The sequence below is a fragment of the Sphaerodactylus townsendi genome, linkage group LG06 (assembly GCF_021028975.2).
Source record: "Sphaerodactylus townsendi isolate TG3544 linkage group LG06, MPM_Stown_v2.3, whole genome shotgun sequence".
Lineage (NCBI taxonomy): Eukaryota > Metazoa > Chordata > Lepidosauria > Squamata > Sphaerodactylidae > Sphaerodactylus > Sphaerodactylus townsendi.
Window position 1 is genome coordinate 2,361,472 of NC_059430.1, and position 142,085 is coordinate 2,503,556.

Here is a 142,085-nt window from a genome sequence, read left to right on the forward strand (position 1 = left end):
CCACCCCCCCCCCCCCCCACCCCCCCCCCCCCCCACCCCCCCCCCCCCCCACCCCCCCCCCCCCCCACCCCCCCCCCCCCCCACCCCCCCCCCCCCCCACCCCCCCCCCCCCCCACCCCCCCCCCCCCCCACCCCCCCCCCCCCCCACCCCCCCCCCCCCCCACCCCCCCCCCCCCCCACCCCCCCCCCCCCCCACCCCCCCCCCCCCCCACCCCCCCCCCCCCCCACCCCCCCCCCCCCCCACCCCCCCCCCCCCCCACCCCCCCCCCCCCCCACCCCCCCCCCCCCCCACCCCCCCCCCCCCCCACCCCCCCCCCCCCCCACCCCCCCCCCCCCCCACCCCCCCCCCCCCCCACCCCCCCCCCCCCCCACCCCCCCCCCCCCCCACCCCCCCCCCCCCCCACCCCCCCCCCCCCCCACCCCCCCCCCCCCCCACCCCCCCCCCCCCCCACCCCCCCCCCCCCCCACCCCCCCCCCCCCCCACCCCCCCCCCCCCCCACCCCCCCCCCCCCCCACCCCCCCCCCCCCCCACCCCCCCCCCCCCCCACCCCCCCCCCCCCCCACCCCCCCCCCCCCCCACCCCCCCCCCCCCCCACCCCCCCCCCCCCCCACCCCCCCCCCCCCCCACCCCCCCCCCCCCCCACCCCCCCCCCCCCCCACCCCCCCCCCCCCCCACCCCCCCCCCCCCCCACCCCCCCCCCCCCCCACCCCCCCCCCCCCCCACCCCCCCCCCCCCCCACCCCCCCCCCCCCCCACCCCCCCCCCCCCCCACCCCCCCCCCCCCCCACCCCCCCCCCCCCCCACCCCCCCCCCCCCCCACCCCCCCCCCCCCCCACCCCCCCCCCCCCCCACCCCCCCCCCCCCCCACCCCCCCCCCCCCCCACCCCCCCCCCCCCCCACCCCCCCCCCCCCCCACCCCCCCCCCCCCCCACCCCCCCCCCCCCCCACCCCCCCCCCCCCCCACCCCCCCCCCCCCCCACCCCCCCCCCCCCCCACCCCCCCCCCCCCCCACCCCCCCCCCCCCCCACCCCCCCCCCCCCCCACCCCCCCCCCCCCCCACCCCCCCCCCCCCCCACCCCCCCCCCCCCCCACCCCCCCCCCCCCCCACCCCCCCCCCCCCCCACCCCCCCCCCCCCCCACCCCCCCCCCCCCCCACCCCCCCCCCCCCCCACCCCCCCCCCCCCCCACCCCCCCCCCCCCCCACCCCCCCCCCCCCCCACCCCCCCCCCCCCCCACCCCCCCCCCCCCCCACCCCCCCCCCCCCCCACCCCCCCCCCCCCCCACCCCCCCCCCCCCCCACCCCCCCCCCCCCCCACCCCCCCCCCCCCCCACCCCCCCCCCCCCCCACCCCCCCCCCCCCCCACCCCCCCCCCCCCCCACCCCCCCCCCCCCCCACCCCCCCCCCCCCCCACCCCCCCCCCCCCCCACCCCCCCCCCCCCCCACCCCCCCCCCCCCCCACCCCCCCCCCCCCCCACCCCCCCCCCCCCCCACCCCCCCCCCCCCCCACCCCCCCCCCCCCCCACCCCCCCCCCCCCCCACCCCCCCCCCCCCCCACCCCCCCCCCCCCCCACCCCCCCCCCCCCCCACCCCCCCCCCCCCCCACCCCCCCCCCCCCCCACCCCCCCCCCCCCCCACCCCCCCCCCCCCCCACCCCCCCCCCCCCCCACCCCCCCCCCCCCCCACCCCCCCCCCCCCCCACCCCCCCCCCCCCCCACCCCCCCCCCCCCCCACCCCCCCCCCCCCCCCCCCCGCCCCCCCCCCACCCCCCCCCCCCCCCCCCCCCCCCCACACCCCCCCGCCCCCCCACCCCCCCCCCCCCCCCCCCCCCCCCCCCCCCACCCCCCCCCCCCCCCCCCCCCCCCCCCCCCCCCCCCCCCCCCCCCCCACCCCCCCCCCCCCCCCCCCGCCCCCCCCCCCCCCCCCCCCCCCCCCCCCCCAATCCCCCCCCCCCCCCCCCCCCCCCAACCACCCCCCCCCCCACCACCCCCCCTCCCCCAAAACGCCCCTGCCCCCACATGCCCTGTCCCCCCAAACCCCCCCCCCCCCCCCCCCCCCCCCCCCCCCAACCCCCCCCCCCCCCCCCCCCCCCCCCCCCCCACCCCCCCCCCCCCCCACCCCCCAAATTGTAGTCCATAACATCTGGAGTGCCAAAGGTTCGCCACCACGGCCCTAGACAACATGGTCATTATCATGGTTTACCACCTTGACATCTGGAGAGGCCCTAACCATTGGGCAGCTCCACCATCTGTCTGCTTTGTGTTGTCATGTTCCCACCACCTGGTGTCTTCCCCACAGGTGCTTTGAGATGCGCCTTGCCCTTCTGTTCACCTTCTGAAGGACCACTGGCATTCCAGCCACGCATGCGTGCCACATCTTGTGTCTCCCCATACACACACACACCCCACTGCTGTACTCCTGACTGAGCAGGCCCACTGCAGCTTCCCACCAGGAAGTTGCCACCACCTTCCTTGGGCCCCCTCCCCCACCGTCATTTGCCCTTCTGTCCCTCTCCTCTCTGGGATGTGCTGGTGCCACTCCCAACTGGATCAAAGGTGGCGCCTTCCCAGGCAGGAAGGGATGGGCGCCCTCTTCAACCAGCCAGTCGAGAGGGTGCCTCACCCCACCTTGCGTCTCCTGGCTCCAGCCCTGTTGGGCCGACCCCTCTGTCCCTGCCATGTCTGGGTTCCCTGTCAGTGGGCTGCCCCCGCTTGGGCATGCCGTGTCTGGGTTCCCTGTCAGTGGGCTGCCCCCGCTTGCAGACCCAGACACCACCACTGCCCCCCCAAATCCCCCCCATTCTTGGCACATGAGCAGCTGATTGGAGTCTGGCTGGCTGGCTATGCGCCTGACGGCAGGCAGTGGGTCTCTGCCCCTTCCACAGCTGCTTTTGGGGCACCGTGAGAAGACCCACCCTGCACCGTGCCTCCGCCTAGGGAGGCTGGAAGGCTGCAGACCGCAACGAGGTCTGCAGGAAGTTCCCTTTGGGACTGGGGAAGCCCGATGCCTTCGCCCTCGTTTGGGAGAGCCCGTCCCTTCCCGGAGGCTCCATTTCCCTTCCGAAGGGCTGCCAAGCGGCACTGGCCTTATTTCTGCCGCTTGCCACGAAGGCCGGCAAAGTCCCCCCGCGCGGGGGGCGCCCGGCTTCCACCCCGCCAAGCAGCTGCAGCCGTAACTGTGCTCGCGAGCACTGCGTGGAACCCTCAACACGAGGCCGAGGCTTCGAGCCGCCGGCCACGAGGACACCACGGCTGAGTCCCGATCAGGCGTAGCTCCACGGAACGCGGTTCTGTGGAGGCCCAGTTCCCGTGATGCTGAGTGAAGTCCTTGAATCTCCTTGGTTTCCCAAGCCGGGCTTGGAGCCACCGCGTGCTGGTGTCGGAAGAGACGTCAAAAGGGCTTCCGTGGCTGATTTTTAGCAGTGGTCCTGGCCTCATCCTGCCAACTCCAAACACCCCTGTAGGAATGTTTCTCCAATACGTTCAGCAAGTCCTGTGGCAGTCTGGAAATGCCTGTTTTCTGTGGAGTCACTCCCGACGTTTCTAGATTTGGCTGGAATAAAGACTTCCAACCCATTTTGTCTGAAATAAACACCCACAAACACCCTATTTTAAAAAGCAGACGGGAATCAAGATGTGGGTTTCCCGGGTTCCAGCCGTATTTTCTCCTGATGTTCTGCCCGCATCTGTGGCTGGCATCTTCAGAGAAAAACACACAACATCCTAGTGCCGTGGTGGCGAACCTTTGGCACTCCAGATGTTGTGGACTCCAATTCCCATCAGCCCCTGCCAGCATGGCCAATTGGCACAGATTCTGCACAGCCAATTGGCCATGCTGGCAGGGGCTGGTGGGAATTGTAGTCCATAACATCTGGAGTGCCAAAGGTTCGCCACCACGGCGCTAGGGTAAGGGAAAAGGAAGCAATCTGGAACCTTGTGGAACGTCACATAACAGAACTAAGAGGATTCCATTTGATGAATTATTATTGCAGGGGTTTTTCTTTGGGGGAATAGTTATTTTCTGGACATAGTAATTCTGGCAAAGGGCCAATGGCCCAGAGTGTGGGGTCTCTGCCCCAGAAACGCTCAAGTTCCAGCAGCACGCTGCGGCGGAGACCCCACACTCTGGGCCATTGGCCCTTTGCCAGAATCACTGCATCCAGGATTTAGATTGAACAGCCGGGCAAGAGTATTATAAACATATAAAGAGAGAACACTTTTCACTGAAAACAGGGCTCCCTTTTGAGTAGATCTGCTTAAGATTGCTCTCCAAAAGCCTTTTGGTGTATAGCATGTAGTAAGGGACCCCTTTATAGTCTGGGGAGGCAATGGGGGGAGGGGGTTACACGAGCTGGTGTTCGGGACACACGGGGCAGACGGGAGGAGGGTCTGTACCAAGCACACGAAGAAGCTTGTATGTCCCCCTCGCCGTAAAAAATATTTCACTGCCCTCAAGTATGCTACTTAAAAAATCCTCCTCAAAAGTGAAACGTGAAGATTCGCTCAGTCTTTCTTTCTTTCTTTCTTTCTTTCTTTCTTTCTTTCTTTCTTTCTTTCTTTCGCAGTCGAGCAATGGCATAGTGAAGGAAAATGGTCCCCGGGGCAACGTCTGCTCTGGAGGGCCCCCCCCCCCCGTGCCCCACTTACCTTAGCCAGTGGTGGCGGTCCCAGGTAACCTGGCAGGGCACCCCTCGCCCCCGCCCCACCAGGCCGCACCTTCAGCCGGAGGAGTCTCTGCTGGCTGAAGGAGCAGCCTGGCGGGGCCGGGCCAAGGGGGGGAAGGAGGAGGGGTGTGGGGATGATTTTCTGCCCCCCACGTGACCGAACAGCAGCCAGCTGGGGCATTTGTCCCCAGGTGGCCCCATGAAGTCTCTGCCTCTGCCTCTGCCGGTGACCCTGTAGGGTATAGGTGTCAAACTCGCGGCCCTCTAGATGTTATGGACTACAGCTCCCATTATCCCCTGCCAGCATCATGCTGGCAGGGGATGATGGGAACTGTAGTCCATAACATCTGGAGGGCCACGAGTTTGACACCTGTGCTGTAGGGTTTTCAAGGCAAGTGGTGTTTGGAGGTGAGCTGCCATTGCTTGCCTCGGTGCCTCACCCCGGGATCTCTTGGAAGTCTCTCATAAATACTAGCCAGGGTCAACCGCGCTTAGCTTCTTGGAGCTGACAAGGTCAGCCACCCACCCCACTTTCTAGGGGGAGGCTGAGAAATGCTAACTGGGTATGGCCACGTTTGGAAGCCACCAGCTGAGCCACGGAAGAGCTCCTTACCTAGAAACTCCACCACCAGCGATTCTGTCCCATCCTCCCTGCCTTCCACTATGGCCATAGTTTAAGGTGACCGAGAGACCGGGGGGAGGGCAGGGGGGGAGAGAGTCAGGCCATCAGATGACCCAGCTGCGTTGCCCAGTTGAGTGGCTCAGCGGTTCCCACGCTGGGGTCAGAGACCAGAGCCGTAATTGGGCACCTGCAGAGAGCCCCAGCAAAGTCCACTCCTGGCCCAGCAGGAGCAACTCAGAGGCTGTGTGTGTGTTTGAGGGGCCCATGCCTCTACAGGGCAAGATGCCCGCATGCCCGGCACTGTCCCCACCACTCCGGCACAGGCTGGGCATGGGCTGGAAAGAGGTGTCTCAGCAGCCAAGCCAAGAGCCTGAGCAGGGCCTGAACTGGGGCCAGGGGAGGTGGTTTCCTAAACCCGTCCCATCTGCAGCAAACCCCCTTCACGCCCCGCCTGGTCCCAGGACGGCCAGCAGAGGCCAGACAGCCACGGCCCTTGCCCCCAGGAGCAGCACCGCCATGGATGGAGCAGGCTCCTCGGTCCCAGCCTGCCGGGCCCTTGGAGATCAGGGAGGCCACATCCAGATGGGATCCTGGACGCCCTTTGGGCTCTCTTGTGCTGGCCAGCGTGGCTTCCCATCGCACTCTGAGGACTGGAGGTTGACGCTGCCTGCGATCACCAGCTCCTGCCTTGGAAGAGACCCCTCCACACAACCCCCCGCCCCCGCCCCACGGCTGGTCTCCGGTAGAGCTGCCAGCTCCAGTTTGGGACACCCCTGGAGATCGAGGACGGAGCCGGAGAAGGCCTGGGGCTCAGCTTCCTCACATGGTGGCAGCTGCGGGCGGCAGACTCTGGCTCGAGAAACGGACGGGGAACTGAGCCTGAGGAGAGTGCGATTTGGGGAGTGGGGAGGGGCCTCCATGGGGCATATGGGTCACCTCTTGATAAGACACGGGGATCCTGGACGTTCCCCACATCACCGCCCCCCAGAGCAGCTGTTTCCTCAAGGGGAAATCATCTCGGTTGTCTGGAGCTCAGGTGGAATTCCGGGAGATCTCCAGGGTCTCCTGTAAGCATGTTGGCAACCCAATACTGTCCTCTTTGCGGAAGGAAAAGAAAGTAAAGTGCGAGAGTGTGTGTGGGGGGTGGACTGAGGCAGCCCCCCGGACCCCCCCCCCCAGCCTCTCCAGCAGCTCTGCCCAGCAAGAATGGAAGACTTGGCGTATCCTCAAAACCAGGAGCAGTTCTAAATCCCACCCACCCACCACTGCCCCACCTTCAAACCTCAGAGCAGATTTCAAAAGAACTTTCCCTGACATTCATTCAGTCACTAAAAACTCCCACAAGCATTGTGGGGGGGGGGGGAACGGCACGGTGCCCCCCCGCCTAGCGAGATATAGCTTTAGTAAACCATAAACAAAACAAGGTGGCTATAGATATAGATATATAGATATTTGTTCTTTTTTTTTCCTTTTCAAATATATAGCTGATTAAAAAGATGCAAAAATGGGTGACTCAGACAGAGTGGGCGGGCGGGTGGGCGGGTTTCTGGTGCCGGGCGGATCCTCCTTGTTTGGATCACCGGCAGATCTACAGAAATGCACAGAGATTATAGAGACTCCTTCGATGCGTCCCACGACCCCAGAGAAAACGAGACACCCCCCCTCCCCCGTGAACGTCGGCAAAGCAGAAGCGGCAGGACCCGCGCCTTGCCTCCCTCCGATGCCCCCAAACATGCTTCTATCCATGCGACTTCAGCCCCACCCCCCTCACCAGGGCACAAGAACCAGGTCCGCTGGAAGGCAGGGCCTTCTCCGTGTGTGTGTGTGTGTACATGTGTGTGTGTGTGTGTCTTGCCCTCTCCCCGGGCGTCTCGTCCTCATGGCAATGCGGGTGTTCCTCGCGGGGCAGGCATGGGAGGGGGGCACCAACTCCACCAGCAGGGGGAGAGATCCTGCTGACTTCCCACATGGGTTCCCTTTGGGTCTAATCCTGCTGGCCCCCAGCACCTCAGCAGAAGCCCCTCCAGCTGCGGCTTCGCCAGCACCCTCTCTTGGCAACTGATGCCCCCCACTCCTGCCCCCTTGAGGCCTGCGGGCCCAGCACGCGGACTGCTCACGCCAGTCCAGACTTCCTGGCAGATGGCACACCAAGCCAACTTCGAGGGTCCGCGAGGAGAGTCTCAGCACCTTTCTAAAGACCTCCCAAGTCAGCGTCTGGCTCTCCAAAAGGCCGTTTTGCACCCCGGAGACCATCCGGCGACTTTTGGCCTTTTGTGACCCCCGGCAAGGCTGCTCCCACCCCCAGGTCTAGCTGGGCAGAGTCCTCTTTCCCCTGCCGAGAGCCCACAAACGGTCCCCCCTCCCCGCCTTTGATCTGAGCCTGCTGCCGCAGGGCCCTCCGTAGGGATGCGGTCTATTGGAGAGGAGCACCCCCCGGTACCCCCTCTTCTCCTCCCAAACCTCCCGTCCTGCAGCGACTCTCTTGAGGAAGGGCACGTCCCGCGAGAGACCCGCCAGGCGTCCTGGGAGAAAGAGACGAGGGTAGGGGTGGGTCATGCAACATCCCTGTTCTCCAAGAGGGAGGCCGGATGCACGGCGGCAGCAGCGGAGAGGGGGAAAGAGAGGGGGGGTCCTGGCCCATGCCCTGCCCTTCAGTGCAGTGGTCAGAGTAGGAAGAGAATCCACAGGGTTCCTGTTCCCTAGTCTAGGAGAAGCAACCCCCCCACCTGCTAGTGAGTCGGCCCCGGAAGAGGCCAGGGCTACCCGGGATGGTCAGCTGTCCACCAGCTGCTTGAGCGCCCGCTCAATGTTCATGCGGTGCCCGACCCGCGTCACCCCCAGCTCCACAAAGTCCTCCTTGGCCAGGGCCGGCAGGTGGGTGCCCTCGATCTCGTGGTCTTCAAACTTGTCCCTGTGCTCCACTAGGTTAATGCTTTCCAGCCAGTCCCCGACGTCGTACTTATTCCACAGGTGGAGGGGTTTCTGCATGAAGGGCCGCGGGGGGTGGAGGGTGTGCAGGGGGGGCCCCGGGGAAGGGGAGGGCGACGGGGAGCGGCTCCGGGCGCTGACGCTCCTCACCACAAAGCGCACCTCCTTGGGCTCGTGCGGGATGGAGAGGCTGGACGACTTGAGGATGGTGGGCGGGGTGAGGCCGTAGGGTCGCACGGTGCTGAGTGGGTCTGTCCGGTCCAGGGCGGGCTTCACCGGGCTGGGGGTGCGGCGGGTCACAGGGTAGCGGCTGCCGGGGCGCACGGTGTAGGTGGTGCCAGAGCTCCGCTGGGAAATGGTGCTCAGTTCTCCTAAACTACTGAAAAGTCTGTGGGGAGAGACAGAGAGAGAGGGGGAGAGAAAAGCAGCCGTCAGAATAGGCCACGGGCACCGGGACACACATCCACACGACCTACACGGGGTTGGGGGTGTCTCGGGGCTGTGTGACATGCCCAGCTGGTGCTCCTTCGCTTCTGGGGGGGGGGGGGCGATTCCCACAGAAGACCGCTCGGGAGGACAGCCTCAGAGTCTCCTCCTGCCAAGCACCGCAGCAAGCAGACCGCCGGGCAACCGAAGCCCTAGCCTCCCCACACAACAGCTTCCATTGCAAAGATTACCAGACCCTTGATATTTCCCCAAAGCAAGTCTACTTGGGATGCTCCTTCAGCCATAGACTAAGGTGACCAGATGGTCACCTTGTGAATCCAGGATGGGGGTAGGTGGCTGTGCGCGCACTCGCACACGCAGGAGCTCACTGCCTTCTGGGGCGCTGCCGTTTCCTGTCGAAACGGCAGCGCCCCAGAAGGCTGTGCTCCTGCGGCCTGGCGCACGGGAGGCTGCCGCACTGCCTTGCATCCCAGAAGGCAGTGCGGCAGCCTCCCAAAAATTGGGACAATGGAAGGAACCTGCGGGACAAATTGTGCGAAGGCGGGACTGTCCTGCCAAAAGCGGGACGGCTGGTCAGCCTACCATAGACGGCTGCAGCGGAGGAAGAGTTAGGCACGGGGGGCGCGTTTTCAGAGAGAACTGGGTTGGGGGAGACCAGGAGACAGACGGAGAGAACAGCAGCACCCAGAAGGCAGCTCCGCCTCAGTCCAGTGGATGCCTAACCCCAACACAGCACGAAGAGTGCTGCTGGAGCAGCCCAGCGGTCATCCAGGGCTGCCAACTCTGGGTTAAGAGATTCCTGGGAATTTGGGGGACAGATCCCGGGAGGGCAGTGGGCACAGCCAGGCACATCGAGCCACACTCCGGATGTGCCCTCTTCTCCGCAGGGAGCTGATCTCTGCAGTCCGGAGACCCAGCGCTAATTCCAGACCTCCCGGCCCCACCTGCCCAGCATCTTTGGCCAAATGCCTTAGCAGACCAGGTGCTTGGGAGCAGCAGCCGCAGAAGGCCCTTGCTTTCACCTCCTGCCTGTGAGCTCCCAAAGGCACCTGGTGGGCCACTGCGAGTAGCAGAGAGCTGGACTAGATGGACTCTGGTCTGATCCAGCAGGCTAGTTCTTATGTTCAAGGCTAGTGGAGTGTGTGGCTGATGGATGCCCTCAGCGTGGTCAGGGGGCGGCCAGCCTGGAGGGCCCCCCCAAGCCACTTGCTGGGCTCCTGAACTGCATCCCTCTGTCATCCATTTGCCCTACTTCTGTAGAACAAATGGTGTGTGGGGGGGCTTTTATGTAAGCAGCCTGGAAAACAGCTAGGCCTCCGGGAAGTCGCCTGCCTAGCCACAGTGGGGGCTGGGCGAGGGTCTCTGTGTGCCGACACACCTTTCGAGACTCTGGGGTTCGCCGTGCTTCTTGCCCCTGCGCAGAGGGAGGCACGAGGCAGACCTCTTTGCCCCGGTTGTCCATGCCTAGCTCCTCACCCCCCCCTGCTGCAATCGGCAGGATGGACCCCCCGGCCACCTTGCCTTGCAGGCTGCGGCAGAGACATGCCCGGAGGCCGGGACTCCTGCAGGCTGGTCCTGCGGTCACTCGCTGAGAGGACCTTTCCAAGAGGCAACCAGAACCTGGAGCTCCAGGAGAGAACTTCGACAAGGCCACGTCCAAAGTAGCCACAGATATGCTCCCTCCCATGTGGCCAAGGCTTTGGCCGTGGAGGACCTCAAAGAAAAACACCTGGAGTGGACCACTGGCCAGGATCAGACAGAATTTCCTGAAGCTGCCTTAGACTCTATGAAATAAATGTGCTACGTTCAAAACAATATGAGATACACAAACACGCGTGGCGCATAGGCGCTGGCTCAAGCAATTTATCTTACCTATTAATTACTTGTAAAGTACGCCAAATTGTTGGCTAATAGATTTATCAAACTATGATATCTCCATAACACATATATATCTTGAATTACTTGTATCACAATCACAGCGGGTGACATTAAATTTAATATTTAAAAGACAGCCTTCTCTCATGGACATAATCACGTGTTGGTTTAACAAACAATGTCGATTATGGACTCTTAAATATTATTACGTTAATGGCTGCCGCTCAAATTGTGATGCAATGAAATTTACCTGTTTTACATACATGTTATGTATATAACATAGAAGCCGATAAAATCTATTAGCCAACAATTTGGCATACTTTACACAAGTAATTAATAGGTAAGATAAATTGCTTGAGCCAGCGCCTATGCGTGTATCTTATGTGTATGCGGGTATCTTTTGTGTATCTTATGCTGCCTTAGACTCACCAAACACCAGGGTTGGGCCTGCAATTCTCCACAGTTACTACTAATCCCCAGATGACACAGTTTAGTCCCTTTAGAGCAGGGGTTTGCAACCTGCGGCTCTCCAGAAGTTCATGGACTACAAATCCCATCGGCTCCTGCCAGCATGGCCAATTGGCATGGGCTGATCACAATACTAGAACCAGGGGGCATCCATTGGAAATGCTGGGGGGAAGAATTAGGACTAATCAAAGGAAACACTTCTTCATGCAACGTGTGATTGGTGTTTGGAATATGCTGCCACAGGAGGGGGTGATGGCCACTAACCTGGATAGCTTTAAAAGGGGCTTGGACAGATTTATGGAGGAGAAGTCGATCTATGGCTACCAATCTTGATCCTCCTTGATCTGAGATTGCAAAGGCCTGAGCAGACCAGGTGCTCGGGAGCAGCAGCAGCCGCAGAAGGCCATTGCTTTCACCTGCACGTGAGCTCCCAAAGGCACCTGGTGGGCCACTGTGAGTAGCAGAGAGCTGGACTAGATGGCCTCTGGTCTGATCCAGAGGGCGTGTTCTTATGTTCTTATGATGGGATTTGTAGCCCATGAACATCTGGAGAGCCGCAGGTTGCAGACCCCTGCCGTAGAGACAAAGGCAGCTCTGGTGTCCTCTCCCTGCTGAACTCTGTTCCTTCCGCGAGCATCGCCCCCAAATGCCCAGGAGTGGCCCAAGCCAGAGTTGGGTTGGAGAGCCAGGGCTCCTGGGCTTCTCCAGCAGCAGCCCCGGGGACAAAAGGCCAGCCGGCCAACCAGAATCTCTCGGCCTCAGGCGGCTGCAGAGGCTGGAGGGAGCTTCCGGCTCCGTGACTCATGGGTTGTGGCCAGCTGTGCATCCTGTTCCCAGCGAGGAAGGACCTTGGCTCCAGTTGGAGGACAAACCACGAGAAAGACAAGAACCGGGAGAGCAAGACAGCCCGAAGCAGGTGCTTGAGGAACCCCCCCTCCCCCGCCCTTCAGCAGAGACAGCGCTTCCCAGGAGATTCTCCACAGGCCAATGGTGGCTGTCTGGAACTCCTTCGGAGGAGGAGGTGGGGGTGTACGATTTGCCCTTTGCACCCCCCCTCCCACCCACCCCCCAGGTTTCCTTGCAGTCAATGGGCAGAGAACGGCCAGGTCGATACTTGGGCACAAAGGAAAAAAAATGCATTGAGGCATCTCCCCTGCCTCTCCATCTTTCAACAGCTCTCAGGCAAGGAACTGAGCCACGCTCCGTCAGCCCGCCCAGTCCAGGGAAGTCTGCGTGGCCAGAAAAGAGCACGGCTAAGGGGGGCAGGAGCCACAGAGGCCGAGGGGAGGAAGGGGCCACGGAGCCAGAAGGGCATGCTCTCAGCCGGGACAAGCAAGAGCCAGCTGAGAGCCGTCTGCCTGCTCTGTGGCCTCCCACCAGCAACCAGGCTCCGTTCTTGCTGGGCAGCAGAACAGCCAGCCAGAGGGGGGCGGCGGCCAGAAGGGCTGGGGCCAAGAAGCCGGGGCTACAGCAGGAGGCAGACAGGGCAGCCAGGAACCAACACACTCTGGCAGCCTTCTCGGTGCCACGGAGCCAGTTCCACGCAGCCACTCTGTCCCCAGCACCAGCCGTGGTCCCACCAGGCCCGGCACAGGCAGGATCTGCAAAAAGGTCAAACACGGGGTCCTTGCTGACCCCTGGGGGGATGTCGCTGCATCACAATGTTTGCTAGGGTGGTTTGCCGTCATCTTCCCCAGTTGTCTACATTTTACTTCCAGCAAGCCGAGTACTCGTTCTACCGGCCTTGGAAGGACGGAAGGCTGAAGCCGCCTGGAGCTGGCTACCTGAAGCTGACTTCCGAGGCCATCGAACTCAAGTTGTGAGCAGAGATTTGACTCGGCAGCCCTGCAGCCAGAGGCGTAGCTACCACGGGGACATCCGGGGACAAGTGCCCCAGGTGCCCCCTTGTGGTGGGCACAAAAATTGCAGGTTCGTTTGTGGCTTTTTCTATTTTTCAGGTTTCCCCCCCCCCCATGTTTGGCCTGCAGGGGGTGCAGTTTTTAGGCTAGTGGCACCATAATTTCAGGCTATTGTCAGGTGACTCTCCTGATGATACCAGCCAAGTTTGGTGCAGTTTGGTTCAGGGGGTCCAAAGTTATGGACCCCCAAAATGGGTGACCCCATACTCCATTGTTTCCAATGGGAGCTAATAGTAAATGGGGCTACCATTTTGAGGGTCCATAACTGTGGACCCCCTGAATCAAACTTCAATAAACCTAGGTGGTATCATAAGGAGAGTCTCCTGCTGTTTCAGGGTGGATTCCCCGCCTTCAAAAAATAGCATTACTTTCAATGTTGTTTAAACTAGGGAGCCCTGGGTGTGTTCAGATTTGTGTGTTGGGGCCTGTTCTATAATGTGATGGTGACTTTGAGATGACCTGGTGCAAAAAATGTTGTTTGGTCGTGGTGGGGGAGGGACGCTGCCCATATGCCCCCACCCCCCCCGCAAAACTCAGATTTTGCCCTGGGCTCCATTTACCCTAGCTACACCCTTGACTGCAGCTTCCCACTCTGCCCCAAGGGGCATGGGCAAAACCAGTCCAAGGGCCTGCCCGCACTTAGCCTCTCTGTGCAGCGGAGTGGGGGGGGCAGGGTAGGGCAAGGCAGGGCACCCCGGTGGCCCCCAGGGACAGACTCCCAATAGAAGGGCAGCCACTGCAACGACCTCAGAGGAAGGAGCCGTTGACTGTGCAGCAGAGCGGTTGGGCTGGGGGGGCACCTGTGGGCGGAAAAATGACAGATGTTCAGGGCTTTCCCCCATGTGTCTCTTGGCACCTGGCAGAGCAGCTGGGCCTGCAGACACCTGGCAGCTCAGGAAAGAACATGACACTCTGGCAGCTGCCCCCGGCGCCCCCCAGGATTGCTCGCAATGGCTTTGAAAAACAAAATGCAGCTTTGGGGGGGAGGGACTGGGATTAAAGGGGGGGGGGGACAGCCTATTCCACTCAGTCCCCTTCTGAGATTTTTCTGCTGAAGATCACTGCCCCCACCCTCCGGTTTGACTCGTGCTGGAGAAAGCAAACATGTCTCTGCCAATGCACCCAGCAGAGGGGCTCCGAGAGGTGGGCGGCCCCTCTCTGTCCTCCTGGCAGAGGGGAGGGGATATTGGGACCAGGGCTCCCTCGACTTCCCTGCGTCTGGGAGGTGGTGATGGCCACTAACCTGAATAGCTTTAAAAGGGGCTTGGACAGATTTATGGAGGAGAAGTTGATTTATGGCTACCAATCTTGATCCTCCTTGATTTCAGGCTGCAAATGCCTTAGCAGACCAGGTGCTCAGGAGCAACAGCAGCAGCAGAAGGCCATTGCTTTCACCTCCTGCACGTGAGCTCCCAAAGGCACCTGGTGGGCCACTGCGAATAGCAGAGAGCTGGACTAGATGGACTCTGGTCTGATCCAGCTGGCTTGTTCTTATGTTCTTATGGGAGGCAGAGGTAGGTCAGAACACTCTGGGTCAGGCTCGAACCTGCTGTGAGCGAGGCCGTGGTTCCTCCTCAGTCTGGCTGGCTGGCCAGAACGACTCCTGATCTAGTGTGGGGCTCTTGGGCAACCTCAGTTTCCCCAAAGGGAAATGGGACTGACCATCATTCACACTGTCAAAAGGCTGCCTGTGAGGATCAAGAGAATGGGCCTGGGCCAAAGTGATCTCTGCTCACAGTGTGAGCCCCCCCCCCCCCCGGGTCTCCCGAGCTGGCCTCAGCGGCGGAGAGGACTTGGGCTGGCTCGGCTCAGCTCCTCAGGCCAAATTCTGCCCAGAAACTGGCAGAGAACCGGGAGGTCCCAGGATCAAGGCGGGGAGCGGTGGAAAGCAAATCAGGTTGGTCAACAGTGGCGTACTGCACAGGGGGACATATGGGGTCAAATGTCCCCAGGCTGTGGCCATTTAGCCCCCCACCCCTCCTCCTTTCCCCCAGGTCCACACACTGACTTCAAGACCTGGTGCAAAAAAAAAATTGTTTGGTCATGGTGGGGGAGGGCAGCCCCCCTTTGGGGGGAAACACCCAGATTGTCCACCGGGCTACATTTCCCCTAGATGCACCTTTGGCTGGCTGGCAAAGAAAATGGGAACACGCCCCCCCCCCCCCCCACTGGCCCTCAGAGCAACAGCAGACCCCCAAGCAGCGTAGGGAAGAGGGCCCTCTTGGGCTAGAGGGAATTGCTGGGGGAAGGGTTGGGTTTTTGCTGGAGGCCTCTTTGGGACTGCTTCCCACGTTCCCTGCAAGAAGGGGTGGGGGTGGGGGAGGATGCCAGGTGCCTCCCCCTCCGTCTTCCTGCCTCCCTGCCTGCCTTCTGAGAGACAGAGCTTCATTCCAAGAGCACAGTCATCCCAATTAAATAATTTGTTCTAAGAGGAAGGGCTTCAGCCTGCGCTCCGTTCACCCAGCCACACGGAAACAGATGGGAACGAGCTGTGCTTAGCTGGATCGTGCCCAGAGAGGCGATGTCCCCAAACCTCACTCTGTTTTTGGCCTCTGAGAAAGTGATGTCAGAGGGTCCCCTCACGTACGCCGTTTGGAGACACCCCCCCCCCCCACTGACTTTTCATTGGGGCAAGACTGCTCTGTGCTCTGGGCCAACCTCTTTGACTATTTCCATTGACGAGACGAGGAACTACTGGAGGAGCAAGGTGGCCTCAACATCTATTGGGGGATTCCAGACCCTCAGGATGGAATGTGTTTGAACAGAAGCCCCCTAACACGGAGCCAGGGCAGACCGTCTTGCAGGGTGCTCCCGGGGCGCATGGTCCCCTCCCCACAGGGTTACCGTCTTGCCCAACATCAACATCAAATGCAACTACATTTGGTGAAGAGAAGGTTAAGGGGTGACATGAGAGCCGTGTTTAGATATCTGAAGGGATGTCACGTTGGTGAGGGAGCAAACTTGTTTTCTGTGGCTCCTGAGACTAGGACCAGGAGTAAGGAGTTGAAGGTGAAGGAAAAGAGATTCCACCTAAACATCGGGAAAAACTTCCTGACCATCAGGGCTGTTCAACAGTGGAGTGCACTCAGTGGTGGGATCCAAAAATTTTAGTAACAGGTTCCCATGGTGGTGGGATTCAAACTGTGGCATAGCGCCAATGAGGCTGGGTGGGGCACGACAGGAGCGTGGCCGGGCATTCCGGGGGCGGGCATTGCTGGGCGGGGCTGTGGCAAGGACGCAGCCGCTGCGCCGGTCCTTGGGCGGGAAACGAATGCACGCAGGCGCAGGCTGCCACGCACGCCGGTGCACCTCCTGCTAGACTGCTTCCAGTTCTGCGCGCTACTGCTGAGAGGAGGGCGCAACGAAGGCAAAAATCACGGGGCAAAATCACCCATTAGTAACCCCCTCTCGGCCACACAAATAATTAGTAACCCACTCTCGGGAACCTGAGAGAACCTGCTGGATCCCACCTCTGAGTGCCCTGCCTTGGCGTGTGGTGGAGTCTCCTTCTCTGGAGGCTTTTAAGGAGAGGCTGGGTGGCCACCTGTCTGTCAGGAGTGCTCTGATGGTGTGTTCCTGCCTGGCAGGGGCTTGGCCTGGGTGGCCTTTGGGGTCTCTTCCAACTCTAGGATTCTATTCTGTACTCCTTAGCTAAAGGTATGCTCAGAGAGCCCCTGGAGGCGACGTTGCACCCCTGTGAAGGAGGCGTGTCTGAATCAAGGCCGGGGAGGTGCCAACTGAGCCCGGCCCACTTTCTGCCCGGGGTGCTGGGGCAAAGGCATCAGCCGGGAGTGCCAAGAAAGGCTCCTCCCTCCTGACTGGGGAGGGGAGGGCGATGGAAGCAGCAGCACACGGACGGTTGCAGCACGGAGACCCCAGCCAAGCTCCCGCTCACCCCAAGCTCAAGCGCCGGGCGCAGCATGCGCATGGGGAATGGAGCAGCACTCTGCAGGCACAAAGACTCTTCCAGGACCACACGAGACTGGGGCGCGCACCCAGAGGGGACCCTGCAGCTCTGGAGGACTCACAGGAGCCCGGTGCTGCCGAGCGGCCTGTGGGAACAGCCACAGCAGTGGTGGCCTGCAGCGCGGAGCTTCGAGAAAGCTGGAATGAGGAGGCCACAGCCACACCCGTCCTCCAGGGCCCATGGAGTCCCCGCCCACATCCCTCTGGCCTGACTGACGCTGGGAGGCACTGGGAGTCCAGTTGACCCCCTGCCCCTGAGGGAAGTGTCCGGGGAGGGGGGCAGCAGCCTTCTCAGGTTCAGAAGCTGGGGACAGTGACCGAGAGAGCCCCCCCTCTCTTCCGCCATCTGGTCCAGTTAGGAAGAAAGGGAGGAAAACTTCACGAGAGGTCGAGAGGCAGCGCAGCCTGAGCAGTGGTGGGATCCAAAAATTTTAGTAACAGGTTCCCATGGTGGTGGGATTCAAACTGTGGCACAGTGCCAATGGGGCTGGGCGGGGCATGATGGGGGTGTGGCCGGGCATTCCGGGGGCGGGGCATTCCTGGGCGGGGCTGTGGCAAGGACGCAGCCGCTGCGCCGGTCCTTGGGCGGGAAACGAATGCACGCAGGCGCAGGCTGCCACGCACACCGGTGCACCTCCTGCTAGACTGCTCCAAGTTCTGCATGCTACTGCTGAGAGGAGGGGCGTAACTCAGGCAAAAATCACGTGGCAAAATCACCCATTAGTAGCCCCCTCTCGGCACACACAAATAATTAGTAACCTACTCTCGGGAACCTGTGAGAACCTGCTGGGTCCCACCTCTGAGCCTGAGCCCCCGGGTCTTGGGATGGCCCTGCATACACCTGTGCGCGCTCACAGACACGCCCGGCACCTGCAAGCAGACTTCACAGCAGAGCACCTGCAGGATTCACGTCCTGCTCCCCATGGCTACTTTCGAGAGCCCCCCAGGCTCATCCCAGCGGAAACACAGGAGGCCCAGTCGGGAAAACCACCTGGTCACAGGGCAGCGAGTGCTCAGAGCAGCCCTCCCCTCCTGATGCCCGCCTGCCTGCCTGCCTGCTCCCAATCTCTTCCACAGCCCCCAGTACGGCCTTTCCTCTGTGGCAACGGGAGGCGCCATGCCACTCCACGCACTCTGGAAGTCCTGGGCAACCCAAGCAGCCAGAAGCACACAGGTGGGGAACTTGTAAGCCAGCAGGTGAGGGAAGGGCATGTAGGCAGGTGGCGGAGGGGGCGAGTGAGCAGTGGCGGGGGGCCCTGCCGGATGCCCCACCTCAGAGGGTGCCGAATGCTGGCCTTCCTTGGGGAGCCTGCCCCCTTTGAGCCCCACACTCAGAGGAAAGAGGGGACTCTCCGAAGGCCAACAAGGGGTTCCTCAGTCAAGACTCAAGGGCCGAGACTTGCAGGGAGAAGGAGGAGCTCCGGCACAGAATCCTTTTCCCGTGGCACCAGAGCACGTGAGCCGGCCTGCTCGTCCTCCTGGCCCTCAGAGGGGCACAGAACGGTGGCTCAGAAGTCCAGTGAGCAACCTCTTCCTGCTTCTGAGGCCAAAAGGGTCCCTCCAAATGCCCCCCCCCCGTGCCCACTCGCCCCCCACCTTTCCCTGGAAGCTGCCAGCCAACCTAGCCCCCCTTCTGCAGACGCAGCTTCCTCTCGGACTCAGTGGCACAAGACATCACGAGACAGGGAGACGGCATGCTGGGAGCACAGAGGGGCAGGACGGAGACGGAGCCACGCTGCACAGCCCCTCCCCCTCCCTGCAGCCCCGATCCGGCCCAGCTGGGGCACGCACACACACCACAGCCGTAGCAGCAGCAGCAGCAGCAGCAGCAGCACAGTTAAGGCGGGGGGGGGAGGGAGGGAGGAGCTGGGGTTGCTATGAGAATGGAAGATGCTCACTTACACAGCTCGCCCACCCTCCTGAGGCCTGAGGCGGATCTAGACAGAGCAGCGGAGACATGCAGATGAGGGAGCAGGAAGAGAGGCAATGAGAGAAATGTTAGCATCAGTCCAAGGCACCAGGAGCAACAGTGAGAAAAAGGAACAGACGTCATCGAGGGCTCGGCTGGAGCTGCGGCGGCTCCCAGAAGCCACAGAGGCCTGGCCGGTGACTGCCTCGCAAAGGGGGGCGGCGGCAGCAGCCTCAGAGCCCAGGACAGACCCCCCCTGCATGGACAGCCCACCCGTTGGGGTCACCGGTCCTCTTCACCTGCCCAGGTGTGCCTCTGACCACCACAGAGCCTCCTCCCCGCCGTCTCTTTGGAGATGGCCCCATTCTGTCTACGGGAAGGGGCAGGGGCTGGGGGGGTCAAGCCCCTAGGGAAGGCACGGGGTCAAGGGATCCAGGCCACTGCCACTGGCAGCCAAGGACTCTGGGAGGCAGCCCGCTCAGTATTCTTGCAGTCAACAGTCCTGATCTGCAAGAACAAGGGGGACATTTGTAACCGCATTCGCTCAACAGCCAAAGCCGGTGGCAAAGCAACGGGACCTCTCCTGGTCCTGGCAGGGGGAGGGGGGAAGAGGAGGGTCTGTGGGGATGGCCACGGTGCATGGCAAAGCTGACCCAGCCCTGCTTGCCCCCTCCTCCAACGCGCATACCTGACATGCCAGCTTCCCTATGCCCGCAGGGTCGGCGCCGAAGGCCCAAGAGCTGTTCGTGTGCCCCTGAGAGAGTCGGCCTTGAGCAAGCAGCTCCTACTCACTCCGGAACCGCAGCTGCCTCTGCCTGCCAGCCTCCTTCAACTCTTTCCAGCAGGGTGGGCCAGAGACCCCCTGCGCCTCTTTGTGCCAGCGAGAAATGTCCTCCTCAAACAGGGAATGAGGTGACAGCATTTGTCTCTTTCACTGCCTGTGTCTTAGGACCAAGCCTGCCCACCTAGCAATTGCACCCTTGCAGGGGGAGTCACGGGGCGCTGGAACTAGAGATGGGAAGGCGAAAGGGGGAAGGGAAACCCCACAGCCCCCCCCTCCCCCCCGTCACTGCAGGCTGCCCACCTCTTCCAGACAGCAGAGGCGTTGCCCTCCAATAGCAGAACCTGTGCTTGGCCCTGCTCCATGCGGTTTCTTAGGCATTCACAAAACCTCCTAACTGGAAGATGCCCCCACGTTCAAAATCCCTGCCCGAGACCAGGAAGAAATGGCCATCGAGCAGGATCCTCTGGGGCAGGGGTCTTCAAACTATGGCCCTCCAGATGTTCATGGACTACAATTCCCGTCAGCCCCTGCCAGCAAGGCCAAGTGGCAGGGCTGATGGGAATTGTAGTTCATGAACATCTGGGGGGCCATAGTTTGAAGACCCCTGCTCTGGGGGAAAGAAGAAAAAGATTGCAACCCAGCAGCAGCTTAGGAACCAGCCAGATTTTGGGAAGATCTGAGTTTCCAGAGCCGGAGCCTCCTTCCTCAGACAGAAGTAGGAATGGGGACCCATTCTCTGTACCACTCCTCCGTGCCCCGACCCTCCCAACCCCAGGCGAAAGAAAAAACCTCGTGTGTGTCTGTGAGTCTGTCACATGTGCCTAAGTTCTGCAACTAAGTTTGAACTAGAATAGTAAGGATTTGTTATGTTTATGCCATGTATACCCTACCCTGATTTAGTTAAGTAAATGTCCTCCTCAAACAGCCTGCCCGAAAAAGGGATCTTTAGCCAAACCGTTGAAAAGGGGCCACTCAATGCTGACGGCACGAATGTTCTATGTAACTTTAAACCAGTGATGGCAAACCTATGGCACAGGTGCCAGAGGTGGCACTCGGAGCCCTCTCTGTGGGCACACGCACACAGAGTTTGTCTTGTGGGGGGTGGAAAATCACCCCTCCACACACACACCTAGGCTGGCCTGGGCCACTGAGCATAACGTGCGTGCACTGCGGTGAGCAGGGAGGACACGGCTGGTGGGCCTGGTGCCTGTGCTCCGGGTGGCTGCTGACTGAGGGGGGGTGCAGAGGAGGCAGAGATGCTAGAGAGGCACAGAGCGGTGTGCGTGGGACTTGCTGGAGGCTAGAGCAGGCTGGCCCCTGCTCGAGCGGGTGGGGCAGAGGAAGAGGGAGCCAACCGGTTTTTCTAAACTAAAACCTCAGCATTCAGGTTAAATTGCCGGGTTGGCCCTTTGCGATAAATAAGTGGAGTTTGGGTTGCAATTTGGGCACTCGGTCTCAAAAAGGTCTGCCACTGCTTTAAACTAACCAGAGAGTCCAATGGAACCAGAAGGTAAAGGTGCGCACCCAGGCACAACTTTCTATGGAGCTGCCAAGGCCAAACTCAGAACGAAGGGCAGATTACGAAAGGCACCCAACTGCTCGCCAGATCAGGGACTGAACTCTGTTTATCAAACTGGTGAACAATCTACATAGGTTGTGAAACCGCTACTGAGTTAAAGACTCTTGTAGCTGCTGGTATATTATGTGCCCCAATTGAAAAGGAAAACACCCCTAATGGCCTCCACGGTGGCTGCAGACTTTGGAGCGGCCAATTGTTTACGACATCTCCACGACAAGGTGGAGGCAAAAGCTAATTGCCCCACACAACCTTGCTGCTCAAAAATGTGCTGCCGGACTCCAATCTAGCTGTTCTCTGGCAGGCCAACACCCCCAACCTCTGACGTGGGCCCTCCAAAGGCCAAAAGGCGGGCTTCCCGGGATCAGCACCCAGAAGCACTTGGAGGCCCCCGGGGAGCTTGCAGGAGGCAACAGTTAGGCAGCGAGCACAACCTCTGGGCCCACAAGCGCCGGACCCTGTCCAGGGGCTGCGGAAGAAACGCTGCTGGCCTTTTTAACCCTTGCCACACCACGTCTCCGCATCTGCCACCTTCTCAGACCATCTCCTTCTGAAGGAAAGAGGGAATGTCTGCTTATCAGTTACATGAGCCACCAACCACCCTCTCTGGTCTCCTGTCGGGTAGGAACAGGGTGCAAAGGGTTAAGGCTTGAGGGCCCTAATCCTGCTCCAGATGTGTGCAGTGTCTAATTGCCCCCTCCAGCGTGGGTTCATATGGCCACTCCCACCTGCTAACCCATTCGCCTAGACTAGTTCAACGGGCAAAACGGCCCTGAAAATCCAGACACATGTCTGCTGAGCAGCAGAGTTCAGCTCAAACATCTGGGGCTCTTTTTTGACTCGTGTATTCCTCAGGGGGCTGCAAGCGTCCCCTTCTTCCCGCAGAAGCATTTTCGTTGCAAGAGGACAGCTGCAGGAGTGGGCCGTGGAAGGGCCCCCCCACCAGAGTTGCTCTGAGTTCGAAAACTCAGAACTGCTACAAGGTTGGTTCTGCTTGCAGCAGAAAGAGAAGCGCAGCGCTGCTTTGGGCATGAGACTGGTCAGAAACTGGAGGCCGTCTCTCAGGGGCACAACGTACGGGCCACAGACTCCTGGGAGCACATAGCTGCTGCCCTCCCCGCTCCCCATGCGCATGCAAGAGCCACAGGCCGAGGTGCACTGCTTGCCGGACACAGCCATGACATGGGGGGTGAGCCAGGATTAGTCACAGGTTAGCGGCTGATGAGATGAAGCTGCCGGGGCTGGCGTGGTGGCCAAGGCATGCTGCTCGTGGTTGCCCACAACGCTCCTGCATCCTTGTAGGCTGTGGGCGGGGACACCCCCCCCCTTCCTCCCACAAAAGACACCTCCCCCAAATCTGGATCTGGCCCATTCCTGCTTTCCGGTATGCTGGATCCCCTCCACACACTGAATGCGGGAAATGCTTCCGCAGGGGCGCCGTTCCTGCGTGGCGCATGCTCTCCCGGCCCTCCCCCTCCCGCTGTCATGCTCTCCTACCTGGGAAGCCAGGAAATGGTTTGTCCTCGTCTTGGTGGGCAATGAAGGGGAGGGGGAGCCTGCCGGGGGGGGGGGGGGCTGCCTTGCCCCACCTCTGCCCCAGGTCTCCCAGCCAAACAGGCATGCTCTGGGACAAGGGTGTGGGGCCAATTCACAGGGACCTTGAGGATGTGTGACCCATGTCGAGAAGAAATAAAAATGGGCAGAGGGCTTGAATCAGACTGCTGATCACCGTCCTAGAGCAGTGATGACGAACCTATGGCATGGGTGCCAAAGGTGGCACTTGGAGCCCTCTCTGTGGGCACGCACACACAGAGTTTGTCATGTGGGGGGTGGAAAATCACCCCCCCCCCACACACACACACGCATCTAGGCTGGCCTGGGCCACTGAGCACGACATGTGCACACCGTGGTGAGCAGGGAGGACTCGGCTGGTGGGCCTGGTGGCTGTGCTCCAGGTGGCTTCTGCCCGGGGGCGGGGGGTGCAGAGGAGGCAGAGATGCTAGAGCGGTGCACACAGGACTTATTGGAGGCTAGAGCAGGCTGGCCCCTGCTCGAGTGGGTAGGGCGGAGGAAAAGGGAGCCAACCTGTTTTTTCTAAACGGAAACCTCAGCATTCAGGTTAAATTGTTGAGTTGGCACTTTGCAATAAATAACTGGGGTTTGGGTTGCAATTTGGGCACTCGGTCTTAAAAAGGTTCACCATCACTGTCCTAGAGGGTCTGGGGAAATGCCTCCACGACTGGATGTGGAGGGGTCCAGTGGTTCCTCGGGAGAGAGCTATCCCTGCAGGAGGACGACTGCGGCTCCTCCAACGTCCTGAGGCCTCCTGCAGTCTCCTGCTCCGTGCTCCACCAGCGGTTCCCCTGGCCCATCCACAAAGGGATCTTTCCTCCTTTCCCCATTGCTTGCAAAGCAGCAGGCCGAGAGGCAGGGGCTGAAAAGAGGCCAGACGCCCAGGGGTCTGAGAACAACCTTGCCTTCACCTGGCTGATGCATGGCGACAATCTTTGGGGGTCTCCGGGACTGCCAGGAATGGGGGCCAGTTCTGTTAATATGCCCCCCCACCAACTGTCCAGAATGAGACTTATCACCTCCAGTCTCAGCCTGCCTCTGTGAAGACTGTCAGTTGGAATAAGGGTCCTTCCCTCTGAACTGGAGTAGTCGCCCCTCTTGCTGCTGTGCCCCACAGAACTCTCCTCTACGGCTTCCCTGGCACAGAATTGGCAGTGTGTTGATGGGGGGGGGGGGGGCGGCGCTCCGTTTGTGAGTGCCTGGCCCAGCCCTTGCCCGAATGCCGCCGGTTATCAGAATGGGAATTCCAGTCGACCGCGAGGCCCGGTTTCTGGAGCCTCACGGGAGCCTACAAGGAAACAGGGCGTTGTGAACGGCGGCAGCAGCAGCAGCTAGAAGCTCCCACCGGAACATGTGATGCTCTTTGACTGAGACAGAATTAATGGATAAGTCCGTAGAGAAAGAGGAAGCGTTACCCTAGGAGCTAAAGGCCTAAAAGGCTTATTTCTCTTCACTCTCTCTTTCCGATCTGTAAGGATACAAAGCAGTTGTAGGTTTTCCACACAGTACATTACTATATATAAACTGTACATATATGGATATATTTATATATATATATATATGTATGTTTGTACACACACTTGTACACACACCGATAATAAATAAGATAAACCTCCTCTTTTTTTACACACAGAAACCACCTCTCTGTGGTGCATCAGGGAAGCAAGCGTGTAGGGCAGTGGTGGCGAACCTTTGGCACTCCAGATGTTAAGGACTACAATTCCCATCAGCCAATGCCAGCATGGCCAATTGGCTGATGGGAATTGTAGTCCTTAACATCTGGAGTGCCAAAGGTTCACCACCACTGGTGTAGGGTGCAGAAGCTCTGGGCTCAGGCTGGGGGGCCGGCAGAGAGTTTGTGCCACCAAGGAAGCTTGTCTCGGATTGGGGCCAGAGGAGACCTGCCCTCCCAGCCCCCCCGCCCCATTCCGGTGGAAGGGAAATGACTCGATGCCCAATGAGAAGCCAAGACACACACCTGCCCTCCCAGCGCCACTTAGGGCTTGACTAGGGATTGTGCCACAGGAGAGCCGGGGAAAGGGAGCTGGTTGAAGGGAAGCACGGGGGGGCGGGGGCGGGGGGGGGGTGTTTTGGGGAGCCAGGAAGTGAAGGAGTGCCTACAGGCTGGAAAGGCTGCTTTCTAACAGGGAGCGTCTGAGGAGGCCTCACTCAAAACAGTGGTGTAGGAGGTTAAGAGCTCGTGTATCTAATCTGGAGGAACCGGGTTTGATTCCCAGCTCTGCCGCCTGAGCTGTGGAGGCTTATCTGGGGAATTCAGATTAGCCTGGGCACTCCCACACACGCCAGCTGGGTGACCTTGGGCTAGTCACAGCTTCTCGGAGCTCTCTCCGCCCCACCCACCTCACAGGGTGTTTGTTGCGAGGGGAGAAGGGCAAGGAGATTGTCAGCCCCTTTGAGTCTCCTGCAGGAGAGAAAGGGGGATATAAATCCAAACTCCTCCTCCTCCTCCTCCTCAGCTCCTGCAGCCTCTAATAAACGCTGCAGGCTGGGCTGGTCCTAGACTTTTCTGCCAGTCCCTTCGCAAAAGGCCAGCTACAAAGAAGGTGGGGTTGGTAACTGATAAAAGAACAACACTGGACCACGTACAAAGCACGAGGACATCATAGTTGTAAACAGCGCTCCTTTTATACATTTCAAGTTGATCATACGTGGTGCTTTATTATTATATTAATCGTGCACTGCGTTTTGAGTCCAGGGAACACTCTATGATTTCAGCTGTGGTTTATTTGGAAATATAGCAGCAATTAAGAAAGGAATCGTTGACTTAAGGGGAAGCAATTATTGGACAGTCATCGTTACCATCTTCTGATGAGGTCGTCAGAAACAAGGAGCAACCGGGGTCACGTTAAGACTACCAAGACCTCTAATGACATTTAATGCATTTAAGCAAATTGTATTGTAATGTTTTAAATGTTTTATATTGTTTATTGTACAGAATCGATATTTTGTGTAAGCTGCCCGGAGTCCTTTTTGGAGAGCTGGCAAGATAAAAATGGAAATAAATACATACAAGGAGGAGGACGAGGCTTGCTAGATGATGGTGCCCTACACTGAAACTTGGCACTAATTGACTGAATAAACTTTCTTGAACAAACTTTCTCAACTTGGAAATATACGAAACGTTAAAATGCAGTAATTGTGATATGATATTTCTAGAAATATAGACGTTTCTTTTGTTCTTAATATGAACTAATTGAAATTTATGAAAAGAGCACCACTGACAACTATTATTTACTAGTGCTTTGTATGTTGGCACAGTGTTGGTTTTTGTTGCATGATCACAAAAGTGGGAACAGCGGAAACACCCTCTTGAGAACTGACGGGCACATGGGGAGAGGACCCACAAGGCTCTCAGTCTCCCCCCACATTGCCCGGTATCTACGAAAGGCCCCCTAACAAGACTGCTCAAAGATTTGGAGCAGGATGCCATCTCTAGCTGGAGACCCCCTGCTATGCCTCATGCAGGACAAGGTCCATTGGCTGAGAAGAAGAAGAAGAGTTTGGATTTATATCCCCCCTTTCTCTCCTGCAGGAGACTCAAAGGGGCTGACAATCTCCTTGCCCTTCCCCCCTCACAACAAACACCCTGTGAGGTAGGCGGGGCTGAGAGAGCTCCGAGAAGCTGTGACTAGCCCAAGGTCACCCAGCTGGCGTGTGTGGGAGTGCCCAGGCTAATCTGAATTCCCCAGATAAGCCTCCACAGCTCAGGCAGCAGAGCTGGGAATCAAACCCGGTTCCTCCAGATTAGATACACGAGCTCTTAACCTCCTACGCCACTGCTGCTCCTGAGGGGTGGCAAACCAAAGCTGAATCCAGACAAGATGAGGTCAGAAGGGAGGCTGTTTCAAACGGGAATATCCTTCCTGCTATGGATAGATTGACGGAGGACAGGCCGATCAGTGGCTACTAGCCATGGCTACTAACTAAAGGGAACCTCCTTGTCCTCTGTGCCCTGTTGCTGGTCCTCCAAAGGAACTTATTGGCCACTGTGTGAGACAGGCTGCTGGACTAAATGGACCCTCGTTGGTGCAGGACTCTTCTTGTGATGTCTCAACTTTTGCTAGAAGACTCTGCTAGGAGCTTGGGGCTCTTGCTTGATCCTGGTCTTCTGTTGGAGAAAAAGGTGTCTATGGCAGCAAGAAATGCTTTTTGACAGTTATGTTGAGCCAGGAAGCTGGTTCCCTATTGGCAGGAACCTTGTCTGGACCTGTTTGAATGTCTTGTTTGAATGTCTTGGAAGTTAGGCTGCTACCAAGTGCTCTACATGTTTTATCAAGGGCTAGCCACAAGGGCCATGTTAATCTGAAGTTTCTTCATTGGTTACTGATTAGTTTCTGGGTCTAATTCAAGGTTCATGTAAGGTTAAGGCTTTCCTGAAGCCCAAATACTTGAAGGAGCACCTTCCTGCGTGTTCCACTGCCTTGACTCTGTTCTTCCCAGCAAGGTCTATGGCCATGGTGGCGAACCTTTGGCACTCCAGATGTTATGGACTACAATTCCCATCAGCCCCTTCCAGCATGGCCAATTGGTCATGCTGGCAGGGGCTGATGGGAATTGTAGTCCATAACATCTGGCGTGCCAAAGGTTCACCACCACTGGTCTATGGCCAGCACCTCCTCTGGCCAAAGCTAAGCTAAGCTAAGCCTGCGGCCCCCATACCTGCGAGACTGCCTTACCCCGCATGTCCCGAGTCGACTTCTCTGTTCAGCAGAGGTGAATTTACTGGTGGCCCCTGATGCGGCTGGCCTCCACCCGGGCCAGGGCTTTTACGGCCCTGGCCCCTGCCTGGTGGAATGCTCTTCCTCCAGCTGTAAGGGCCCTGCGGGACACTGGGGAGTTCCACAGGGCCTGTAAAACCGAGCTGTTCCACTGGGCTTTTGGGGAGGCTGGCCACTGAGTCTGCCCCTCTCTGCTGTCCTATGTGCCATCTGCTTATCTGAACATCTGCCAGTCCTCTCCCGGGGTTTAGCACCGGACGTCATCCATTTAATTAATCATGGATGGGTTATTGCTGCTACTGTTTCTACTGTATTTATTGTTTTAATTGGGATTATTCAATTTGCTTTTAGTTGTAATGTATTGTTCTTGGTTGGCCTGTGAGCCGCCCTGAGCCCTTCGGGGGTGGGGCAGTCTACTAAATCGAATAAATAATAATAAGCAGGGTTGGCCCTGGCTGGTATTTGGAGAGACCACCAAGGAATTCCAGGATCGCTATGGAGACAGGCAATGGCAAACCACCTCTGAAGTTCTTTTATCCTAGCCTGGATAGCCCTCATCAGTTCCTGGAACCTACAACTACCAAGGAAGGCCAGGGTTGCTCCACAGAGAGAGGAAGTGGTAAACCACCTCTGTTCATCTCCCCATGGGGTCACCATAAGTGGATGGCATGACTCACTGCCACTGATCTCAGCAACACCCACGCAAAGGAGGAGAGCATTTTGTTCCTCGTAGTGCTGGGGTTGAGGGCCACCACGGTTTCTCCATATGCCACCATGGGTTTGTGGCAGATGGACATTCAAACAGGGGACTTCCCAATTCACCACTCCATCTCTTTGCCCTGGAGCCGTGGTGGAGAACCTATGGCACTCCAGAGGTTCATGGACTACAATTCCTATCAGCCCCTGCCAGCATGACCAATTGGCCATGCTGACAGGGGCTGATGGCAATTGTAGTCCATGAACATCTGGAGTGCCATAGGTTCGCCACCACTGCCCTAGAGCCATAGGCCAGCCCTGGGAAAGTGAAGGAGGAATCACCAAGTGGAAAGGAGCCACACGATGGAGCGGGCCGGAAGGAGGAGAATGAGTCTACAGCAGGAACGCAAAATGGGGTTCCAGCTTCACATGCAGGTGGGTGGGGCAACCCATGAAAGGACTCTTTGCCCCCCCCCATTCTGCAGCAGGCTCGGACAGTGGGTTCGGGGGGCAGCTAACATGAGGCAGGTTGGGGAAGGTTGCTCAGAGCCAGACCCACCTCCATTACAAGCAACTCCCTGCCCCACACTGTTTTCTGGGGCCAACAGGCCTGGGCAGCCCAAAGTGGTCTGAGGCCTTCAGGGCCACCACACCTGTCCCACACGAGGCCGTCCGCGTGGCTTTCTCCACAGTGGGATTCCTCAGGGCAATCTAGAACTTGTAAGTTCTGGAGTTGGTGGGGTTGTAGTAGGGGGGGGGGGTGGAGTGTAGGCAAAGTCAGCAATTGAATGTAAAAGTTGCCTCCAAAGAACCACAAGAAGCCTGGCTGGGGGAAGGGAAGAAATAAAAACTTAAGGGCACAAAAACGTGTGTGGAAATCAAGGAATAAACTGTACTATGGGGCTAGAACTGATGAGAAAAACCTTACTGTTGAGAATTACGCATAACCTCATTCCCAGACCTTTTGTGGCTGGTTTCATCTCCTGCAGAGGCCGTTCATTCTGTGGTTGCACCCACAACCCTGTGTCGGAGGTCCCCCGAGTGTTGAAAAGGTTTGGGACCCTTGCTTCAATCAGCAGGTGGGGTGTGGATATTTTAAAGCACGAGTGGCAAACTGCCTGGCTGTCAGAACGATTGGGGGGTGGGGGTGGGGAACGACACAAAGGACTCTTCGGAAGGAAAGGCAGCGGTGGCAAAAAGCTCCAGAGAGAAAGGACCGGGGTGCGGGTGGGGTGCTCCGACGACCAATGGGCAAGGCAGCGGAAGGACCCGTGGACTGCAGGGCACGAGGGGGAAAGGGGTGCGAAGGGGGAACAGAGAGGCTCTCTCCTCCTCCTCCTCCTCCTCCTCCATCCAGCCATGGGCCCTTTATGAGCAAGGCATGGAGAGCTTTAAAAGGGGCTTGGACAGATTTATGGAGGAGAAGTCCATCTATGGCTACCAGTCATGATCCTCCTTGATCTGAGGCTGCAAATGCCTTAGCAGACCAGACCAGAACCAGGGGGCATCCATTGAAAATGCTGGGCGGAAGAATTAGGACTAATCAAAGGAAACACTTCTTCACGCAACTTGTGATTGGTGTTTGGAATATGCTGCCACAGGAGGTGGTGATGGCCACTCACCTGGATAGCTTTAAAAAGGGCTTGGACAGATTTATGGAGGAGAAGTCGATCTACAGCTACCCATCTTGATCCTCCTTGATCTGAGATTGCAAATGCTTTAGCAGACCAGGTGATCGGGAGCAGCAGCAGCAGCAGAAGGCCATTGCGTTCACATCCTACATGTGAGCTCCCCAAGGCACCTGGTGGGCCACAGCGAGTAGCAGAGAGCTGGACTAGATGGACTCTGGGCTGATCCAGCAGGCTCGTTCTTACGTTCTTATGAAGGGTTGGCAGAAAGCTGGACTACCCCCACTCCTAGCCAGAGGCGTAGGGGGGTGAATGGTACCTGGGGCAACACCTGCTTCAGGTGCCCCCTCCCATGCCCACCTATTTTAGCCGTGGGTTGACTCTTGGCCTGGCTCTGCCAGACTGCTCCTTCAGCTGGTAGAGCCTCTGCCGACTGAAGGAGCAGCCTGGCGGGGCGGGGCTGAGGGGCGATTCTCCACCCCCATGTGACCAACTGGCGTGCACCAGAGGACGTGTGACCCCACACATCCCCATGAGCGCTCCACCTCTGCTCCTAGCTCAGGAAAAGAGCAGACCTGGAGAACTTCTGCTTTCTGCAGCATAACCAGAAGGCCCTGATGGGATGGACCATGTGGAGAACATTTTGAGGAGACGGAAGGAGAGGGGGAGAGATGTCCATGTCGGGGGCAGCAGGACAGCCCCCTGAAACATGCCCTCAAGTCTTTCCCTGACCTTTGAATGACTCACAGTGTTTCTGGGCTCCTTCTTTCAATTTCACAATGGGAAGGAGGGCTGGAGGCTCCCCTAGACCCCCCCCCCCTGCAAAAGCCTGGGGCACCCACTGAAGCCGAAAGGTGGGAGATGCAGGACTTAATAGGTGACACTCGATGCCCCACGAGGTGCTCGTGGCTGCTGGCAACTTGGAAGGCTTGAAGTGGGGAGCGCCCAAATCCATGGGAGACGGGGCTATCAACGGCTACAAGTCACAGCAGGCACCAGCCGTGATGGACATCTATTCCCTCCAGTTCCAGGGGAAATGTCTGCCTCTTTCTGCCAGCTGCCGGGGGACGTGAGTGGGAGGATGTTGCACCGGACTTCCTGCTTGCAGGCTTCCTAGAGCAGTGGTGGCGAACCTTTGGCACTCCAGATGTTATGGACTACAATTCCCATCAGCCCCTGCCAGCATGGCCAATTGGCCATGCTGGCAGGGGCTGATGGGAATTGTAGTCCATAACATCTGGAGTGCCAAAGGTTCGCCACCACGGTCCTAGAGGCAGCTGGTCAGCCACTGTGGAAACAGGAGGCTGGACTAGAGGGGCCTGGGGTCCGATCCAGTGTGGCTCTATGGAAGTTCTTACAGTCATATGAGACCCGCCCGCCCCCGTTCGCCTGGCAGGCCTGACGTGAGAAGTGCGGGTGCCAAACGTTTTGCAGCTTCCTAGCGCTAAGACCGGAGTCCCCAGCGGAAGACTGCCCGAGGGACGAGGAAGGGGCGGAGCTTGTGCCAGAGGGGGATCGGGCAGGCAAAGGCATGCGGGAAGCAGAGTGGGGTGCGGGTGGGCTCCTGGGAATAATGAGCAGCCCTCAGAAGGAGGGCTTCTACCCTGCCCGGGGGACTTGGCGCTTGGAGAGGAGGATGCGGTGCTGAGCCTTGGCACACGTTCACGTCATAAAGTCAGTTCCGATCTCTCAGTCTCAGACGGGGGCAGCCCTTGTGTGGAGGACATGCAAACACACACGTGCAAATTGGGCATCTCCCTCTTTCGCGCACAGCCACACCCCGTCCAGTGTTCACTCTGATCAGTGTCTTGGAGGACATCGTCTCTGTTAGACATCAACCATACGGGAAGGTCACCCAGGGGGAAGAGGGGCAGTCCTGCCTCTGTGTCAAGAACATCAGAGCACGGAACCAAGTCCATTTAGACCAGGGGTGTCACTCACGGCCCTCCAGATGTTTATGAACTACATTTCCCATCAGTCCTTCCCAATGTGAGCATTGGCTATACTGGCAAGGGCTGATGGGAATTGTAGTTCATGAACATCTGGAGGGCTGCGAGTTTGACACCTGTGCTTTAGACATAGGTGTCAAACTTGCGGCCCTCCAGATGTTATGGACTACAGTTCCCATCAGCCCCTGCCAGCATCATGCTGGCAGGGGATGATGGGAACTGTAGTCCATAACATCTGGAGGGCCGCAAGTTTGACACCTGTGCTTTGGAAGGAAGACCCACTGTGGGGGGGGGGGTCTATGAGCCCCTTTGAGTCTGTGGTTCGATTCCTTCCTCCCTTCCCCAGAACAGAGAGGGATGCTCGAGTCCTGCCGGCTGGAGCTCTCCAGTGGAGATGGAAGAGTGACGGGGGCAACCAAGGAAGGGGGGAGGGGTCCAGACTAGGGGCCCCCCTCTAGCATACTCTGGCTGCCTCCCAGAATTCCTTTGCTTCTTGCTTCGGCCCACTTTCAACACAAATGACGACCTCCTGGTAAAGAGGGGGGAACTGGCAATCCTTTCCCCAGAAGGGGTACCCCTGGCTCCTCTGCCCCCCCTCCTTTCGGTGCCTGGCATCCTGGTCCCCAGGCCAAGGGTGGGGCAAGCATCACACCTTGGCGATAGGAACTAGATGGGGGAGGGAAGACCTTCCCAGCGGGTCCTCTGCCTCTTCCGGAAGAAGCCCGGGGGGTTCCCTCACATCCGACAGCCCCGTCACTCGGCGGCCCTGGCTCCAAAGGCACAGATCTGAGGTTATCAGAGGAAGGTCCTAAAAGCACCTGTCAATCAAGACTGCCCAGGAACAAGAGACACCGCAAGGGCTGTGGTGTGAGGGGGGCAAAAAGTGTGAGGGAAGGGAAGGTCCGGGTGCAACCTCAGAAGGCGGAGAGGGGGCAAAGATGGAGAAGGGGTGTGTCACGGGGTGGGGGGTTGGGACAGCCCCATGCTCAAATGTGCAATTGCTGCCAACTCTCTCTTGACCCTAAGGTCTCCGAGAAAGTCCTTCAGTGGATGTGTCTCCCCTTGCTTACCAGGGGAGGGGAGATGAAATGCCAGGCCTCCTCTCACCCCCCACCGCCAGGGCTTACCGTGCTGCCACCACCGGGGACTTCTTTCCGGGGTCGATGACGCCCCCCACGGGCTCCTCCCCCAGGGAGCGCGTGTCCTTGTTCAGCTGCTGCAGCCGAGAGCTCAGCTCGCTAATCACAGTTGGTTTGTCGTCCTCAGCCCCGTGGGTTGGCCTGCTGTCCAGGGGGTCCCCCCACAGCTTGGACCTTCGCTGAAAGAGGTAGCGTGGCCGGCCGATGCTGGCGGAAGCCAGGATGGCCGCGTGTTGCTGGGCGATGAGCTCGCTGTCCGAAGACTGCTTCAAAAGTGGGTCCCTGAAAGTAACCGGCCCCTTGCTGAGCTGGGACTTGAGTTTTGGCTTTGGAGGCACTGGCGGCTTCTCGAGTATAAAAGTTTGTCCGTCCGCGAAGGAAGTGTACGTGTCCGTGGGCTCCCCGCTCTCCGAGGACAACGTGGACATGCTGGAGACGGTGGAGATGGTGCTTGTGGTCTCCAGGTGGTGGTCACTTGAACTCCTGGTGTCCACCTCTTCCACTCCGGAGTCTGCAGCAGACTCTGGGGCTGTGGGGGCATCAGAGGGCTTCCCTGAGGGTGTTCCACCAGTGGTAGAAGGTGCTACTGCTGCCGCTGGTACGGATGGCGTGGCAACTGCTGGAGCAGCCAGCTGGCTGATGGGTGTGCCGGGGGTGGTGACCAGGACCCCGTTTGCAAACTCGTCCGGGGGAGGAACCAGGCCGATCTTGGCCAGCTCCTCTCGGGTCTCCTCGTCGCTCGAAGACAGCTGGGCGGGGGGCAGGGTGACTGTGTAGGGCTCCACTTCCTCTTCTGAACTGCCCTGCCCAAGAGCCTTGTCGGAGGCCGGGCTGACGGGCGCCTTTGCCGCGGGGCTGGGCTGGGCCTCCATGACGGGCACCTCCGCCGGCTCCGGGCCCGCCTCGGGGACGGGCGGCTTCTCCTCCATCATCTCAAACCCGAGGTCCTGGCCGTTGCTGGTCGCGTGCACCATGATGAGGCCCGCCGTCTTCTGCTGGGACGTGTCCACGATGCTGATGATCATCGACTTCTTGTCCTCGGCTTTCTTCTCCTCCCTCACCGGCGTCTGGGCTCGCGCCTCGCCCTCCCTCCTCCCCATCGGCGGGATCCCCCAGTGGCTCTGCGTGGGAGTCAGAGCGCCCGGCGTGGGCGCCTTGGCCCCGGGTGAGTACGCGGGTGAAATCAGGCCCTCCAGCTCCCCCCTCTCTTGTTCTTTGGTTTGGATGTCCACAAACAGGGGTGCGGCACGGTCGGAGTCCGGGCTGTGGATGGGGGTGGGCACTCGGGAGGGGACCTGGGTGGACAGCGCCCGCTCCCTGGCGGCCAGCGCGAGAGCCAGCGGAGAGTTGGGGTCCAGGGGCTTCCCGGTGAGGGGGTGGATGAACGTGGAGGAGGAACTACTGATCAATGGCTTTAAAGCTGAGACGGGCGAAGGCAGGAGCACATCCCGGCTGCCCAGCAGCCGCTCGTCGATGGAGCGCGACTGCTGCAGAGACGGCATCTCTATCGTGGGGGGGCTCCCTTCGATGGCCCCGACGGAGAGGAAGACAGTGGATTTCCGCTTCTCATCCAGGCGTCGCTCCCGGTCCTTCATGACGCCGGCGATGGCAGTGGCGAAGGGGAGGCTGGCGGGATCCACCTGCGCCGGGTACTCCATGCCGCTCAGGCGGTGGGCGCGCCGGGTGGGGGAGGGCTCCCGGGTGAAGCCGCTCGCGATGGACAGCGCCGCTCGCTCCTGGGCGTCTTCCACCTGCAGCTGCTTCACCAGCGGGCTCTTCTTCCGCTGGGGCTTGGTGGGGGCAAAGAGGCTGACGTTGAACTGGCCCATGTTGGCGTAGGGGTTGTCGACCACCCGGCCCTTCCGCTTCAGCTTCTCGGGGGGCGTGGCGGAGGGGCCGGGCCGGGGGATGTCGGTGGGTTCCACGGGGATGTGGGACGAGTCCTGGAGGATGATCATGGAGCGGGCCCGCTTCTGCCTTTCGGGGTAGGAGACGGAAGTCCGCGCTTGGTCGTAGATCTCCGCGGCGCTGATGACCTGGGGCAAGCCGTGGAGCTTGGCCTCCAAGCCGGGCTTAAAGCTGGAGCGAATCGTGTCGTAGACTCTTCCCGGGGGCGGAGGGGGGGAGAAGGAGGGGGGTGCGCCCGTGTCAAAATAATAGGGGGAAGGTGGAGGGGGTGGAGCGGTCTGAGGTGGGGGTGGTATGCCGGGCCCTTCTCTGACAGTATCTTGCATTGAGGTGCTCCTGGGAAATTTCCCATCCATTATGGAGGCAGCAAATTTCTCATCTTCACCTGCAAAGCAGCACAACAGTCACGTCAGAGTTGCCGAATGAAAACACACTTAACCCTTACTGAGACATTTGCCCTCATCAAAGAGCGGCTACTAGCAATGGATTATCAACAACTGCAGAGCTTGGCCAACAAATCCTGCTCGCCAATGAACGTGGCAATTCCATTTGTGCAGGGAAACCCATCCTACTATATTGCAGCGCTTACCAACCCTATATATAGGAGAGCCTACATGCTGGCTAGATTTAACATTATGCCATCCCCTACATGCTGGCTAGATTTAACATTATGCCATAGAGGAAGACTCAAGGGTCTACCAAACGATAAGAGGCTTTGCCCCTGCAGTCCAGGGCAGCTGGATTCCATGGCGCACCTTCTCCTCCACTGCCCACTTTACCAGAATCCAAGATCCAGCTTATTATTACAAATCACTGACTCTATGAAAGCCCTGACAGAGCTTGATAAAGTAAATATGCTCTTAAACTGTAATGACCTTGACTGTTTATCTCGCAATGGCAAAGTTTCTGGCTGAGGTTTGCGAACTGAACTTATGATCCGGTGTGAAGTTTTATCTAGTAATTTTAACTGTATTTATATTGTATGTTCCGTATGCCAATAAAGGCTTATTGAAAAAAATGAAAACGCACTAACAGACAAGCACGAGGGGTCCCTGACCCTTTGAGTTGATGGGCACCTTTGGAATTTAAACCCAGCACGGTGGGCACAGTCAGAAAATGGCGGCTGTAGGAGGCTCAGACAGACACACAATGGCCCCCATGGCTTACCTTTGGTCACACAAGGAAAATTCTTGCCCTGTGGCAGAAGCTGCTGCCAAAATGATGTGTTTGAAACTCTGCACAAACAATCAAATCTTTGTATCGTCCAAGGTTTTCACGGATGGGATCAACTAGCTGTTGTGGGTTTCTTGGGTTGTGTGGCCAGGGTCTGGTAGTTTTTGCTCTTAACATTTCGCCTACACCTTTACTGAAACTTTTGCCCTCATCAAAGAGAGGATGTTAGCAATGGACTATCAGCAACTGCAGAGCTTGGCAAATAAATCTTGTTCACCAACAAATATGTCAATTCCTTTCACGCAGGGATACCCAGCCTATTATATTACAGCGCTCACAAATCCCATACACAGGAGAGCCTATATGCTGGCTAGATTTAACATCATGCCATCTCCGCTACGTAGAGGAAGACTTAAAGGTCTTCCAAGCGACAAGAGGTTCTGTACCTGTAGCATAGAACAGCTGGATTCCATCCCACACATTCTCCTGAACTGCTTATTATAGCAAGAACTCCGATCCAGCCTGCTATCCCAAGCTATAGACTCTATGATTGATTATACTGAATCAGATAAAGTAGTTACACTTTTAAATTGTCAGGATTTTCATTGTTGCCTTAGAGTGGCAAAGTTTTTGTCAGAAGTTTGTAAACTGAATGTATGACAAACGCCAAGTTTTTTACTATTCACTTTTTAACTGGAACTGTATTTTTATGCTATCGTGTATATGCCAATAAAGGCTTATTGAATTGAATTGAACATTTCGCCTACAAATGCCCCAAACATTAGGATTCAAAACTGTTACCGCCTATTGCTTGAGTGCACTGGCTAAAGGCCAGAACAAAGAGACCAGTGTTACCCAAAAGTCTCCATAAGGCCTGGAAAGGATGTGTATATGTGATTGTGCCACTGTTTTACATGGTTTCCTTCCTGCTTTTATTTCTGTTAAGACTTAGTGTAAGCCCTCAGTGTTGGATTTATTGTTTGCCCAATGTGTATGCTTATGTCTTAAGCTAGGTTTTTCCAGTCGATTTAAGGTTTATTAATGATAGTTTAGGATATTCTTGTTTGTGCTCTTTTAATATACTGTAAGTTCTGTAGAATTGCATCGAATGTTTAAATTAGAAATGTTGTTTTAGATATTTGTATCTGTTAGTAAAAGCAATAGCTTGTAGCAACTGATATTAAGACCCAAGAAAGTTAGTCTTCAGTGTGGGCAAACACCCGGTAAATCTCTTTAGCGAAAACAAAGGCCCTTTTGGAATTACAAATTGAATCTGATGACGGCACCCCAGATATCCCAGCTGTTGAAGAACACACCAAGATCACCATTGGACCATTTGAACTTTCCTTTGTTGCGGGACTGAGGAGCGGGAGCCTCAAGACATGGCTCAAGGAAGCAGCCCATCTGATAACCAGATTCCTGGGTGCGTTAACAGCCTCACCCAGTTTTATGTATGGACGCTCTCCGCTCCCTGTTTTCTGCGGGAAAGTCTTGAGGGGAGACGCCTGACAGCGAGATCTCATGGTTCCATTCAGAAAGTTGTAATTGTAACATGTTCTTTTATGTGTTGATGTTTCCTTATTGTTACAAGGTAAGGGCCTGCCCCCTTACCTGCCCCCTTGCCCTCTTTTGATCTTTGTGTACAAAAAGTCCTGCACTTGGCTACGAGGGCGCGATTTTCCCCTGCCTGAGCTGTAGCCACCACTTTCGAATAAAATATTCTGCTTTTGAAGAACACCTCACTATGTTGCCTGAGCTGAAATCACTTAATGTTACCCGAGCAGCAGCAGTAACAAAACTACCAGACCCTGGCTACACAGACTGAAAAACCCACAAGAGCCAATCAAAACTCCATCAGCCAATTCAAAGACTGTAGGCAAAAGGCCTATCTAAAAATACTTGGCAGGCACTGGGGAAAGTGATCATGGCCGCCATGATGGGACCCCTTATTCACATGCAGCTAAGAAGAAGAAGAAGAAGAAGAAGAAGAAGAAGAGTTTGGATTTATATCCCCCCTTTCTCTCCTGTAGGAGACTCAAAGGGGCTGACAATCTCCTTGCCCTTCCCCCATCACAACAAACACCCTGTGAGGTAGGTGGGGCTGAGAGAGCTCAGAAGAACTGTGACTAGCCCAAGGTCACCCAGCTGGCGTGTGCGGGAGTGCACAGGCTAATCTGAATTCCCCAGATAAGCCTCCACAGCTCAGGCGGCAGAGCTGGGAATCAAACCCGGTTCCTCCAGATTAGAGACACGAGCTCTTCACCTCCTACGCCACTGCCTTGGGACGAGCTTCCAGAGGAACTATCCTATTATACACAACCCCAGACACGCAGAGCCTGTGAGCCTTCCACGCTCTTCTGCACCAAGCGCTCATCCCATGTTCTCCACCTCCTGGTCCCAGGGTGGGTTGACACAGAGCCACGAAAGCCACCAAGTGAACAACCGTGGACCTCTGCTGAGAAGGGTGACCCTGATCCAGCCTGACCTATAACCATCATTCACAGGAGCAGAGACGGACTCTCTGGCCCCTTCCGCACACGCAGAATAATCCACTTTCAAATCACTTTCAGAACACTCTGGATTTTACTGTGCGGAAGAGCAAAAACCCCTTTCAGACAATTGAGGAAGTGCATTATTTCTGCATGTGCGGAGGGGGCCTCTGTCGAGGGGCCCCCCACCTCCTGCCATCCTTGCCCTACTATGCACGGCAGCCGTGAAAAAGGCAAACTCTCTGCTGGGGGTCATCAGGAAAGGAGTTGACCATAAAACCGCAAGGATTGTCATGCCCTTCTATAAAGCCGTGGTGCGACCGCACTTGGAGTCCTGTGTTCAGTTCTGGTCGCCGCATCTCAAAAAGGATATCGAAGAGATAGAAAAAGTGCAGAGAAGGGCAACGAGGATGATTGAGGGACTGGAGCACCTTCCTTATGAGGAGAGGCTGCAGCGTTTGGGACTCTTTAGTTTGGAGAGGAGGCGGCTGAGGGGGGATACGATCGAAGTCTATACAATGATGCATGGGGTAGAAAATGTGGACAGAGAGAAATTTCTCTCTCTTTCTCACAATACTAGAACCAGGGGGCATCCGTTGAAAATGCTGGGGGGAAGAATTAGGACTAATAAAAGGAAACTTCTTCACGCAACGTGTGATTGGTGTTTGGAATATGCTGCCACAGGAGGTGGTGATGGCCACTCACCTGGATAGCTTTAAAAGGGGCTTGGACAGATTGATGGAGGAGAAGTTGATCTATGGCAGTGGTGGCGAACCTTTGGCACTCCAGATGTTATGGACTACAATTCCCATCAGCCCCTTCCAGCATGGTTGGTTACAACAGAGCAGGTTAAAACTTAATCCATCGAAGACGGAGATCCTTTGGCTTGGTCGTGGGGGTGAGATTGGGGATTTCCAGCCGCCGGTGTGGGAGGGGGCCATATTGGCACCGACCCCCTCCGTTCGCAGCCTGGGGGTCCACCTGGATTCGTCTCTTTCAATGGAGACCCAGGTGGCCCATATAACCCGGGTTGCGTTTTTCCATCTTCGACAGGCCCGTCGGCTGGCCCCCTTTCTCTCCAACACTGACCTAGCCACTGTGATCCATGCAACGGTCACCTCCAGACTGGACTATTGTAACTCGCTCTACGTGGGCCTTCCCTTGCGCCTGATCCCGAAACTGAAATTGGTCCAACATGCGGCGGCCCGGTTGCTCACAGGGGGTGCCTTTCGTGAACATATCTCCCCTGTGCTGCGCCGCCTGCATTGGTTACCTATCGAATTCCGAATCATGTTCAAGGTGAGGGGGTTGACCTTTAAGGCCTTACGCGGCCCGGGACCCTCGTACCTTTGGGACCTCATTACCCCATATGTCCCAGCTCGTCCTCTGCAATCAGCAGAGGCGAATCTACTGGAGATCACTGGCCCCTCGATGATGCGGCTGGCCTCCACACGGGCCAGGGCCTTTACAGCTCTGGCACCGGCCTGGTGGAACACATTACCATCAGCTATTCGGGCCCTGCGGGACCTTGGAGAGTTCCGCAGGGCCTGTAAAACCGAATTATTCCACCGGGCCTTTGGAGAGTCCAGCCGCCGATAATGCCTCAAGTAGTAGGGTCCCCTAACATCATTGGGACCCCTCCTCATTTTTGGAAGAGGGTGGTATATGGGTCTCGCGGGCCCTATTGTAGAATGTACCTGTTTTAAGATTTTTATGTTTTTTGTATGACTTTATGTTGTTCACCGCCCTGAGCCCTCCGGGGATAGGGCGGTATAGCAAGTTTAATAAATAATAATAATAATAATAATAATAATAATGGCCAATTGGCCATGCTGGAAGGGGCTGATGGGAATTGTAGTCCATAACATCTGGAGTGCCAAAGGTTCACCACCATGGATCTATGGCTACCCATCTTGATCCTCCTTGATCTCTGATTGCAAATGCCTTAGCAGACCAGGTGCTCAGGAGAAGAAGCAGCAGCAGGCCATTGCTTTCACCTCCTGCATGTGAGCTCCCAAAGGCACCTGGTGGGCCACTGCGAGTAGCAGAGTGCTGGACTAGATGGGCTCTGGTCTGATCCAGCAGGCTCTATGTTCTTATGTTCTTAAGCCATCCCCTGGCCCTTACCTGTTGCTTGAGTCAGCTGCTGGTGTCCAATATAAGCCACCATGTTTCTTTTTCAAAGAGAGACTCAATGGCCGGCAATGGCCGTTGCACAAGCCAGAGAGGAGGGCAAGGGGACACAGAGCTGTGGTCATGCACTGAGGAAGTGAGTCCCAGCAGACCCCATGGGACCCACTAGGTCACGTCCCTTCTTCTTCCTCTCTGATCCCGGGCAGATGTCTTCATCCAGCCAACAAGCGGGCAAGTGAGCCATTCTGTCCAGGGGACATCAGTGTGGCCCCCCAGAACTCCCACACAAGCCTTTGTCATTTGCACAATAAGCTTGGGTCTATTATTTATCTATTGAGAAAATTTTCACACCACCTCTCCAGCAGAAAAGGCCCACGCTTACAAAAGGAAATCATAATAAATACACAAAGCATTAGAAGTTGTTGATAAAAACCCAAGAAGAGCAGACAATGTAAATCATTAAGCTGCTTAAAATGAACAGATTTCCAGCTGAAAAACACCCTCTATTAGCATCCACCCCACAACCTCTGTTGATCCCTGACATATGTGAAAACAAATTACTTATAGTTATTATTTAGTTAGCTACGTACAAAATTTGTACCCTGCCTTCTTGCCCTATCAAAGCCACCAAGGCAGTTAACCGACAAAAACAAATAAAACCCAAAAGTAGAATATGCAAAAGCACAGAAATTAAAACACAGGGCAGCAGGGAATGCCAGACAAGAACCTCAAGAGCCATCTACAACCATATCAAGACTCTTGTTTTTGCTCTTGTTGGCTTTCCAGGCTACGTAGCCATAGTCTGGTATTGTCGAAGGCTTTCACGGCCAGAATTAACTGGCTGTTGTGTGCTTTCTGGGGTGTGTGGCCATGGTCTCGTAGTTTTTGCTCCTAATGTTTTGCTTGCATCTATGCCTGGCATCTTCAGAAACATGTGATTTCAGAGACTCACAAGGTGTCTGTTGTGGGGAGAGGAGATAAAGGAGCTTGTAAGGTGGGGTCAGAGGTGGGATCCAGCAGGTTCTCACCAGTTCCCGAGAGTGGGTTACTAATCATTTGTGTGTGCCGAGAGGGGGTTACTAATTGGGTCCGCTTTTCCATTAGAAATTCCATTCGGTCCAAAAATCATGAAGTCCTGTTGTTTCCTATGTGGCTGGTTAGCGAAGGTAGAAAGTGGGACAATTCTCCCTTTTGGGCTGTTTTAAAAACATGTTTTAGAACTATGGTAAAGTTCCTTGTTTAAGGAAAGTCTCCTTCTTTTGATTTCTAGAAACCAAATTAAGTATTTGAAAGTATTAAGTATTTGACAGGCAGTCAATTAGAGGAGAAGTCGTTGTTTCTGTTGGCAGGAGACGATAGCACTTGCTATAATGAGTTTAAATTATGGACAGAAAGATACCAGCTGGAAATTAGGAACTTTTTTTTACAGTAAGAGTTTTTTACAGTAACAGAGAAATTATTAATGCCCCGCCCCCGGAATGCCCGGCCACGCCCACGTCGTGCCCAGCCCCATTGGCACTACGCCACTGTTTGAATCCCACCTCCATGGGAACCTGTTACTAAAATTTTTGGATCCCACCACTGGGTGGGGTATAAATCCAACCCACCCTCCTCCTCCCTCCCCCCTCCTTCTCCAGCACCAGCCTACACTGTGCAGATCTAAGAATAGTAGAAAAACACAGTTTTTTTGCCACTAACACCCCCTGGCGAAGACGTTCATAGGAGTTCCAGCTCACGTCTGACTGAATTGATCCTGAGACTAACTCGAGAGTCCCTCCAGCTATCTTACTTAAGTACTATCTTACTTATCTTACTTACAGGTGAGCTCCCAAAGGCACCTGGTGGGCCACTGCGAGTAGCAGAGAGCTGGACTAGATGGACTTTGGTCTGATCCAGATGGCTTGTTCTTATGTTCTTATGTTCTTATGTTTTCATTGCCTACAACCCTTCTGTAAACCAAGCGGCTACTGAGGCTCCCACACAGTGATGGCAAACCTTTGGGCTCACTGTTTTGAAAATTCAGAAATGTCACCCCCTGCCCTTGGGCAAAAGAGAAACACTTCTCGACATATTCATTCATTTCAAAAAGATACGGGCCAATCATGAGTGGTGCTACGCATTATATAAAGAAATGTCAGATAATTACAAAAATGACCCCAACTCAGACAGGGAGAACAGCTGTTGCCGCGTGTGGGTAAATGCCAACGTGCCACTCAAAACATCGTGCCATGTCACCCTTAGACACGTGCATCATAGGTTCATCATCACTGCTCTGATACCTGAGAGAGGCTACCTGGGATCAATCGTTTGAATCATTTCCTCATACCAGACAAAAGAAGTAGTAGAAGAAGAAGAGTTGGATTTATATCACCCTTTTTTCTCCTGTAAGGAAACTCAAAAGGACTTACAATCTCCTTTCCCTCCCCCACCCGGCAACCAGCAAACACCCTGTGAAGTGGGTGGGGCTGAGAGAGCTCCAAAGAGCTGTGACTAGCCCAAGGTCACCCAGAGCTGGCATGTGTGGGAGTGCACAGGCTAATCTGAATTCCCCAGATAAGCCTCCACAGCTCAGGCAGCAGAGCAGGGAATCAAACCTGGTTCCTCCAGGTTAGAGTACACCTGCTCTTAACCACTGCGCTACTGCAAAAGCATTAAGCATATCAACAGTAATCCTCTAGAGTATAGGTGTCAAACTCACAGCCCTCCAGATGTTATGGACTACAGTTCCCATCATCCCCTGCCAGCATAATACTGGCAGGGGATGATGGGAACTGTGGTCCATAACATCTGGAGGGCCGCGAGTTTGACACCTGTGCTCTAGAGATATTAGAAAACCATTTGGATCCATCAACCTTTGTGGGCGGATCATTTCAATAGATCTTCTGCCTTTGCAGAATATTGGCATCCTTGCACGCCCAATCCCAAGCAAACAGAGATCTGTCCGTGGCAGAGGAATGGTCGTCGATTTCTCTGCCTTCAGCCCACTTTCTTCCTGCCAGCTGGTGACCTGCGCCGTGTGCGGCTCATGGTTGTCATGGAGGCCAGGAAATCCTGAGCCATTCCTAGTAAGGCAGCTTGGCGACAGATACAGAACCACTCCAAGACAACCAACCCAGGGCTCTTCCACACTACGCCAAGCCCACCTCTGCCAGTGCAGACAGGGATAAGGCTGGGTGGCCAGGCAGCGGAATACCAAGGCCGCTTCCGCACACGCATTTTCAAACCACTTTCACAACTGTTTGCAAGTGGATTTTGCTATTCCGCACAGCTTCAAAGAGCACTGAAAGCAGTTTGAAAGTGCATTATTCTGCATGTGCAGAAGGAGCCCAAGAGAATCTCAGCAATCCCAACACAGGTGCACAGCCCAGGTGCAAAGTCCAGGCAAGCCACAGAGCAGGCGTGTCCCAGGTGAGGCACCATGTTAGGGGGACAGAATTCCTACAGATCACACCAACACCCACCAGCCACCCAACAGGCCTATGCTGGTGCATTGCTAACTACCCCCTCCCCAACTAGGTCTCAGCGACACACACCAGGTCAATCCTCTTCAGAATTTAATCCCGGACGGCTGCTGTTTTTCAAGTGGCCCACATTTTATAGTCTGGAGGCCACCCGTTCCAGCCTGCCCTCGGTCCAAACTAGAGGTGACGGTATCCTCACGTCCATCACAGGAAGACAGCCACCATTTGAAAGAGACGTAAACATGCCACGTTCCAAACGTCAGAAGGAATATTAAGAAGAAGAAGAGTTTGGATTTATATCCCCCCTTTCTCTCCTGCAGGAGACTCAAAGGGGCTGACGATCTCCTTGCCCTTCCCCCCTCACAACAAACACCCTGTGAGGTGGGTGGGGCTGAGAGAGCTCCGAGAAGCTGTGACTAGCCCAAGGTCACCCAGCTGGCGTGTGTGGGAGTGCACAGGCTAATCTGAATTCCCCAGATCAGCCTCCACAGCTCAGGCAGCAGAGCTGGGAATCAAACCCGGTTCCTCCAGATTAGTTACACGAGCTCTTCACCTCCTACGCCACTGCTACTATTTACAGTCCCTTTTGTGTCATGTACACTAGTAAGGTTTCTTGTACACAGTATTCTAATTGGCTCTGTAAAATAACTCTTAAAAATACAACCCAAAAAAGGCATGGTCCTCCTCTGTGGCTGTTTCAGTACTTTAAAAAAAGGGATGGGCTGGGGAGGGGAGGGGGCTTCAACACACCGCACCGAGGCCTCAATCCAGATTAGACCCCCACAGCATTTTTACAACACTGTAAAATGGCAGCAGCACCCTTGAAGGACACCAACAGGCTTCTGGGTGAATGGTGTGTCTGTCCAGACAACTGGGTGGGGTTGCACCAATACTGGTTGGGGACAATACTGGTTGCATTTTGGTGACTGAGGAAATTTCATTCCCAAGAGCAGCAGTGGCATAGTGGCTAAGAGCAGGTGCACTCTGATCTGGAGGAACCGGGTTTGATTCTCCGCTCTGCCACTTGAGCTGTGGAGGCTTATCTGGGGAATTCAGAGTAGCCTGTACACTCCCACACACGCCAGCTGGGTGACCTTGGGCTAGTCACAGCTTCTCAGAGCTCTCTCAGCCCCACCCACCTCACAGGGTGTTTGTTGTGAGAAGGGAAGGGCAAGGAGATTGTCAGCCCCTTTGAGTCTCCTACAGGAGAGAAAGGGGGGATATAAATCCAAACTCCTCCTCCTCCTCCTTCTTCCAAACAGAGGCAGAGGCTTCACTTGGATATGTAGCTCTTGTGTCTTTTATCTGAGATCTCTGAGCTTCTATTTGTGATTTCACTGACTGGACTCCTGGATCAGCCTTGGTGTAGTGGTTAGGAGTGATCAACTCTAACATGGGGAACGTGGATTGATTTTCCCAATGCTTCAAGTGAGTGGTGGACTCCTAACTGGTGAACTGGATCTGTTTCCCCGCTCCTACACATGAAGCCTACAGGGTGACCGTGGGCTCGTCATAGTTCTCTTGGAATTCTCCCAGCTGCACCTACCTTACAAGGTGTTTGTTGTGGGGAGAGGAAGGGAAAGAGTTTGTACACCTTATGTGGGAAGAGAAAGGCCAGGTATAAATCCAAACTGTCCTTCTTCTTTCTTAATGTAAGCCCTAAAATTTGAAATGAGTCACTAACAAATGGTTGCCCATTATCAGTAATTAATTCGTTGCGAATCCCTTGCCGGAGACAGAGATTTACAAAGCTTGATCCCAGTGTTTTTCCATTTCTTGCCAATAGTATAATTTAAAATAGCAGAGTGTGAATAATGGGTCCCTTTTGTTGCTAGCAGGTTTGCGTCAAAACAATAGTAAAGCGGTAATGTTAATCTGGTATAGGAAAGTAAAACAAAAGTCCAGCAACACCTTAAGTACTAAATTTAGATAAATGCTGTTAGTATTTAAGGCAACAGCGTGTTTTATTTTGTGTCATGGTCCCATGATCCCACCCAGGAGTTGAAACATGGCAGAGGCCCCTTTCACACATGAAAGATAATGCATTTTCAAACCACTTTCACAACTGTTTGCAAGTGGATTTTGCTATTCTGCACAGCTTTAAAGAGCACTAAAAGCAGTTTGAAAGTGCATTATTCTGCATGTGCGGAATGAGCCAGGATCAAACAGAGGTCGGTCATTACAAAAATGGCCCAAAGAGGTACAGAAATGGTATGAAATCATAGTCAGGGGGAAAAGCCCACAATTCCTTCTTTCTTCCCTCTCTGGATCCGTCTGCGCTGCTCTCTTGGTGTGTGGCAGAATTTATTTGACTTAAACCATCCATGACAGATCCCTCCTTTGTGTTTTCTTAGTTAAGTGACTCCAAGACAGCTCGGCTCAGCCCTTTGCAATGACAGCTTCTTCCATGACCCAAATATTTTCCAGGAAACATTTTGCAACCCATTTCCTTTTGTGGTGATCTATTTCACACTGACAGATGGCCCCAGGACTCGCTGCATTCCTTGAATAAGGATCAGGGCCAGGAATACAACTGTAGGTTTTATTAAAGTGGTATGTAGGAGGTTAAGAGCTCGTGTATCTAATCTGGAGGAACCGGGTTTGAATCCCAGCTCTGCCGCCTGAGCTGCGGAGGCTTCTCTGGGGAATTCAGATTAGCCTGGGCACTCCCACACACGCCAGCTGGGTGACCTTGGGCTAGTCACAGCTTCTGGGAGCTCTCTCAGCCCCACCTACCTCACAGGGTGTTTGTTGCGAGGGGGGAAGGGCAAGGAGATTGTCAGCCCCTTTGAGTCTCCTGCAGGAGAGAAAGGGGGGATATAAATCCAAATTCCTCCTCCTCCTTCTTCGTAGCAGGAACTCACGTGACAAAGCCCTGTGTGTTTAGGCAAGATCCTAGGGAGAGCCCTTCTGACTATCCTGTCAATCAAAGAAGACTGCTTAGTGGGTGCGTGGGAAAGTGGTCTTTCATCAGGCGTGGCAGTGGCAGCCCCACGATCATGGAGCAACCTCTTCAGGGAAGTTCACCTGGCATCCCCACTTTTGATCTTTAAGGACGAGTCAGCCTTTACTATGGTCCACTGCCCATTCAGATGCACTGATATATAGTATTATATAAAACACACTTTTATATTATATAAAATATAATATAAAATACATTAAATAATATCATATAAAACACACTTGTATATAATATTAATAATCTAAAGTCTCAACATACATAATTCTCTCTAACACTCCTAACAGTTTAAAGGTTTGAATCCAATTATATGCAAGATGTTAACTTGGCCCATATTTTCATTGAAGAAGAAGAAGAAGAGTTTGGATTTATACCCCACCTTTCTCTCCTGTAAGGAGTCTCAAAAGGGGCTTACAAACTCCTTTCCCTTCCTCTCCCCACAACAGACACCTTGTGAGGTAGGTGGGGCTGAGAGAGGTCCAAAGAACTGTGACTAGCCCAAGGTCACCCAGCAGGAATGTAGGAGTGCAGAAACACATCTAGTTCACCAGCTAAGCCTCTCCCACTCAAGTGGAGGAGTAGGGGATCAAACTCTGTTCTCCAGATTAGAATCCACCTGCTCTTAACCACTATACCACGCTGGCTCTCTACACTACACCGTGGGACTTCAAAGCAAGTAATCAATGCAAACTGCTTCAGCGTGCCTCTTCCAGGGATGGGTCTCCTTGTTTTCGGAGGGCTTTGTCCCACAAAACAAGAGCTGTGGGGCCAATCACAGTCGGGCTGTTCCTACACTCTATGCAGAACAGGAAAGAACTGGCGGCTGTCAACTGAACACCCTTGGACCCTCTGCTACTGAGTTAAGAACACAAGAACAAGCCAGCTGGATCAGACCAGAGTCCATCTAGTCCAGCACTCTGCTACTCGCAGTGGCCCACCAGGTGCCTTTGGGAGCTCACGTGCAGGAGGTGAAAGCAACGGCCTGCTGCTGCTGCTGCTGCTGCTCCCGAGCACCTGGTCTGCTCAGGCATTTGCAATCTCACATCAAGGAGGATCAAGATTGGTAGCCATAGATCGACTTCTCCTCCATCAATCTGTCCAAGCCCCCTTTAAGTTCTCTGTGGCACAGCCAGGTAACCCATGAAAACCCAAACAGAGGCTTCATCGGCATATTTAGGAGTCCCAGCAACTTACGCCTGAATGATTTCACAGCTCTGAGCTCAAGAAGAAGAAGAAGAAGAAGAGTTTGGATTTATATCCCCCCTTTCTCTCCTGCAGGAGACTCAAAGGGGCTGACAATCTCCTTGCCCTTCCCCCCTCACAACAAACACCCTGTGAGGTAGGTGGGGCTGAGAGAGCTCCGAGAAGCTGTGACTAGCCCAAGGTCACCCGGCTGGCGTGTGTGGGAGTGCCCAGGCTAACCTGAATTCCCCAGAGAAGCCTCCACAGCTCAGGCGGCAGAGCTGGGAATCAAACCCGGTTCCTCCAGATTAGGTACACGAGCTCTTCACCTCCTACGCCACTACTGCGCGCTCTCTCTCTCTCACACACACAAACACACACAATCTCCCAGGACAATCTCATACTTCAAACAGACAATTCCAAGCCAGAGTTCCCCACCGTGGTAGCCTAACCCTAACCACAGCCCCCACTGACACCAATCCTGGAGACCCCCAAGAGTTCTCAGAAAGTGGGGCCATGCCAGGGTCCTGCCCAGCCAAGCTTCTGGTTGCCCACTGGAGACTTGATTGGCGGTGTGGATTTTGAAAGGCTGCTTTGGCAGTGACTGCTACCACAACACAAGGATTTTCACTGTGTGATGGAAGGTCAGCTGCAGCAGCCATTTTGTGCCTGGCTCTGCCTCCTGTGGCGGCCGTTTCCTGGATTTATCCGCCAAGCTTTGTCAGAATTGGCAAGGTGGCCACAGGCCCCAAAAGGTTGGGGACCCCACTCTAGGCTCTAGGGGAAACCACTTTCATCGACCCCAAAACTATCTGCCTGTGAGCCTAATCAGAATAGGCCCCTCGACTGAACGCACCCATTTCACCTCAGGTTCCTCCTTTGCATGTTTCCAGGAGTCCATAATAAAACCTATTAAGTTCAAAAGACCTGAGCAAGGCTGTTAACGAGAGGACATTTTAGAGGTAATTAATTCATAGGGTCACCATAGCTCTGAAGGGAATTACACGCTCGCTCGCTCGCACATGCACACCCCTTCCCCATGAGAAAGGGAATGAACTGCAGGATGAGCTGGGGGTGTCCAGACCCTCTCCCCCTAGGGCAGGGGTGTCCCAACTCTGGTGCTTCAGATGTTCATGGACTACAATTCCCATCAGCCCCCCCCCCCCCACCCCCCCCCCCCCCCACCCCCCCCCCCCCCCACCCCCCCCCCCCCCCACCCCCCCCCCCCCCCACCCCCCCCCCCCCCCACCCCCCCCCCCCCCCACCCCCCCCCCCCCCCACCCCCCCCCCCCCCCACCCCCCCCCCCCCCCACCCCCCCCCCCCCCCACCCCCCCCCCCCCCCACCCCCCCCCCCCCCCACCCCCCCCCCCCCCCACCCCCCCCCCCCCCCACCCCCCCCCCCCCCCACCCCCCCCCCCCCCCACCCCCCCCCCCCCCCACCCCCCCCCCCCCCCACCCCCCCCCCCCCCCACCCCCCCCCCCCCCCACCCCCCCCCCCCCCCACCCCCCCCCCCCCCCACCCCCCCCCCCCCCCACCCCCCCCCCCCCCCACCCCCCCCCCCCCCCACCCCCCCCCCCCCCCACCCCCCCCCCCCCCCACCCCCCCCCCCCCCCACCCCCCCCCCCCCCCACCCCCCCCCCCCCCCACCCCCCCCCCCCCCCACCCCCCCCCCCCCCCACCCCCCCCCCCCCCCACCCCCCCCCCCCCCCACCCCCCCCCCCCCCCACCCCCCCCCCCCCCCACCCCCCCCCCCCCCCACCCCCCCCCCCCCCCACCCCCCCCCCCCCCCACCCCCCCCCCCCCCCACCCCCCCCCCCCCCCACCCCCCCCCCCCCCCACCCCCCCCCCCCCCCACCCCCCCCCCCCCCCACCCCCCCCCCCCCCCACCCCCCCCCCCCCCCACCCCCCCCCCCCCCCACCCCCCCCCCCCCCCACCCCCCCCCCCCCCCACCCCCCCCCCCCCCCACCCCCCCCCCCCCCCACCCCCCCCCCCCCCCACCCCCCCCCCCCCCCACCCCCCCCCCCCCCCACCCCCCCCCCCCCCCACCCCCCCCCCCCCCCACCCCCCCCCCCCCCCACCCCCCCCCCCCCCCACCCCCCCCCCCCCCCACCCCCCCCCCCCCCCACCCCCCCCCCCCCCCACCCCCCCCCCCCCCCACCCCCCCCCCCCCCCACCCCCCCCCCCCCCCACCCCCCCCCCCCCCCACCCCCCCCCCCCCCCACCCCCCCCCCCCCCCACCCCCCCCCCCCCCCACCCCCCCCCCCCCCCACCCCCCCCCCCCCCCACCCCCCCCCCCCCCCACCCCCCCCCCCCCCCACCCCCCCCCCCCCCCACCCCCCCCCCCCCCCACCCCCCCCCCCCCCCACCCCCCCCCCCCCCCACCCCCCCCCCCCCCCACCCCCCCCCCCCCCCACCCCCCCCCCCCCCCACCCCCCCCCCCCCCCACCCCCCCCCCCCCCCACCCCCCCCCCCCCCCACCCCCCCCCCCCCCCACCCCCCCCCCCCCCCACCCCCCCCCCCCCCCACCCCCCCCCCCCCCCACCCCCCCCCCCCCCCACCCCCCCCCCCCCCCACCCCCCCCCCCCCCCACCCCCCCCCCCCCCCACCCCCCCCCCCCCCCACCCCCCCCCCCCCCCACCCCCCCCCCCCCCCACCCCCCCCCCCCCCCACCCCCCCCCCCCCCCACCCCCCCCCCCCCCCACCCCCCCCCCCCCCCACCCCCCCCCCCCCCCACCCCCCCCCCCCCCCACCCCCCCCCCCCCCCACCCCCCCCCCCCCCCACCCCCCCCCCCCCCCACCCCCCCCCCCCCCCACCCCCCCCCCCCCCCACCCCCCCCCCCCCCCACCCCCCCCCCCCCCCACCCCCCCCCCCCCCCACCCCCCCCCCCCCCCACCCCCCCCCCCCCCCACCCCCCCCCCCCCCCACCCCCCCCCCCCCCCACCCCCCCCCCCCCCCACCCCCCCCCCCCCCCACCCCCCCCCCCCCCCACCCCCCCCCCCCCCCACCCCCCCCCCCCCCCACCCCCCCCCCCCCCCACCCCCCCCCCCCCCCACCCCCCCCCCCCCCCACCCCCCCCCCCCCCCACCCCCCCCCCCCCCCACCCCCCCCCCCCCCCACCCCCCCCCCCCCCCACCCCCCCCCCCCCCCACCCCCCCCCCCCCCCACCCCCCCCCCCCCCCACCCCCCCCCCCCCCCACCCCCCCCCCCCCCCACCCCCCCCCCCCCCCACCCCCCCCCCCCCCCACCCCCCCCCCCCCCCACCCCCCCCCCCCCCCACCCCCCCCCCCCCCCACCCCCCCCCCCCCCCACCCCCCCCCCCCCCCACCCCCCCCCCCCCCCACCCCCCCCCCCCCCCACCCCCCCCCCCCCCCACCCCCCCCCCCCCCCACCCCCCCCCCCCCCCACCCCCCCCCCCCCCCACCCCCCCCCCCCCCCACCCCCCCCCCCCCCCACCCCCCCCCCCCCCCACCCCCCCCCCCCCCCACCCCCCCCCCCCCCCACCCCCCCCCCCCCCCACCCCCCCCCCCCCCCACCCCCCCCCCCCCCCACCCCCCCCCCCCCCCACCCCCCCCCCCCCCCACCCCCCCCCCCCCCCACCCCCCCCCCCCCCCACCCCCCCCCCCCCCCACCCCCCCCCCCCCCCACCCCCCCCCCCCCCCACCCCCCCCCCCCCCCACCCCCCCCCCCCCCCACCCCCCCCCCCCCCCACCCCCCCCCCCCCCCACCCCCCCCCCCCCCCACCCCCCCCCCCCCCCACCCCCCCCCCCCCCCACCCCCCCCCCCCCCCACCCCCCCCCCCCCCCACCCCCCCCCCCCCCCACCCCCCCCCCCCCCCACCCCCCCCCCCCCCCACCCCCCCCCCCCCCCACCCCCCCCCCCCCCCACCCCCCCCCCCCCCCACCCCCCCCCCCCCCCACCCCCCCCCCCCCCCACCCCCCCCCCCCCCCACCCCCCCCCCCCCCCACCCCCCCCCCCCCCCACCCCCCCCCCCCCCCACCCCCCCCCCCCCCCACCCCCCCCCCCCCCCACCCCCCCCCCCCCCCACCCCCCCCCCCCCCCACCCCCCCCCCCCCCCACCCCCCCCCCCCCCCACCCCCCCCCCCCCCCACCCCCCCCCCCCCCCACCCCCCCCCCCCCCCACCCCCCCCCCCCCCCACCCCCCCCCCCCCCCACCCCCCCCCCCCCCCACCCCCCCCCCCCCCCACCCCCCCCCCCCCCCACCCCCCCCCCCCCCCACCCCCCCCCCCCCCCACCCCCCCCCCCCCCCACCCCCCCCCCCCCCCACCCCCCCCCCCCCCCACCCCCCCCCCCCCCCACCCCCCCCCCCCCCCACCCCCCCCCCCCCCCACCCCCCCCCCCCCCCACCCCCCCCCCCCCCCACCCCCCCCCCCCCCCACCCCCCCCCCCCCCCACCCCCCCCCCCCCCCACCCCCCCCCCCCCCCACCCCCCCCCCCCCCCACCCCCCCCCCCCCCCACCCCCCCCCCCCCCCACCCCCCCCCCCCCCCACCCCCCCCCCCCCCCACCCCCCCCCCCCCCCACCCCCCCCCCCCCCCACCCCCCCCCCCCCCCACCCCCCCCCCCCCCCACCCCCCCCCCCCCCCACCCCCCCCCCCCCCCACCCCCCCCCCCCCCCACCCCCCCCCCCCCCCACCCCCCCCCCCCCCCACCCCCCCCCCCCCCCACCCCCCCCCCCCCCCACCCCCCCCCCCCCCCACCCCCCCCCCCCCCCACCCCCCCCCCCCCCCACCCCCCCCCCCCCCCACCCCCCCCCCCCCCCACCCCCCCCCCCCCCCACCCCCCCCCCCCCCCACCCCCCCCCCCCCCCACCCCCCCCCCCCCCCACCCCCCCCCCCCCCCACCCCCCCCCCCCCCCACCCCCCCCCCCCCCCACCCCCCCCCCCCCCCACCCCCCCCCCCCCCCACCCCCCCCCCCCCCCACCCCCCCCCCCCCCCACCCCCCCCCCCCCCCACCCCCCCCCCCCCCCACCCCCCCCCCCCCCCACCCCCCCCCCCCCCCACCCCCCCCCCCCCCCACCCCCCCCCCCCCCCACCCCCCCCCCCCCCCACCCCCCCCCCCCCCCACCCCCCCCCCCCCCCACCCCCCCCCCCCCCCACCCCCCCCCCCCCCCACCCCCCCCCCCCCCCACCCCCCCCCCCCCCCACCCCCCCCCCCCCCCACCCCCCCCCCCCCCCACCCCCCCCCCCCCCCACCCCCCCCCCCCCCCACCCCCCCCCCCCCCCACCCCCCCCCCCCCCCACCCCCCCCCCCCCCCACCCCCCCCCCCCCCCACCCCCCCCCCCCCCCACCCCCCCCCCCCCCCACCCCCCCCCCCCCCCACCCCCCCCCCCCCCCACCCCCCCCCCCCCCCACCCCCCCCCCCCCCCACCCCCCCCCCCCCCCACCCCCCCCCCCCCCCACCCCCCCCCCCCCCCACCCCCCCCCCCCCCCACCCCCCCCCCCCCCCACCCCCCCCCCCCCCCACCCCCCCCCCCCCCCACCCCCCCCCCCCCCCACCCCCCCCCCCCCCCACCCCCCCCCCCCCCCACCCCCCCCCCCCCCCACCCCCCCCCCCCCCCACCCCCCCCCCCCCCCACCCCCCCCCCCCCCCACCCCCCCCCCCCCCCACCCCCCCCCCCCCCCACCCCCCCCCCCCCCCACCCCCCCCCCCCCCCACCCCCCCCCCCCCCCACCCCCCCCCCCCCCCACCCCCCCCCCCCCCCACCCCCCCCCCCCCCCACCCCCCCCCCCCCCCACCCCCCCCCCCCCCCACCCCCCCCCCCCCCCACCCCCCCCCCCCCCCACCCCCCCCCCCCCCCACCCCCCCCCCCCCCCACCCCCCCCCCCCCCCACCCCCCCCCCCCCCCACCCCCCCCCCCCCCCACCCCCCCCCCCCCCCACCCCCCCCCCCCCCCACCCCCCCCCCCCCCCACCCCCCCCCCCCCCCACCCCCCCCCCCCCCCACCCCCCCCCCCCCCCACCCCCCCCCCCCCCCACCCCCCCCCCCCCCCACCCCCCCCCCCCCCCACCCCCCCCCCCCCCCACCCCCCCCCCCCCCCACCCCCCCCCCCCCCCACCCCCCCCCCCCCCCACCCCCCCCCCCCCCCACCCCCCCCCCCCCCCACCCCCCCCCCCCCCCACCCCCCCCCCCCCCCACCCCCCCCCCCCCCCACCCCCCCCCCCCCCCACCCCCCCCCCCCCCCACCCCCCCCCCCCCCCACCCCCCCCCCCCCCCACCCCCCCCCCCCCCCACCCCCCCCCCCCCCCACCCCCCCCCCCCCCCACCCCCCCCCCCCCCCACCCCCCCCCCCCCCCACCCCCCCCCCCCCCCACCCCCCCCCCCCCCCACCCCCCCCCCCCCCCACCCCCCCCCCCCCCCACCCCCCCCCCCCCCCACCCCCCCCCCCCCCCACCCCCCCCCCCCCCCACCCCCCCCCCCCCCCACCCCCCCCCCCCCCCACCCCCCCCCCCCCCCACCCCCCCCCCCCCCCACCCCCCCCCCCCCCCACCCCCCCCCCCCCCCACCCCCCCCCCCCCCCACCCCCCCCCCCCCCCACCCCCCCCCCCCCCCACCCCCCCCCCCCCCCACCCCCCCCCCCCCCCACCCCCCCCCCCCCCCACCCCCCCCCCCCCCCACCCCCCCCCCCCCCCACCCCCCCCCCCCCCCACCCCCCCCCCCCCCCACCCCCCCCCCCCCCCACCCCCCCCCCCCCCCACCCCCCCCCCCCCCCACCCCCCCCCCCCCCCACCCCCCCCCCCCCCCACCCCCCCCCCCCCCCACCCCCCCCCCCCCCCACCCCCCCCCCCCCCCACCCCCCCCCCCCCCCACCCCCCCCCCCCCCCACCCCCCCCCCCCCCCACCCCCCCCCCCCCCCACCCCCCCCCCCCCCCACCCCCCCCCCCCCCCACCCCCCCCCCCCCCCACCCCCCCCCCCCCCCACCCCCCCCCCCCCCCACCCCCCCCCCCCCCCACCCCCCCCCCCCCCCACCCCCCCCCCCCCCCACCCCCCCCCCCCCCCACCCCCCCCCCCCCCCACCCCCCCCCCCCCCCACCCCCCCCCCCCCCCACCCCCCCCCCCCCCCACCCCCCCCCCCCCCCACCCCCCCCCCCCCCCACCCCCCCCCCCCCCCACCCCCCCCCCCCCCCACCCCCCCCCCCCCCCACCCCCCCCCCCCCCCACCCCCCCCCCCCCCCACCCCCCCCCCCCCCCACCCCCCCCCCCCCCCACCCCCCCCCCCCCCCACCCCCCCCCCCCCCCACCCCCCCCCCCCCCCACCCCCCCCCCCCCCCACCCCCCCCCCCCCCCACCCCCCCCCCCCCCCACCCCCCCCCCCCCCCACCCCCCCCCCCCCCCACCCCCCCCCCCCCCCACCCCCCCCCCCCCCCACCCCCCCCCCCCCCCACCCCCCCCCCCCCCCACCCCCCCCCCCCCCCACCCCCCCCCCCCCCCACCCCCCCCCCCCCCCACCCCCCCCCCCCCCCACCCCCCCCCCCCCCCACCCCCCCCCCCCCCCACCCCCCCCCCCCCCCACCCCCCCCCCCCCCCACCCCCCCCCCCCCCCACCCCCCCCCCCCCCCACCCCCCCCCCCCCCCACCCCCCCCCCCCCCCACCCCCCCCCCCCCCCACCCCCCCCCCCCCCCACCCCCCCCCCCCCCCACCCCCCCCCCCCCCCACCCCCCCCCCCCCCCACCCCCCCCCCCCCCCACCCCCCCCCCCCCCCACCCCCCCCCCCCCCCACCCCCCCCCCCCCCCACCCCCCCCCCCCCCCACCCCCCCCCCCCCCCACCCCCCCCCCCCCCCACCCCCCCCCCCCCCCACCCCCCCCCCCCCCCACCCCCCCCCCCCCCCACCCCCCCCCCCCCCCACCCCCCCCCCCCCCCACCCCCCCCCCCCCCCACCCCCCCCCCCCCCCACCCCCCCCCCCCCCCACCCCCCCCCCCCCCCACCCCCCCCCCCCCCCACCCCCCCCCCCCCCCACCCCCCCCCCCCCCCACCCCCCCCCCCCCCCACCCCCCCCCCCCCCCACCCCCCCCCCCCCCCACCCCCCCCCCCCCCCACCCCCCCCCCCCCCCACCCCCCCCCCCCCCCACCCCCCCCCCCCCCCACCCCCCCCCCCCCCCACCCCCCCCCCCCCCCACCCCCCCCCCCCCCCACCCCCCCCCCCCCCCACCCCCCCCCCCCCCCACCCCCCCCCCCCCCCACCCCCCCCCCCCCCCACCCCCCCCCCCCCCCACCCCCCCCCCCCCCCACCCCCCCCCCCCCCCACCCCCCCCCCCCCCCACCCCCCCCCCCCCCCACCCCCCCCCCCCCCCACCCCCCCCCCCCCCCACCCCCCCCCCCCCCCACCCCCCCCCCCCCCCACCCCCCCCCCCCCCCACCCCCCCCCCCCCCCACCCCCCCCCCCCCCCACCCCCCCCCCCCCCCACCCCCCCCCCCCCCCACCCCCCCCCCCCCCCACCCCCCCCCCCCCCCACCCCCCCCCCCCCCCACCCCCCCCCCCCCCCACCCCCCCCCCCCCCCACCCCCCCCCCCCCCCACCCCCCCCCCCCCCCACCCCCCCCCCCCCCCACCCCCCCCCCCCCCCACCCCCCCCCCCCCCCACCCCCCCCCCCCCCCACCCCCCCCCCCCCCCACCCCCCCCCCCCCCCACCCCCCCCCCCCCCCACCCCCCCCCCCCCCCACCCCCCCCCCCCCCCACCCCCCCCCCCCCCCACCCCCCCCCCCCCCCACCCCCCCCCCCCCCCACCCCCCCCCCCCCCCACCCCCCCCCCCCCCCACCCCCCCCCCCCCCCACCCCCCCCCCCCCCCACCCCCCCCCCCCCCCACCCCCCCCCCCCCCCACCCCCCCCCCCCCCCACCCCCCCCCCCCCCCACCCCCCCCCCCCCCCACCCCCCCCCCCCCCCACCCCCCCCCCCCCCCACCCCCCCCCCCCCCCACCCCCCCCCCCCCCCACCCCCCCCCCCCCCCACCCCCCCCCCCCCCCACCCCCCCCCCCCCCCACCCCCCCCCCCCCCCACCCCCCCCCCCCCCCACCCCCCCCCCCCCCCACCCCCCCCCCCCCCCACCCCCCCCCCCCCCCACCCCCCCCCCCCCCCACCCCCCCCCCCCCCCACCCCCCCCCCCCCCCACCCCCCCCCCCCCCCACCCCCCCCCCCCCCCACCCCCCCCCCCCCCCACCCCCCCCCCCCCCCACCCCCCCCCCCCCCCACCCCCCCCCCCCCCCACCCCCCCCCCCCCCCACCCCCCCCCCCCCCCACCCCCCCCCCCCCCCACCCCCCCCCCCCCCCACCCCCCCCCCCCCCCACCCCCCCCCCCCCCCACCCCCCCCCCCCCCCACCCCCCCCCCCCCCCACCCCCCCCCCCCCCCACCCCCCCCCCCCCCCACCCCCCCCCCCCCCCACCCCCCCCCCCCCCCACCCCCCCCCCCCCCCACCCCCCCCCCCCCCCACCCCCCCCCCCCCCCACCCCCCCCCCCCCCCACCCCCCCCCCCCCCCACCCCCCCCCCCCCCCACCCCCCCCCCCCCCCACCCCCCCCCCCCCCCACCCCCCCCCCCCCCCACCCCCCCCCCCCCCCACCCCCCCCCCCCCCCACCCCCCCCCCCCCCCACCCCCCCCCCCCCCCACCCCCCCCCCCCCCCACCCCCCCCCCCCCCCACCCCCCCCCCCCCCCACCCCCCCCCCCCCCCACCCCCCCCCCCCCCCACCCCCCCCCCCCCCCACCCCCCCCCCCCCCCACCCCCCCCCCCCCCCACCCCCCCCCCCCCCCACCCCCCCCCCCCCCCACCCCCCCCCCCCCCCACCCCCCCCCCCCCCCACCCCCCCCCCCCCCCACCCCCCCCCCCCCCCACCCCCCCCCCCCCCCACCCCCCCCCCCCCCCACCCCCCCCCCCCCCCACCCCCCCCCCCCCCCACCCCCCCCCCCCCCCACCCCCCCCCCCCCCCACCCCCCCCCCCCCCCACCCCCCCCCCCCCCCACCCCCCCCCCCCCCCACCCCCCCCCCCCCCCACCCCCCCCCCCCCCCACCCCCCCCCCCCCCCACCCCCCCCCCCCCCCACCCCCCCCCCCCCCCACCCCCCCCCCCCCCCACCCCCCCCCCCCCCCACCCCCCCCCCCCCCCACCCCCCCCCCCCCCCACCCCCCCCCCCCCCCACCCCCCCCCCCCCCCACCCCCCCCCCCCCCCACCCCCCCCCCCCCCCACCCCCCCCCCCCCCCACCCCCCCCCCCCCCCACCCCCCCCCCCCCCCACCCCCCCCCCCCCCCACCCCCCCCCCCCCCCACCCCCCCCCCCCCCCACCCCCCCCCCCCCCCACCCCCCCCCCCCCCCACCCCCCCCCCCCCCCACCCCCCCCCCCCCCCACCCCCCCCCCCCCCCACCCCCCCCCCCCCCCACCCCCCCCCCCCCCCACCCCCCCCCCCCCCCACCCCCCCCCCCCCCCACCCCCCCCCCCCCCCACCCCCCCCCCCCCCCACCCCCCCCCCCCCCCACCCCCCCCCCCCCCCACCCCCCCCCCCCCCCACCCCCCCCCCCCCCCACCCCCCCCCCCCCCCACCCCCCCCCCCCCCCACCCCCCCCCCCCCCCACCCCCCCCCCCCCCCACCCCCCCCCCCCCCCACCCCCCCCCCCCCCCACCCCCCCCCCCCCCCACCCCCCCCCCCCCCCACCCCCCCCCCCCCCCACCCCCCCCCCCCCCCACCCCCCCCCCCCCCCACCCCCCCCCCCCCCCACCCCCCCCCCCCCCCACCCCCCCCCCCCCCCACCCCCCCCCCCCCCCACCCCCCCCCCCCCCCACCCCCCCCCCCCCCCACCCCCCCCCCCCCCCACCCCCCCCCCCCCCCACCCCCCCCCCCCCCCACCCCCCCCCCCCCCCACCCCCCCCCCCCCCCACCCCCCCCCCCCCCCACCCCCCCCCCCCCCCACCCCCCCCCCCCCCCACCCCCCCCCCCCCCCACCCCCCCCCCCCCCCACCCCCCCCCCCCCCCACCCCCCCCCCCCCCCCCCCCCCCCCCCCCCCACCCCCCCCCCCCCCAACCCCCCCCCCTCCCCATCCCCACTCCCCCCCCCCCCCCCCCCCCCCCCCTCCCCCCCCCCCCCCCACCCCCCCCCCCCCCCGCCCCCCCCCCCCCCCCCCCCCCCCCCCCCCCCCCCCCCCCCCCCCCTTTCCTGCCAAGCTCCTGGCCCTGGGCACGTCTGACAGCCCTCCGCCCACACGCTCCGTCACATGCTGGGACTGAGAAAATGTTCCTTTCCTCCAAGTGTTGCAGCTTGGTTCTACATCCCTGAACGGATGCTGGCCGAACTCCGCTCCTCTCCGTTTCCTAGACAGCCCTTGGATTTCGTCCTCCCCGTCGTCGTAATGACAAAGCAGCTGCCAGAAGCCCCACCAGACCAAACAGAGGCCTCCTCCAACTCACCCCAGAGGCGGCATTTGGCCCTCCGGGCTGTGGACAGCTGGGCAGGCTGTTTGGGGGAGTCGCCTTTCAGTTTCCCCAGGCTTTGGACACACAATGTTAAAAGGGGGCTGCCAGGAGGGGGGGAGGCCGGCAGTTGGCCAGGGGCTATTCCCCCAGGGGCAAAGCAGGCAGTAAATTATCCCTCTGGTGCCCAGGAGAGGGGCTGCAGGATCACAGAGGCAAGTTGGAAAGGAAGCTGGGGGGGTCCTGACCCTCCCCAGGGAGAAATTTCTACAATGGCTGGGTGGTACATAAGAACATAAGAACTAGCCTGCTGGATCAGACCAGAGTCCATCTGGTCCAGCTCTCTGCTACTCGCAGTGGCCCACCAGGTGCCTTTGGGAGCTCACATGCAGGATGTGAAAGCAATGGCCTTAAGAACATAAGAACTAGCCTGCTGGATCAGACCAGAGTCCATCTAGTCCAGCTCTCTGCTACTTGCAGTGGCCCACCAGGTGCCTTGGGGAGCTCACAGGCAGGATGTGAAAGCAATGGCCTTCTGCGGCTGCTGCTGCTCCCGAGCACCTGGTCTGCTAAGGCATTTGCAATCTCAGATCAAGGAGGATCAAGATTGGGAGCCATAAATCAACTTCATCAATCTGTCCAAGCCCCTTTTAAAGCTATCCAGGTGAGTGGCCATCACCACTTCCTGTGGCAGCATATTCCAAACACCAATCACACGTTGTTGCGTGAAGAAGTGTTTCCTTTTATTAGTCCTAATTCTTCCCCCCAGCATTTTCAATGGATGCCCCCTGGTTCTAGTATTGTGAGAAAGAGAAAAAATTTCTCTCTGTCCACATTTTCTACCCCAGGCATAATTTTATAGACTTCAATCATATCCCCCCTCAGACGCCTCCTCTCCAAACTAAAGAGTCCCAAACGCTGCAGCCTCTCCTCATAGGGAAGGTGCTCCAATCCTTCAATCATCCTCGTTGCCCTTCTCTGCACTTTTTCTATCTCTTCGATATCCTTTTTGAGATGCGGCAACCAGAACTGAACACAGGACTCCAAGTGCGGTCGCACCACGGCTGTATAGAAGGGCATGACAATCTTTGCAGTTTTATTATCAATGGTAGCTGCAAAGACAGAGACAGAAGCCCCTGCAGGAGGAACTGGGAACCCCTCGGAGAGGGCAAGAGGTGGAACAGGGCTTGCAGGTCAGAGTAGGCCTGTACCACCACACTTGATGCCAGCAAGAGACCAGCTGCATCTTATGCGCCCAGGTGGGTGCCAGGCCTAGTCAACCTTGTCTTGCTGTCAGAGCAGCTTGGAGAGTCTACGACTATGTGAAGAAGAGTTTAGGTTTATATCTCCCCTTTTCTCTCCTGTAAGGAGACTCAAAGGAGCTTACAAACTCCTTTCTTTCTCCACCCACAACAAACACCCTGTGAGGTGGGTGGGGCTGAGAGAGTTCTGAGAGAACTGTGACTAGCCCAAGATCACCCAGCTGGCATGTGCTGGAGTGCACAGGCTAATCTAATTCCCCAGATAAGCCTCCATAGCTCAAGTGGCAGAGCGGTGAACCAAACCCAGATCTCCTGCTCTTAACCACTACGCCAGGGGTCTGCAACCTGTGGCTCTCCAGAGGTTTATGGACTACAACTCCCATCAGTCCCTACCAGCATGGCCAATTGCCAATCAGCAGGGGCTGATGGGAGTTGTAGTCCATGAACCTCTGGAGAGCCACAGGTTGCAGACCACTGCACTACGCCATGCTGAAAGGGCTGGGAAGAAGCAGATGTGTACATTCCTTTTTGCTGGCTGGTTTCCTGCTGAAATCCCTTCCACACAAAACTATTTTTCTGCATGGGGGGGGGGGGGCTTTAGGGGGTCCTTAGTGTACTCTTAGATACACATCTAGAACTGCAGAAGGAGCAGGAATTGGGGAGGGCAACTCTGGATCAGAGGAGCTGCCGGCAGGGAGTAAAGGGCGCCGCCCTCCCCGGAGCTCCTCGACACATGCTGACGGCCTCCCGAAGTTGTGGCTCGGAACAAAGAAGTCTGCTGGACTCTGCTGTGCCCACGAGAGGGGTGGACTCTGCTTTGGAGCGGATCTTGACCCGACAGACTTGGAGGTGCAGCAGAGCCCCAAACGTCCCAGCAGCACCCGGCAGATTCCGAGAACGGCCGCCGCCTCTTTCCCTTCCTCAGGTACGCTCCGGCCCTTGGCTCGCCTGCTGCCCTTGCTCCTTCTCAAGCCCTGAGACCCACCACACCTTCCTCTTTCCTCCTTCCTCCTTATGAGGAGAGGCTGCAGATTGGAGTCTATCAAATTATGCATTGGGGGTAGAAAATGTGGACAGAGAGACATTGTTCTCTCTTTCTCACAACACTAGAACCAGGGGGCATCCATTGAAAATGCTGGGGGGAAGAATTAGGACTAATCAAAGGAAACACTTCTTCACGCAACGTGTGATTGGTGTTTGGAATATGCTGCCACAGGAGGTGGTGACGGCCACTAACCTGGATGGCTTTAAAAGGGGCTTGGACAGATTTATGGAGGAGAAATTCGATTTGCGCTGGCTACCCATCTTGATCCTCGCCCGATCTGAGATTGCAAATGCCTGAAGCTTGACCATGATTAACTCCAGGAGCAGCAGCAGCAGCAGAAGGCCATTGCTTTCACCTCCTGCAGGTGAGCTCCCCAAGGCACCTGGGGGGCCACTGCGAGTAGCAGAGAGCTGGACTAGATGGACTCTGGTCTGATCCAGCTGGCTTGTTCTTAGGTTCTTATGTTCTTATGTTCCTCTCCCAGGCCAATGAAAGGCCCTTCCCCCGCCCTCGCTGGGGACTTCCGGTGCCTCAGGGGCTTCAGCATGGACTCGCGGGTGACACTTAATCCCAGGGGTTCTTTTCACCCTTCCTGCGCCTCTTCCACAGCTGCAACGGGGCCCACAGGGCAACGACCATGAGTGCTGTGTACGTCCCCTACATGGATGAAGGGCTGAGGGACCGACCGGGGAAGTTGGCCGGCGCAAGGAGGAGGGAGCCAGGGGTCCCCAGAGGACTTGAACCAGCCCCACCCACCCGCCTGCCAGCACCTTTGCCTGCTGGGAGCTCTGTCTGCAACGGGTTCCCTCCACAGACTCATTTAGCAGCTACATTTGCAGTGGCTTCAGGAATGATGATTTCATTCATTCACTTCATTTACATAAATCCAAATTCTTCTTCTTCTTCTTCTTCTTCTTCTTCTTCTTCTTCTTCTTCTTCTTCTTCTTCTTCTTCTTCTTCTTCTTCTTCTTCTTCTTCTTCTTCTTCTTCTTCTTCTTCTTCTTCTTCTTCTTCTTCTTCTTCTTCATTTATACCCCACTTCTCTCTTCAACAGAGGCCCCCCATGCCTCGCGCTAATCTCAGCGCGCGTCATTTCTGGCGCGCGCCCGGGCTTCCCCAGAGCGCGGGGTCATCAAAAGGTGCTGTTTTGAAGAGTGCCAGAAATGACGCGTGCTGAGGGGGTGCGACGGCGGCAGCATCGGGGCGGCTGTGTTGTCGCTGCCCCTGTAGTGGGGAGTGCCGGGGGACCCCGCGCTACTTGGCGACAGTAGCGCGCGGCAGATGGTAAGTGGGGAAACGCTCAGAGACCCAAAGCGGCTCAGGCTAGCCCCCCATGCCGGCCAGCAGGTTTTTGGGAAGAGGAGGATTTTGGCTTTGGGTGTCCGAGAATCTAGCCAAGACAATCTGACGCCCCTCCCCCCCGCCCCCCGGCTTCATCCTTGCGTGCTGACTCATCCGTCGAGCAGAATTTTGCGATCCACAGTCACTCACTGTTCTTTTGCATGCAAATGGAAAGGACAGTCATTTGTCCGTTCCATTCTCTTGTCATTTGATATTTTTAAAGGGCATTTCATCTTTTGTCATTTCAGGGCTGCATCCTGGCAGAAGGAAGAGGCTGTTGTGATCAGGGAAGCTGGGCCTTCGTGAACGGAAGCCCCCCCCCCCCGGGGGGGCTTGCCCCTTTCCAGGGGGCAAAGCACCGGCTTCTTGGGAAAGCCCTGTGGCCACAGAGATAAGAAGAAGAAGAAGAAGAAGAAGAAGAAGAAGAAGAAGAAGAAGAAGAAGAAGAAGAAGAAGAAGAAGAAGAAGAAGAAGAAGAAGAAGAAGAGGAGGAGGAGGAGGAGGAGGAGGAGTTTTGGATTTATATCCCCCCTTTCTCTCCTGCAGGAGACTCAAAGGGGCTGACAATCTCCTTGCCCTTCCCCCCTCACAACAAGCACCCTGTGAGGTAGGTGGGGCTGAGAGAGCTCCGAGAAGCTGTGACTAGCCCAAGGTCACCCAGCTGGCGTGTGCGGGAGTGCACAGGCTAATCTGAATTCCCCAGATAAGCCTCCACAGCTCAGGTGGCAGAGCTGGGAATCAAACCCGGTTCCTCCAGATTAGATACACGAGCTCTTAACCTCCTACGCCACTGCTGCTCCTTGGCTGCCTCAGCTGCTTCTGAGGCCACTGTGATGTTTGAGGACTGCTTGTTTAAGGACTGCCCTTGTTGGCTTTCGAACCATGGAGCACTGCGGGAGCCCGTCTTTCACGAAGAGGCAACTCACACAAGCCACGAACACGCAAAGACCCACAGCAAGGACTTGTCCACGGACCCCAACCCCAAAAGGACCAGTGGGGCCTACAGAAACATTCGGCTGCCTATAGACGCAAACTCCACATAGGCTGTGAGAGGAACACACACACAATCTGCCTCCTGGGATTATTCCGGCAGCCTCCCCCCCGCCCCCCGCCCCAATGAGTCTGTTTGGAGAAAATTCGGGCACGGATGATTCACATGAATAAAATTGAAGAAGTTGACACCCCAAAAGAGACCACAGACATGGAGGCCGGGGACAAAACAGGGAGCGGCAGAGGCCACCCTCCTTCTGACCCCATAACCTCTCCCTTCAGACCCCCCAAGAAAGCATTTGTGGATGCCATTTATAGTCTACAAGTGACAGAATTTTCTAAGTAACGTCCAATGATACAGTTTACCTGCCTAACTATTGGATAGAGAGTTCTCTACCCTAATCACCGCAGCCAAGAAAACATGCTCCCCCCTGTATTTTTCTCTCCCATTTGAACGGGGCCACTTGGCACACTACCTGTGTTGCTTAATAAACCCTGTTCAAAGGAGAGCCATAATGCTCGCCAGGTTCAATGTTATGCCTTCTGCCTTGTTACATGGCAGATTTAATAAGCAAGAAAAGGCTAAAAGATTGTGCCCATGTAATCTCTGGCCCACCAATGACTGCACTGTCTCAGATTCAAGGAAATCAGATCCAAGTATGTGAATCTCACTCCTTTACATTTACCCCATCTCCCCGATTTATTTAGATTACGCTACTTGTTGGACAACCCTGATCCTTCTCTCTGTATGATAGTGGCAGACTTTCTCCTGGAAATTACTAAACGCCAGTAGATTTCCTTCGTCCTATCATGGATATCCTGTATTGTATATGCTTTTTAATCTGTTTTTATTATTGTTGTACTGTTGTCTATGCCAATAAAGGCTTGCTTCTAGTTGTCAGTTTACCTGCCTGTGTTTTGAATGTACTTTTGATTTGTACTTCAGAAATCTCTGCAATGCTCTGGAGCCTATTTTAATATGCCTAATAAAGGTTGTTGTTGTTGTTGTTGTTGTTATTAGTCCACCTCATTCACTGGAACCAAGTCAGGACAATCCATCAGGGGGGAACAGGCGACAGACAGAGGGACGGGGGTGGGGCTGTCGGGGTGGGGGGAGGGTCACGACCCCCTGGGAAGCCTGTGGTCTGAAGGCCCCAGGTGGGACCCCGGCCCTCAGGACAGCACGAATCCACGAGAGTTGGGACCAGCCCAGAAACAGGGCTGCTGCACTCACCCCCTTTCCTCCTCCGCATCGAGGCTTGGAATCAAGAAACAAAGGACAAAGCATCAGTGGCAGGAACTGCGGGCTGGTGACCCCTGGCATGCTGCCCCACGGCCTCGCATTCAGGCCAAGGGTGGAACCGGGCAGCGGGCATCCCAGGGTGTGCCCCATGCACTCTTACCGGGGAAGCAGCAGCGCAAGCACGTCCCCTCTCTGCTGGGGTCCTCGGCCCCGCATGCAACATTTCCCATGCAGTTTCTTGCACACACCAAGTGCCACGGCGGCAAGGAGCCCTCGGAGGAAGCCGGCTGAGACCTTTGCTGGCCAGAGCAGGGCTCACGGGCTCTTGCCACGCTCCCCTTCCACAGGCCAAACCAAGCTGGACCCTGCCCCCGCCTCCCCGGCCCTCCCAGCCTGCTCACTGTGCCCACAGCCCCCCCGGTTGGGCTGAACACATCTGGGGCTCCCAAGCAAACCTGAGCCATGAAACTGCCTATCTTTTGCCCCTGTCTTCCGGGAACAAGACGCCACTCCTGAGTTGGGGAATAGGGGGGGAGGGGAGGGGGAAAAGGCGCTCCCTTCTTGGCCAAGATTAAATGGAGGATGCACCCACTAGGTAGACTGTCCCTGGGGCAGGGAGGGCTCTGGTTGTGGGAGGCCAACGCTGCTGGCCCTTGCAGGGCATCTCTCCAAACAGCAACGTTCTGACTCCTCTGTCAGGGGTGCTCCTCCGAGCCCCGCCCCCTTTGCACCCCAAAGACCCCCCCAGCCGGGCCAAGACTGCACAGAAGCGACAGGCTGACTTTGAGAGTCCAGCAAAGGGGCGGGAGCCAAACGGGACGGGGCCTGCCTGACCACAGATGCCGCAAAGACAGCCTGCAGGGGCCACAGCTTGTGCGAGGCAGGGGCGTGGCAGAGCCCCCCAAACCGCCTGCATCTAAAATGAGTGGGGGGTGGGGGTGGCTGAGCTGCTCCCCAGCAACTGCTCCCCCCGCCCCACCAGATTGATCCAAATGCCCACAGTTCTGAGGAAAGGCACCCCCAAGGACGGGAGGCGTGGCGTGGCGTTTCCTGCTCTCTAAGTCCCAAGGAGGAGCAGAGAGAGCAGTGCCCCCCCCCGCCCCGCCCCCCCAGGCGCTAGTCAGTCTTCACAAAGGCCAGGTTGGGGAGAAAGCTCGTCTCCCCAGGAGCCTTTGCCGGGGAAGGGGCGCTGGTTATGCTAGCTGGAGAGAGCGGGAATGCTGTGGGGAAGGGAAAGGAAAACCTGGCCCTGGCTCCTCCGCTCGGCAGGCAGGCGGAGCAGCGTCCTTTGGAGAAGCCGGGAAGTCACCTGCGCTGTCACAAGGAAGAAGCAGGAGGCGACGAAGGGGGGCGGGCAAAATAGGAGGGGTGGGAGAGCCAAGGGCCTGTGTGGGGAACACTACGAAGGCCCTTGGGCGGATGGGGGGGGGTTCTCAGAAGGGAGCACAGGGCTCGGAAGCCGGGACAGCTGGAAGGGGCGAAGCCTGGAGAGAAAGCCCAGACTGGGCCACGGAAAGAGAGGGATTTGCGTGGCACGGCTTCCAGTGGCACGGCTGGAGGGAAGGGGAGTGAGGCAGAGGACCACTCACAGCTGGTTCCTGGCATGACAAAAGTCAGGCTCTGTGGGGCATGTAGCGGGGGGGGGGAATTGTGGTGGGGGGTGAGCAAGGACAGGAAAACCTGCAGGACATTCTGGGAGCGGTCTCAGAAGTGTGTGTGTGTGGTGGGGGGGGTGCCGTTGCTCATGCGCACCAGCCCGGCCATGCATGCACTCCCACCCACCCACCCCGCACCTGCCCGGCACGATGCGCCCGGACTCACCCAGCTCTTCCAGCTCCGCGGTCATGGACTTGGAGCGCAGGGTCAGCGTGGTGCTGGGGGCCCTCTTGGGCGGCGGCGGGGCTGAAAGGAAGAGAGAGGGCATCTTGCACTTCCGGTCCAGGATCTTGCGGGGCGTGGCCAGGTGGAGGTGCCACTTGGTCTCCACGGCCTGGATCTCCTCGTATTCGCGGGACGAGGAGTCGCACTGTTGCAGGATCTTGTGCAGGCTGCGCGTGGAGGCGAACGGCTTCATGGTCCCGCGGCCGGGGAGGGGGTGCTCCGGCCAGGCCCCCCTGCCCCGTCGTTTGGGAGGCTCCGGGCCACGGGTGCGAAGACGGAGAAAGCCTGCTCACTTCTGCCTCTCCCGGCTGGCCGGCAGGCATCCCCCCGGGCACGCCATTGGCAGAGTGACTCCCACGGTCTGGCCTGGCTCTCAGGTGCCCGGTCTCAGGGTTAGAGGAGATTCCATCCCCCTGCCCAGCCTGGCTCACGGATGGGCACCGGCGGGCATGTGGCTCTTGGGGCCGCCCTGCCCACGCAGGCCGGGTGGGAAGCCAGCGGGCAGGGGTAGCCGGAGGGACTCCCTAGCTGGCCCACCCAGCAGCGACGACGATGATGATGCCGGGGAGCGGCTCCATCTGCCATGGGGTGTGGAGAAGCGGAAAGCTCTCGCTGGCTGGCTGGCTCATCACTTCGCCTGCTCGGTCCTACCCATAACAATGCGGGCTTCAACGCTCAGGCGTTGCCATAGAAACCGGAGCTTCAAGCCTCTGCCGGAGACGGGCGGGCGGGCATCAGAGACCCCAAAACAGGGAGGGGCGGGGGAGCAGAGAGGGGGAGGCCCACACAGCTCTCGCCAGACCCCAGGTGGAAGATCAGGACAAGACCCAGCCTCGCCCCCCCACCCCCAAGAGCCCAGTCCAGCGGCTCCCAATGCCACCGCCTGCAAGACGTCGTGCCGTCAAGCCCGGGCACAGGAAACAACTGACTCGTGCCAGCCCACTCCACCAGGAACACCTCCTGGCACAGACCGCCTCATCCCACCCGGCAAGGAAGGGCTCCCGGCCCCATCCTGCACAGGGACGGCTGCCTCTCTGCCGCCACGAGTGCCGGGGAAGTGCCCAACGCTCCTCTCCTCTCCGCCTGGGTGCCGCTGGAGGGCCCTGGCTGGGGTCTGCCTCAGCCCAGGGGCCGCTCCTCAGCAGGCGCGGTGAGCAGGATCGGCTCCACAGATGGGAGGCGGGCATTCGTGCAGCAGCAACCAAACTGCAGCTTGGGGAGCCTCTCTCCTTCCAGCCCACCCACCCACGCCTCTCTCTTCTCCCCCCGGGCTGCTGAGGGCACCCTCCCTTCTGCTGGGGACCCCCGGAGCGCCTCCCCCACCACTAAAAACGGGCACAGGAGCTGTCACTCCTCTCAGCCTTTGCGGGGGAAGGGCTCTGCCTCCCCTCCCCAGCAATTCCCCCCCCCCCCATGCTTGCAACAGGCAGTGCTATCCTGCCACTGAGGGTTGTGGTGGTGGGGTGTGTGTGCTTGGGGGGGGGGGGGTTAGCAACTGCCCTGGACGTTAGGCAAAGCTTTGTGCCTTTCCTCGGGGATGGGGTGGGGGCAAAAAAGGGCGAAGAAAGGGTGCCATTGGGGGCACGTGTAGCCCCATCCTCAGAACAGCCGCCAGCTCACCTCACCTCACCCCCCCTTCTTATCTTTCCTCAGAGCCCCCACATGAGCACTGCCAAGCTCCCCCAGCTTTTGCAGACCTCAAGTCCTCCGTAGGATCCTGGGTGCTCCCGGGCACCTGCTCTACCCCAAGGGAGGAGGGGTGTCCGGCCCAGGCCCCGGTAGAGGCCCCACGACAGCCCCCCGGAAGCCAGATTCTGTGTCTGAACAATTGGACACCTCTGGACACCTCTGAGGGTCCCCCTTTCTCCAGCCTGGTTCGGGGTGGGAGCCAGCGTGGTTAAGAGCAGTCAGATCCTAATCTGGAGAACCGGGCTTGATTCCCCACTCCTCCAGCTGAGTGGCAGAGGCTTATCTGGTGAACCGGATGTGTTTCCGCACTCCTACATTCCTGCTGGGTGAACTTGGGCTACTCACAGCTCTCTCGGAACTCTCTCAGCCCCACCTGCCTCACAAGATGTCTGTTGTGGGGAGAGGAAGGGAAAGGAGCTCGTAAGCCCCCTTGAGTCTCCTTACAAGAGAGAAAGGTGGAGTATAAATCCAAAACCCTTCTTCTTCTAAGATGCGCAGGGGAGGGGCTCCATCCGCCCGGCACCAGGGGTCCCCCACGTGGCTTATTGCGCACTGCTTCTCAAGGGACTAGCAGCCTCCTTTCCCGCTGAGAGGGTGGAGCCCCACGGCTAGTGGCCTCCTGAGCCCCCTTCAAAAGGCTGCAGTTGCAGAAACAGGGAGGACGAGCCCTGCGGGGCTTGCTGGTGCAGGACTGCCAACCTCCAGGGGGCGGCTGGAGGTCTCCCACGGCTACAACCAACCCCCAGGCAACCGAGATCAGCCCCCCCCCCCCCGGATAAAATGGCCGGTTTGGAAGGTGGCCTCTTTGTGGCACGAGGCCTTACGGAAGCCACTCCCTCCAAGCCCAAATCCTCCAGGTATTTCCCAACCAGGAGCTGGCAAACCTACCCCTGGGGGGCGATCTGGAACGGGAGGGCTGCCCCAGGCGCCACAGGAGACCCCCAGAACAGCTTTTCCTTCTGGCTGTTGGCAGGGAAGGGGCCAGGGCAGAAGCCAGCCCTCGTTCTGTTCATCTCCATGGGCAACGAGGCACAACAAGCCCCTGGAGATTTGGGGGTGGGATGGAGCCTCAGGGGGAGGGAGGGGCTTCAGGAGGCTATAAGGCCACAGGGTCCACCACCCCCCCCAAGCAGCTGTTTTCTCCAGGAGAACTGGGAATCCGTTGCAGCGCTGAGAGATCTCTGGGCCGTACTTGGAGTTGGCAACCTACCTGGAGAAGAAACCTCAAGAAGGCTGGTTCAAGGAAGGAAGGAAGGAAGGAAGGAAGGAAGGAAGGAAGGAAGGAAGGGAGGGAGGGAGGGAGGGAGGGAGGAAGCGAGGAAGGGAGGGAGGAAGGAAGGAAGGGAGGGAGGGAGGGAGGGAGGAAGGGAGGGAGGGAGGGAGGGAGGTTGCAACCCTGAAATGTTGGTGCTGCTAGCCTAAAAACTGCGCCCTCTGCAGGCCAAAAACGAAAAAACACTGAAAATACAAAAAACCCAACTAACGAACCTGCAGTTTTTGCGTCCGCCACAAGGGGGGCACCTTGGGCAACTGCCCACTTTGCCCAATGGGAGGAATGCCTCTGGCCCGAGGTCACCCAGCAGACTTCCTGTGGAGAAGCGGGGCAGCAAATCCAGTTCAGCAGGTAAGAGCTCATTGCTCATGTGGAGGAGCGGGGAATCAAACCCGGTTCTCCAGATTAGAGCGCACCACTCTCAACCGCTACGCCACACTGGCCCTCAGCCCATTCCTGAGAATTGCAACCCTGTGACGGACCACAGGAGACACTCCGCTCCTTCACTTCCTTCCAAAGGGTGGAAAACTGGAGCAGCTTGTTGTGAAAGTAAGGAAAAGCCGACTTCCTAGCACGATAACTGCAACAAAGCAGGCTGCCCCCAGCGATCCTTGGAAGTAAACCAGAATCTTTAGTGGCCTGAATTCACAGGGATCCAGATTCTTCCCTGCTTCAACAACACCAGATATGTGGTTAACCAATCTTTTTCTTTTTCAATCACAAGAGGATAACTGCAGGAATTCCGGAGGAGACATCTACTAGACTCCAGGGCAGACCTGGGCATTATACGGCCCACGGGCCACATCCGGCCCGCCGGATGACCCTGACTGGCCCCTCTGCCTTGCTGGGGGGAGCGAGGCGCTTTTGAAAGCCCCGCAGAAGCTGGTTGCCTTGGCTGCTGGCTTCTGCGGGGCTTTCAAAAGGACCTCGTCCCCCTGCCTTTTGGCCCGGCCCTCCACAATATTTTCTGTTTCTTATGCGGCCCTATGGAAAAAATAATTGCCCATGCCTGCTCCAGGGCAATACAGCTGCAGCACGAACTCACGCGGTCCCACCTGGCTCTGGGAAGCTAGGCAGAGGGAGCCCCCCACCCCCCCCACCCCCAAAGTAGAAGATAAGCCTGGTGAAATCTGACAGTGCTGTGGAAGGCGTGTCATGCAGCAGTACAGGGGGGAAGGAAGGAATGGATGCTCCAGAACTGTAATCCAATCACAGAAGGCGTCTTCTAATCCTGGGTGGTGGGGCTGGGGGCTTCCGGCCATCCCCACAGATTTTAGCTGTAAGATTATCCCCAGGCACTTTTAACACTTTCCCCGTCCCTCTCCTCTAAAACGGCCAAGAGTCTCTGCTCACAGACAGGAAAAAGGATCTGTCTGAAATGCAGGACTCTCTACTGGTCCAGAAAAGACGCCCCAGCCACTGATGGAGGGACAGGGTGGCCAACCAGCAATTGCCTAGATCAGTGATGGCGAACCTATGGCACGGGTGCCAGAGGTGGCGCTCAGAGCCCTCTCTGTGGGCACGCGTGCACAGAGTTCATCATGGGGGGGCGGGCGAAAATTGCCCCCCCCCACATTAGAGGAAAGAGGGCCCAGATGTTAAGAGCCAGAAAAAGCGGGGGGGGGGGACCTTCAGCGGCTGGTCCCTCCAAAGGCCCGGCGGAACAACTCCGTCTTACAGGCCCTGCGGAAGTCGCCAAGGTCCCGCAGGGCCCGGGCAGCTGGAGGAAGAGTGTCCCACCAGGCTGGGGCCAGAGCCGTAAAGGCCCTGGCCCGTGTGGAGGCCAGCCACATCATTGAGGGGCCAGGGACCACCAGTAGATTGGCCTCAACCGAATGGAGAGGCCGTGTAGGAACAAAATTGCCCCCCACGCACACATCTTGGCTGGCCTGGGCGGCTGGGCACGACACGTAGGTAACCCTGTTCTGTTACACTCCACTGATTTTCATGGGAAGAACTAAAGCACAATCCTTTACCTGGGAGTAAGCTCGGTTGCTGACAATGGGGCTTGCTTCTAAACCCTCCTAGGGTCATGATTCACCCATTCGAAGCGTTGCATGATTGCTTCAAAGCAAAGCCGCCGACTACCACCAAGCTTACTCCCAAGTAATGTGCGCCTCGGAGCCAGCCGTTTTTTTTCTAAACTAAAACCTCAGTATTGAGGTTAAATTGCCACGTTGGCACTTTGCGATAAATAAGTGGGTTTTGGGTTGCAGTTTGGGCTGCACTCGGTCTCGAAAAGGTTCGCCATCGCTGGGTTAGCCCAATCTTGGCCCATGATGCATGACACACTTTCCTTTCCTGCACAACGGGGTTGTAGTGGGGTCTTCACACGTTTTTGTTTCTCTGTTTTTCTCTGTCGAAATCCCCTTGAGGTCACCACAAGTCTATTACGATTTGACTGTACTTTCTACCCAGGCTTCCTAAAGCTCCCCATCCTCACCAGCTCCCTAACAGGACAATTTTCCCAGCGGCTTTAACTCAAGGCCAAGGCAGCAAAAGGCAAAGAGAAATCGGGAGCAGACGTCAATTCTTCCAATGGCTCCAACAACGACACCCTGTTTCTCACTGGATTTATTCATACCTGACCTTTCCAGAAGTGCACACAAGGTGATGTGCAACAAATAATTTGAAATTCAACGATCACACAAAAATTAAAGAATAGAAACAGCACTTCTTCGCTCAAAAACTGCTCCACTGCCGGAGGCTGGAGGGATTAGACATATTTGTGGAGGGCAGGTCTATCCAAGACTACTGGTCATGAGGGCCAAAGGGAGCTTCCACATCTGGGGGCAGTCATTCTCCAAGCACACGTGGCTGAGAGGCCTGCTGGGAGCATCTGTTTGGCTACTGCATGAAATAGGATGATGGAGTAGATGGATCCAGAGGTGGGATCCAGCAGGTTCTCACCAGTTCCCGAGAGTGGGTTACTAATTATTGGTGTGTGCCGAGAGGGGGTTTCTAATTGGGTCTGCTTTTCCATTAGAAATTCCATTCGGTCCAAAAATCATAAAGTCCTGTTGTTTCCTATGTGGCTGGTTAGCGAAGGTAGAAAACGGGATAATTCTCCCTGTTGGGCTGTTTTAAAAACATGTTTTACAAATATGGTCAAGTTCCTTGTTTAAGGAAAGTATCCTTCTTTTGATTTCTAGAAACAAAATTATGTATTTGAAAGTATTAAGTATTGGACAGGCAGTCAATTAGAGGAGAAGTAGTTGTTTCTGTTGGCCGTAGACGATAGGACTTGCTCTAATGAGTTTAAATTATGGACAGAAAGATACCAGCTGGAAATTAGGAACTTTTTTTTTACAGTAAGAGTTTTTTACAGTAACAGAGAAATTATTAGTGCCCCGCCCCCGGAATGCCCGGCCATGCCCCCGTTGTGCCCCGCCCAGCCCCATTGGCGCTACGCCACTGTTTGAATCCCACCACCATGGGAACCTGTTACTAAAAATTTTGGATCCCACCACTGGATAGATCACTGGTCTGACCTGGAAGGGCTGGCCGTCCAATAATCAGAACTTGTGCAATTTCAGCTTTGGAAAAAGGTAGCCTTTTTGCCTGAAGGTGCAAAGCGAGCAGCTTCTCCAGACCATTCTTGCTTGAACCTCCCTGCAAATAGCAGCCTTCACAGTGGATGGCAGCTACAGCCCCTGTTTCCATCACTCTTCTGCCAGCCACGAAGGTGGGCTGTGGACCGAAGCGGCCGAGCTGCACAACAAGGAAACCTTCCCCGTCCCAGCACTGACCCTCCGTAAAAGGGCAGGAAGGCGGGGCTGTTGCTTCCGGCTGGATCCATGAATCAGTAGCAGGATATCCCCATATCTGAGGAAGCGGCTGTCAGTTGAGGGAGGCAAAACTAGACTAATCCCAGGTCTGTGGCAGCTCTGTGCAGTTTCTGTGGTAGAACCCACAAGGGTGATTGATTGATTGATTGATTGATTGATTGATTGATTGATTGATTGATTGATTGATTGATTGATTGATTGATTGATTGATTGATTGATTGATTGATTGAATATACCGCCCTCCCCCTAAGGGCTCAGGGCGGTTCACAACAAGGTTAAAACATACATTCAGGGGAGGGCGGTTTATAAACCCAATCAATAATAATAATAATAATAATAATAATAATAATAATAGTAATAATAATAATAATAATAATAATAATAAAAACATGGTTGAAATATCAGTGTTGGAAGAGAATTATAATACCAAAAATCAATGGGAACAATGGAAAATGTATATAAACAAGAAATACCATATCCAAAGCAAAGTATTTAAGCAAAGGGATACTAAATTAAAAATAGAGTACGCACAGAAGGAAGTACAATTAAAGAGTAATCGATAGAATCGTCTAAATTATACTTATTGTGGTTTTTTTCTTGTTGTTTGACTATTTGTTGTTAGTTATTAACTTGTGTGATATGATGATGTATCAATATTTGTATAACTTTGTATAATTTTGTTTCCTTTTCTTGTATTATTCTTAACTTTCTTTTCTATAATAAAGCATTTTAAATTAAAAAAAAGAAAAGAAATATCAGTTACCTAAAAACAGAACCCATTTAAAAATGTGGATGGCGTCTGGCTACCCTCCCTTCCCCTCCCCTTGTGTCCACAGGAGGCCAGATGACTTGGTAGATGTATTTTTAACCAGGCTGGCCAAACGCCTGGCGGAACAGGTCCGTCTTGCAGGCCCTGCGGAAACTCTGTAAGTCCCGCAGGGCCCTGATCTCCCTACGGATCCCGTTCCACCAGGTAGGGGCCAGGGCTGAAAAGGCCCTGCCCCTCGTCGAGGCCAGCCTGATGGACCCTCTTTCTCCCCACATCAACTTCCAGAACTCACTTCAATCAGGAAGTCTCCTGTGCGAAGTCCTGCTCGCCAGGCCACGCCCTCCACGTCCACGGATTCCAGGTATTGGAGTGCTGGGAAAGCAGGGGTGGGAGTGAACTCCTCGATTGGAGTCTCGGCTGAAACAAAAAGGGTGCGGGTCAGAAAAAGTGTGCAAATGTCCACAGGACCAACATTCTGCCATGCATGGTGTGAAACGGAACTTGCCAGACAGATACACTGCTTGCGCAGATACACTGAGCTTTCAGTCTGTTGCAACAACCAAACCAAGATAATATGTAGGGTGTTGTGGGTTTTCCAGCTCGTATGTCCGTGTTTCAGTAGCATTTTCTCCTGACGTTTTGCCTGCATCTGTGGCCACAGATGCAGGCAAAACATCAGGAGAAAATGCTACTGGAATGCAGCCATACAACCAGTGGTGGGATCCAAAAATTTTAGTAACATGTCCCCATGGTGGTGGGATACAAACTGTGGCGTAGCGCCAATGGGGCTGGGTGAGGCACGACGGGGGCATGGCCGGGCATTCCGGGGGTGGGGCATTCCTGGGCGGGGCAGTGGCAAGGATGCAGCCGCTGCGCTGGTCCTTGGGCAGGAAACGAATGCACGCTAGTTCTGCGCGCTACTGCTGAGAGGAGGGCGTAACTAAGGCAAAAATCATGTGGCAAAATCACCAATTAGTCACCCCCTCTCGACACACACAAATAATTAGTAACCTATTCTCGGGAACCTGTGAGAACCTGCTGGATCCCACCTCTGCATACAACCCAGAAAACCCACAACAACCCTGGTGATTCCGGCCATGAAAGCCTTCAAACGATACAAGATAATATGTTTCCTTCAGTGAAGGAATGGACTTGCAAGCCCTTCCATAATGAGAGATTCCACTCTTGCATCCAATTTGAAAATCTAGATTAAACATTTTCAAAAGGTTTCACCCGTGCAAACTGTTCAGCAGTAGAGCTCTCCGGGTTTTCTCTATCAAAGGACGACTATCCAACTTTTAAATCTGATCATGGAAACAAGTAAGGGAGAGAGTTGGGTTCTTTGAGCTTTATCCAGCTAACCGGATTGAAAACCTGCAGAGACTTTTATCTTTTATTTTAAAAAGAAATAGTTCTTTTTATTATGCAAGACAGCAGAAAATATCGGCGTGTAAATGTTAACCCTGCAACTACTGTAAGAATAAAGGCTACAAATATCAAAGTCCCTAGGACTGCTTACTCACATTATAGCAAGTAGCAGCTTTAAATGCAAATCAAGTTTCAGTTTTTTGACTCGCTGCTTTCAGGAATGATCACAAAGCCCGTGTGATGCACACAAAAACCTTATCCAGCTTTCTTCTGGGACTTCCATCCGGAGAAATGTGATTTGCTTATCACAGGAGTACATTTTTATAGGGAAAAAAAATTCAATCTTATCTTTTTTCCAGATGTGTTCTATCATAATTATGTGATTATTACCTAGATAAGCAGTTGGTTCTCAACTAAATATGAGATAAACAACACAAGTGCCAGTAAGCTAATCGGCATGGACAGATGAGTAACATCTGATCAAACAAGATAAGCAGGACAATCTCAAGTTTTAACCTCTATTAAAAAGCAAGGAATCTAACTTTTCTGTAAATGTTTCAATTAACAATCTAAGACAGTGGTGGCAAACCTTTTTGAGACCGAGTGCCCAAATTGCAACCCAAAACCCACTTATTTATCGCAAAGTGCCAACACAGCAATGTAACCTGAATACTGAGGTTTTAGTTTAGAAAAAACGGTTGGCTCTGAGGCATGCGTTACTCGGGAGTAAGCTTGGTGGTAGTTGGTGGCTTGGCTTTGAAGCAACTCTTCGAATGGGTGAATCACAACCCTAGGAGGGTTTACTCAGAAGCAAGCCACATTGCCAGCAACCGAGCTTACTCCCAGCTAAAGGATCGCGCTTTAGTTCTTTGCATGAAAATCAGTGGGGTTTAACAGCGCTTGACAGGGTTACCTACACTGCTTCCCCAAAACGAGGCCTTAGGTTTAATGCTAATAATTGAGCCCAGCGGCCCAGGCCAGCCTAGATGTGTGTGTGTGTGTGTGGGGGGGGGGGGGTGATTTCCCTCCCCCTACATGATGAACTCTGTTTGTGCGTGCCCACAGAGAGGGCTTTGAGTGCCACCTCTGGCACCCGTGCCATAGGTTCGCCATCACTGATCTAAGATGAAAGCTGCTCTAAAGAAACAGAGTTCACTGACAGTTGACAAATGCTTGAGCTCTCAGCTTGCAAACTCAGCAAAAAAGGGTAAGTGATATCGCAATTATTGCTGAAGTTCCAGGAGACGACAAACTGAAAGTTCTTTTAAACCTTTAACAACACTGAACGCATTATTTATTGATTAGTCAGCGTTAAAAATTAGACTATGTGACATAGTTATAGAATTAAAAAGGAGAAATATTTTCATTTTTGATAAGCAAAATTGTAAGTATACGCAGTACCTGAACGATAGTGTATTATCTGGACAGAAACTCTCAGAGTCACAACGGGCCGGACTGCCGGTATGTTTTGATATTATGCTAAACTTTATACCACTGAAGACGTTGACCTCTTCAATAATGTATTATCACCAACACATTAAAGCATATTAAATGTACGGTGTTGTGGGTATTCCGGGTTGTATGGCAGTGTTCCAGTAGTATTAGGAGAAAATGCTACTGGAACGCAGCCATACAACTCGGAAACCACACAACGCCCTAGTGATTCCGGCCGTGAAAGACTTCGACAATACATATCAAATGTAGCCGAAATTACTTATATGTGAACAAAAAAGACTTGAAAATATCATATACGACTATAATATGAGGGTTTCTTTTAGTGCTCTTTCAAATTTCCTTATTTTTCTGTGGGGAAAAAAAAATAAGAAAGTCTTCAGACTTTTTCATGCTGCAAATTTTGAATGAGCGAAACGCTTTGTAAGCAAGCTTTCCTCACTCAAAAAGGGAAGACATTTCATACGAGATTTCTTCCGGTGATACCCCAAATAGTTGGATGTGACCGCCTCGCATGCAGCAGCAGCAGCAGCAGCAGCACGGAATTCTGGGAGAGCTCAGCGAACATTCTAAAAGTGACAGCTGGAAACAGTTACCTCCCTGACTGAGGAAAGATGTTGTTCAGTTTTCTGTTAACTAAAGCTGTGTAAAAGTCTCTGACTGAAAGTTTAATACTGCAGTCTATACTGGTTATTGGTAACCAAACTGTAACAAAATCATGAACTGTGAACGTATCGACATATAAGTGTTTTGTTTATTTATATATTTCTCTCAGTAAAAGCAAAGTTCTTTTGTTTGTGATTTCTGAGGTAAAAAGGCTGGTCTTTATCAAGATGACTGTTTTTATTTAAAGCGGAACACAAGCTACATTCTGCTCATTATTCTGCTTACGGGATTTTTTCAATCGATCGATCGATCGATCGATCGATCGCTCGACCGACCGACCGACCGACCGACCGACCGACCGACCGACCGACCGACCGACCGACCGACCGACCAACCAACCAACCAACCAATCTCCTGTAAGCAGAACACACAGAGAGACACACTCACTCACTCACACGCACACACCCCTGTTAACTTTTACAAATTGCCCAAATTTCCACTGGAAAATTGAAATAATCCTCTGAGTTTTTCACACTATATTTTCCGAATGTGAAAAACCCTGCCTTAAGAAGCATTTTACTCATTATAAAAGAGAATACATTTCATAGAAATTTCTTTTTAGAGTTTCCTAAACACCTCTGGGGTATCAACCTCGGTCGTCAGAAACTTTGAGGATATCTCTGGCTATGTGGAGTTGCATTTTCAGCACTCTGCCTCTGCGCTGCTGTTCAGAGGCTCTGCCAAGGTGCTGCTCCTTATTCCTAACAAGGTGGAGAGCGGGAACGAATTCATCCCAGGTTCTTAGTTATGAGCTATCACACTCCGGAGATGGTCAGCTTACCCAGTGCCCCTCCGTGCTACCACATTTTAGACAGCAAGATCAAACCTGCGTAGCGTTTACAGAGCTCAGAGCATTCAAAACTCAAGGAAGTTTAATAAATGGATTAAAAAAAACACAAGCATCCACGCCGAGCAAGGGTTCAAAGAAAAGTTGAAACCATGCAGTCCCTTCCCCCTTCACTTGGTGCTTATCCTAAACTATGTTTAAATAAAATGGGCTAGAATTTCTTCAAGATGCAGCATTTCAGGTTCAGCATGACCTTCGTTCTAATGGCTGGGCCGTAGGGACAAGATGGGAGCCCCCAGGTAAAGCCTTAATTCTGCATGGCGTCATTGTAAAAAATTATCTGAGTCAGGAAAATTTATGATCCCACCCCCTTGTGAGAGTCTGTTCCACTAGGGCAGTGGTGGTGAACCTTTGGCACTCCAGATGTTATGGACTACAATTCCCATCAGTCCCTGCCAGCATGGCCGATTGGCTGATGGGAATTGTAGTCCATGAACATCTGGAGTGCCAAAGGTTCACCACCACGGCACTAGAGGATCATTTAGAACACAGGTGTCAAACTCGCGGCCCTCCAGATGTTGTGCACTACAGTTCCCATCATCCCCTGCCAGCATCATGCTGTAGTGCACAACATCTGGAGGGTCGCGAGTTTGACACCTATGATTTAGATCTTTCTGTTTCAAAAAGGAAGGGATTATTATTCAGTTATTTCTTATCTGTCTCTATCCCTGCACAGGTGTCAAACTCACAGCCCTCCAGATGTTATGGACTACAGTCTGGCAGGGGGTGATGGGAACTGTAGTCCATAACATCTGGAGGGGCGCGAGCTTGACACCTGTGCCAGGCATTACATTCTACACAGGTGGAAAATAGTAAACCAATGTTTCGTTTTTGCCAGAGCCATTTGGAGCTTGGTTGCTCATTCCTCAGGCGCATCTTTCCTGCAGCTGGGTTCAAACTCACACACGTCGTGCCATCACAATGATTGAAATATTAAGGCAAATTCCTGAATGGACAGATTTCTCCATGCACAGTTACTGATTCTTGGTTTCATATTTCGGAGTTAATTCTGTTACAATTTTCACTGGATCTCCCGATGTGAATGGGGACACTGTACATATCAAAGGAGACATGCAGCTGTTCTCTGCAGTGTACACCCAAAGGCAATCTATCCCCATTTCAAAGTTGCTTTCATCCCCCATGGGAGGGGAAGGGCTCTATCAGGAAAACTGTACCCTCCATGCTATGGCTTCTGGCCTGACACAAACGTCTTCCTCCTCTACTTTGTAACGACAGATATCTGCCAAATAACCTTTCATTTGTACGGTTGAAGGCTTTCACGGCCAGAATGACCGGGGTGTTGTGGGTTTTCCGGGCAGTATGGCCATATTCCAGTAGCATTTTCTCCTGACATTTCACCTGCATCTGTGGCTGGCACGTGCCACAGATGCAGGCGAAACGTCAGGAGAAAATGCTACTGGAACATAAGAAAACATAAGAACGCGGCCATACAGTCCGGAAAACCCACAATGCCCCAATCTTTCATTTGATGCCAGAAGAAGTGACAAAGGAGGCCCTTCTCCATCTCACACACCACAACTGTTGTCTCCGGGCACCAAACGCGCACAATGTCAGCAGGGCGGTTTCGAGGCAGTGGCCTTTCAGCAGCTCCATTGCAAACTCTGAAGGAGCACTGAAGTAACTCCCAAAAACAATTTAGGCACAGAAAAGGACACTGTTGCAGCCTTCTGAAATAGGCAACTTGCGGCCATTCCTGTGATAAGAACATGAGAACTAGCCTGCTGGATCAGACCAGAGTCCATCTAGCCCAGCATTCTGCTACTCGCAGTGGCCTACCAGGTGCCTTTGGGAGCTCACAGGCAGGAGGTGAAAGCAATGGCCTTAAGAACATAAGAACTAGCCTGCTGGATCAGACCAGAGTCCATCTAGTCCAGCTCTCTGCTACTCGCAGTGGCCCACCAGGTGCCTTGGGGAGCTCACAGGCAGGAGGTGAAAGCAATGGCCTGCTGCGGCTGCTCCCGTTTCCTGGTCTGCTCGCGACATTTGCAATCTCAGATCAAAGAGGATGGAGTGCGGAGCCATAGGTCGGCTTCTCCACCGTCTGGTCCAAGCCCCTTTGAAAGCTATCCAGGTGAGTGGCCATCACCACCTCCTGTGGCAGCATATTCCAAACACCAATCCCACGTTGAGTGAAGAAGTGTTTCCTTTTATTAGTCCTAATTCTCCCCCCCAGCATTTTCAATGGATGCCCCCTGGTTCTAGTATTGTGAGAAAGAGAGAAACATTTCTCTCTGTCGACATTTTCTACCCCATGCATAATTTTATAGACTTCAATCCTATCCCCTCTTCAAAGATGTCTCTTCAAGGTAAGCTGATGCCCCCCAATGGAGGGAGGAGGGCATTCGGCTCAAACAGGCAGTGGCCCAGGTTGTGTGGCAAAACGTCTGCCACGGATGCACAAGCTTCCAGGTTTCACGGCACGATCTGCCCAGTTCTGGCTGGATCCTGCTGTGTCTCCCAGCCAGGACATGGGGTCCTTCCGTTCCCCTCTCCCTTTTACCAATGACTGTTGCCGTCGTTTTATTTTATTCTGGCAATGCTTTATCAGCTCACTGGACACCTGCTGGCCATTGCTCTGGATTCAGAGTCTCATTATTGAGCAGTCTGTGGGCACGGCAGTTAGATTCCCGGCAACTCCAGTGGAAAGGACTACGCAGGAGGTGCCCATCGGAACAGACAATACTGAGGGTGAGGGTCCAGTTCGGCATAAGGCAGCCCCGTGGGAAGAGAAAGGTGGGGTATAAATCCAAACTCCTCCTCCTCCTCCCCTCCCCCTCCTGCTCATCATCATCATCATCATCATCTTGGCTGGCTTCCCTTCCTTTCCCTCCTTCCCGTTTCCTTTTCTGTTCTTTACAAAATTGGGGGAAGTTATGCTGCTCCATCCTTGACTGTGTTTAACACTGTAGGTTTTATATAGATTATATCTTAGACACTGGTTATGTGAAATGTTATTGTATGGTTATGTGCTGCTAGCAGCCACTCTGAGCCAGGCAGGGGAGAGCAAGGTATTAAGTCTATCACAACAATACAATCTCTACTTGCTGGAGTCACATTTCTTGAATAAAATGCGCCCTGCTGGGTTTTCACAGAAAGCAACTTACAACCCCCTGGCCACACACAGAGCTACTGCACACACAGGTTCATGCTGCCCTGAACGCCCGATACTCCAACCTCACGCAACCAGAAGTGCTTAAGTGCAGACAAAGTTCATGCATCATGAAGTAAGACGGATGAGAAAAGAGAAGTCTGCGCAAGTTCTTCTGAGAGACACGGAGCAGCACAGGCGAATGGATAGAACCAGAAAAGTCTTTGGAGTGCTTTGCCTTAGGAAACTAGCCCTGCCAAGGTACTATGTTCTGTGAAGGAGAAGATACGCATTTATATCTTGTCTTTCTGGAAAGCAAAATAATGTCACTGTTTTAAATGTCCCTTGAAATTGGAATTTCCGTATACAGTCAGGGCCTTGAAAGCAGTGCCTTCCGCTAGATCTTGAAAATGAGCAGTTTCACAGAATATGGATTAGAAAGACAGAATCTCATCAGAAAACACACACACAAAATATATAGAATATATTCAGGTGCAATCTAAAAGGTCTTAACAAGTCACTGATGTCCCATCATAAACCAGTTATTGGTTCAGGGCATCTTTGTTTGGCCTCTCATAGGGGCTTTCCGCACTACAGAAGGGAGCTAAGGTCGACTCGGTTCCCTTCAGTGGGGGGCGATTCCAGGCTGTCCGCACAGCAACTTACTTGGCCCCCTGAAACCGAGCTAAGTGGGCGGGATCATCTTGGTGCCTGTTTCGCTCCTCGATCGTGATTGGAGCTTGTGTTACCATGGGAAATGGGAGCGTTCTTTTTTTTTTACAGTTTTTACAGTTTACAGTTACATGCCTGCCACGACTCTCCCGTTCTGCGCATGCCACAAAAGCAGCTCCTGATTGGTTGAACGGATGAGGTGTCGTTTCGATGCGTCCGCACTTCGAAGCTTCGAAGTGGTATCGACCTTGTTCCAGCAGAAAGGTGTAGTTCATAACTGCGACAGGGATGTCGCAGTTCTGAGGGGGTGGAACTGAGACAAAACAACATTGAGCTCAGTTGCAGTGTGGATACACTGTGGTGAACCTAGATAGAAACCAGTACAACTCTGTCAGTGCGGAAAGCCCCAGAGAGGTAGTTCTCCATCCACCACAGAAAAATGACAAGGCCCATTATCACCTTGTCTCTAATCTGCCCTTTCCAGTCTGTTTTTCGCCAGGAAATGAGGCAGAGAAAGCCCTGGTGGCATTCCAGGAGGATCTCCGTTGGATTTTTCTGCTGCTTTTGGTACAGTGGCCCAAGCCATCTTGTGAAAACACTTGGAGGCAGAGGGCTCAGGGTGTGCTTTGGGTTATCAGTCTACAGCAGTGGTCTGCAACCTGCGGCTCTCCAAATGTTCATGGACTACAATCCCCATCAGCCCCTGCCAGCATGGCCAATTGGCAGGGGCTGATGGGATTTGTAGTCCATGAGCATCTGGAGAGCCACAGGTTGCAGACCCCTGGTCTACAGGATTCAAACAGTTGCAATTGGAGAACACTTCTCAGCAGAACACAATTTATCCTGTAGGTCCCATAAGGTGCAACTTTACATACCTGTGGGACTGCCTCTCCCCATATTGCCCCTCTAGGCCCCTCCTTCACTCGTCGGGAGGAAACCTATTAGAGGTTCCCGGTCCTAGACAGGTTCGGCTGGCCACTACTAGGGGCAGGGCCTTTTCGGCCTTGGCCCCTACCTAGTAGAATGAGATCCAACTGAGATCAGGACCCTGCGGGACATTGGTGAGTTCCGCAGGGCCTGTAAGACTGAGCTCTTCCACTGGGCTTTTATATCTTGCCAGCCGGCCTGATCTGAACATCGCGACCTCCCATGGGTGCCTATTGTCATGGGGGTTTTATCGCCATCTTTTAATGTTTTGGTGTTTGCTGCTGTAGTTTTAATCAACGTGGTTGTTGTATTGTTTTATATGATGTTTCCTGCCCTGAGCCCTATTGGGAGCCACCTGGATTCATGCAATGGTAACACTGAAGCTACATTCCTACAATGCGTTCTACAGCAATCTTGGTGGTGGTGAAGAAGAAGAAGAAGAAGAAGAAGAAGAAGAAGAAGAAGAAGAAGAAGAAGAAGAAGAAGAAGAAGAGGAGGAGGAGGAGGAGGAGGAGGAGTTTGGATTTGTATCCCCCCTTTCTCTCCTGCAGGAGACTCACAGGGGCTGACAATCTCCTTGCCCTTCCCCCCTCACAACAAACACCCTGTGAGGTAGGTGGGGCTGAGAGAGCTCCGAGAAGCTGTGACTAGCCCAAGGTCACCCAGCTGGCGTGTGTGGGAGTGCACAGGCTAATCTGAATTCCCCAGATAAGCCTCCACAGCTCAGGCGGCAGAGCTGGGAATCAAACCCGGTTCCTCCAGATTAGATACACAAGCTCTTAACCTCCTACGCCAAAGCTTGATTTTGATCAGGAGCTGGGCAGAGCATGGATATTACTCTCATGCAGAAATTACTGCACAGACTGTCCTTCAGCTACCTGGCTCAGTTGAAGGCACTGCCCATCACATGATTCAGCCCCCTCCCCCATTTGTCTGCACAAACCCTCGGAAACGCTTCCTGGCCGTCATTCCATTTTTTGAACATTTCTTCGATTTGTAGCGATGAAGCTTCAAAGCCTCATCCTGCTACTCTCCAGGGGTTGGGTCTACGTAGGTACATAGACACAACCCTCCCCCTCCCCCAAATACATTTTTAAAAACAGTGCAAGTTGGCTGGCACAAGCTTAGAAAACGGCTTTCGATGAGAAAATCCAGGCACTGTGGAGGGGCGTGGGCAACATTTTAAAATGAAAATGCATCCAAGACGGTTTCCAAAAAGAATGGGTAGGGAACGACATGCAAATGAAATGTTTTCATGCAGGAAATAAAACGTTTTGGGCTAAAAAACCACATGGACCTCCACGGAGGAAACATTTTATTTGGTTTGTGTGGAAAGGGCCAATATCTGAAAAGGTGAAGTGGGGGGGGGCGGACAAAGTGAAGCCATATTGAAAACGTTACAATAATAAACCTCTCAGAACATGTGTTTAGATGAGCAAAATCTAAATGACAGCTGGACCTTCCTTCTACCGTGTTTTTCCGAATATAAGACAGTGTCTTATATTAATTTTTGCTCCCAAAGATGCGCTATGTCTTATTTTCAGGGGATGTCTTATTTTTCTGCGTTCTGTTCGTCGGGCATGCTTCCAAACAAAAACTTTGCTACGTCTTACTTTTGGGGGATGCCTTCTATTTCGCACTTCAGCAAAACCTCTACTAGGTCTTATTTTCAGGGGATGTCTTATATTCGGGGAAACAGGGTGGCAGGTGCCGTGTGCAGATTAGGACTGAGTGCACAGTTTGTACCATACGCAAAACCTGATAAGGTGAGGGCACCTGATTGGTACCACTTTTGTACATAGTTAGCACAGACAGCAGAGTGATGTGTGCCTGAAAACACCTGTGGTCTGGCGAAGCACTTTGTCAGTAGATAGCAATAAAATAGAACTGCACTGGTGACTGTGTGTCTGTCAGTTCTTGTCTACATTGCGTCCTGCAAGGTGGTCTACTCCAAGTAAATCCGCTGCTTCAACAAAACCTCCCAACGGAATTGCTATGAGTACAGATGCCGGGCCCTTAAGGTCACAAAAAGTGAGAATGTACTGTCTCTTCTCCCCTCCTGGATCACGACCATAAGACAGATCTCTAGACAGAGAGGGAAATGCGGGAAGTTACTGCTTGTGGTACTGGAAGACTTTCACAAAGACTGCTTGAATGTGTGCTTGAGCCACACTGAAGAAAGCAGGTTTCTAGGTAGCATAAACAACTGTGTTGTGCAGGAGCAGGTCATAGAGCCAACCAGAAATGTTCTTAGTGGGACATGAGACTTGGTGAACATATAGATATTCCATCAAAAATGTCAACTCTTTGAACAGTTGTGCTGAAAAGGGCAAACTCAACTGGATTGGAGATTGAGAATTTCCACTCTGTGGGCCATTGTTTTGTTTTCCAAACTTGTTAGCATATTCATGTTAGGATTTTGATTATGTCCATTTCTGTGACTTGAAATAAGAACATAAGAACACGCCAGCTGGATCAGACCAGAGTCCATCTAGTCCAGCACTCTGCTACTCACAGTGGCCCACCAGGTGCCTTTGGGAGCTCACAGGCAGGAGGTGAAAGCAAGGGCCTTCTGCTGCTGCTGCTCCTGAGCACCTGGTCTGCTAAGGCATGTGAAGAAGTGTTTCCTTTTATTAGTCCTAAAATAGGATAATAAAATAGATCTACTGGTATTCCTTCTGATCCTGGTGATTGGTTTCCCCCAACTGCAGTCTTCAACTCAGTTTCTAAAACCACAGATGTTCTTCAAAACAAATTTTATTCAAAGAAATTTGTCATTGTTAAATATCTTTTGTATAGTCCTTCAGTGTATTATTTGTTTTCTTTATTTTACCAATTCAGTTGATGTTGTTCTGCGATGATCTTTCAGCATGTCTAACTGTGCTTTACATTTCTCTTTGATATCTTGGATCTTGTGGCTCTTCCTGTTTAGCTGTTCCATATCTTTGCATTGGATATTATAGTAGTTCTCTTTGTCTCTGCATGCCAGTTGCTAGGACAATATTTAGACTTTTGATTCTATTTCTGTCCGCTTTTACTTTTGAGGTTTGTTGATCTTTAGCAATTTCAAGAGCTTCAACAGTCGTCCATCAAGGTTTGTCATTCCTTTTGGCTACAGGAGTAGACTTTGCAGATTCTTCCTTGATAATATCGCTGGTTTCAACCCAGAATTCTTCCAGTTCACATTCACTGGAACTCAGTAATGCAGATTTGCTCATTACATGATCTTTAATCGCCTCAGAAATGCTGTTTAGATTGTATTTTGGCACTATGAATGTGCTGGTGTTTTTCTTCAGCTTTACTCTAATTTTCAGTATTAGAAATTCATGGTTTGTACCACAATCAGTGCCTGATCTCATTTTAGTAGAGAGAACAGAGCTCCCCATCTTCCAGTTATGTGATCTTTCTGATTTCTGTGTTGGCCATGCAGTGATGTCCATGTATTCAGTTGTCAGATCAGTCGCCTGAAACAGGTGTCTGCAATGAACACCTTGTTCACAGGTTTCTGAGTTGCATTTTGTGTTCCCGGTCCAAATCTCCTGACAGTGATTCTGCTTTGTTCCTACTTTTACATTCCAATCACCTAAAATTATCAGCACCTCTTGTTTAGGTGAGGGATCAATTTCTTCCTGGACACTCGCATAAAAGCTTTCGATTTCTTCCGCACTGGCACCTGTAGTTGGGGCATACACTTGAATGATGGGGATGCTAACAGGATTTCCCTGAAGTCTGACTGATATTACCTGATCAGGCTTTGCACTGTAGCTCCTGATTGCTTGTACTACACCTTGCTTTATGGTTAGAGCAACTCAGTTTCTTCTGTGTTCCTGAGTAAAACACTTCATAATTTTCTGACTGTAAATGTCCTAAACCAGTTCCCTTTAGTTCAAGCATGCACAGCCTGGGACTTTTCAGTTCAACAAATGGACAACTTATGGGGGACACGATGAAGGTTCCCAAAAATTTGCATGGGGTGTAGAAAGCAGATATAGGGGCCTTTTACTTCATCTCCCCGTAAAAGTAGAGTTCAGGGCACTCAACATACTTGATGGGCAGTACATTTGGGACGAACAAAAGGTAATAATTTTTTACTCAACAACTCAACTTAAATCGAGGAATTATGAGCATAGATAGCTTTAAAAGAGGGTTAGGCTGATTTATTGAGGATAAGTTCACCAATGGTTAGTACCCATGGTTAGTAAAGGTAACCTCCATGTTTAGAGGCAGTAAACCTCTGAAACTCAGGGGTAGCAGTCAGTGTCAGGGCTCAAAGACCTTGTCCTTCGTGCAGAGGCGTGGGCGGGGGGGGGAATGCTGCATGGGGCAACACCTGCTCTGGGCACCCCCTACTTGCTCCCCACTTACCTTAGGTGGCAGGAGCCTGCTGTAGCCACCCCTCGGTCCAGCCCTGCCAAGCTGCCAAACTCTTCTTCTTTTCTTTTCTGGAACAGATGTTGGGCTAACTAGGATTTAATTCCCCAGATCTCTTCTGGAGCCCTTTTTAAAAATCAGTGTAATATTTGCTGCTTTCCAGTCATCTGGCATAGAGGCTGATAGTGGCCGTTTCCCCACTTACAAAATGGTGGACGATATGCTGCGGTTTCCTTTGCCCTTTTTGAATGCAGGCTCATGGTTCCCACCGCAGCTTCCGCCCCCTTGTTCCAATGAATGCTGCAGCCGCGCAGCCTCTATGCAGGACTCCCCACAATCCACTCAGGGGCTGTCTTGATTGGCTGTTGCGCTGCTGTGGGGCGGGCTTTTTTTCCATGTTCTAAAGGACAAATCCACGTCTCCACGCTTTGCCAAGGAATCCATTGTTTTGCGCACCGTTTTGAGCACCCAAACCCACTATTTGAGCACCCAAAACGACGTGGAGACGAGGATTTTTAGCATTAAAAAAAAGAAAACCCAGGCTGCGCGCACACCCCGCTTTTGCCTAATTGGACGGATGGCTCTACGCCAGTGATGGCGAACCTATGGCACAGGTGCCAGAGGTGGCTCTCAGAGTCTTCTGTGTGGGCACGCACACACAGAGTTCATCATGTGGGGGCAGAAAATCACACACACACCCCCACACACATACACCTAGGCCAGGGGTAGGGAACCTGCGGCTCTCCAGATGTTCAGGAACTACAATTCCCATCAGCCCCTACCAGCATGGCCAATTGGCCATGCTGACAGAGGCTGATGGGAATTGTAGTTCCTGAACATCTGGAGAGCCGCAGGTTCCCTACCCCTGACCTAGGCTAACCTGGGCCACTGAGCATGATGTGCACACACTATGGTGAGCAGGAAGGACTCAGCTGGCGGGCCTGGTGCCTGTGCTCTGGGTGGCTGCTGCCCGAGGGGGGGGGTGCAGAGGAGGCAGAGATGCTAGAGAGGCACAGAGCGGTGCGTGCGGGACTTGCTGGTGGCTAGAGCAGGCTGGCCCCTGCTCGAGTGGGTGGGGCGGAGGAAGAGGGAGCCAACCGGTTTTTTTCTAAACGAAACCCTCAGCATTCAGGTTAAATTGCCGGGTTGACACTTTGCGATAAATAAGTTGAGTTTGGGTTGCAATTGAGGCACTCGGTCTCAAAAAGGTTCGCCATCACTGCTCTACGTCATCAGCAACGGCGGGAAACTTAAACTCGGAGTCACCCCCCAGGCTTCCCCACTCCCCCCCCGCCCCCCGCGCTCGGTGCGGGGTTTTTAGAAAGGGTGCCGGACCATCCAGCAGCAGAAAAGACGCGCGCTGAGGAGGAAGGGGAGCGGCAGAATCGGGGCCGCTGCGTTGTCGCCGCTGAGGAAGTGGGGAATGCAGCAAGCCCCCGGATTATTTGACGAGAGTAGCGCACAACAAAAGGTGAGTGGGGAAGCTAAGATAACCACATAGTCATCGTCCTCTTATAGCAGTGGTGGTGACCTTTGGCACTCCAGATGTTATGGACTACAATTCCCATCACCCCATGCCAGCATGGCCAATTGGCCACCACAGTCTTATGGGCTGACAGCTGGGTAAACAATGGGAAGCAGAGAGTTTCTGGTTGAGGACAATCTTGGGCCGGAGATCACCAGCAGGTTGGCTCCAGATGAGTGCAGCGCTCTTTGGGGGATATAATGGGTGAGGCAGTCCCACAGGTGCGGTGGTCCCACAACATGTAGGGCTTGAAAGGTCAATACCGAAACCTTGAAGCTGATTTGGCGCTCAATCTGGAGCCGGAGTAGCTGACGGGGTGAGTGCGTGCTCTCCTCAGGGTTCCTGTAAAGACCTGAATAGCCGAATTCTGGATTAGCTGCAGTTTCTGGAGCAGCCTCAACAGTAGAAGTAGAAGCTCCTTTCTCCTCCTCTTCCCACAACAGACCCCTGGTGAGGCAGGTGGGGCTGAGGGAGTTCTGAGAGAACTGTGACTAGCCCAAGGACATCAAGCAGGAATGTAGGAGTGCATAAATACATCTGGTTCACCAGATAAGCCTCTGCCACTCAGGTGGAGGAGTGGGGAATCAATCCCGGTTCTCCAGATTAGAATCCCTGTGTAGAGCAAGTTACAGCAGTACAATCTGGAGAGGTCTGTTGCATGGATCATAGATTGGGGCAGGACAGATGGGGGCCACTGCTGTAGTTGGAGGAGGAGGAGGAGGAGAAGAAGAGTTTGGATTTATATCCCCCCTTTCTCTCCTGCAGGAGACTCAAAGGGGCTGACAATCTCCTTGCCCTTCCCCCCGCACAACAAACACCCTGTGAGGTGGGTGGGGCTGAGAGAGCTCCAAGAAGCTGTGACTAGCCCAAGGTCACCCACGTGGCGTGTGTTGGGAGTGCACAGGCTAATCTGAATTCCCCAGAGAAGCCTCCACAGCTCAGGCGGCAGAGCTGGGAATCAAACCCGGTTCCTCCAGATTAGATAGACGAGCTCTTAACCTCCTACGCCACAAGCACCCTCTGGGCAGTATCTGTGACTTGGGCCTCCATCGTAAGGGGGGCTTCCATGACCACGCGCAGGCTCCCGATGGAGGAAGCTGGCACTGTCAACCAAGAGTCAGGAATTGAGGCACATATTCTGGACCTCCCTGACCCAGGAACAGGACCTCCATCAGTGACCTGAATCTGGGGGTGAACAGTGAGGTGGCCAAATTTGCAGGTGGCAGATTTGGAATGCTACAACAAAAACATGGATTGTGAAGGGCTCCAAACAGATCTCTCCAAACTGGAGGAATGGGCACTAAAATGGCAAGTGAGGTTCAACGTGAGCAAGCGTGAAGTGATGCGTGTTGGGGCACAAAACACCCAACTGCACAACTACACCAATGGCACCTGTGCCGGCAGCAGCAGACCAAGAGGGGACTTTGGGGTGACAGTGGACAGCTCTAGGAAAACTGTCAAGCTACCGTGCGGCTGCTATGGGAAAGGCAAATTCCATGCTGGCCAGAATTAGGCAAGTGTAACCCCCATGCTCAGAATGGGTTGACCCAGAAAGGGGTGGAGACTCAAAGCAGCAGAAGGCTGCAGAGCTCATGTAGTTTGGAGGAGACGAGGCTACCAGACTCGGACCTTGGTTTGTATAAGCCCTTAACACCTTGTTAAGGTAACCGCAATGTTGTTGGGAACTAGTGGGAAGGTGGTTGTTTATTTTTGCTATGTTGTAAATGTTGGAGTTGATTGTTTCAGGGTTTCTTTTTTATGTTTGTAATGGGTGAGAGTTCTCCTGGAAACCTTCATCATGTTGAATCCTGTTCATCAAGCCCTTGGAGTCTTCAGGAGCCAACCCACTTGCAAAGAAGAATTGGACTTGGCAGTATCAGTAGACTGTAAATATAAGGACTTGAAAATGCAACCTGAACAGGACCTTGAAGTGTGATGTTAAATGTTGATGTTAGATGTTAAGAAAGTACACTATTTTGCTTTTTTAATTTGTTGTTGCAAACTCATTCCAAGTTCTGCCCCACAGAACCCACAGTTAGAGGTTACACAAGCAACAGAGAATAAAACTTCTGCTATCACACCGTCCTTATACAAATCTAAGGTGAGACCACACTTGGAATACCGTGTACCATTCTGGTCACCACACCTTCCAAAGGGTGCTGCAGTGCTTGAGAAGGTGCAGAAACAAACAAGGGACTACTGAGCGTGGTTCCAAAACAGGAGCAGGGGCCAGCTCACCGGCTAAGCAAAGAGTGGCAATCAGCAGGCCCCACAGTCAATCTCAGCACAACCGATTATGTGTTTGGGGCAGTAGTTAGTGGTGATGGCCACTTAACTGGATAGCTTTAAAAGGGGCTTGGATAGATTTATGGAGGAGAAGTCGATCTATGGCTCCCAATCTTGATCCTCTTTGATCTGAGATTGCAAATGCCTTAGCAGACCAGGTGCTCAGGAGGAGCAGCAGCCGCAGAAGGCCATTGCTTTCACCTCCTGCATGTGAGCTCCCAAAGGCACCTGGTGGGCCACTGTGAGTAGCAGAGAGCTGGACTAGATGGTCTGATTCAGCTGGCTTGTTCTTATGTTCTTAGTAGCTCAGGTGAAGACTTTTCCTGGGGGTTATGCTCAACCTGAGCCAATGGCACCGCTCTCCACGAGGGTGAGGATATCCCAATATCTCTTGGGAACCGCACTCCCGTAAGGCCTTGATGGTGTCACCAAATATGGCTGAAGATCTTTGCTGGATCAGAACAGAGAGAGTCCACCTGGTCCACTGCACTGTCTCTCGCAATAACCAACAACAAGGAATACAGGCCAAGACCTTCCCCTGATGCTGCTTCCTGGCTCCTGGCACTAGAATTTAGAGGCTGAGTGCCTCTGAACGTGGAGGTTTCTTTCACTCCCCATGACTAGTGGCCACTCTTTCCCATCAATCTGTCTGATCTCCTTTTAATGCTGCCTGGTGGCCATCATTACACCCTCTGGAAGCAAATTCTACATTTTAATCACTTTCTGTGTAAAGAAGTATTTCCTTTTGTTTGTCCTGGATCTTCTACCCATCAGCTTCACTGGATGCTCTAAAGCAGGGATGTCCAACTCTGACGCGTTAGATGTTTGTGGACTACAATTCCCATCAGCCCTTGCTGGCATGGCCAATTGGCCATAAGAAGATAAGAACAAGTCAGCTGGATCAGACCAGAGTCCATCTAGTCCAGCTCTCTGCTACTCGCAGTGGCCCACCAGGTGCCTTTGGGAGCTCACAGGCAGGATGGGAAAGCAAGGGCCTTCTGCGGCTGTTGCTCCCGATCACCTGGTCTGCTAAGGCATTTGCAATCTCAGATCAAGGAGGATCAAGATTGGTAGCCAATAGATTGACTTCTCCTCCATAAATCTGTCCAAGCCCTTTTTAAAGCTATCCAGGTGAGTGGCCATCACCACCTCCTGTGGCAGCATATTCCAAACACCAATCACACATTGTGTGAAGAAGTGTTTCCTTTTATTAGTCCAAATTCTTCCCCCCAGCATTTTCAATGAATGCCCCCTGGTTCTAGTATTGTGAGAAAGAGAGAAAAATGTCTCTCTGTCAACATTTTCTACCCATGCATAATTTTATAGACTTCAATCATATCCCCCCTCAGATGTCTCCTCTCCAAACTAAAGAGTCCCAAACGCTGCAGCCTCTCCTCATAGGGAAGGTGCTCCAATCCCTCAATCATCCTCGTTGCCCTTCTCTGCACTTTTTCTATCTCTTCGATATCCTTTTTGAGATGTGGCGACCAGAACTGAACACAGGACTCCAAGTGCGGTCGCACCACGGCTTTATATAAGGGCATGACAATCTTTGCAGTTTTATTATCAATTCCTTTCCTAATGATTATCAATCCCTTTCTTAATGATATGGCCATGCCAGAAGGCTGATGGGAATTGTTGTCCATGAACATCTGACACGCCAGAGTTGGACACCCTTGCTCTAAAGTTCTAGTCTTTTGGGAGAGGGAGGGTCTCTTTCTCAATTCTTTCCAGCCTGTGTATAATTTTATAAACCTCTCTCTTACCTCCCCCCGCCCCCCGGTTTTCTCTTTTCTGAACAGAGAAGTCCCACCCGCTTCAGCTTCTCTTTACAGGGGTGGCGCCTCAACTTTTCACCTCTGCAAGTCAGACCTTCAAAAAGTTCTGACTTCCCCCTGCCCAGTCCATTGATGTCTTGCCCCAGAGGCCCCAAAGTCCCACGTGCAGACCTGAGCGTGAGGAGTAGCGCATCACCCACCTGAGGGAAGGTGTAGATATGAGCAGCTTTTATGCCCCTTTATGTCCTCCCCATCTTTGGAAGCTCAGGGACACTAAACACACACGAGAAGAAGGACAGTTGGGCTGAGGGTTTCATTCTGGGACCCCCTCCATGGTTTTAAAAAAAAACTGGAGGTTTTCCAATCAAACAGACTGACTGACAGGTAGAATCACAGAACTGCAAGGAGACCCCCAAGGGCCATCAAGACCAACCCCCCTGCCATGCAGGAAGACACAAGCAAAGCACTCCTGACCGGTGGCCACCCAGCCTCCGTTTACAAACCTCCACAGAAGGAGACTCCACCACCCGCCGAGGCAGCGTGCTCCACTTTCTCCCAAGACTAGAACCAGGGGGCATCCATTGAAAATGCTGGGGGGAAGAATTAGGACTAATAAAAGGAAACACTTCTTCACTGCATAGCGATGTGATCAGTGTTTGGAATATGCGGCCACAGGAGGGGGTGATGGCCACTCACCTGGATAGCTTTAAAAGGGGCTTGGACAGATTTATGGAGGAGAAGTCGATCTCTGGCTCCCAATCTTGATCCTCTTTGATCTGAGGTTGCAAATGCCTTAGCAGACCAGGTGCTCAGGAGCAGCAGCAGCAGCAGAAGGCCATTGCTTTCACATCCTGCCTGTGAGTTCCCAAAGGCACCTGGTGGGCCACTGCGAGTAGCAGAGAGCTGGACTAGATGCACTCTGGTCTGATCCAGCTGGATTGTTCTTATGTTCTTATGTCAGGAAGTGTTTCCTGATATTTAGGAGGAATCTCAATTCCTGTACTTCAAATCCACAAGGTAGATGTACGTCAATGTGTCAAGATGCCCAGGGCCTCCTGGGAGAGGGGTGGACCTTCTCCACTAGTGGTTTGGGCTTTCCTGGAGCCAGACCGCCCCCCTCCCCGTGCATTCAGCCCACAATTGCTCTCCAGGCAAACACTTTGCTGTGAAGACCCACCCCCCTCCCTGAGCTGGGGGGTCGGTGCCAGCATCTGGGGTCTGGGAGCAGAGGGAGAGCCACGGCCAGGCCACATGTCCACAAGCTGTGGCCAAACAGATGAAGGCAAACAAAGTTAAATCCAGACGAGAGGGAAGTCAAGAACGTAGGACAGTCGGAGGCACCAGAGCAACTGGGCACCTTTAAGATGGGCAGTGCGTGAATGGCTTTGTGAATGGAGACTCTGTCAGAGCTGGGCCTGCTTTTGAAAAGCGGGTGGCCACCATTGCCAGAACTGTCCGGACTCAACTGCTTTTACACCCAGGAAGAGCTGACCTTGCCTGGCTGATCAGTCACCTCCATCTTTGACTACTGCCATACATTCCATATGGCAGTGGTGGCGAACCTATGGCACGGATGCAGAGTGGCACTCAGAGCCCTCTCTGTGGGCATGCGCAAACAGAGTCGGCCCCCCACACATCTAGGCTGGCCTGGGCTACTGGGCTCGATTATTAGCATTAAACCTAAGACCTAGTTTTGGGGAAGCAGTGTAGGTAACCCTGTTGAGCGCTGTTAAACCCCACTGATTTTCATGCGAAGAACTAAAGGGCGATCCTTTACCTGGCAGTAAGCTCGGTTGCTGGCAATGGGGCTTGCTTCTGAGTAAACCCTCCTAGGGTCGTGATTCACCCATTGGAAGAGTTGCATGGTTGCTTCAAAACATAAGAACATAAGAACAAGCCAGCTGGATCAGACCAGAGTCCATCTAGTCCAGCTCTCTGCTACTCGCAGTGGCCCACCAGGTGCCTTTGGGAGCTCACATGCAGGATGTGAAAGCAATGGCCTTCTGCGGCTGTTGCTCCCGATCACCTGGTCTGTTAAGGCATTTGCAATCTCAGATCAAAGAGGATCAAGATTGGTAGCCATAAATCGACTTCTCCATAAATCTGTCCAAGCCCCTTTTAAACCTATCCAGATTAGTGGCCATCACCATCGACTACCACCAAGCTTACTCCTGTGTAATGTACGCCTCGGAGCCAACAATTTTTCTAAACTAAAACCTCAGTATTCAGGTTAAATTGCCGTGTTGGCACTTTGCGATAAATAAGTGGGTTTTGGGTTGCAATTTGGGCACTCGGTCTCAAAAAGGTTTGCCATCGCTGCCATATGGGGCTCCCCGTCCACACAACACACAGGCTTCTACAGGTATAGCGCTGTCGGACCTATCCAGGAATAGGGAGGGCTGGGATCATGGTTGGTGCCAGAGCAACCATAACAGCCCCCACCAACCTGTTCCCAGGCTCAACTCATGGGGTTGGGGTTAACGTTTGAAGCCTTCTCGCACCTGAAGCTCCAGCTCTTTCGATAAGAGCCCAGTTGCCTCTATGGCAGGGGTCTTCAAACTATGGCCCTCCAGATGTTCATGGACTACAATTCCCATCAGCCCCTGCCAGCATGGCCAAGTGGCAGGGCTGATGGGAATTGTAGTTCATAAACATCTGGGGGGGCATAGTTTGAAGACCCCTGCTCTATGGGCTGCCTGCTTCCACCGCCATGTCAAAACGGACTTTTCCAGCACCTGCAGCTGCCTTCAGGAACCGGCTCACCAGAAGGACTGCGAAGGCATCACGGCCACCATCCAGATGCAGGCGAAACGTTAGGAACAAGACCCACCAGACCACGGCCACACAGCCCGGAAAGCCCACCACAACCAGTTGAATCTGGCAGTGAAAGCCTTCGACAATACAGTGGGCCATAAACATCTCCATAAAGGAACAGACAATTGTCCAATGGCAGGAGGTTTGGAGGGGCGGCTGTTGGGCTATTGGGGCAAACTCTGGTTTTTAAAGCAGCCCCCAGTCTTCGCCAAGGAACCTTTTACTGGATTTACCGGCTATCGTGTTCTGCCATGATGAAAAACGTCCTGTTATAATCAAACCCACACCCCACACTCCCTAGGATATATCACGTTACTGTGCATGACGGGAAATGTGCTCGCTGCCCAAGGGAAGGGCAGCTCCTCTTTGCCCTGCCTGTGGAAATGCCCCCTGTAGAGACAGAAGGCTACCTCTGAGTGGGGGTTCACCCACATTTTCTGAAGGCAAAAATATGCTTGGCATCCCCCCCCTCCCCTGCCCCTGACCTGTGGAAGGAACTGTTCGTAAGGAAGCCATAGAACAGTGGTGGTGAACCTTTGGCACTCCAGATGTTATGGACTACAATTCCCATCAGCCCCTGCCATCGTGGCCAATTGGCCATGCTGGCAGGGGCTGATGGGAATTGTAGTCCACAACATCTGGAGTGCCAAAGGTTTGCCACCACGGCCATAGAAGAAGAGTCCTGCCGGAGCAGACAGCCTCACAGTGAGGTTGAAAGGAAAGGAATGGAATTGGGGCTGGTAATAATCACTCCAACCCCCCCCCTCCCCAAAGCCCTCCCAAGATTTTCACTGGGAGGAGGCGGCAGATTCTCCCCCACCCCCCTCCCCAACATGCTGCTGTGACCCCCCTTTGTGGCAGCACCCTGGAGAGGTCTCCGAACACGATCCCTGGGACCAGCCGCCTCCCATTCAGGTCACCGTTCCAAAGCCACCTTTTCTCTTCAGCCCGGCCCCCTTGCACCCACCAGGGCCACAAGGAGACCCCCCCACCCCACCCCACCCCACCCCCAAACCTTACCCCAGACCCAAAGGTGTAGAGTAGACCCTTCAGGAGTGACTGACTTTCAGTACTGAGCGGCTGCCCCTCAAAATGCAAGTGCCCACCCCACCCCACCCAAGATGGGGAGAGCTGAGAAAATGGGGAGCCGTGCAGCCCGAACGGCTCCTCTCAGGCTGCCGCTGAAGCCTCGCCTGCTGCAAAAAACGTGCCCCACATCCCAGGGGGCCGTGCCAGTGAGCCCACTGCTGTGGAATGCCCCTTGTGAACGAAGAAGGGAGCGCGTGAACACACGCCAGGCACCGTGGGCATCTCTGTGTCTCGCTACACACCCTTTCCCATGTGCCCCCCCCCCCAAATCCCCACCGCCAGAGAAAGGCTGTTGCCTCCACTGACACAGCCTGCCGGGGCAGGACTGGGGTCCCAGCTAAGAAGGGGCCCCCTGTCCCCCCCACCACCACACTGCCCCCCCCCGCCGTTACCTTTGGCCCCTCGCAAGACGAATCCGAAGCCCTCATGCTCCCTCTTCTGCAGGACGGCTGCCTTCTCCTCCACGATGTAGTCACTGGGCAGGAAAGAGCACAAGAAAAGGAAGCTGGGGGGAGACGTCCGCACCATGGCGTAGGGGGGGCTCCTCCGAGCCAGCCGCTCATGTCAGCAGGGAGCTGGGCGTCGGGCAGGCTCCCCGGGCACAGAAGCGGGCAGGCTGGGCGGGCGGAGGCTCCTTCCTCCCGGCTCGGCGGAGGGGTCGGGTGTCCCCCCCCCCCACTGCCCACCGCTCCCCGCTCAGTCACCTGGATGTGTATGCAGAGCGCTTACTGATCCCACACGGGGCTTCCCTTCCCGTGGAACCGCCTTCGGAGGGGAAGGCAGCAGCAGCAGCAGCAGCGGCAGAGAAAAGGCTCCTGCCGGCCCCGGGACGGGGGGCAGCCCAAAGGCAGGGTGGCAGAGAACCGGCTGCCTCACCTGCACCCGCCCGGCCCCCTCTGCCAGGCTCACAATCCAACCCCCCCCCCGCCCCGTTGCTAGGGAACCGCCTGTCACTTAACCAAACCGGGCGTGTGAGTGTGTAGGGGGGGCTTCATTGTCTGATTTCCAGCGGGCTGCCAGCTGCTGCCTCTCAATGGCGAGAGTGACGAGGAGGAGGAGGAGGAGGAGGGGCAGCAGGAAGAAGAAAGCGGAGCCGGCACCAGCCGCACGTTTTCAGAAAGAGGACGGGCAGGGGGGAAAAATCCTCCCCATGGGGTGGGGGGGGGGCATTGGAAGGGAAGGGGGGAGCCGCGGGGCTTCTGGAGGGGGCAGAGGCTTGGCTCCCGAGGAGCCATTCATAAAACCCTTCTCCTCCTCGCCCACCTTCATTCACCCCCCCCCCCACACACACACAATGTGCCTTTGCAAAGAATCCAAGCAGCTGGAGGAAGGAGGGGGGGGGGTCACAGACTGCAAAGAGAAGGTGGCGCTCACGACGACACACTGACATGTGCGATGCTCTCTCACACACTGCAGCAGAGACACACCCCCCAGCACACACTGACTTGCACACACACACTACACACCACACACCGCCCATCGCAAGAGTCCACGGCCATGCTGCTACCGCCCTCCGCAGGGACACGGAGGCATTGCAGAGCCTCAAATAACCGGCTTCCTTGACTGGGAGTCAAGGTTTGGAGATGGGAAAGAGAGCAGAAAATGTCCTTCTGCGACTGTCGGATAAGGAAATTTTCCCCAGTGCTCAATTTTGGGCGTGACGTTTTCCCCACTTCCAAAAACCCTTCTTTTAAAAAACTATCAAAAGGGAACTTGATACTCCTGCCAATACCAGATTAGGCAGGATTTAAAGATGTTTCAGGCGATTATCCCTCGGAATTGCAGGGCGGCACATTTATTGATTCAGAATATTTTGTGTCACCTCTCCATCCAGTCAGAGTCCTCCTGCATGTTTTACTTATTTGCAAATAAGTGTATTTGAGGAAGAACAAAAATCACAGGTACATGCAATAATCCAGATTTAAAGGGAAAAAATCAAGCTAGGATTCACAGGACTAGCTGCATAGCCTACATAAATATCCTGTAATAAATAAATATATCTCTAATCTGCACAGCATTTGGAAATGATAAAAGACCAGTAATTTTGGCGTTGGGATATTCAGGGAAAACCTCTTATTTGATTTGGCATTTTCAAAAATCAATGAACAGTCTTTCTAGAGGCTTTCAGAGACCTCAGACAAAGAGATGAGATTCTTCTGTACTCGGAGATAATGTCCTTTAACCACAAACCTCACTGAGTTAATTTTGAATGGAAATTGCAAATCTGCTTTTATCAAGATATTTTATTGATTGATACTCAGGGTACTTATTGGGCCAGGAAACACGCCTGCAAAGAATGACTGTCCGGGTGTGTTTGGGTCAATAACAGGTTGCTGTTTCATCTGCACTTTCGATATTTTAGTTCTTGGAATCGCGGAACAGGTGCATTGATAACATTTTGTTAAGGGACCACTGACAGAGAGAGCACGTCAAGGGGCACTTGGTCTTGTAGAGATTTCGACAGGAATGCTCTGCAAAATACAGAGATATCGTTTGTTTGTTAAAGGATGTGTGATTTGTATTAAGAACATAAGAACATAAGAACATAAGAACAAGCCAGCTGGATCAGACCAAAGTCCATCTAGTCCAGCTCTCTGCTACTCGCAGTGGCCCACCAGGTGCCTTTGGGAGCTCACATGTAGGATGTGAACGCAATGGCCTTCTGCGGCTGTTGCTCCCGATCACCTGGTCTGTTAAGGAATTTGCAATCTCAGATCAAGGAGGATCAAGATTGGTAGCCATAAATTGACTTCTTGTCAAATTTTGTATTGTCAAAGGCTTTCATGGCCGGAATTACTGGGATGTTGTAGGTTTTTGGGGCTGTGTGGCCATGTTCCAGTAGCATTTTCTCCTGACGTTTCACCTGCACCTGTGGCTCGTATCTTCAGAGGGTGCCAGGGGACTGGGGTGGACTGGCCCTTTCCCGTGCCACCAGTGTTGCTGGCTTGGTGAGCCAGAGGAGACCGAGAGGATCAAGGAAAAGGACTTCTCCTCCCAGCTCTTCCTACATTTTACTGTCACAGACTCACATCAGCAAAAATGAAAACACATGTTGCTGCCCCACTGAGTTCATGCATTTTGGCAGGAAAGAGAGAACAGACGGCGCTCATCTGGACTGGCTTTGCTCAGGGAGGGAGGATGGGGGGCTGTGCTTCAGTAGTGGGCCAGGTGATTCACACACCAAAAGCCCCCAGTTCAGTTCCTGGCAGCTCCAGGTAACATCATTTACCTGTGCCATTTGCACCCCACTTTCCTCCTTAATGGGCCCTCAATATTCTCACGCAGTGGCGAAGGAGGTTAAGAGCTCGTGTATCTAATCTGGAGGAACCGGGTTTGATTCCCCGCTCTGCCACCTGAGCTGTGGAGGCTTCTCTGGGGAATTCAGATTAGCCTGTGCACTCCCACACACGCCAGCTGGGTGACCTTGGGCTAGTAACAGCTTCTCGGAGCTCTCTCAGCCCCACCCACCTCACAGGGTGTTTGTTGTGAGGGGGGAAGGGCAAGGAGATTGTCAGCCCCTTTGAGTCTCCTACAGGAGAGAAAGGGGGGATATAAATCCAAACTCCTCCTCCTCCTCCTCCTCCCCATTTAATCCTCACAGTAGCTCTGAGAGGCAAGTGAGGTGGAGACGGAGGGAGCCCCCAGGACCCCCCCCCCCCGGGCAGATTCAGGCCTCCCAGATCCTCCTCCTCTGACGCCCCGGCCAGGGAGTCGGTGGCGCGGAGGGCCTCGGTCTCACGCCCGGCAGACTCGCTGCAAGGTGAGGCTGACTTTGCCAGACCCCAGATCGGACTCAAGAGGAGCCCACGTCACGGATTTCTTCATGTCAACGGAAACCTAACTCGAGCTTCTCCCAGGAGTTTGCCTCGGTTGTGCCGGGCAAAGTACTGAGCTGGCAAAGACAAGCACGGCCTTCCCACCACCGCCGGCACGGCTCGCTAAACCAGTGGCTGTGCAGCGCCAGACGGGCAAGGAGAGAAGGCGGCGTTTCCCTCCAGCATCTCAGCCAACCTCACACCACACGGAGGGGACGAGGCGGTTGAGAGGTGCGGCCAAGCCCCTAGGGCCATGGTGGCGAACCTTTGGCACTCCAGAGGTTATGGACTACAATTCCCATCTGCCCCTGCCAGCATGGCCAATTTGCCACCACTATGGCTTCCTTACGAACAGTTCCTTCCAGGGGTCAGGGGCAGTGGGGGGGGGGGGGGGATGCCAAGCATATTTTTGCCTTTCTTTTTGCCTTCAGCAAATGTGGGGGCTCATTCTGGGGAACCCCCACTGTAGGGGGCATTTCCACTGGCAGGGCAAAGAGGAGCTGCCCTTCCCTTGGGCAGCGAGCACATTTCCCATCATGCACAGTAACACGATATAACCTAGGGAGTGAGGGGTGGGGACTTGATTATAACAGGATAGGACCGTGAGATGGGGGTCCAGAGCAGCCCTGCCCCGAGGCATCCTCTCCCCTACATGCCAAGTGGTCAGCACGAACAAACCACCTGCCCACGTCCAGACCGGGGAAGTCTTCAGGATCCCAAGAGGAACCTCCGAGAGGGAGGAATTTTGTCCTACTCAGCAGAGAACTGGAAAGAACGACAAAGCCACGCGCGGGCTGTGATGTGCAAATCCTGCAAATCCTGACTGGCTGCCTCCCCATTCTGTGTCGGACAACTGTCGGCCTGCAGGCCACGGCACGTGAAGAGGTTCTGGACCTCCTGCCTGCCGTGGCTTCTGGTGAAAGAGCCGTGCCTTGTGCAGGGCTACCGCGCAGACAGCCCAGGTCTGACGGAATGGCACGAGCCCCCCAAGAGAGGACCTGACAGCAAACAGGAAAGGAATCCTCCAATAGAAACACAGCCCAGCAGCTTATCCCAGCCAAGGGGCGCAAGGAGCCTCCGGAATCACCCTCCTCCCTGCCAGTCGGAACCACAGATCCCCGACAAAATGGCTCATTCCACACATGCAGAATAATGCACTTTCAAACTGCTTTCAGTGCTCTTTGAAGCTGGGCGGAATGGCAAAATCCACCTGCAAACAGTTGTGAAAGTGGTTTGAAAACGCATTATTCTGCGTGTGCGGAAGGGGCCAATGAGCCCGTGGCCTGTGAACGGCTCTCCCGCCAGATCAGACCAGTGACGACACATCTATGGGCCGTTCAGGATAAAGAGGACAACAGGATTGCAGAGCAGGCCACCACTCCTTCGGGGAGCCGCCCAGAGCCCCGGCAGCATTCCTCACCCTGAAATGGAACGTCAAGCATTTTCACGGCCATTTCTCTTGCTGCTGCTCCGTCGGCCATTTTCTATATCAGTGGTGGCAAACCTATGGCACAGGCGCTAGAGGTGGCACTCAGAGTCCTCTCTGTGGGCACGTGCAAACAGTGTGCCTCCCCCCACATCTAGGCTGGGCTCAATTATTAGCATTAAACCTAAGACCTAGTTTTGGGGAAGCAGTGTAGGTAACCCTCTTAAGTGCTATTAAACCCCACTGATTTTCATGCGATGAACTAAAGCGTGATTCTTTACCTGGGAGTAAGCTCGGTTGCTGGCAATGGGGCTTGCTTCTGAGTAAATCCTCCTAGGGTCGTGATTCACCCATTGGAAGAGTTGCACAGTTGCTCCAAAGCAAAGCCACCGACTACCACCAAGCTTACTCCCGAGTAATACACGCTTTGGAGCCAACCATTTTTCCTAAACTAAAACCTCAGTATTCAGGTTAAATTGCCTTGTTGGCGCTTTGCGATAAATAAGTTGGTTTTGGGTTGCAGTTTGGGCACTCGGACTCGAAAAGGTTCGCTATCACTGTTCTTTATGGAGGGGGAAACAGGCAAGTTTTCGCCAATACTTGTTTATGGTGACAAAAAATGGTATCTTCAGAGGATATGGATTTTGCTATTCTGCACAGCAAAATCCAGTTTCAAAGTACGTTGAAAGTGGATTGAAAGTGCATTATTTTGCACGTGCGGAAGGGGCCTCAGAGAAAATCCAGACTCGGTAGTGTGAGCGAGCCCCTGAGCTCCTGAAAACTCCATGCTGAGTTTCCTCCATCGTCCGTTCGCTCGTTCGTCCGTTCTTATCTTCTCCCCTTCCTTAACTTTTAAAAAGAATTAATTGTTCTAACGCTTATTGCTTGTAACTTTCTTTTCTTTTCCTGTAATCTTCTTTTAAAATAAAACTGAAAATCATTCGCCGGGGGGGGGGGGGGGGGCCCCAGTAGCCAAGCGGCACCTGGAAGGCCAACAGTTTTTGCGAGTCAGAGCGCATTTCCTTTTCCAGAGCAAGCCCACCCCTCCCACCCGGCCTCTCCAGCAGAAGTGGAGGCAGCAGCCTCCACGGCCGCCATTGCGGGATGACAGGCAGCAAAGCAGCACGGGACCCGGCTGCTTCTCCACCCGCCACCTCACTGCATGTATGCAGAACTGATGCTCCGAGACCCCCGGCTTGAATGCCAGATGCAGGGAGCTCCAGCTGCATGCTCAGCCCTCGTTGAGGACGACATCCCTGTTTCCATGGAAACCCCACTATGGCTCTTCAGGGAGCGGCACACGGACAGGAGGAAGCAGCCAAAAGACACCCCCCCACTGCCATCACTCTGCTCCAGGAAGAGGCAGGGGCCCCCAGTGGAGGACAGCGGCTGCCCCCACCTCGCAGGTGCCCCCCCAGGTGTTTTCGCCCCCCAGAGCGATGGGAAAACCTCTCCCGCTCTGGCTTGGGAGGTATCTTGCCCCAAAGTCTCAGGGGGCTGCTTTGCCTTTTAGCAGTGGTGGGGAGGGGCTCTGGCCCGTGGCGGTCTGTCAGGGGGGTGGCATCTAGTTGACTGAGATGCATTCCTAGCTCAATGTAATCGCTACAAGATATATGTAACCAGCCTGCTATACGTTACCACTGCTATTCCCGGGCATTTTTTCCTTGATCTTTGATCTTTGCTTTATGGCTTCACATGCTGAATAGATAACTAGGCTCTCCCCTGACACTTTTGTCCCACGGGAAACGGGATTGTTTCCGTCGTCCTGTGGGGGCAGGAGGCCAGGTGGTTCTGTCTTTATCTATCACCGACCTCGGGGGCCCTCGGCTCCAAACCATCTCTTTCTCACATTCTCTGGGGAAAAGGGAGGGGGGACCAATGTTGGAATAAAACGGGTAGCTGGGTGTTTCGATTCCTATCAATAAATGCTGCTGAACAACACTACAGAGTCTGTTGATTGCTTCAAGGTTTGAGGCCTCACACAGCCACATCCTCACAGGGGGTGGCTGCCATTCATTATTATTATTATTATTATTATTATTATTATTATTATTATTATTATTATTATTATTATTATTATCATCATTATTATCATTATTATTAATTGGGTTTATAGACCGCCCTCCCCCGAAGGGCTCAGGGCGGTGAACAATATATAGATAGAGCACAATCAAGTTAAAATACAATAAATATAGGTTAATATGGCTCTAATAAAAATAAACCCTACCCCATTAAAATGCAGCTTATAAATTAATGTTAAATTAATGTTAACTCAAGATGGCGCCTGCTATCAATTCCCTCTAAAACCCCAGAAGGGAAGGGTGGTAAGAACCACGCGATGTTATACAGAAGAAGGAGGGAGGGGCCCCAATCAACGGCTAGTCTCCCCAAAGGCCCGGTGGAACAATTCTGTCTTGCAGGCCCCTGCGGAACTCAGCAAGATCCCGCAGGGCCTGGACAGCTGGAGGTAGAGCGTTCCACCAGGCAGGGGCCAGAGCTGTAAAGGCTCTGGCCTGGGTGGAGGCCAGCCGCATCATGGAGGGGCCAGGGATCACCAGTAGGTTGGCCTCTGCCGAGCGCAGAGTCCGATTTGGGACGTATGGGGTAAGACGGTCCCGCAGGTACGGAGGTCCCAGGCCGCGCAAGACCTTTCACAGATTGCCCAGGGTCGCCCGTGCTGGCGAAAGGCCCTTGGGGGCCACGGCCCCACCTGCTGCTGAGTGAGCTCAGATCCAGGGGGCGGGGGCAAAGCTAGTTCTTGCCACAGGCTTCATTTTCTGATGCTATGTGAAGGAGCAGAGAAACAAACCCAGTTCACCAGATACGAGTCCACCACATATGTGGAGGAGTGGGGAATCAAACCTGGTTCTCCAGATCAGAGTCCAGAGCTCTTAACCACGACCCCGTGCTGACTCTCAACTACAGCTGCGAAATCTTCGACGAGAAGTTCTCCAACACGAAAACACCTCTAACGACGAAGGATCCCCCACCTCACAAGGGAGACGGTTCCAGGGCCATGGGGCCGGGAATATGAAGGGAGATGCCTTCGCTTCCTGCCAGGCCCACTTCAAAGGGGCTGGCCCCAGCTGGAGCCCAAATAAGCCCCTGAAAGGCTGCCGCACGACACTGAAGTCAAACCAACCCTGCACGGAAGGCTCCTCTCGGCCACGTCTGAGCGACCAACGACACCTGTCTCATCAAAGTGTGTCCTCGCGGGCAGAGGAGGGGTCAGCCTTCTCCAGCCCAGCTTAGCTGCTCCCAAGTCTTGGCTGATGCTTGGAACTCCTTGGGCAGGCCGCCAAATACTCTTGAGGTTGGGGTGGGTGGGGCACAGCTCTCTTCCCGACTGGGATCTGCTCAGAAATCTGCCCACTCCTGCTCACCTGCTTGCTCACCTGCGGTCCTGAATTCTGACCTGCTCAAACTTGTCACCTCCAGAGTTGTGAAGGTCCAAAAAAAAAAAAAAAAACACCAGAGGAAAATTCTGCAAAAAAGATTTTCTTCCCTTGCAGATTTGGGTTTTTCTGCTGGAAAAATTGGAAACTGCTGAAAAGATGCTGATGAAACGTCTTATCTTTTTGGATGAACAAAATTCTTCTTAAGATAAGGTTTAACTCACTCGGAATTTGCAGCCTAGATTCGCGTGGCACAACAGCCTAGAGCACAGGTGTCAAACTGCATCATGCTGGCAGGGGATGATGGGAACTGTAGTCCAAAACATCTGGAGGGCCGCAAGTTTGACACCTATGGCCTAGAGCATGAGCTAATAATTCCTGTGTACACTGCAGACTTTTACACATATTTTCAAAGATACAGTTAACATGACTAATTTGTGCATAATAATATGCTATAATGTGTGTGATGGTATTGCACACAATTGAAGAGTTCATTGTTTTTCGCATTACGCTGTATAATACAATATTCAAACATACTGCTAGCATTATGACTTCCAAGAGACTTTTTCGGCCCAAATAAAGTTCTTTAAAAGTTGTGTTTTCCATTTTCAGCTTTCCCTCCAGGTCCATTGAACTGTGACAACTTTGCAGATTGCTCGGGATAAACCGGGACATTGTGCGCCCCCTCCCCCCACACACACAATGGAGGGCCCCAAAGGCCACAAGGCACCACTACAAGGCGTAGTGGTTAAGAGCAGGTGCACTCTAATCTGGAGAACTGGGTTTGATTCCCCGCTCTGCCACTTGAGCTGTGGAGGTTTATCTGTGGAACTAGATCAGCACTCCCACACATGCCAGCTGGGTGACCTTGGGCTAGTCACAGCTCTTTGGAGCTCTCTGAGAAGGGAAAGGAGATTGTCAGCCTCTTTGAGTCTTCTACAGGAGAGAAGGGGGGGTGTATAAATCCAAACTCCTCCTCCTCCTCCTTTCTTCTTCTTCTTCTTCCTCTCCTCTCCTCCTCCTCCTCCTCCTCCCCTTCTCCTTCTTCTCCTCCTTCTCCTTCTCCTCCTTCTCCTTCGGAAAGGCTGCCTTTATTTTCTGGAGGCTGAAGAGTTGAATGCATGAAGCAGCCCTGTGTAGAACCAAGCTCTTGCGCCACCAAGGACTTCCACATCACCTGCTGCCTTCTTTAACCAGTGAGTGATTCATGTGGCATTGAAGGCGCTGAGCCACGTCCACGGGAGAGAAATCCCCCGCCCCAGCCGCCGTCCAATCCAGGCCTGAGGCTTGTCTGGCAGACCCTCCGAAGGAGCGGGCAGAACTGGACACTCCGAACCAAAGGAAGCCCTCCAGGACAAAACGGGTGGGCGGCCGGCTGTCCAGACCCACAACACCTGGGTGCCATTCTGTGTCCAGGGAGGACAGGAAGTTGCGGCCTCCTGGCTGTGCTGCTTGTGGTGTGAATTAGAGCTGCGCTATGTAGGGATGGGCGGGCGTCACTGAAACGGCCATCCAAGGCAGGGGTGCCCCCCCCCCGGAGAGGAACGGGGTTGCTTAGCAACTGAGTGAAGGGAGGGGGGGGGGTCAATGTAGGGATTAATGGGAAGGATGAGTTTGGCCAAGATCTTCAAAGGGAACTTGCTTGAACGCCAATTGATACATCTACTTCACACCTTCTGAGTCTGTTGAGGGGGGCATTGATGTGGCACCGTTCAGTCTTGGGCAGGAGTCCTGGCACAGAGGCAGCGACTGGCAGCAGGGAAGGGCGGGTGGCCTGGCAGCTGTCGTGCCCTTTCCCACGGTGCCGCTTCCAGGTTGCGCTTCTGTAAGAAGCTGCCCCCTCCCCTCATCTTGGGACCCCCAGCCACACACGTGGAGCTGCCTCATGACTCCCCGTCCATTAGGGCCCAGATCTCCGACGGGCAGCGGCTCTCCCGTTGCCGGGCCACATGAGACCCTTTAACGGTGCCCCTTTTTATTCCTCCGGTTTGGAGTTCCCTTTTGTCATCCATGGGACCCACTTCTTTGTTCTGCTTTCCCCCCCCCCCTTTGGGAGGGTTTTAATTGGGTTTTATTGCGTGATGCCATCTTTGTTAATTTTATCGCTGTGTTTTAATTCTAATTTAATGGGGTTTGTTTGTATGGGTTGTGAGATGTAATTATGTTGTGCACCGCCCAGAGCCCTCTGGGGGTTGGGCAGTATATAAAACCAATAAATAAATAAATAAATAAATGAATGAATGAATGAATGAATGAATGAATAAATGAATGAATGAATAAATAAATTAATAAATAAAAACCGGGAGGTGCCAGGAATGAAACCCGGTACCTGCGGCATGCCGAGCAGGGGCCCCTCCCCGGAGCTGAGGACCCTTCACACACAGGAGAGGAACACATGAAGCAGGAATCAGACCTTCTGTCCTCAAGGTCAGGTCGGCCGATTCAGTGGGCAGCAGCTCTCCTTACAGGAGAGAAAGGTGGGGTGTAAATCCAAACTCTTCTTCGTCTTCTTCTGGCAGAAAAGGTTCTCTTCACATCACCTGCGGCCTGATCCTTCTGACTGGAGCGGCCGGGGACCGAACATGGGAACTTCCGCACACAGAACAGGCACCGGTCCCTGTAACATCTCCCACAGAGAGCAGCCAAGAGCAAGTGGACTCCAATCTGGGGAAACAGGCTTCATCCCCACTCCCCCGTGTGAGTGGCAGATCCTTGTCTGGCGAACCGTGTTTGTTTCCTTGCTCCTGCACATGAAGCCTCCTGGGTGGCCTTGGGCCAGTCACAGTTCTCTCGGAACTCTCTCCGCTCCACCTGCCTCACAAGGTGTCTGCTGTAGGAAGAAGAAGGGAAAGGCCCTTGTATGCCACCTCGAGTCTCCTTACAGGTGGGGTACAAATCCAAACTCTTCTTGTCTTCTTTTGTACATATGTAAGAACATAAGAAGGAGCCTGCTGGATCAGACCAGAGTCCATCTAGTCCAGCTCTCTGCTACTCGCAGTAGCCCACCAGGGGCCTTTGGGAGCTCACGTGCAGGATGTGAGAGCAATGGCCTTCTGCTGCGGCTGTTGCTCCCGATCACCTGGTCTGCTAAGGCATTTGCAACCTCAGATCAAGGAGGATCAAGATTGGTAGCCAGAGATCGACTTCTCCTCCATCAATCTGTCCAAACCCCTTTTAAAGCTATCCAGGTGAGTGGCCAGCCTGCTCAGCCGCATACACGCGTTTCCAGTATCTGCAAAAGCCTCCCAGAATGCACGGCCGTGCCCTTTAGGGGTGCCAACATGCTCAGGTAAAAGTGTTCTTCACAGACCCCAAAGGTTCCCACTTATCAGACAGCTTCTTCTGCATCAACTGATCAGCCGCCCTTCCGGGTGCAGCACCCGGCGCTCCCATCAGCCGCTTCTCTGGATCACACTTTTTTTAGAAAGCCGTCACTCAGCACAGATGGGCTGTGAACAGTCACTTTTAGAGTGGCTCCTTCTGCCCCCTCCCCCCCGAGGCAAAACCAGCCCTGAATGACCCAGTTCCCGGCTTCCTCCTCTCTCGTCCTGATCAGCAACCGTTTCCCCGCAGCCTCCACCTGGGCACTTTTAGAAGAAGAAGAAGAAGAGTTTGGATTCATATCCCCCCTTTCTCTCCTGCAGGAGACTCAAAGGGGCTGACAATCTCCTTGCCCTTCCCCCCTCACAACAAACACCCTGTGAGGTGGGTGGGGCTGAGAGAGCTCCCAGAAGCTGTGACTAGCCCAAGGTCACCCAGTTGGCGTGTGTGGGAGGGCACAGGCTAACCTGAATTCCCCAGATAAGCCTCCACAGCTCAGGCGGCAGAGCGGGGAATCAAACCCGGTTCCTCCAGATTAGATACATGAGCTCTTAACCTCCTACAGGCCCATCCTGTGATCCTGACCCATTAGCCTGGTCACTGGAAGGAACTCTCCTGCAGTCCAGCTCAGACTGATGGCAGAGTGATGGGTGGAGAATGACCCCGGCAAAGGCAGCTGGTCAAGAGCCCCTCCCACCAGTGCCACGGGCTGCCCGTTCGTTTCTAGGCTCTGTCCTGGCTCTTCCCTCAATGGGTCAGGACCGGGGCCTTCAGAGCACTGAAGCTGACGGCCATCTCTGTGCAAGGCTTTTGGAGTGCCCAGCCGCTGATTAGGTGCCCCTTCTACTCTATTCCTCCGGTTTTCGGAGTCCCCCTGTCATCTAGGGGACCCACTTTTGTTACTGTCTTGTTCCCCCTTTTTTGGGAGGGTTTAATCTGGGGTATTGCTGACGCCATTTTACTAAATTACTGCTGCGTTTTAAATATTTAAACTTTTAAACTTACATTTTAATTTAATGGGGTTTTGTTTATATACTGTATATGGAATCCATGTTGTACACCGCCCAGAGCCCTTTGGGGATTGGGCGGTATAGAAATCCCATAAATAAATAAATAAATAAATAAAAGAGCAAAGGGGGCTGGTGATCAGGGACGGAGCCTCCTCTGCAGGGGCACCCTTAGCTGGCGAGGGATTTGTTAACCGTGGTGTACCCAAGGGGCTTGCTTTGTAGCAGGGGCTGGATCCCAACGACCTGTCCTGCGTCCGCCTCGTGGGAAGTCCCCCTGTCCCTCAAGACGCCTTCCCTGCCCACGGCCAAATATGGGTGGCAGAGGGATTTCCCACTGTGTTTTATCCGCTGTTCTGAATTGTTGTTGAGGTTTTAAAATGGCTTTGGTGTTTTTAGAGCTCGATCTCAGAAAACGGTGCCACGCTTTTGGCTGTGGATAGCTCCCATCTGCCAACTCTGGAATAATGCCTTCCCCGAGAACCCGCAAGGGGCCGGACCCTGCTGGACTCTGTCCACATGAAATAACAGAGTTGGAAGGAGCCACAGAGGCCATCTAGTCCAGTGGTGGCGAACCTATGGCACGGGTACCAGAGGTGGCACTCGGAGCCCTCTCTGTGGGCACGCGCAAACAGATCTAGGCTGGCCTGGGCTGCTGGGCTCGATTATTAGCATTAAACCCTAGACCTAATTTTGGGGAAGCAGTGTAGGAAACCCTGTTAAGCGCTGTTAAACCCCACTGATTTTCATGCAAATAACTAAAGCGCGATCCTTTACCTGGGAGTAAGCTTGGTAATAGGGCTTGCTTCTGAGAAGACCCTCATAGGGTCATGATTCACCTGTTGGAAGCGTTGCACGGTTGCTTCAAAGCAAAGCCACTGACTACCACCAAGCTTACTCCCGAGTAACACACGCCTCGGAGCCAACTGTTTTTTTCTAAACTAAAACCTCAGTATTCAGGTTACATTGCCGTGTTGGCACTTTGCGATAAATAAGTGGGTCTTGGGTTGCAATTTGGGCACTCGGCCTCGAAAAGGTTCGCCATCACTGCTCTAGTCCAACTTCCTGCTCGATGTAGGATCAGCCTACAGAACCCCAGACAAGTGTTTGCTCAGCTGCTACTTGAAGACTGCCAGAGAGCGGCCACGATCTCACCACCTCCCGAGGCAGCAGATCCCACTTTTAAACAACTCTTACTGCATTTCCCCCCTAATATCCAGTTGGAAGGTTTCTGCCCATAGTTCATACCCATTACTGCAAGTTTTTGCACCCCCTGACTCTCTACTCCTAGCCCCGCTTGAAGCCCCCCTTCCAGATAGCTGCAATGTCTCTGCTGGAAGGGTGGATGCATGTCCCAAGGGCGGGGGGGGGGGGTGATGGCACCACCCTGGTTGCAGAGAGACTTCCATGCCACTCCTGCTCTTCCTCACAGAGGGTTGTCGGAAGCATTGCACAAACGCTGTGGTTCAAACGGCCCTTGATCTGGAGCACTGTGAAGCCCCCCTCCCTCCCCCAATGCAGGTAATTCAGCAGTTGAGCCTTCCACTCCAGCAAATGAGAACAGTAGTCATGGGAAACGCTCTAGACCGACCGGCCCGGTCCTTCTGCCAGCCCAGTGAGTGGGACCCCTCCCGCCTGCTTCCAGAACGACCAAGCACAGACCCTCCATCCAAGACCACAGGAGCCCCAAACGGCAGCTTCAGCTCCGCTTCCTCCATCTCAGGGGGCTGCAACCTGTGGCTCTCCAGAGGTTCATGGAGTACAAATCCCATCAGCCCCTGCCAGCATGGCCATGCTGGCAGGGGAGCTGGTCGTGTCCATGGGCTCTAGGCTCAGTAATGCTCTTTGTGGCAGGGGCTGAATGGGAATTTGTACTCCATGAACCTCTGGAGAGCCAGGTAGCCCAGCATGCTGGCAGGGCTGAATAGGTTGTACTCCATGTGAACCTCTGGAAACCAATTGGCCATGCTGTAGCAGAGACTGATGGGTTGTACTCCATGAACCTCTGGAGGCCAATTGGCCATGGCAGGGGGGGCTGAGATGGGATTTAACTCCATGAACCTCTGGAGGCAATTGTGCATGCTGGCAGGGGCAGATGGGATTTGCATCCCATGAACCTCTGGAGAGCCAATTGGCCATGCTGGCAGGGGCTGATGGGATTTGTACTCCATGAACCTCTGGAGAGCCAATTGGCCATGCTGGCAGGGGCTGAATGGGATTTGTACTCCATGAACCTCTGGAGAGCCAATTGGCCATGCTGGCAGGGGCTGAATGGGATTTGTACTCCATGAACCTCTGGAGAGCCAATTGGCCATGCTGGCAGGGGCTGATGGGATTTGTACTCCATGAACCTCTGGAGAGCCAATTGGCCATGCTGGCAGGGGCTGAATGGGATTTGTACTCCATGAACCTCTGGAGAGCCAATTGGCCATGCTGGCAGGGAGCTGAATAGGTTGTACTCCATAGACACCTCTGGAGAGCCAATTGCCCATGCTGGCAGGGGCTAATGGGATTTGTACTCCATGAACCTCTGGAGAGCCAATTGGCCATGCTGGCAGGGGCTGAATGGGATTTTGCTCATGAACCTCTGGAAACCAATTAGCCATGCTGGCAGGGGCTGATGGGATTTGTACTCCATGAACTGCAGGTAATTGACCATGCTGGCAGGGGCTGAATGGTTTGTACTCCATGAACCTCACAGAGCCAAGTGAAAGCCCATGCTGGCAGGGGCTAGATGGGATTTGTACTCATGAACCTCTGGAGAGCCAATTGGCCATGCTTGCTTTGAGGCTGATGGGATTTGTACTCCATGAACCTCTGGAGAACCCAATTGGCCATGTGCTGGCAGGGGCTGAATGGGATTGTACTCCCACTTCATGAACCTCTGAGAGCCAATTGTGCATGCTGGCAGGGGCTGAATAGGCTTTGTAGTCTGAACATCTGGAGAACCAATTGGCCATGCTGGGGTTGATGGGTTGTATTCCATGAACATCTGGAGAAACCAGTGGCCATGCTGGCTGAGGCTGATGGGGTTGCATACTCCATGAACATCTGGAGCCAATTGTGCAGCTGGCAGGGGCTGATGAGATTTGTACTCCATGAACATCTGGAGAGCCAATTGACCATGTTGGCAGGGGCTGATGGGATTTGTAGTCCATGAACATCTGGAGAGCTGATTGACCATGCTGGCAGGGGCTGATGGGATTTGTAGTCCACGAACATCTGAAGAGCCAATTGACCATGCTGGCAGGGGCTGGTGGGATTTGTAGTCCACAAACATCTGGAGAGCCACAGGTTGCAGACCCCTGCTCTATCTCCTCTCTTCCTGACCAAGCTCGGCTTCCTCTGCATGGCAGGGACGTGTTCCCATTTGGACAAGGGTGGGGACCTGCTGTTTGCCAGAAGCTCCCAGATATTTGTGGCACAGGGAGAGACCCCCCCCCAACCCCCAGCACTGCCACCACAACAGGCCCATCTTTTCCTTGAGACAGACCCTTGTCCAAACCCTTACCACGCCCAATCCTCAGGTTGACAGGAGCACCTACAGAACTGTCTTTCTTGGCTGCCTTTAGCGGGGGCCTCCTGCCTCCTTCGGTTTGCCCAGGGAGGAGCCATGGGACGCCACGGTCACTCCCAGGGTGGATGCCCCCTCCCCCTGAAACGCTTTCCCCTTCTCTTGCTCCCCCAAAGCCAGCCCCCTTCTCACCCCTCCATTTGCCAACATGCCCGAAATATAAAATACCGTGAGGATCCAAAATTTTTTTAGTAACAGGTTCCCCATGGTGGTAGGATTCCAAACTAATGGCGTAAAGCGCCAATGGGGCTGTTGGCGGGAGCACGATAGAGGCGTGGGCCGGAGGCATTCGGCGGGGAGGCATTTCTGGGTGGGCTGTGGCAGGGTGCAGCGCTGCGCCGGGAATATTGGGTGGGAAGCGAATGCATGCGAAGCGGGCGCACTGCGCCGGTGCACCCTCCTGCCAGACTGCTTCAAGTTCTGCGGCTACTGCAGGAGGAGGAGGCGTGGCTAAGGCAAAATCGCGTGGCAGAATCGCAATTAGTCACCCCTCTCGGCACACAAATAATTAATGCTTGCTCCGGGAACCTGTGAGAACCTGCTGGGTCCCACCTCTGCTTCCACCTGTGAGGGCATACCTTCCTGTCAGGTGACCCCGACACCACTAGACTTCCTGTCACATGCTTGCAGCTTGGTCAGCCCCGTGCTGCCAGGTGTGAGTCCAGTGGGGCTGTACCAGGGGCTGCCGCTTCCAAGGCTGAGCCCGTTTTCCCTCCGGGCTGCTCACAGACCCTTCCCAAGCAACCCATGGACCGGCCCGCGGCACGACGCAATCGGGCTGTTCACGCAGCGTCAACTGTCTCGCCTTCTCTCCCGTGGCCTTTCACGCGCAGACTTTTCTCACAACAAGACAGAAACGCCTCCGGCTGCATTTAAGGGACTCCGCGCCCGTCTGGGCATTATTTAGCTGCAACATGAAGACCACGGTCCACCACCACATCTGGCAGGCCTGCAAAGCCAGCCCAGCGAGCAGAAGCTTACCTGTGGGGCGATGAGAAGTTGTCATAGGGAGCCACGTGTAATTAGCCGGGAAGGAAGCTTTGTGCAAATATTTACAAAGTGTTTTCTGCAAAGGAAAAGAGCAGAATGGGGACCTGGAGGAAAAGGAGGAGGGAGGGCTACAGAACCTTGCATTGCTTGGCACACTCATGCTCCGCCACCACGGTGAGCTAGGATCCACAGAGAGGCAGCAGTGCATCTTCCCTGACCCCAGCCCACTCAAGAGGCAAAATGGGTGCAAAGCAGGATCTGTGGCGGCTTGCCAACAGCGCCCTCTGAAGCCAGTCAGCCGCCCAACCCGGCGATGTCTGCACGAAGGCCCTTTGGCTGCTTTGTCCTCAGTGGAGGCCACAGAGGGCAGGAAAAGAACGGTTCCGAGGGTAGGAAGCATCAGCAAAGCTCGAGAGACTACAGCACTCGCTGGGGGCTGGCTTCCTGGGGCAGGCAGCGTTGTAGGGCTACTGCAGACCCGTCTGCTTCCATGGGGAGTGGGCTGGGAGGGTCCTCCCACCCCAGAGCAGAGTGGGAGCAGATTCCAGCCCCCAGGAAGCCTGCCTGCCCTGGCCGGAGGGCTGCCTGCAAGCGGGGGCTCCATGGAGAGCACAGCCACGGGGGTCTTCTGCACTCTGCCAGGCTGGCTCGATCCCTGCTGTCCCTGGAGCTAAGTGGACCAAAACCTCTAATAAATCCTCTTCCAGCTTGGGCTGGGGTTTGAGGAGACCTCAATCCTTATGGACAGGGGTGGGAGGCAGACTGGGGAGCAGAGACTGGCGGACTCTGCACTGGATGGCCCAGCAGTGGGGCGGAGCTGCGGCTGCCGTCATGCCTGCCACCAGCAGCCAGGGAGGGCGAAGCAACAGCTGCTTCCTTAAGGCTTCGTGTCCCCAAATGCCCTCTTTTCATTCCTTCTGAAGGAGGACCCCCCAGCCTCGTGTGAACACACATCCAGCCAAGGATTCCTCCATATAGAGCAGTGGTGGCGAACCTTTGGCACTCTAGATGTCATGGACTACAATTCCCGTAATTCACCGGTGGCGTGGGGACTGATGGAAATTATGATCCCTAACCCTGGAGTGCCAAAGGGATCGCCACAAACATAGATTCATCGACTTCAGCCCTCCAGATATTACCGACGACAGTTCCCATCATCCCTGCCAGCATGATTCTGGCGGTGAGAACTATCTATGGCTATCTGGAGGGCATGGTCCCACCTAATAGAGCAGGAGACTGACCTGTGGGGTGCTCACGAGGCCCCGCATTGCAACCTCCACGGGCTTTTAGCAGGCAGGGCATACTCGGGCGTGCTGCTGGGAGGACGCAAGGCTGCAGCCCTCCTTTTATACCTGTACCAAGGCTCTCACAACCAGAAGCAACCGGCTGTCCTGGGTTTTCCGTGCTATGTGGCTGCTGGCTGGTCGTTCGTGCTCTTATGGCTTCACCTGCATCTCTGCGGAGTCTTGCCCACTCAACTATTTTATTAAAAAAATCTGACATTTTTAAATTTCACCGACTCTTGTAAATTCAGCCCGTCCTGAAAGAGGCCGAACGGCGGGAGTTGTGCAACTTCTGCGAAGGACAGCAACCCAAAAGGCCCCAGGCCAGCCTCGTATCCTGCCAACTGGGCACAGGGGCCTGCATGGTCTCTTTCCCTTGCGATTGGGCAGTTGCCAGCACGCGAGAGGCAGGCGGCGAGATCTCCTTCTGCGTCCCAAGGGCTGGTGCCAAACCCTCACACTGGTATCAAAGGGGGCAGGGAAGGAACCCGCAAGCGCCATGCCTCCTCACTGCCAGCAGGTGGGGCCCGTTCACCACTCTGGGGAAGAGGCTGCTTCACAAGCCCTCTGCCCCGCCCCCCCCCCCCACCGCGCCACGCTGGCTCTGATGGGGTGGCCTTGGCTGGCTCTGCGGAACTACCTGGAACTGCGGACAGCCAGCCCAGGCTGAGCCATGGCTGTTTCTGCAGCAGTTTGTTCAGGAGGCTCGAAGACACTACTCGAAGGCAGCCAACAGTCCTGGCGGGGTGGGGGGGTGGGGCTCAACGACAGCAGTTTATTTCCTGCCAGAGAAATGGGGAGTGGTTCCTGCTTCTTTCTGTGCACCCCTCCCGTAAGCGGAAGAGCGAGCCCAGCACATTCTTCCTTGCTTGGGAGGTGCTGAAACACTTTTTTATGCCGAAGACGCCCCCACCCCAAATGGTCTGCTTTGGAAAGAAAACACTCACAACCTCCCCTTCCCCATGCAGAAAATAAGCTTGATAATAGAATTTTTTTTTTGGGTAGGCAGACCCACCCCTGAGGGAGCCCACCAGGTTCAAAATGCCCGCTCCTAACAGCGCCCTTGCCCCGTTCACGACAGACACAGAGAAACAGAACAGTGGTGAGGTGCACATGGAAGCCCAAGACACACCAAAACTCCCTGTGCTGGCTCCTCCACACGTCCTGGCCCCAATCCCACACTGTTCACGTTCACAGGCGGTGTGGAAAGGCAGTCGGGCCCTCCCCTTCCGAAACAACCGACTCAGAGCCTCTGCCTGCCACAGAACTGTATCACAACCCCACCACCCACCCACCTGGGGGTGAACATTCTGGGACAAGTGAGGACACAGGAGGCAGGTGGCAGTTATGGCTGAGGAGGGAAGGCAGAGGCTAAGGGGATCTGGTGTCGTGAAATCCAGCAAGCAGGCCTTCGTGTCACCAGCAGCAAGGGAGTGCCCCAGGCATTTCATTCTGACAGCCTCACGGTGGCAGGTAGGAGGACACGTGCGCGTTCCTGCGTCGCAGTGGGAGAGCAGCCAAGGGCACAGGGAACGCAGCTGCCACTCTCCTGACATCCCGGCTTGCGGCTTCTCCGGGTCTACCGCCTTGCTGCTGTGCCCTGAAGCCATGAGTGGTTACCTAATCCCGAGAGAAGGACTTTAGGGTGACGGCTACAGCTTAGCGAGGGGCACCCTCTGTGGGACTCCAGCCTCTTGCAGCCCCTCTTGGCGAAGCCGGATCTTCCTGCATGAGCCTGGTGGCTTGCAGCTCTGGGGAAGCAGAGCTCTGGAGAGTCAAGGAGGCGAACAACACACTTATTGGCAAGAAGCTTTGCATGGAGGCAGGAGGTGAGTTGCACAGAACCGTGTCCAAGTTTACAAACCGGGAGGCCCTCCCAAACCGAGCTGGTCAGACAAACCCGACTCAAGAGGCAGGAGACGGTCCACCACAGCAGTCGATACAACAGAACTTAGATCCAGTGGAGTCTCTGACACAGAGGTTTTGAGTTTAACACCACCACAGAGGTTTGATTTACTTATTTGAAAGATCTTTACGCCGCTTTTCTGTTGGAGGCAAGTCCATAAGGTGGCAAAACACGAAGACCTGACAGCAACTAAAGGTACAGTTACAATGAAATAAAAATTCAAATCAAAATTCAAATTCAAAAATTCAAATTCAAATATGCTGCCACAAGAGGTGGTGATGGCCACTAACCTGGATAGCTTTCAAAGGGGCTTGGACAGATTTATGGAGGAGAAATTAGATCTATGGCTACCAATCTTGATCCTCCTTGATCTGAGATTGCAAGTACATGGTCCAGGGTGCTCTCAGGAACGCTGGCAGCAGCCAGAAGCCATTGCTTTCACATCCTACATGTGAGCTCCCAAAGGCACCTGGTGGGCCACTGCGAGTAGCAGAGAGCTGGACTAGATGGACTCTGGTCTGATCCAGCAGGCTTGTTCTTATGTTCTTGTCAATTTACTGTTGAAGACTTCCGTGGCCAGAATAATCTGGCTGTTGAGGGTTTTTTTGGGCTCCGTGGCCAATGTGGTCTGGTAGTTTTTGCTCCTAATGTTTTGCCCACATCTGTGGCTGGCATCTTCAGAGGCACATCTCCCCATGACAAGCCTCTGAAGATACCTGCCACAGGTGTGGGTGAAATGTCACAAGCAAAAACTACCAGACCACGTTGGCCACAAAGCCCCAATCCCTCCGCCCACAACAACCAGAATTCAATGCGAGTTGCCATATTTGAGGAGGGCGACTGTTTTTGGAAAAACCTGCCTAGCCTGTTTTTAATCTCCGCTTCCACCCGAGGAGCTCAGAGCGAGGTGCCAGGCCCCGGTGGGTTTGTCACCCCAGCCTGCCGCTGTGAGAGGCAGGCCCAGCCATGTAGAATAATGTGAAGTGGCCTGCTGTCCACTTGAACAGGAGTCACGGCACACACCTGGATACCTTTCTGGGGCAGAAAATCCCACCACAGAGCCAGGTCCTCAGGCAGAGAGACGAACCGCAGATGGCGGAGGCATCTGCCAGAGGGCAGAGTCCCAGTGGCGCCGGGCAACCCCATTAGATCACATGGGGGGCACCCAGTAGGCCCACAGCAGCCGGGCCGGGAGCCTGCTGTGGGCCTACCAGAGGCTGCCGGCCTACCAGGTGTCTCTTGAGGATCCCCACCGCCTAAAATGCATTTAGAGTGAGGAGGCACAGGCAGTGTACCCTGGGCATCATTCCCGCCCGGTGTCTCTGCCAGCAGGGAACATGACCCGAGGTACATACCTGGGGGGCTAACCTTCTCTCTCCCTACATATTTCAATGCAAGGTATTTAAAAAATACCTTATTTCTGTGTTTCAAGATTCTTGCAAAATAAACAAAACCAAAAAAAAAAAAGGAAGAATATCAAAGAACCTGAACTTAAAAGGGTCAGAAAGGGGACTTGGGAAAATCTTCCAGCTTCCCCCAAGACCAGCTCCCAGCCACTCGTGAAGGAATTTGACAGGGTTATCTACATTGAAGTAAATTGGACCCAGGGCAGCCCCAAAAAACAGGCAGTCAAACTGCAGAACCTCTTCCTCCCTGCCAATGTGGCCTCTTTGAACCCACCAGGAGGCTCTGCTGGCCTCTCCTTGTTAAGGCCTGGTCTGTGCACAGACTGTGTCATCCTCGGTTACTCTTTACCACCCGCCTCCACAACAAGAACCGACACCAGGTTGGCCGTCCCTCTGAAAGCTGGATGCTGAGGTCATCAGAGAGAGAAAAACAACTCTGCCTTGTGTTGGCGAGACTGTACAGGCTAGTATCTGACTCAGACGCCCCTTATGAGTACCACAACCACCTTTTCCTTCCAGACAATACGCATTTGGCCTCAATTTCTGAACCACTTTGGATGGACACCATCAGCGACCAGGGCAGCCTTGTCCACAGCAGGCCCCAGCCACGGGTGTCTTTTCTGTAGTGGACCAAACAGGCATTTGTTCACTTGGCTGAGAGTTTACCAGTTAGACTAGATGAACAAAAGGGCGTGGCACCTCTCTACCCCAAAATAAAAGAAGGCTGTAGTGCAGCTTATTATGTTGTCCAGGTGTGGCCCTGTCATGTCAAAACAATCCTTCTGCTTCCTCCCGCGGAGGAAAATGGATGAAAAGGCTGGAGTAATGCATCAAAACATGTGTTTGGCGAACACAGATCGAAGAATCTGGTCTCTCACCAGCAGCCCGGCTGGAGCTCCCAAACCCAGTGGTGGGGATTCAGCAGGTTACTTCCCTTTCAACAGAACCGCTTGTTAGTACCGAGTCCACCACAGCACAAACCATTGTCAGCATCATTCTGCAGGAGGGGTTGCTTTTAAAAAAAGTTATATTTATTATATTTTAAATGTAAATACATACAAATAACCATCTAGCATTTTAAAAGTTTGCTTATAATATTACAAAATCCTTACCCTTACCAAGGGAGGACTTATTATAATAACACATTTATTCAACAGTAAGACTTCAACCAGTCGTCACTGTTATACTTCAGATTTAAACATAAGAACATAAGAACAAGCCAGCTGGTTCAGACCAGAGTCCATCTAGTCCAGCTCTCTGCTACTCACAGTGGCCCACCAGGTGCCTTTGGGGCTCACCTGCAGGAGGTGGCTTAAAGTTCGGCTGTTGCTCCCGGCACTGGACTGTTAAAGGCATTTGCAATCTCAGATCAAAGAGGATCCAAGATTGAGAGCCATAGATCGACTTCTCCTCCATAAATCTGTCCAAGCCCTTTTTAAAGCTATCCAGGTTAGTGGCCATCACCACCTCCTGTGGCAGCATATTCCAAACACCAATCACACGTTGCGTGAAGAAGTGTTTCCTTTTATTAGTCCTAATTCTTCCCCCCAGCATTTTCAATGGATGCCCTCGGGTTCTAGTATTGTGAGAAGGAGAGAAAAATTTCTCTCTGTGCATTTTCTACCCCATGGCCATTTATAGACTTCAAATGCATATCCCCCTCTCAGCCGCCTCCACTCTGCCAACTGAAAGAGTCCCCAAACGCTGCAGCCTCTCCTCATAAGGAAGGTGCTCCAGTCCCTCAATCGTCCTCGTTGCCCTTCTCTGCACTTTTTCTATCTCTTTGATATTCTTTTTGAGATGTGGCAACCAGAACTGAACACCCAGTGCTCAGAGGCAACAGACAGACCCCCAGCACAGAAGTGACAGAGGCAACCACAGAAAGGGGATGTCCTCTCTGCTCGGCTTGAAGGAAGCCCAGAGACCTTCATCCGACCATTCTTGGAGAGCAAGATCTGCTCAGAGTTGAAGTCCACCCCTTCCGCAACCCCTCCCTTCCTCCTGCCTGGTTGGGCCCAGCTTCCCTGTGTGAAAAGGTTCCTATCAATCTCACTCCAGATAAGAAAACAGAAACTGCTGTGATTTTTGGTGAAGAAAGTTGGATTTATGGGCTGTCCGCGGGCAGAAGGCGCCCTCTCCTCCTGACTTCTAAATATAGCCCCTGCTGAGCTGGTGCTTAATGGAGCTGTCAAACGGGCGCTGGGGATTGGGGCTGATGGATGGAGAGGACAGAGGAGAGCAGGGGGGACGGAGAGCCACTTGGCAAGAGAGAGAGAGACAGAGAGGAAGGGGGGCGGCAAAGGAGGGCCTATATTTAGCACTGAAGAGCGCATGGCAGGTCCAGCTGGAGGGAACAGGCAGATGGAGCCCGACTCAGAGACAGGCCACAATGGAGCCCGTTAAAATCAAGGCCATTCAAACCAGCCATTCAAATCCAAAAGGAGAAACAAGGAGGCAGGGAACTCAATCCCACTTCAAGTTGCAGTATCCCACCTCTTGCAGAAGCCCTGCATCTCCAAAAGAACGAATGAAAAACAGTTGCTATAGCAATTAAAAAGTATCTGTGGTGTTGTGGGGTTTTCAGGAATAGGCAGTCATGGCCCGTGTCCCAATAACATTTTTCTCGGCCGTTCTGCCTGCCATCTGTGGCTGGCATCTTCAGAAAGGACTCCCATCTGATGTCCGTCTGATCCCTCTGAAGATGTGCCAAGCCACAGATGCGGTAGCGAAACGTCAGGAAAGCGAATGCTGCTTAAATTCTGTCATACAGCCGAAGCTCTCCACACAACACCTGCAATAGTGATTCTCGGCCCGTGAAAGCCTGACGACAAGATATAAAAAGTGGCATCTGGTTTTCAACGTGTGGCTGAAAATACTTCAAAAGGAGGACATTCCCGTTGTTGGCACACCAGAGCAAGAGAAACACATCTGGGGAGAGCAGCCCCCTCTGAGATGGAAATGGGGGTCAACCTCCTCCTCTGGCTTCCTGGAGCACAGTTCAGAAGAAGAAGAAAGAAAAAATGCTGAAGAAGAAGAAGAAGAAGAAGTAGTTGTAAAGGAAGAAGAAGGAAGTAGTAGAAAGTTAAGTAGTAGAAGAAGAGTAGAAGAAGAAAATAGTGGTAGAAAGAAAGGCCAAGTAGAAGAAAGAAGAAGGAAGTAGTAGTAGTAGTAGTAGAAGAAGTAGTAGAAGAAAAAGTAGTAGTAGAAGAAGAAGAAGTAGTAGTAGTAGTATAGTAGTAGTACCCCCTGTAGTAGTAGTGGTGGTAGTAGTAGTAGTAGTAGTAGAAGAAGAAGAAGAAGAAGAAGGAAGGAAGAAGAGGAAGAAGGAAGTAAAGAAGAAGAAGAAGAAGAGGAAGAAGAAGAAGAAGAAAGAAGAAGAAGAAGGAGAAGAAGAAGAAGAAAGAAGGGAGGAGAGTTTGACGTTTATATCCCCCCTTTCTCTCCTTTAGGAGACTCAAAGGGGCTGACAATCTCCTTGCCCTTCCCCCCTCACAACAAACACCCTGTGATGTGGGTGGGGTTGAGCGAGCTCCGAGAAGCTGTGACTAGCCCAAGGTCACCCAGCTGGCGTGTGTGGGAGTGCACAGGCTAATCTGAATTCCCCCAGATAAGCCTCCACAGCTCAGACGGCAGAGCTGGGAATCAAACCCGGTTCCTCCAGATTAGATACACAAGCTCTTAACCTCCTACGCCACTGCCGCTCCTGTTCAGCAGTCAAACACCTTTATGCTCAGCAGGGAATCTGCTTGCCCAACACAGTCCTCCTCTCAGGCAGGTGCACCCAAAAGACACACCCATTTCCTTGACACCAGGAGGGCCACTCAGGTACCTGCTGCTGCCTGGAGCTTCTGAAGCAGTGGTGGCGAACCTTTGGCACTCCAGATGTTATGGACTACAATTCCCATCAGCCCCTGCCAGCATGGCCAATTGGCCATGCTGGCAGCATGGCCAATTGGCCATGCTGGCAATTGGCCAATTGGCCATGCTGGCAGGGGCTGATGGGAATCGTAGTCCATAACATCTGGAGTGCCAAAGGTTCGCCACCACGGTAAGGATGTCTGTGGGATCCCTGACCTTCGGAACACACTTTCCACATGAAGCAGAGAGAAGCTGCAAGATCGACCAAGAATCGCCCTCTGCATGTCTTTCAAGAATTAATTCCAAATTGTGTGAAGTGTGCCTTTCCTTGATATCCTGTATCCCAAAGCTAAGAAGAATCTGGAAGAAATAGGGCAATTATGGAGAGATATTTCCATAATTTAGAAGAAGATATTGCCACATTCGGAATTAATTAATTAATTAATTAATTAATTACATTTAAATACCGCCCTCCCCCAAAGGGCTCAGGGCGGTGAACATGAACATACAAATAGAGCATAAAATAAAATCAATAAATCTCAGATCATTAAATAAATCATAGTAAATGGCTCTATAGTCTTTGAATCATTAAAACCCCATTAAAAGCAGTGTATTAATATCAAATACAATAAATAATACAATAAGAGGTGACCTACTAACCAATCCCCTAAAAGAGGGGAGGGCCGGCGGGATCCACAGATGTTGACTGGGGCAGGGGGGCATCAGCCGCCAGCCTCCCCAAAGGCTGCAATTATGGAACGATATCTGGCTATCAAGGTTAAAAGTGGGGATATTGTGATTCATGATATTTTATTCTGCTCAATGGATTCTAATCTGGAGAACTGGATTGGATTCCCCCTCCTCCACCTGAGTGGCATAGGCTTATCTGGTGATCCTGATATGTTTCCACACACCTACATTCCTGCTGGGTGACCTTGGGCTAGCCACAGTTCTTTGGAACTCTCTCAGCCCCACCTGCCTCACAAGGTGTCTGTTGTGGGGAGAGGAAGGGAAAGGAGCTTGTAGACCACCTTGAGTCTCCTTATCTAACAGAAAGGTGGGATATAAATTCAAAATCTTCTTCTCCTTCATAGAAACCCTGAAAAACACATTCTGACAATTTGCGACAGGCTAAGAAGTATAAATAGCCAAGCTTCTTTGTCCTGGGAAGGACACGAACACGGAGCCGCGGCCAGCCCTTTGCAAAACAGAAACAAGGCGAGGGAGCCCTAATGACCCTCCACACATAATGAACTGGATAAAACACTTTTGCACGGAAGGAGTGCTTAATGCAAACAATTAGGAAGAAGAATACTTAAAACCTCTCCTTAAAACCCAGGCTGTTGAAAACAAGCCTGTTAGGAAAGCTCCTTAAAATCCTTTGATTTAATGCAAATCGCCAGGAAGAGAACATTAAGGATTTCATGCTCAAGTACCAGTGGGGGGGCTCCGGCACTCCAAGCCTTCATTCTGCCCCCAGACATACTCGTGGCGGGGGTCTGCTCTTCCTTTCTCCATCTGCACCGCAGCCAATCATCCCATTGGTTGCGCTGCAGAGATTCAGGCCACCGGAACACGGCCAATATCCAGCCACAGTTTCGCTGCCACCGTGCTGATACCACCTGCCGGTCAAGGGGCAAGGAAAAGGCCAACCTGCGAGGGACTGGAAGGGATGTGCCCGTAAGAAGAAGAAGAAGAACAAGAACAAGAAGTAGAAGAAGAAGAAGAAGAAGAAGAAGAAGTAGAAGTAGAAGTAGATGAAGAAGAAGAAGTAGAAGTAGAAGTAGAAGTAGAAGTAGTAGTAGTAGTAGTAGAAGAAGAAGAAGAAGAAGAAGAAGAAGAAGAAGAAGAAGAAGAAGAAGAAGAAGAAGAAGAAGAAGAAAGAAGAAAGAAGAAGAGCAGGGAGTTTGGTTTATATCCCCCCTTTTCTCTCCCTGTAAGGAGACCTCAAGAGACTGACAATCTCCCTTTCCCTTCCCTTCACAACAAACACACTGTGAGGTCAGGTTGGGCTGAAGGCTCCAAGGGCAGAGACTGGCCAGAGGTCAGCCCGAAAAGCTGGCGACCATTGGCGTGTGGGAGTGCACAAGCTAAATTGGTTCACCAGATCAGCCTCTACAGCTCAAGCGGCAAAGCGGGGAATCAAACCCGGTTCCTCCAGATCAGAGTACACCTGCTCTTAACCACTACGCCACTACTGCTCCTATATGTATAGGAGACATATTCATATGCACAGGAAAAAGGAAAATTTGAGACACCTTGAAAGCGTTTGGGGGGAGAGCAGAAAAAACAGCCAATAGGGGAAAGCTTGCAAGTGTTGAAAGGAAGACTGCGGACAAGACGGTGAGATATTTTTGTACTTTTCCTTGACAGGGGATCAAGAAGTAGTTGGTCTGTGTTCAAGGACAGGGAAAGTGGACTTTGGGCTGGAGGCGCAGGACGGGTTTCTCTGCAGAATTGAGGACAGCTTGAAAAATGAAGCAGCCTCAGATTGCTGAAAAACAAACCAGCCTTTCCCCACTAGGGGCTGCTGCTGCTGAGACCAAACGCGCCATCCCTCAGGCATCACTGTCAAAAGAGCCTTCCAGTTCTTCCAGTGGAAAGATTTTGGAGAGAACTGGAAAAAAACCTCCTCTTATGTTACGGACATGTACAAGATCTACAAGAAGGTGTGTTTTTTTGTTTAATTGCAAATAAATTTGGTTATTAATATGCTATAATGTATTTAATGATAACACAGTATTGAAGGGTTCAGTGGTCTCAGTGTTATAAAGTTTAGCTGAACATATAAGAACATAAGAACTAGGCTGCTGGATCAGACCAGAGTCCTTCTAGTCCAGCTCTCTGCTACTCACAGTGGCCCACCAGGTGCCTTTGGGAGCTCACAGGCAGGAGGTGAAAGCAATGGCCTTCTGCGGCTGCTGCTGCTCCTAAGCACCTGGTCTGCTTAGGCATTTGCAACCTCAGATCAAGGAGGATCCAGATTGGTAGCCAGAGATCGACTTCTCCTCCATAAGTCTGTCCAAGCCCCTTTTAAAGCTATCCAGGTTAGTAGCCATCACCACCTCCTGTGGCAGCATATTCCAAACACCAATCACACGTTGCGTGAAGAAGTGTTTCCTTTTATTAGTCCTAATTCCGCCCCCCCCCCCAGCATTTTCAATGGATGCCCCCTGGTTCTAGTATTGTGAGAAAGAGAGAAAAATTTCTCTCTGTTCACATTTTGTACCCCATGCATAATTTTGTAGACTTCAATCCTATCCCCCCTCAGAAGTCTCCTCTCCAAACTAAAGAGCCCCAAACGCTGCAGTCTCTCCTCATAGGGAAGGTGCTCCAGTCCCTCAATCATTGGCGTTGCCCTTCTCTGCACTTTTTCTATCTCTTCGATATCCTTTTTGAGATGTGGCGACCAGAACTGAACACAGTACTCCAAGTGCGGTCGCACCACGGCTTTATATAAGGGCATGACAATCCTGGCAGTTTTATGATCAACTCCTTTCCTAATTATCCCCAGCATAGGAAAGGAGTTGATAATAAAACTGCAAGGATATGTACATAGAAAAATAGAAATATGGGGTCATCTTGTCCAACAGCTGCACAATGCAGGAAATTCACAACTCCTCTTCCCCTGGTCCTCCAGAGAGGACGGATCTACGCTCAGTGGAAGGCAGAAAACCTTCAGGATCCCTGGCCAATCTGGCCTGGAGTTAAACTCTTTCCTGTCCCCAAAAAGGGGCGATTATTCAGCAACCCCCATGGCATGTGAGAAAGGGCCACGAGCACGGACTCATCCCTTTCTGTCCTCATCCCATGATCGAAGTTCACAGAAACTGCACTGTTGTTAGACGGCTAACTAGTCCAGGGGTCTGCAACCTGTGGCTCTCCAGAGGCTCGTGGACTACAATTCCCATCAGCCCCTGCCAGCATGGCCAATTTGTAGTCCATGAACCTCTGGAGAGCCACAGGTTGCAGACCCCTGGACTAGTCACTGCGCAAAAACTCCCACCCCAAAAAACTTGCTCTGAGGAAGTTTTGCCGAAAACTCTTTTGATTTAATGTGTATTGTCGAAGGCTTTCACGGCCGGAATCACTGGGGTGCTGTGTGGTTTCCGGGCTGTCTGGCCATGTTCTAGCACCATTCTCTCCTGACGTTTCGCCTGCATCTGTGGCTGGCATCTTCAGAAAATGCCAGCCACAGATGCCAGAAGATGCCAGCCACAGATGCAGGCGAAACGTCAGGAGAGAATGCTGCTAGAACATGGCCATACAGCCCGGAAAACACCCAAGTCTTTTGATTTAGGGTGCTGTGTGGTTTCTGGGCTGTATGGCCGTGTTCTAGCAGCATTCTCTCCTGACGTTTCGCCTGCATCTGTGGCTGGCATCTTCAGAGGATTTCCTTCGACAATACATCTTTTGATTTAATTTCAGTGTATTGTTTCTGGCAACAGAAAACAACTCAGCTCCGCCCTCTATCTGACAGCCCTTCAAGTACTTGAGGATGGTTATCATATCACTTCTCCGTCGTCTCCTCTTGAGGCTAAACAGACTCAGTTACCTCAATCTTCCCTCATAGGACTTGGTCTCCAGACCCATCTTCATTGCTTCCCCTGGATATGTTCCTTATGAAACAGCGATGCCCACAACTGAACACAGCACTCCAAGTTCAGATCTAACCAGAGCCAAGTAAAGCGGTACCATCACTTTTCATGATCTGGGCACTATACTGCTGTTGATACAGCCCAAGACCGCATTGGCCTTTGTAGCTGCCGCAGCATACTTCAGTGTACAATCCACAAAGACCCTGACTGGCAGTCCTGCCTATTGTGACTCTTTGAGAGAATTTCTGTCTAAATAAGACACTTCCTTTTATTTACAACAGAATTTGTTTTAACTTTTATTTTTCCCCCCCTACCTCTCAGATGACAAAAATTAAAGACATGTGGAGAAGCAGTGGCGTAGTGGCTAAGAGCAGGTGCACTCTTATCTGGAGGAACCGGGTTTGATTCCCCGCTCTGACGCTTGAGCTGTGGAGGCTTATCTGGGGAATTCAGATTAGCCTGTGCGCTCCCACACACGCCAGCTGGGTGACCTTGGGCTAGTCACAGTTCTTCTGAGCTCTCTCAGCCCCACCCACCTCACAGGGTGTTTGTTGTGATGGGGGAAGGGCAAGGAGATTGTCAGCCCCTTTGAGTCTCCTACAGGAGAGAAAGGGGGGATATAAATCCAAACTCTTCTTCTTCTTCTTCTTCTTCTTCTTCTTCTTCTTCTTCTTCTTCTTCTTCTTCTTCTTCTTCTTCTTCTTCTTCTTCTTCTTCTTCTTCTTCTTCTTCTTCTTCTTCTTCTTCTTCTTCTTCTTCTTCTTCTTCTTCTTCTTCTTCTTCTTCTTCTTCTTCTTCTTCTTCTTCTTCTTCTTCTTCTTCTTCTTCTTCTTCTATTTGAGCAGAGGAGTGAATCAGTCTGCAAGTCCTTCTCAAGTATTGGGCATACCTGCTCTAAAAAATATATATATGAAAATACCTATGAATATATGAAAATACCTATGTTTAAATTACGCAGAAATGCAAAAGATACAATTTTATATGCTAACTACTTTATAAATTATGCATTTTGTTGTTGCTTCATCAGTAAGAGTAGTTTCGGCTTGACAGAAAACATGGTGTGTATTTCACTTTCCCCCCAAATTTCCGTAAAAAAAACAACAGGGGGGGAAAGTCCGTTTTTCTTCCTGCAGTATCAACATTTCCAGAAATTGTGCACCTCTATTGAAAACCACCCCTTCGGCCTGGCTTCCTAGTTTTGCCTCTGTATGCAGCCCCCTTGCGACAGAGCCAAAGGGGACAAACTACCCCAGCCCTTCCCCCCCCCTGCACCGACGCCTGAAGGCAGAGAGTGTTTTCCCGCACCCAGATCTTCACGAATGGCCCAGACTCCCTTCTTGATTGTAACATTTAAATATGAAAATGTTAATGAGAATCAAGAGCTGCTTCAGAGCTATTAGCAAGATGACTGAAAACCACGACTGCATATGAAGACTCGGGCAATTAACACTCCTGATTGGGAGGGAAGGGAGCTAAAGGATCAGCCACAGGAGAAACAAAGGGGGAGGAGGGGAGAGAAGTCACGTCCTGACCTGACCTCACGTCCTGACCGAATCCTTCCTAGGTCTGCACAGCCCCTTGGCCCAGATGGACGTCCTACACTGTGCCCCACACCTAATTCTGTAACCCACCAAGGTGCCCGGTTCTGGTCCAGCAAGCCACCGAGGGCTACTGCAGCCACAACCTCTACTGCAGCGATGGCAAACCTTTTCGAGACCGAGTGCCCAAATTGCAACCCCAAACCCACTTATTTATCGCAAAATGCCAACACGGCTATTTAACCTGAATGCTGAGGTTTTAGTTTAGAAAAAATGGTTGGCTCCGAGGCGTGCGTTACTCAGGAGTAAGCTTGGTGGTAGTCAATGGCTTTGCTTTGAAGCAACTGTGCAACTCTTTCAACTGGTGAATCACAACCCTAGTAGGGTTTACTCAGAAGCAAGCCCTATTGCCAGCAACAGAGCTTAGTTCTTCGCATGAAAATCAGTGGGCTTTAACAGCGCTTAACAGGGTTACCTACACTGCTTCCCCAAAACTAGGTCTTAGGTTTAATGCTAATAATCGAGCCCAGCAGCCCAGGCCAGCCTAGATGTGTGTGTGGGGGGACTCTGTGCATGCCCACAAAGAGGGCTCTGAGTGCCACCTCTGGCACCCGTGCCATAGGTTCGCCATCACTGCTCTACTGTGCCCCGTCTGTCGCTGGCCACTGCTATGGTACCCTAGGCCTTGCTTGGCTCATGGCCTTCCCTCTTTGGCCACCTCCTGATGCCTTTCACTCGGTCCCTCACCACAGCCAAGCTTCTAATCCCGACACTAACAGCTCTGCCTGTGCGCAGGGCCCTCTGCCTCCCACTCCCATCTGCCACGCTGGTCTCTCTTCCAGGGACAGCCCCTTTTTGCCCCCCCCCCCCCCCCGCAGTTTTAAGGCACCATCATCCCTTCCTAAGCATCTCCTCTCCAGCAAAGCTTGCCCTGGGCGGAATGGAGTTCATGGCATGGGATGACGGGCAGGGACCTTTGCCCTTAAACCACCCTTGGCTGAAAAGACACGCAGACCTCTCCCCTGGGCCTCTGATCCAAGCACATGGGTGGACATGAAGGAGCAGCAGTGGCGTAGGAGGTTAAGAGCTCATGTATCTAATCTGGAGGAACCGGGTTTGATTCCCAGCTCTGCTGCCTGAGCTGTGGAGGCTCATCTGGGGAATTCAGATTAGCCTGTACACTCCCACACACGCCAGCTGGGTGACCTTGGGCTAGTCACAGCTCTACGGAGCTCTCTCAGCCCCACCTACCTCACAGGGTGTTTGTTGTGAAGGGGGAAGGGCAAGGAGATTGTCAGCCCCTTTGAGTCTCCTGCAGGAGAGAAAGGGGGGATATGAATCCAAACTCCTCCTCCTCCTCCACTCTGGACAGGTGGCCCCCTTCAGGTCCTGCTTCCTCATCCCCATTCCTGCTCACCAGGTGCTCAAGAGGTGCTCAAGGACTGGAATCCATGCCCTACAAGGACAGACTTAGGGACCTGGGGATGTTGAGTTTGGTGAAGAGAAGGTTCAGAGGTGACATGATAGCCATGTTCAGATATTTGAAGGGATGTCACGTTGGTGAGGGAGCAAGCTTGTTTTCTGCTGCTCCAGAGACTGGGACCAGGAGTCATGGGTTTGAGGTGCAGGAAAAGAGATTCCACCTAAACATCAGGAAGAACTCCCTGACTGTCACAGCTGTTGGACAGTGGAATGCACGACCTTGGAGGTTTTCAAAGAGAGGCCGGATGGCCACCTGTCTGTCAGGAGTGCTTAGATTGTGTGTTCCAGCATTGCAGGGGGCTGGACTTGATGGCCCGTGGGGGTCTCTTCCAACTCTTGGCCTCATTCCGCACATGCAGAATAATGCACTTTCAATCTGCTTTTAGTGCTCTCTGAAGCTGTGCGGAATAGTAAAATCCACTTGCAAACTGTTGTGAAAGCGGTTTGAAAACGCCTCATTTTGCGTGTGCGGAAGCGGCCTAGGATTCTATTCTGTGATTCCAGGACAAGTTGCGACATTCTCCTGAGCTACGACCGTCTCCCCAGTTATCAACCGGCTGCTTCTGGCTGCCGCTCGCTGTCTCAAGCGCCCTCCACAGAAGGACAGGAACGGCCTCAGCGGAACGCAGCAGCATCGCCGTCACAGTTCCCAACTGGCGCAGCAAACTCCACGTCTCCGATCAGGTCCAAACCAACTCCAAAGTCACTTCCCTCTGGACGGCTCTGGAGCAGTGTTTCTGCAGCAGGACTCCAGCCCACATGAGCCCAGCCAGCGTGAGGGCAGCCGGAGCCCCCCAGCCTCCCAACTGTTATCTGCCTTAGTCGCCTCGCTTGTCTCCTCCTTCATCTCAAGATCAGCCTCGAGGGTTTGATCAGGCGGGGAATTTTCCTCCAGGCCACCTTCTGGGCAAGGATTAGGATCACTGGGGGAGGTGGGGGGGAGAGACGGGGGCTGTGAATTTCCTGCACTGCGCAAGGGATTGGGCTAGATGACCTCGGAGGTCCCTTTCAAGTCCATTTTTCTATGCTGCTCCGTTTCTAAATTGAGACCCTTCCACACGCTGGCCCTGCGTGTGGAACCTGCACGTGAGAATGCTACCTTCTTGTGAGAATGCTACCTTCTTGTACTCTGCCGCCTGAGCTGTGGAGGCTGATCTGGGGAATTCAGATTAGCCTGCGCACTCCCACACACGCCAGCTGGGTGACCTTGGGCTAGTCACAGCTTCTGGGAGCTCTCTCAGCCCCGGCTACCTTGCAGGGTGCTTGTTGTGAGGGGGGAAGGGCAAGGAGATTGTCAGCCCCTTTGAGTCTCCTGCAGGAGAGAAAGGGGGGGGGGATATAAATCCAAACTCCTCCTCCTCCTCCTCGTTCTTCTTCCTCTTCTTCTTCTTCCTCTTCTTCTTCTTCCTCTTCCTCTTCTTCAGCGGCTGCAGATAACACAAGGTCTACTAGGAGGGGGGCTTCACGGTCAGGTCCAACCACTCCGCCGGCCACCCCTCCGGACCCTGTCCTGCATCTGTGTAGCCCCTGCCTAATGCTTCTTCCTAGTCCAGCTGCCCCCTGCCAACCCCCCCCCCCCCGGCCTGGTCCAGAGGAGGCCGCCCAGGGAAGGGGGTCTGCGGCCACCTCGCTCACGCCCGCCAGCTCCACTCCACGTTTGCACGGAGGCCCCTCGGCACGCTCCAGCTCCCTCGCTCGGATTATTCAGCTGTGATTGCAGAGCCTCTCCACCATCTGTTCCCTTGTTTTATACGGGAGGGAGGCCTGCGCGTGCCAAGGGCCTGATGCTCAGCCAGCGATGCACAAACACACACACGGCCGCACGCTGCCTTGCACAGGTCAGAGGAGCCAGGCAGCCACGCAGCCTTATTCAAGAAGGCCCCCTCGCAAGGACGGCCGTCTTCGAGTCCCCTCCTGGAGTGCAGAATTTCAGGGGCTGGAGAAGGGCTCTCTCTCTCTCTCTCTGGCTCCAGGGACAACGCCTGGCAATGCTCCGGGAAGGCTAACTGAAGCAGGGATGCAGGGTGCAAAAAAGCCCCCCCCCCCCCGCTCCCCAAACCCCCCATGGAGGCGCTGTTTTGGAGGAACCGGGTTTGATTCCCAGCTCTGCCGCCTGAGCTGTGGAGGCTTCTCTGGGGAATTCAGAGTAGCCTGTACACTCCCACACACGCCAGCTGGGTGACCTTGGGCTAGTCACAGCTTCTTGGAGCTCTCTCAGCCCCACTTAATTGCCCAGATAAGCCTCCACAGCTCAGGCGGCAGAGCTGGGAATCAAACCTGGTTCCTCCAGATTAGATACATGAGCTCTTAACCTCCTACGCCACAGCTTCAGCTGTTCATAGAATCCTAGAGCTGGAAGAGACCCCTAAAGGCCATCCAGATGAACCCCTTGCCATGCAGGAACACACAATCAAAGCACTCCTGACAGAAGACCATCCAGCCCCTGTTTAGAAACCTCCAAAAAAGGAGACTCCACCACTCTCCGAGGCAGTGCATTCCACTGTCGTTGCAGCGTCCTCAACCAGTACTGAACCAACCCCACGCATCCAGACACCCTTGAAAGCAACAAGCCAAAAAACACACCCAACCTGAGAAAAGGAGCCCACACATCTGTGAAGCCGCCTTCTGCCCTTGATCCACGCAGGTCAGCCTTCTCTCCTCAAAGGCTCTCCGGGCCGAGATCTCTCCAATCACCGACCACCTAGTCTTCAACTGGAGTTGCCAGGGATCGAACCAGGGGCCTTCTGCAGCCTCCTCACACATGAAGCTGCCAACTACTGAATCAGACCAGCAAGGTAAGTGTGGCCTGCTCAGGTTGGCAGCAGCCCTCCGGGGTCTCAGGCGGAGGCCTTTCACGTCACCCACCACCTGGTCCTTTTTTTGGAGGAGAGGCGATCAAAGCTGGGATCGTTCGCAGGTGCTCCCCAAATCACCTCCCGCCCCCATAAGAACATAAGAACTAGCCTGCTGGATCAGACAAGAGTCCATCTAGTCCAGCTCTCTGCTACTCGCAGTGGCCCACCAGGTGCCCTTGAGAGCTCACGTGCAGGAGGTGAAAGCAAGGGCCTTCTGCTGCAGCTGTTGCTCCTGAGCACCTGGACTGTTAAGGCATTTGCAACCTCAGATCAAGGAGGATCAAGATTGGGAGCCAAAGATCGACTTCTCCTCCATAAATCTGTCCAAGCCCCTTTTAAAGCTATCCAGGTGAGTGGCCATCACCACCTCCTGTGGCAGCATATTCCAAACACCAATCCCATGTTGCGTGAAGACGTGTTTCCTTTTATTAGTCCTAATTCTCCCTCCCAGCATTTTCAATGGGTGCCCCCTGGTTCTAGTGAGATGCAATCAGGCCCAGGGGGCTCCGTCTGACCAGAGTTCCAGCCACGCAGCAGCAGCGGCGGCGGCGGCGGCGGCGGCAGAAGAAGAAGAAGAAGAAGAAGAAGAAGAAGAGGAGGAGGAGGAGGAGGAGAGGAGGAGGAGGAGGAGGAGGAGGAGGAGTTTGGATTTATATCCCACCTTTCTCCCCTCCAGGAGACTCAAAGGGGCTTGCAAACTCCTTGCCCTTCCCTCCCCACAACAAACACCCTGTGAGGTGGGTGGGGCTGAGAGAGCTCCGAGAAGCTGTGACTAGCCCAAGGTCACCCAGCTGGCATGTGTGGGAGTGCACAGGCTAATCTGAATTCCCCAGATCAGCCTCCACAGCTCAGGCGGCAGAGCGGGGAATCAAACCCGGTTCCTCCAGATTAGAGACAAGGTCCTCCAGATTAGATTCTTCACCTCCTGCGCCACTGCTGCTCTGTCCGACCAGAGTTCCAGCCAGGTAGTAGAGATGGGGTTGGAGGAGCACAGGCCTACTGTGCAGGGGGGAGGCCACATGGGCCTAGGAAGAGAGTCTGCCCTGCCTGCTGGGGGCCCAGCCAGACAGCCGGTTCCTAGGGGGATGAAACGTCTAGGGCTCGGGGGGCATTCCTCACTGCCTACCTTTGCCCAAGCAACAACCTAATGCTGGACCCAATTTCAGATGACGCCATGCACTTGCAGACGCCCCCTCACCAGATTAAAAGGCCGAAGACTCAGAGTAGAAGGCAGCAGGTCAACAAACGCCGCGACTGAAGGAGGCCGCCCGAGCACTTCCTGGAGCCCCAAGACCCAAGAGTCAGCTGCCGCATCCAAGGTCTCCCCCCAGGTGCCTCCCCCAGCCTCAACAAACCCTGATCGCCCAGCCCCATTGCAGTATTTGTCCCTATCACTAGGTGCAGCACCTTCAAGAAACACCTGCTGCTCCCAGAGGGGTGGGGGCTGTTCCTCCACCTCCGCACAGGAGGATTTACGGTCTCCCCCCTTGGCTCATGGGCCTCAGCCTTCAGGGGAACCAGCCACAGAGCCTGGGAAAACGATAACTCTTCTGCCTTCCTCCTTGGGGCAGCCTCGCCCCCATTTTTCTTTGTTTTGTAAGTCCTATTTACAATTTATTGCACAAACAGCCACGCAGGCACTGGGAAAAGGCACAGAGAGACAAAGGCCATTTCCGCACGGTCCAAATATCCTGGGATGGGCAAAGTGAAAAATCCCGGTTCATGAAAGTTTTCTGCACGGTTCCTGGTGCTAAAGCAGGCTCGCTCTGGTGTTGCCCCGCGATATTTCCCTTATCCCAGAATTTTCAAAAATTGTCAAATTGGCCATTCTTTTCAAATATCCTGGGGTGACCCCGCTGCCGTGCGAACACCACGGGAGCAGAAATGGTTTATTTTTCCCTCCTCACCACTCTGTGTTTGCGCATGCGGGGGAGCGCTTGCAGTATAAATACAAAAGACCCGAGCTCGTGTGGAACAAACTGGAGCATTATGTCCCAGTCCTAACTCGGCTCCTGGAAAGAAATGGGAAGCCATGCAGAGGGAGAAACTGGGATAAAATAGACCTGTAAGATACCGGGTTGTAACCTGGTATAATTGTGCTGTGCAGAAACGGCCAAAGAGAATCCCAGTACATATAATACTTGCATGTTTCTTCCATACAAGAGGTGATGCCTCCTCCTTCATCAAGTAGGGAAGTCATGTGCCACCCCCACACACACCCCATATCCCCACACACATTCCCCCCACCCCCCACGGCTATGTTGCACAGGGTGGGTGCCCTGAACGCAGCCAGGCCGGGGGAGGAGGTGCTTCCCTACCCAGTCAACTCACACTTGGGGGGTTATGCTGAATTTAAAAGTAATGATTGCTTTAGAAACCAATGGACACAACGGATAAGACATCTGCAGGAAAAGCAACATCATAAATATTCAGTACTAGAGGTTATTGAGCAAATGGTTTGGTATCATTGTAATTATTACATATGAAAGGAAATTAAGATATTAATAATAATAGTAAATATTAGAGACACTAACAGTAGTATTGTTAATTCTTTTTTTAGTGATATATATTATCTTTTATACTATTTTTGTAAGATTCATCTAGGAAGGCTACTTAATATGCACAGGCGGAAGCCGAATCTTTATAATGAATCTATGATATATAGTTGATTTCATTGAAATTTTTATTTGTGTGTGTGTGTATATGTGTGTGTATATATATGTATGTACGTACGTATGTATGTATGTATATGTATGTATGTATATATGTATATATATATGTGTGTGTGTGTGTGTATATATGTATATGTGTGTGTGTATCTGTATATATATGTGTGTGTATATATGTGTGTGTGTATACATATATATATATGTATATATATATATGTATATATATGTGTGTGTATACATATATATGTGTGTATATATATGTGTGTGTGTGTGCATATGTATATGTATGTATATATGTGTGTGTATGTGTATGTATATATTCGGTTGTTTTGGAAATGTATTTATTTATTTTTCAAATTTGATCTACTGCCCACCCCTAAAGGGAAATGATGTTAATGTTTTATGTTGAGTTTAGCAAAATTCTATGTATATATATATTTTTAAAAACTAGCACATGGGTGCCCCTGACATGCTTGTGTCCAGACACAAAAACTTTTCAAAACCTTCCTCTTTAACTTCTGCAAGACCAAGGGGGCGAAGGGGGGCCCGTGACTGCCCATGTGGCACACAGCCGCACTTCCCATCAGCACGCAACCAGGACAAAAAGACCCTTTCTCTTTCTAGGTGTGCTGCTTGGTGTTCCAGGAACAGAAAAGATCCCAGGACAGAAACAGCCAGGCCATGGCAGAGGTGGATTTCTTGAACGCTTCCAGGGTCTTTGGGTCGGCCACCTTTTGTGACGGAAGGAGACAATCCTGTCTTTAAATTTTGCTTGCTCTTAACTTTGTTATTTAAATTGTAAGTAACTGCTGCTATTGGAGTTTGTTTTAATGCTTTAATGGGGTTAAGTCCTAGTTATGTATTTTATGTGCTGTTATTGGAAACAGTTGTATTGTGAGCCGCCTTGAGCCCTTTGGGGGGTGAGGCGGCCTATAAATAAAAACAACAACCACCACCACCACCACCCAAGGCCACTCACAGACACGGATTTTTCAGAAAGAGTGTTCGGAGAAATTGGGAGTGAACCACATGATCAGATGCTCCAGCTCCCTGGGCAGAAGGAGCAGACCAACCTTCAGGGACCACAGGCCATGGCTACGGCGCCACTCCTCCCCCAAACTGCAACCCACCTATCATAGGGTCAGGAGAGCCTCCTGACATCAAAAGGGGTTCTGCTTTCTGTCATGTTATTGGGTCTCTGCTTCCGGCTTCCCGCTGTCTTTCTGCTTTGCAACGTGTAGTGAATCAGAACGTGCCCAAGTGCTGGGCTGCTCTCATATCTCTTCGCACGGCCTTGAGATCTAACAGTTCCTGCATTCCTGCTCTGCTCTGCTTTGATACCTCTGGGGAATGGGAAGAAGGGGGGGGGCACACTGGTGGGCGTAAAAGGGTGCTTGGGAAATGGCTTCTTCTATAGCAGGGGTAGGGAACCTGCGGCTCTCCAGATGTTCAGGAACTACAATTCCCATCAGCCCCTTTCAGCATGGCCAATTGGCCATGCTGAAAGGGGCTGATGGGAATTGTAGTTCCTGAACATCTGGAGAGCCGCAGGTTCCCTACCCCTGTTCTATAGCCATGCTGCTGTCTGTCAATAAAGGCTTTTGGTTGAAATCGTTGGGTCTGATATTGGTCACAGATCCAGGGCTCGACACATAGGAACATTAAAGAGCCCTTTGGGGATGGGGTGGTATAAAAGTTCAAACAATACAAGTTCAAACAAAGTTCAAACAATAAAATGCTGACTCAGATGAACTGTCCGCTTGTGCCAGTAGGGCAAACCTTATGCTCCAAAAACACCTGTGAGCCAGGACAGGCTTCCAGAGGCTGTTGAACATCACATGGTCCTTCCCAGCTTGCCCTCTTCCACAACTGGTGGGTGGGTGTGGGCAGTGATGGGATCCAAAAATTTTAGTAACAGGTTCCCATGGGGGTGGGATTCAAACTGTGGCGTAGTGCCAATGGGGCTGGGCGTGGCACGACGGGGGCATGGCTGGGCATTCTGGGGGTGGGGCATTCCTGGGCGGGGCTGTGGCAAGGACGCAGCCGCTGCGCTGGTCCTTGGGCGGGAAACAAATGCACGCAGGCACAGGCTGCCACGCACGCCGGCGCACCTCCTGCTAGACTGCTCCAAGTTCTGCATGCTACTGCTGAGAGGAGGGGCGTAACTAAGGCAAAAATCACGTGGCAAAATCACCCATTAGTAACCCCCTCGGCACACACAAATAATTAGTAACCTACTCTCGGGAACCTGTGAGAACCTGCTGGATCCCACCTCTGGGTGTGGACCTCCCACGCCCTTCTTGGTGTCCCACGCAGAGGCACTTACCTTGCCGCGAGTCATACTGGCGCATCTGCACTTCCTCGACGCATTCTGCAGGGAACCAGCCAGTGCGCCCTTTCACGGTCCCTTCCCAGAAGCCTCCTTCTCCGATACTGAGCACTAAGGAAGGAGCGGGTGAAAGAGAGACAGGTGAGTTCTGGCGCTCAGGGACAAAACCACCCTCAAGGAAACAAGCAGAAGAGCCTGACGATGCCGGGGAGAACCTCAGACTCTGTACAAACAAGACTGCAACTTGGCACCTCCTCTTTGACAGTGTATTTGGGCATCAGCGACCCCTTTATTTTATTTATTGTTATATTTATAAACCGCCCTCCCCCGAAGGGCTCAGGGTGGTGTACAGGCTTGCAGAGAGCCACTAGGCTTCATTAAGAGATGCACCGTTTAGCGTCTCGCTAGCAATTTAACAGAAAGAACAAAAATGCGCAGGCATGAGCCGGCACCAAATCCTGCCTCCACGAAGCCAGAGGGGCCCGCGCAGCATCAGAAGATGGAGTCAAGAAGACCTTAAAAATATCTGGCTCCTATTCTGGCTGAAAGAAAGACACCGGATTGCTGGAACGGACCATCCTGAGGAGGGGAAGGCAGAGGCAATGCAGCGCTCACAACTTTATTCAGGCATCAATTAATCGGGCAGGATGGCTATACCACAGGCGAAGAGGGCACCTTCTTTGAGAGAATTACTAGAATGCAAATGAAAAGCTGAATAAAGGCGAGACGCTCGAAAGGAAGGGCGGTTGGCACCAGGTCTTCAGAACAGTCACACACACACGGACACACCCTGCACATCCTGGACCTGCCATGCTGGCGTGAGCACACAGGAAGGCCAGGCTGGCAGGAGACAGATGGTGAGGCTGCCAAGCAACCAGAACGTGGAGTCGATGTGGAAAAGGGCAAGCGAGGCTCCCGGCCAGCTCCCTTCTGCCTCCCTTGGAATGCTGGCAGGTCCCCTCATCACCCCGCCCCTTCTTCAGAGCCCCCCCCCTCAAAATCCACAACCTTCCCTTCCTCCTACCTTCATTCCCCCCGCCAACTTCCGCCCCATCAGCCTCCTCTCAGTGATAGGGAAGATTTATGCTAAATTGCTACTGACGAAACTTCAGCTGTGGCTTTCCCACTCTGGTGCCGTGGGGGCTGAACAAATAGGCTTTCGTAAGGGGAAATCTCCTCTGGACCATGCCTTGGTGCTATTACACCTAGCCAGTAAATAATCAATGCAGATAACAAACTCTACGCTGCCTTTATTGATTTAAAGGCTGCCTTTGACTCTGTGCCGAGAGAACTTCTCTGGGCAAAACTGGCTGCCCTCAACATTGACACCAGACTCTTGTTCCTAATTAGGCAACTGCACACAAATTCCAGTTGCCGGATCAAGTGTTCCCACGAAGGCCTTTTGAGGGACAGTATTCCAATTTCCAAAGGGGTCAAACAGGGCTGCCACGCAGGGCTGCGTCCTGGCCCCCACTCTTTTCAATCTTTTCTTAAGTGACCTCCCCTCTGCTCTCTCAGCAGTGAACAGCCATGCCCCAAAACTGGGTACATCCCACGTATCAATTCTGCTCTATGCAGATGACGCCATCCTTCTCTCTCGATTCAGAGTTGGCCTCAGATGCTTAATGAAGCGCTGTGTGGATTACTGTGAATCCAACAGACTACCTTCATTCCCAGCAAGTCCTACAGGTGATCTTACTACCTGCTGCACAGAGGGGCAGAACAGCTGGCAACAGCAACTGCTTTAGCTGCGGGGGGAGGGGGTGCTTAAACATCCCAGGTTGCAAGAAAACCAGTGTTTAAAAAAAACAACGCTGCCAGAGTCACAGTGCTGGCATTAAGGACAAACGGCATCAGGTTGTGTCAAGTGGCTTCATCAGGCACCCATTCAAGGAGAACGACGTGGTAGCAGCCTCACCCATAATTCGCTAACATTGCCCCTTTCTGCCTTCTATTCAGCCTCTGGTTATTTGAGCATTCCCAATCATCTGTGTTTGATTTAGGATTGATGCCCAGTTATTAAAGATCTATACTCTTAATGATTCCGAGTGCGATTTGATTCCCTTCAGAAGCCGCCCGTTTCCCCACACAATCAGGAGTCAGCCAGGAGCTTAAAAGGACAGCACCGGGGCAAAGGAGAGGGGCGGGAGAGGAAAAGGACAGCTGCCCCACACCTTTTCTAGTGAACCACTAGGGAAGAGAAAACAAATTGTGTGTGTGGGGGGGGGGAGGGTTTGTTTGTGGCAGAACTGAAAGTACCAGGAAAGGAAAATTTGGGAGGATTTAAAAAAAAAACTGAGCCAGGCCCTTTGATTGCCTCTTGGCTGGTTTTCAGAAGGGGAGGGGGAAGGAGAAGCCCGGGGGGGGGGGGGGAGCTTCAGAACATATGTGACCCACATACGCTAAGCAGGCCATTTCCAGGCCAGGCGGCCCTGGCAGAGATTCTGGGCTAATTGCCGGGAAGAAAAACAAAGTACGGTTAAGGGAAGAGGTGGGCGGAGCCCCCCATGCAAGCCAGGCCAGAGCCTCCGTGCCCTCAGCAAGCGCCTGGGTGCCAGCATCAGTGGAAACACACAAAAAAGGAGAAAGATAAATTTAAGCACAGAACAGACCAAGCAACCAAAAAAAAGACAAGAAAAATGAAAGAAAAAGACTTATGTAAGGCAATATAAATGCAAATCACAAAAAAATTAAAATTATTTTCCAAGAATGTAATAAAATGGTAAATATTAAAAACTGTGTATCCCAATTCATCAAGTTTTGGTTTCATATACAGGCACCCTCCCATAGTGTGAAAAGCTCTTTTTTTAGTAAAATTGTGCCTGTACATATGTGGACG

The 142,085-nt window shown here is 56.2% G+C and overlaps 1 protein-coding gene across 1 annotated transcript; it reads right to left on the reverse strand.

The window, feature by feature from the left end:
- Window positions 1-5,016: 5,016 nt before the first annotated feature.
- On the reverse strand, window positions 5,017-101,619 carry SHANK3 (SH3 and multiple ankyrin repeat domains 3). The gene is made up of 19 exons (XM_048500124.1): window positions 101,534-101,619; window positions 98,499-98,783; window positions 98,187-98,269; window positions 75,183-75,307; window positions 69,949-70,023; window positions 69,034-69,191; window positions 67,803-67,949; window positions 67,312-67,604; window positions 65,810-66,002; window positions 59,607-59,686; window positions 32,867-35,180; window positions 32,592-32,652; window positions 32,392-32,505; window positions 32,203-32,268; window positions 31,149-31,260; window positions 29,091-29,438; window positions 23,747-23,958; window positions 18,789-18,823; window positions 5,017-8,599 (listed from the first exon to the last, which is right to left on the reverse strand). The coding sequence occupies exons 1-19, from the start codon at window positions 101,617-101,619 to the stop codon at window positions 8,056-8,058; spliced, it is 5,331 nt and encodes a 1,776-aa protein (XP_048356081.1). The 3' UTR covers window positions 5,017-8,055.
- Window positions 101,620-142,085: the final 40,466 nt, after the last annotated feature.

What these genes read in the sequence shown, in the direction of transcription:
- SHANK3 (XM_048500124.1), bottom strand. Translation starts at nt 101,619, where the DNA reads ATGAAGAAATCCGTGACGTGGGCTCCTCTTGAGTCCGATCTGGGGTCT. An exon ending in CGCTCTGCATACACATCCAG is followed by an intron (nt 98,270 to 98,498) that starts GTGACTGAGCGG and finishes TTTCCTGCCCAG; the next exon opens with TGACTACATCGTGGAGGAGA. An exon ending in ATCTAGTTCCTATCGCCAAG is followed by an intron (nt 32,269 to 32,391) that starts GTGTGATGCTTG and finishes CCTCTTTACCAG; the next exon opens with GAGGTCGTCATTTGTGTTGA.